Source organism: Dromiciops gliroides, chromosome 2 (assembly GCF_019393635.1).
Source record: "Dromiciops gliroides isolate mDroGli1 chromosome 2, mDroGli1.pri, whole genome shotgun sequence".
Classification (NCBI taxonomy): Eukaryota; Metazoa; Chordata; class Mammalia; order Microbiotheria; family Microbiotheriidae; genus Dromiciops; species Dromiciops gliroides.
Genome location: NC_057862.1, coordinates 55,120,302 through 55,242,940, shown reverse-complemented (window position 1 = coordinate 55,242,940; position 122,639 = coordinate 55,120,302). Strand labels below are relative to the sequence as shown.

Sequence of the window (122,639 nt, the reverse complement as noted above, 5' to 3'; positions counted from 1 at the left end):
CCCCGGCCCCCCCTCCCAGGATTCTTTCTGCACGTAGGGCAGGTCTCCCTGTTTGATCCCTAGTGGCTGGGCTCCGCGGGCGGGGCTCCCCAACCTTTCCCTCCGCCCGCGGAGCCCAGCCACCCTCCCTACGGTCCTGTAGCGGGAAGAACGTGGCGTCTGCCCTGGATAGCTGGGTTCGAATCCAGCCTCTGGGGGCAGATGTGAGCCTCTCGTTCCCTCCTCGGACTGGAGGGCTATTTATTTACATCATAGCTTTTACCTCAGCTTCAGTTGGTGTTACGGGAAACCCCTAAAATAATAATCATAACAATGGCTAGCATTTACATAGCACTCAACGCCCGAGTTAACTCCTGTGACATTCACACCCGCCCAGGGAGTTCCGTGCTAAAATAATTCCCATTTTTGCCGATGATGAGACTGAGGCACAGAAAGTTTAAGCGACCTGCCTAGGGGGGCGTCATAATGACTAGTACACATCTGAGTCCAGAATTAGATCTTATGATTTAGAAAAGAGAGTTGGGAGATAGATGATAGATATATGGAAGGATGGATGATAGATAGATAGATAGATAGATAGATAGATAGATAGATAGATAGATAGATAGATAGATAGATAGATAGATGAGATAGATGATAGATAGATGATGGATTGATGGATGATAGAGATATATACACATACATATGTGTGTGTATAGATAGATATGTACATATATATGTTCTATTGATTTAACATCCACACCCTGATTCTGAAATGAACTGGCCTGAAAGCATTTAAACAGAGCTAATAGAACCTCCCTAGAGCCCTATGAATCACCTAGGTGGTACCTCTAGCTTTATAACAACACCCCTATCTCAGACTCCATGGACTACAGAAGAATTTTTTAATGTTCCTGCCCCTCAAATCACCTAAGTTCCACCCCAGACCACAGTTAGATCTCACAGATTCTATGCCCACCTCACCCTGAGACTCTACCAGGATGTCACTCCCTGAACTGAGCCTCCAGCAGAGTTTTGGTTTGGGTTTGTTGGGGTTTTTTTGTGGAATACCTGTCTTGGGGATGCCCCACCCCTTTTTGCTTAAATAAGAGCTTCAGATTTCTTCCTTTGCCCTCTTCTCCCTACTCACCCAAGGATGATAATAATAACTGGCACTTAAACTGGGCTATGGGGTTTGCAAAGCATTTTACATATTTTATCCCATTTGAGGCTCTCCATCCATTTTACTGATGAGGAAACTGAGTCTGAATGAGGTTAAGTGGTTTGCCCTGGGGTCACATAGATTATAGGTGTTTGAAACTGGGTTAAAATTCAGGTCTTCCAAGTTTAGAAAACTCCACCCATTAAGCCATGCCTGGTCTCATAGCTCATCTGTCCAGAGAGTGCAGGTCTGCCTAGATGATACAAACTGCTTCAGATGGCTTTCTTCTGGGAGATAATGATTTGTAGTTGGGCCTCTCCCTAGATGCTAACTACATCCCTCCTGGCGATAAAACAAGGTTACTGGAGGTGTATCCTGCTCTGAGTGTAGGATTTTGAAAACTGCTCCTATTTACTACTTCATCCTGAAACAGGAAAGGAATTCTACCAGTTTCCAGAACCAAAAGTCCAATGGATATCCCCTTGGGAGGCATAAATTCACAGCATTTCCTTAGGCACCAGCTGGGCTTTCAGTTTTTAGAAGGATCAGGTAGAAGAATGAGATGGAACCCTGGGAAAGAAGATATCAGGAATAGCTCAAACAAATAATTTACTGTCGCACAATCAACCAGCCTGTCTTAGCTATGCCCAGTGGAATAACTGACATGGATAATACACAAGAACAAGCTGCAATCAAATTTTGTTTCCCTACCTGTCCTCCTACCAAAAAAAAAAGAAAAGAAAAGAAAACCACAGATCAGAGAACTACTTAGGGAAAACATAGCACTAATTTATTTGTTCCAAGAACAAGCAGGCATGAATCATGAACAGAAGGAATTTGAAGACCCTTTCTGAAGTCATATAAGGCTTTTGCTGGTTACCGATCTTATTGATACAGGGGGCTATCAGTTTCATTAGCATGATACAAATCAACTTAGCAAACACTATAACAAGAATGTATGAAATGCAAATCAGTTTAACAATTCAATTTAAGCAGACACTAAAATAAGATTATATAATTCCAAAAAAGGGAAGTTATCAAGGGCAAGGATGCTAGGATGTTTTTACAAGGATTGCTCCAACAGAGGAGGGTGTTCCTCAGTGAGCCATAAAGTCTACTTATTCTAGGGAAAGAGATCAGTAGATGGGGACTTACTTGTTTTCCCAGACATTTGGAGAGACAATTGATATACAGCACCCAAATGACTCTGAGGTTTTCCTGACACCCAGTAGCACATTGTCTGGGTTCAGCTTGGAGTTCAGTTGAAGGGCATTTTGATCTCGTTAATCCAAGGTTTCATCAAATTCTTTTGGATAACAAGCCAGCTCCATCAAATCCAGGTGGTTTATATATTAACAAAGCCAAGGACTTGTTTTGCACGGTGCCCCATGCAAAACACACACACACACACACACACACCACTTGCCCCTCAAAAAAAAAGGGGGGGGCCAGCTAGGTGGCGCAGTGGATAGAGCACCGGCCCTGGAGTCAGGAGTACCTGAGTTAAAATCCAGCCTCAGACACTTAACATTTACTAGCTGTGTGACCCTGGGCAAGTCACTTAACCCTAATTGCCTCACTAAAATTAAAAAAACAAAAACAAAAACCTCTGAAGATTTGAAGTCTCTAAGCCTGGGCTGCAATCCTGGCTTAATACTTTGCTCAACTTACCTCCTTTCACAGGGCTAACGGCCACAAAATACTGTTAACTTTGAAGTGTTATATAAATGTTTTATTATTGTTATGATTTTTTTAACCCAACCTCAAATAAATTATCCCCCCTTGGTTATCTGAAATAGAACTGATCCTCTTGGCTATATTCATAAAAGAACCCTACATACTCTTCAGTTTCTTTCCTCCTGATAATCTATGTGTGTTCAAGGAATATAAACTCCTTGTAATAATGACGTAAGCTAACATAATTAGGAAGGTAACATTCTGGAAAAAAAATCTCATTTCATAACCAAATAGAAACATTTGTGTTATGGGGGAAATTGGTGGGGGGGTTGGGGTAAGCGTTCTTAGGAATTCCTCTTTAATGAATTACACCCTCTTGCACACAAATCCAATTAGAATAAAATAATAGTTTGTTTAGGCATTAGGGAAAGGAAACCAAGAGAGAAGTCTGTGGACTTCTCATGCATGGGGAAAAGACATGGCACAGAGGCATAGCTCTCTGAGATACCTATCTCCTCCAGCAGGAGACAGGCAAATCCTTTTATAGAGGACCATGGGGTGATCATCTGACTGTGGAAAGTTCCCTTATTGGGGGATGACCATTCCCCACTGGTGGTGGCTGGGGGAAATTGAGTGAGAGGCAGCTCTGATCTCTTAAGCCATCTCTGTCCCCCTCATCCCACAAAGGCAGCAGCCACACCTAATCTTATCTCCCTGAGGGTTAGGGGAGACTTTAATGAAGGGTGGTGGTCCTAGAGCTATCTCAGTTTAAATCCTGTGCTGCTCATCTCTTTAGGTGTATCTGTCGTTTGGTTCAGTTTCTCAAGGAGAAGGTTCCTTGATTTCCCCCAGAAAACTTCTTTTTGTTTGTTTGTTTGTTTTTGCAGGCAATGGGGGTTAAGTGACTTGCCATGGGTCACACAGCTAGTAAGTGTCAAGTGTCTGAGGCTAGATTTGAACTCAGGTACTCCTGAATCCAGGACCGGTGCTTTAACCACTGCGCCATCTAGCTGCCCCTCCCCAGAAAACTTCTAAAGTACATCAGGCCCATAACAATTTGAACGATTTCTACCTGGATCTCTCAACAGCACCTCAAAGTGAACATGGATAAACTGTTCCATACTTCTCCCCACCCCTAATCAACTCTTAACTTCAGATTTTATTTCTCTTAAGAAATATGCAGGGGCAGCTAGATGGCGCAGTGGATAGAGCACTGGCCCTGGAGTCAGGAGTACCTGAGTTCAAATCCGGCCTCAGACACTTAACACTTACTAGCTGTGTGACCCTGGGCAAGTCACTTAACCCCAATTGCCTCACACACACACACACACACACACACACACACACATACACAAAAGAAATATGCAAACTCGGGCAGCTAGGTGGCACAGTGGATAAAGCACCAGCCCTAGATTCAGAAGGATCTGAGTTCAAATGTGGCCTCAGACACTTATTAGTTGTGTGACCCTGGACAAGTCACTTAACCCTCATTGCCCCACCAAAAAAAAAATTTTGTGAATTTCCTACTTTAGCATTCTAATCCCCTATGATGAATGTAGCATCTTTTTTCAGTGTTATTTCTAGAAGATGTCGTAGGGCTTCATAGAAATGAGCAACTTTGACCTCTTTGGCAATAGTGGTTAGAGCATCAACTTATATTACTGTAATGCTGTACAGTTTGCTTTAATTGGAACATAAGTCAATCTGTCATTTTTGAGATTATACCCCAGTACTGCTTTTCTCACCTTTTATTGACTAGGAGTGTTACTCCATTTCTTCTAAGGGATTCTTGCCCACAGTAGTATATGTAGTAATCCCCTGAATTAAATTCACCTATTCCCATCCATTTATGTTCACTTCTGCCCAAGATGTTGATGTGCAATCTTTCTATCTCCTGGCTGACCACATCTAGCTTACCTTGTTCATAGAGTTTACATTCCAGGTTGCCATGCAATATTGATCTTGACTGTCGCAGACTTTCCTTTCGTCACCAGACACAACCACAGCAGAGCTTCTTTTTAACTTCCACCCAGCTTCTTCATTCTGTCAGGCACTACTTGTAGTTGGTCTCTGCTCTACCCCAGGAGAGAAGACAGTAGGTGTTGGACACCTTCTGACCTGAGGGACTCATCTTCAGATGTCATATCTTTTATCATTTTAATACTGTTCATGGGGTTTTCTTGGCAAGGATTCTAGAGGGGTTTGCCATTTCCCTCTCCAGTGGGTCACCAGGGTTTTGTCAGAACTCTTCACCATGACCTGTCCATCTTAGGTAACCCTGTGCAGCATAGCTCATGGTTTCATTGAGCTATGCAAGCCCCCTCCACCAGATAAGGCAGTGATCCAGGAGGGGGGAAATTATAATAACTCCCATTAATGCAGCAATTTAGGGCTTACAAATTGCTTTCTGTACATTATCTTATCTGATCCTCTGAGCAATCTGTAACACAGGTGTTTTTTGTTTGTTTTTTTTACTATTTACATTTTACATATGAGGAAACTGAGGCAGGCAGAAGTTAAGTGACTTGTCCAAGATCACACAGCAAGTAAATATCTGAGGCAAATTTCAAATGTAGGTCATCTCTATTTCCTCCAAAGGAACTAGAAAAGTAACTTGCACAAAGCAGAGATTCCTCTGCTCAAAATAAAAACCAAACCAAACCAAACCAAAAAAAAAAATCACATAGATCTCAAGTTCAAGACCATCTACAACATGGTTTCACATTGCTTCTAACCTTATCTCCCATTACTTCTCTATTCTAGCCAGGCAGCTTGATGGTACAGTGGATAGAATGCTAAGCCTGGAGTTAGGAAAATATGAAGTCAAATCTGATCTTAGATGTTTATTACCTGTGTGACCCTGGACAAGTCACTTAACCTCTGTCTACCTCAGTTTCTCCATCTGTAAAATGGGGATAATAACAGCATCTGCAAGTCACTTAACTTTTTGTCTGCCTCAGTTTCCACATCTGCAAAATGGGAACAATAACAACATCTACCTCAAATGAGATCATAACTGTAACGTTCCTGGTACACGATAAGTGCTCTATAAATGTCAGCTCTTCTCACTGTTAAAAATCTATGCTGCTAGGGGCAGCTAGGTGGTGCAGTGGATAAAGCACCGGCCCTGGAGTCAGGAGGACCTGAGTTCAAATCTGGCCTCAGACACTTGACACTTACTAGCTGTGTGACCCTGGGCAAGTCACTTAACCCCCATTGCCCCACACACAAGTGAATGCACAGTGAATTTTTATCAAATAATTGAATGAATCAGCCTATACTATACACATCATGGTCAACTTAAAATTTGAGACCCCCCACATGACTCCATAAAGGAAACATCACTTAATCTGGGAAAAACAATCAGAGATTATCCAGTGCAACCCTCTCATTTTACAAAGAAGGAAAATGGAGCCCATTTAATTAAATGGCTTGCTCAAGGTCACATGGCTAGCGTGGATGTCCCATCCACACCCCCATTCATTTATTTCCCTGATGAAGGTGCCCTTCCAGGCACACAGGTTAGACCCCTTTGAGGTTAGCCAGCTGCCAGTACAGTCAATTCTCCCTCTGTAACTCTACCAAGTCCTCCTTTCTATTCCCTCTTATCACCAGTCTCTTGACTAGACTATTTCTAACAGCATCCTGAAAAGTCTTCCGGGTTACAATTGAATATTCTCTTTAATCCATTATTCACATCATGGCCCACATGATTTTACTAATGCTTGTTCTTTTCCTGCTTAGAAACCTCCGATAGATTGACTTCAGAAGGAAAATTTGCACACACAAACACACAATTCTGTAAGCCTGGCATTCAAGACCTTTCACAATTGGACTTCAGCCTATTTTTTTCCAACCTATTTTCTTTCCCATTTATTTCACCCCATTCCTGTTCATTCAGTGTGCTATCCAGACAAACTAGACTGCTTCACCATTCCCTGATTTTATCTTACCCTCTCTCCTTACACATGTCTGTGTCATCCCCCATGCTTGCAATGGATTCCCCCATGTCTCTAACAGCTAAAAGACTATTCCTGGGGCAGCTAGGTGGCGCAGTGGCTAGAACACCAGCCCTTGATTCGGAAGGACCTCAGTTCAAATCTGACCTCAGACATTTGACACTTACTAGCTGTGTGACCTTGGGCAAGTCACTTAACCCCAATTGCCCTGCAAAAAAAAAAAAAAAAAGGCCATTCCTTCATAATCCCAGTATAGGTATTACAACTTCCACCCTCCTTCTCTGAGCCTATGTGGAAATGATATGCCTCCTCCTAGAATCTTTCATGTCACCCTGTTTGAGGTCTTTGCAATTAAATCATATTCTAACATATTATTTGTATACATGGAGGGAGGAACAGAGAAGGGAGTAAGCATTTATATTGTTCCTATTACATACCCCAGGCACTGTGCTAAACACTTTACAAAGATCTCATTTGAGGGGGCAGCTAGGTGGCACAGTGGATAAAGCCCTGGCCCTGGATTCAGGAGGACCTGAGTTCAAATCTGGCCTCAGACACTTTACACTTACTAGCTGTGTGACCTTGGGCAAGTCACTTAACACTCATTGCCCTGCAAAACCAAAACCAAACCAAAAAACCCCAAAGATCTCATTTGATCTTCACAACAACTCTTCAAGGTGCATGTTATTATCATCCCAATTTTTTCAGTTGAAGAAACTGAAGTAAATGAGAGGTTAGGAGTCTTACCCAGTGCTATACAGCAAGTAAGTGTTTGAGGCAGGATTTGAACTCGTCTTTCTGACTTCAGGCCCAGCATTCTATCCATTGAGCCACTTAGCTATCCCTAATGATAGCTTGAAAGGGAGTGAGAGAGGAAAGGATTGTGTTTGTTGATTTAAATTGATTTGGATTTGTGAAAGAACAAGGGGCCCAGAAACCATGTTTTGTTGTTGTCAAGTGGTTTTTCAGTTGTGTCTGACTCTTTGTGACCCTATTTGGGGTTTTCTTGGCAGAGATCCTGGAGTGGTTCGCCATTTCCTTCTCCATCTTATTTTACAGATGAGGAAACTGAGGCAAACAGGGTTAAGTGACTTGTTCAGGTTTACATAGCTAGTAAGTATCTGAGGCCAGATTTGAACTCTACTGCTGCCTTAATGTACTAAGTTTTTGTTTGGGGGTATGGCAGGGGGAAGGGGAAGAAGAGGAGAAAGCTCTTAAGTTCCTAAGGAAGGAAGAAGGCCTTTGTCTGGCAGTTCATTAGGAAAGAAAGGACTGAAGGAAGAGCCAAAATGGACAACGGCTCTTTCTTCTCTGTTGAAGGAGGGAAAGAAGCCAGCATGATGCCAGGTGACCTTGTGCCAGAGCTATGGGGGCATTTGGGGACACTCACCTCCCCCACCCCAGTCAGAATTTCCTTCCCCTATCAGTTATTTATATATTTATATGCCTTTCACAATGGAAGTATTTGTAATAAGTTAGAAGCTCCATAATGATTTCCTTGGGGGCCCATTAGCATAAAATCCTTCATTATACCTCTGAATCAAATTTGTCTGCTTCTGGTTTGTGTTTAAGGTAATGCAAACAGATTTCTGACAACATAAATCATATCTACCTGGGGGCTAGGGGAAAAAGAACATAGCACTCAGGATCTGAGCTGGAAAAGGTCCATGGTATTAGGCATGAATTATTCAATTTAGAAAAAGTAGTGAATTCACAAAGGATATTGGCATGGTCAGAAAGGCAACTATCAAAAGATGGTACATAAAAAAAAAAAAGATGGTACATGGGAAATTCTCTTGGGAAACAGAAATGCAATAAAAGGCTCTAATTTTGCAAGTAACTATGCCTCTGGCTGAGGAGCAAGAGGGTAGAAAAGACCCAAGGTAGCTTTCCATTTTACCCTCCAAACGTAGGCTCCCTTTCCATTGACACTCTGTTTGTTAGTGATAATCTTTTTTTTTTTTTTTTGGTGAGGCAATTGTGGTTAAGTGACTTGCCCAGGGTCACACAGCTAGTAAGTGTTAAGTGTCTGAGGCCGGATTTGAACTCAGGTCCTCCTGACTCCAGGGCCAGTGCTCTCTCCACTGCACCACCTAGCCACCCCAGTTGGTGATAATCTTATCCACTCTCCCAACTTTAATTGACACCTCCAATATGGGCAGTTCCCAAATATATTTCTCCAGCCCTCATCTCTTGACTGTCATTTCCATTTAGTGATTGGACACCACCTGTTTGTTCTGTCAGCAGTAGCAATTCAGACTGTCTTGGATTTCCCTTCCAAAATCTGCTCTTCCTTCCCGATTTCCTTTTTTTCCATTAATAGAGCCAGCATACTCCCAGCTTCCCAGGCTAGAAATACCAGTACCATCTTTGACTCCATCCCTGTCCATTGCCTGTCACATCCAATGAGCCACGAAGCTCTGTCAGTTAGTCAACAAGTGTTTATTCAGTTCTTACTACATGCCATAGACTGATTGGCTCTTCTCTGTGCCCAAAATGCCTCCTCATCTCAGCCTGTTGAAATCCTACCCTTCATCCTTTAAAGGTTTCTTCCAAAGGTTACCTCCTTCATGAAGCATTAAGTGGGGATTGATCAGCAAGTTAATTCGAGTTTATCTATCTATATGATATAAGCATGTACACTGGTAGCCTTCAGTTACTAGGGCTGCCCAAGAGCCAGGAGGATAGAATCTTGTGGGGTCATGAAGGAGCTATCCCTGTATACCAACCTATAAAGAACAACAGTCCACTTTTTGGTCCCCTCTCCCCCCTTTTTTTTTTAAACTTATGCCTTTCATTTAGAGAGGGAGGAAAGGGATTTGTCCCTTTGCTTCCCCCCTACTCCCCAGAAACTGTTGATAGGAATTTGCAGCAGGGACACATGACAGAGATATCTGCTTATACTTGACGGGACAGTAGATGCCTGAAAATGGACTTTCCCAGTCCAAGAGATGTAAGTAAGTCAGGACACGGATGGATTTCCTACAGAAGTGCTCACTCAAAACAGACACGTACACACCATTCAGCATGAGAGGGAAGTTCACAGGTGTGTAGAGGAAGGAGGACTTCCATTTTCTAGGCAAACATAATTCTAGAGTCTAGCGTTCTAGAATAGAAGGGGGATTTTGGGGGGCAGCACCAGCCTTGGGGACTAACCTATGAGTAACCCCTAAGTTTGAGAGGGCGGAGCTGAAGTTTCTCGAGGAAAAGGGTAGATTTACTGAATGCTGTTACTCCTTGGATTATCCAAATAGCCTCTGAAGCCTAAAGACTAAAACCATATCACAAAAACTCTGGACCCTTCCACCCTCTACTATTGTTTGTTTGTTTGGTTTTAGTAAGGCAATGGGGGTTAAGTGACTTGCCCAAGGTCACACAGCTACTAAGTCTCTTTTCTTTTTTCTTTTTTTTTTTGGTGAGGCAATGGGGGTTAAGTGACTTGCCCAGGGTCACACAGCTACTAAGTCTCTTTTCTTTCTTTTTTTTTTTTGGTGAGGCAATGGGGGTTAAGTGACTTGCCCAGGGTCACACAGCTAGTAAGTGTCAAGTGTCTGAGGCCGGGTTTGAACTCAGGTACTCCTGAATCCAGAGCCAGTGTTCTATCCACTATGCCACCTAGCTGCCCCCCTCCGTGAGTATTTGAATGCTTCCTGTGTTTTCTGTAAATTCCATGGGTTCTCGTGAGTCCTTTGCATTTTCTTTTTTTTCTTTTTGTGAGGCAATTGGGGTTAAGTGACTTGCCCAGGGTCACACAGCTAGTAAGTGTTAAGTGTCTGAGGCCGGATTTGAACTCAGGTCCTCCTGAATCCAGGGCCAGTGCTCTATCCACTGCGCCACCTAGCTGTCCCCCTTTGCATTTTCTATGGAATAGAACAGTGTCTTACTGATATATGAGTTCCTGTATGAGAGTTAGGAACTCTCTCATTCACATTTCAGGAAACTTGTTGTTCAGTAGCATCCAACTGTTCATGACCCCGTTAGGGGTGTTCTTGGCAGAGATACTGCAGTAGTTTGCCATTTCCTTCTCTAGCTCATTTTACAGATGAGGAAACTGAGGCAAACAAAGTTAAGTGACCTGCCCAGGGTTACAGGACTTGTCTGAAGCTGGATTTGAACTCAGGTTTTTTCTGACTCCAGGTCCAGTACTCTATCTAGCTGTCCCTTGGGGAAACTTTCAGGCAAGTTAATCCTAAACTTTGTTTTGGAAATTTTCCTGAGACAGGTGCATAATGACCCTGAGAGAAAATGACCTTCTTAGATTAGTCCCCAAAATAAAACCCATTCTAAAAAAGCCCCAAATTACAAAGCTACCCCTGCTTCCCTGTACCTAGAAGTACTCACTTTCCTCTTTTCAGTTATCTGAACCCTTTGTTTTGTGCCTCTCAGGTACTTATCACACTTTCTTTTGCGTTCAATTTAATGGCTTATGTCTACTCATCCCTATTGAATTGTAAACTTCTATAGGACTGTATTCTTCATCTCGGTAAGGCCCTTGGGACCTATTCTAGTGCCTTACATTAGAAAAAACAATAAATGTTTGTTGGAAGAATATCAAAGCCAAGATGGGTTTGTTGGAAGACAATCAAAGGCAAGATTGCCAGTTTTCCAACAAACATTTAAATGCAGGGTGCTGGGGATTTGGGGAAAATGAAACATGTTCTGGCCTTAAGAAATTTCTGTTCTTGGGGCAGCTAGGTGGCGCAGTGGATAAAGCACCAGTCTTGTACTCAGGAGGACCTGAGTTCAAATCCAACCTCAGACACTTGACACTTACTAGCTGTGTGACCCTAGGCAAGTCACTTAACCCTCATTGCCCTGAAAAAAAAAAATCTTCTGTCAGAGCTTATATTCCAGTTTACTACAGTATTCTGGTACCAGGAACAATGTGGGCCCTGTGTCCTTCAGGTAGCATGCCCTATTTGCTCTTTCTTAGGAAGGAATAGATCAACCCATGGCCTCATCTCCTGGACCCTGCCAAGGTTGTCAAATAGAAACGGGGCACATAATGACTTAGAAAACAATCTAAGTTTGACTGCATTTTTATTTATTTTGTTGAATATTTCCCATTTACATTTTAATCTGATTCAGGCTACACTCAGGAATGTTGTGGCCCTGGGGGGGGGAGGGGGAGGGGGCCCTGTCTGGTCTGTCTCATGCCCCAACCTTTTCAAAGTGGGGTCTGCCACCCAGGACACCAGCACTTTTCTTCTAGGGATATCCGTACCTCTGAGAGAAGCACAGACCCTTTGGAACAGAGAGACAGGGCTTGATCCCCATGCGTGGTCCTCCAGCTTCCCACTTTCCAAAGCCTTACTAGGCCTCTTAAGCCAAAGATCCAGGAAGCTCTGCCAAAGAATACAGGTCATTGCTTTATATTTAAGCTCTTCCAGGATTTTGTGAAAGGGCTTTAACTGGGGCTGGCCCAGAGCTGAGCACAGCACAACACTAATAATCCCATCCACACGTCTCTGCTCACCCAACTTGGATGTTTGCCTCCTGTTTATTGGTAGTAACGTTGAAGGCTCCGTGGCTTTCCTCCCATTCATTACTCTTTTTTTCCCTCCTTCCTTCCCCTCCCCTAAACCTTTCTTGTTGGTTAAAGAATAACTCTCCTCTTCCACGACCAGCCTCCCCTTCCCTTCTGTTAGAAGTCCTTATCATGAACGCGGAGCAGCAAAAATACACAAATAGAAAGCTAAGGGGAGAAAGGAAGGGGAAGGTCCCATCAGGGGCCTCTTTCTGGGAAGAAGCCAGGCACCTCGAGAGGCCTGAAAATAGGTCAAATGGAAACAAAGGCTGCCCCTTCGGTTCCCCCTCACAACAGTGCTATTTGTAAAAGTTTCCTGGTTCCCTGGAATGAGGGGGACATGTACAAGAACCAAAGTCCACTGAACCACCTTATACAGCCCTTGCATCAATGCTTAAGACCTCATTAATTCAGATTAATCAGGCCATGACGGCTGTATAGTCACTTAGCAAAAAAACAATAGCAAAGAATTAACTTTAGGAGAACTATGCTAACATCTTTCCTAATTAAAGATCTTCAATGAATCTTTAAGGAGTGGATAAAAGTAATGATAATGATGTACATCAGTGATAAGTATGGGTGCTTAGAAAGTTTACTCCTTTATTTAGTTTATATTAAACATTTTTATTTAAAGTTTTGAGTTCCAAATTCTATCCTTCCTTCTCTTCCCTCCCCTCCCTGCTCCCTGAGGCAGTAAGCAATCAGATGTAGGTTATATACGTGTAATTATGTAAAACATGGCCATATTAGTCATTTTGTACAAGGAAATTTGAATATAAGAAAAAAATGAAAGAAATAAAATGAAAAAAATAGCATGCTTCAGTCTGTGTTCAGTCAATATCAGTTCTTTCTTTGGAGGAGGATAGTATGCTTTATCATATTTAGTTTAAATATCTCATTTAAACTTTTATTTTCAAATCAATACAGAGGTACCTGCTAACAGGTAGATGATCACGAGGTCTGAATTAGGAAGGTGCAAAGTAATGAGATTTGACTAGAAGCCACACCCTCATTTGCCCCTGCTATGAAGAGCACCTGTGGCTTCCTCTCTCTCTTTTTTTTTTTAAGTGAGGCAATTGGGGTTAAGTGACTTGCCCAGGGTCACACAGCTAGTAAGTGTTAAGTGTCTGAGGTCAGATTTGAACTCAGGTCCTCCTGACTCCAGGGCCAGTGCTCTATCCACTGCGCCACCTAGCTGCCCCTGTGGCTTCCTCTCTCACAAGGATAGCCCCAAGCTGAGACAGAGTCAGGGTTCAGGCTCAGGCACAGACTAAATAAATCAGGTTGTGTCTGCCTATACGGAAAAAAAGAAATTAGGATTAGTTTTGTTTTCATTACTCAGGTCTCAGTTCCCCTCCATTAGCTGGAGAGCCGACCTTGCTCATTTCACAAGTCTCGTCAAGGTCACCTAGTCCAGTTTGTACTGAACAGGAACCACCTCAACACCAAGTGGTCATCCAGCTTTCACTTCCAGATTTCCCTCTTACTGTCAAGGGTATTGCCATCCTTCCGGTCACACAGCCTTAACTCCTCGTAATCATCTCTCAAATCCAACCAAGTGGCCAAACCTTGCAACTTCTTTCTCTAAGCATCTCTTACATACATGCCCCCCTCCCCTCCCTCATACAGCTACCACCCTAATTCAGGCTCTCCTTGTCTCTTGGTTGGGTTAGTCTAGTAGCAACCAGTCTCTCCTCATGGCAATCCATGCTCCCCATAGCTGCCAAAATAATCTTTCTAAGGGGCAAGCCTGCCCTTTTCACTTCTTCTTTCAGAAAACCTAAGTGGGGGAAGCTAGGTGGCACAGTTTATAAAGTACCAGCCCTGGATTCAGGAGGACCTGAGTTCAATTCCAGCCTTAGACACTTGACACTTACTAGCTGTGTGACCTTAGGCAAGTCATTTAACTCTCATTGCCTTGTAAAACCAAAACCAAACCAAACAAAAAAAAACCCCAAACCCTAAGTGGTTTCCTGTCACCTACAGATAAAATATAAAGCCTTTTCTTTGACATTTAAAGCTTTTCACACCTGACCTCTTCCTACCTTTCTTACATCTACTCTCCTCCACAAACACTAGGAGCTAGTAGTCATTGTGGCCTTGTCACCGTTCCTCCCACACAGGATACTCCATCTCTCATCTCTCTGTCTTTGCACTAGTGACCTGTCCCTCATGCCCAGAATTCCCAACTTTCCCACTTCCCTATTTTTGACTCTTACAATCCCTGGTTTCCTTTAAGACTTGGCTTAAGGACCCTCTCCTCTACGAAACTTTTCCCAGTCCCCCCTCCCTATTATTAGTGCCACTCCCTCCAAGATACCTTCCATCTATTCTCTATTTATTTATTCTATATTATTTATTCTTCTGATTGACATATGTTGTCTCCCCCATAAGAATATAAAATCCTTGTGCCCCAGTTTGATCCCTTGAGGACAGGGATTATTTTTGTTTTTTTCTTTGTATCCCTAATACTTAGCACAATGCCTGAAACACAGTAAGCGCTTAACAAAATACTTTTCTCACTTGATTGATTTCATTTGAAGACCTTTAGTGAGGGAGATTCTATGACCTCCTCATGCAGCTCATTCCACTTTGAGATAGTTCTAATTGTTGAGGGTTTTCCTTATATCAAGTCTGAATCTTCTTGTCTGCAGCTTTCATCCATTGTTCCTGGTATAAGATACTGTCCTTTTAAGATACTACTCTTTCATAGGGAAGTTCCAAAAGAAGCAGTTACTCTGACTCAGAGTTCTCAGGCAGTTCAATTTTGAATGCAATAAGCTATAATGTACTGGAGCAATATGAACATCAGAACACTTCTATGATTATGGGACAAAGGTAATTTATCTGATTCAAGATAGAAGATGAAAATTTGATCACTAAACATAAGCTAAGGTGGGAGTATTTACAGAAGGGACACAGAACCTGAACCCAGAGCCATAAAGAGGAGAAAGCTAGGAAAAGACAGATTTTTAAAACTGCATCAGCTAAGCTTAAAACCAGAAGTGATGGACACTATAGTTGCTGTTGAGAATTAAGTTCACCTTAGCAAAGAACTAGCTTAGAAGCAGAGAATCAAAAAAAGTTACCTAAAGGATCAACTAGTTTGGCTGAGGCATTATGCTGAATAAGGTGTTAGTTAAACATAGTGTGACTCATCTAGTTTAACAGTGGAAACATCTTTTAAACACAGAAGCTACAGTTATCAGGGCAGTTTTATGGAGAGTTCCTGAGACAGAAAGAGGATACCAAAGTTTACAATTCCAGAGTTTTTAGTTATCCCAAACACATGAATTTCCCTCACTGATGTACCTCCTTCACATGTGTCTGTAAAGGAGTGCCCATTCTCCCTGAAAGATAGTGAGTGCATTAGTGGAAGAGTGTGACTATGCTTTATGTGTGGTTTGCAATATATTTATTATTCCTGCTTTTGTTCCAATATATAAATGCCTAGAATCTTATTTATCTTGCCTTATTGTAAATGGGTGTTTCAAATCTAAAAATGTTCTTCTTGGGAGTGACTGGTTTTGAGTAAATGGAAGTACATTGATGGGGTCTCTAGAGCTGAAGTGGGGAGTAGGGGCAGATATTCCTCACAATGGGATTACCCCTAGCACTCTGAAAAAGTGAGTGTACCTATGTGGTGGTGGTCCTTCTCTGGGAATGTAGATCTGCCAGTATGAAAGAAAAATGGAGTCAGTGAGCCAGCCCAGAGGGTAAGTAGGTGCCACCTTCTCAGTGAGAAGGGAGAGACACACATCTGTGTAAATGGCTATAGCAGGATCATAGATTTAGAGTTTTAAAAGATTTTAGAGGTCATCTAGTGTGAGAAATAGCGCTCCAAAAAAACCCCCAAAACAACCCAACTTCTGGAACTCAGCGTTGCAGGTGTGTCAAAAAGCTTCTTTATTTGCATTCTCAAGAAACCACCAGGCCATCCCCTAGTGGAATAGCAACAAAATGGAGGCTCCCAAGCCTTTTTATCTCTTAACGACCGGCTCCTCCCTTTCTTCCCCAAATACTCAAGGATTATAATCTGCTCACCAAAAACTGGCACCAAAAATTAGCCAATTGGAACGCAGTGTAGCAAACTCCTCCCCCACATGACCAGCCTAAGGTTTGCCTGAATCATGTGATTTTGTTCGATTTGGGGGTGGGGAGGAGAGGCAAACCTTTAAGGCAACTGAGAGGGGCACAAACCCCCATTTGTGTATATTATTCTAATCAATTCCCCAGCTGAACCTGAGTCCACTTCCCAGACATTAAATCGCCTGTAATGTTCCCCCAGACAGCTCCAATCCACTGAGAGGAGCCCACCTTTTTCTCACATCTAGTCAAACTCCTTTATATTTAAAATGAGGAAACTAAGATTTTAGAATAGTCAAATAACTTGTTCAAGGTCACAGAGATAAAGTGGCAAAGCCAGGATTTGAACCCTGGTCCTAGGACTACATATTTAGTACTTTTTAGCAAGCTGAAGAAGTCTCCTTCTACAACCTCTTCAAATACTAGAAGTCAGCTTTCATGTTACATCGACCTTCTATTCCCCCCTCGGGTGTTGTCTTCTCTAGAATGAACACCCCCAAATCTTTCAACTAATGTTTCTATGGCATGGTCTTCTATCTCCTCATCACCTTTGGGACCTCCAACTTCTTTTTTTTTTTGGGGGGTGAGGCAATTGGGGTTAAGTGACTTGCCCAGGGTCACACAGCTAGTAAGTGTCACGTGTTTGAGGCTAGATTTGAACTCAGGTCCTCCTGAATCCAGGGCCGGTGCTTTATCCACTGTGCCACCCAGCCACCTGGGACCTCCAACTTCTTAATGTTCTTCCAAATACGTGGTACCCAGAATTGAATTCAGAATTCCAATTATTGTGTGACCAGAGCAAAGTACAATGGAACCATCACCTTCCTAGCGCCTATGCCGTACTTTTGTCTGTGTAATTTAAGATTAAATGAGGTCTTTCAGTAGCAACACAGCATCATTAACTTCATGATGGAGAGGCATGACCCAATCTGACACTGAAAGATAAATAGTACTTAGGATGATGGGGAAGGGTACCCAAAGTAGGGGAAAATAGCCCAAGGTAAAGCTCAGATTGTCCTTTGAAAAGTACATGTTCCAGGGGGCAGCTAGGTGGCGCAGTGGATAAAGCACCGGTCCTCGATTCAGGAGGACCCGAGTTCAAATTCGGCCTCAGACACTTGACACTTACTAGTTGTGTGACTCTGGGCAAGTCACTTAACCCCCATTGCCCTGTAAGAAAAAAAAAAGAAAAGAAAAGTACATGTTCCCTTGGTGGAACAAATGTAATGAAGTGAAATTTAAGAGGGACAAATGTGGCACATAGTAGGCACTTAATAAATGTTTATTGACTGATTGAAATGGAAAGTCCTACATTTGGATGAAAAAATTCAACATCTTTTCCTTTTTTTTTTTTGGTGAGGCATTTGGGGTTAAGTGACTTGCCCAGGGTCACACAGCTAGTAAGTGTCAAGGGTCTGAGGTCAAATTTGAACTCAGGTCCTTCTGAATCCAGGGTCGGTGCTTTATCTACTGCGCCACCTAGCTGCCCCTGAAAAAATTCAACATCTTAAGTATAAGACAAGTTAGGTAAAACTAGAGAGCAGTTCGTATGAAAAAAAGGTCTAGGGGTTCAGTGTAATATGCAATATGACTCAACAGTGCAACACGAGATCTCACATTTCTATAGAGTAACAAGTAAATGAGGCAGTGCTGTGTAACCTGCTTTGCAAACCCGTTTTACATACATTATCTTATTCGAGACCCATGACAACCCCAGGCACTATTGGCATTACCCATAATTTAAATGTGAGACAACTGAAATTCAATGAGCTTTAATGATCTGATCTCACATTGTAGTCTGGGCAGCACACTGGGTTGCTGTGAATACAGGTCTTCCTGATTCTGAATCTGTCACTTTTGAATTTCACTTGATCACTGTGCTGCATTGCCTCTGTTGGCACTGCCTTTGAGAATCTAGTCACTTCTATGCCACAATGAGGCAATGTACACATAGGATTTTGCTGGAGCAGGGCTGGACTAAAAAAAGAGAGGGGGAAACAGGCTTTCTATCTCTGTCAAGAGACTATGATGAAAATTATATGGGAGTGCGTTTAGAAATTACTTCCTTACTTTTTTTTTTTTGAGGGGCAATTGGGGTTAAGTGACTTGCCCAGGGTCACACAGCTAGTAAGTGTTAAGTGTCTGAGGCCGGAATCCAGGGCCGGTGCTCTATCCACTGTGCTATCTAGCTGCCCCTACTTCCTTACTTTTTAAATGTATTGATTTGGTGTGCTGATATTTTCTTTTCTTTTTCTTTAAAAAAATACTGTTCGGGGTGGCTAGGTGGTACAGTGGATAAAGCACTGGCCCTGGATTCAGGAGTACCTGAGTTCAAATCCGGCCTCAGACACTTGACACTTACTAGCTGTGTGACCCTGGGCAAGTCACTTAACCCCCACTGCCCCGCCAAAAAAAAAAAAAATACTGTTTGTTATATGGGATGGCTCTCTGTGAGGAGAAAAGGGAGAGATACTTGGAGAAACTATGATGATATAAAAACAAAAGACATAAATAAAAACTTACTTAATAAATCACTGCCTTAATTACAAGTGTACTCTAACACTCCATTCAACTAAACTTTTTTTTTGCTTATTCCCTCTTTTTTATTTTATCTCTATCTATCATCTATCTATCTATCTATCTATCTATCTATCTATCTATCTATCTATCTATCTATCTATCTATCTGTTTAGTTTCTAGATCATAAAAGTATTTTATTATTTTCCAGTTAAATGTAATCAATTCAACTAAACTTGCTAAACATTTCCTAAGATCTACACTTGGTAAAGCATGGTGTAAGGGACTAGGGGAGATAAATAGTTAAATAAGGTCAATTGCTGCCCTCATCGAGCTTTCTGTTTGGTAGGAGGATACCAAGCTTTTGTGGGAAAAGATAGGTCGATATGGAATAGATAATAAAATTAGATGGATTGGGGCTGGAAAAATGCCTGGGGGAGTAAATAGTTCAATGTTGACTTGGCAGGAGGTATTCGGGTGGTTGTTCCATGGATCTGTGCTGTCTAACATTTTCATCAGGGATTTAGATAGAGGCATAGATGGAGTGTATTTGTCAGATGTCCAGATGACACAAAGCTGGAAGCAAAGTGAGTCCATTTGGGCAATACCATCAGGATCCCAAGAGAGCCTGATAGGCTAGGGCTTCCTGCTAAATCTAATAAGATGAAATTCAAAAGGGATAAAAGGGGGGAGGGGGCAGAGAACCAACTTCCATAAGGACGGGATGGGGCAGGTATGGTTAAATACAGCCCCCTCTGAGAAGAATCTGAAAATTTTAATGGATGGTTATTTAGCTCAATATGTTTCAATAATGTGATGAGGCAGCCAGTAGTTAATCAACAAGCATTTATTAAGCACCTACTATGTGCCAGACACTATGCTAAGTGCTAGGGATAAAAAGAAAGGCAAATTCAGTCCTTGTCCTCAAAGAGCTAACATGACAGAGATTACATGATTAGAGATAGCATGCAAACAATTATGTACATACAAGATATCTATTTATTATGTGGAGCAGTGGATAGAATGCCAGGCCTGAAATCGGGAGGACTTGAGTTCAGATCTGACTTTAGACACTTACTAGTTGTGTGACCCTCGGCAAGTCACTTCACCCTGTTTGTCTCAGTTTCCTCAGCTGTAAAAATGAGCTGGAGAAGGAAATAGCAAACCACTCCACTATCTTTGCAAAAAAAAACCAACAACCCAAATGGGGTCATAAAGAATCAGACATCACTGAAAACAACTGAACCACAAAGAAGGAGGAGGGTGGAGGGCTTGGGGGGTAAGATAATGAGTTCTCTTTATTGATGGAGAAGGAAGTGGCAAACCACTCCAGTATCTTTGTCAAGAAAACCCCAAATGGGGTCATGAAGAGTCAGACATGACTGAATACAACTAAACAACCACCACCACAACAAAGCATTTAGCAAAGCACTTGGCACATAGTAGGAGCTTGATAAATATTTGTTGATTGAGTGATGGAATTCGGAGAAACACGATGGAGGATAACATGCTTGATGACTAGCACGGAATGGTGGAGAGAAAGATGACTACCTGGTTCCACCAGAGCTACTCTCAAGTGCTGACTCTGACACATTCTTGCTCAGTCACCTCAGGCAAGTTACATCACTTCTCAGTGCTCTAGGCAACCCTCTGAGACTGTAAACTGCAGAGAAGGCTCCTGCCTGTATTAGCAGAGGAAGTTCCTTCATGGGACTTCGTTAATGGGAGCTCTCGACATCAATGAACTTACACCACTGAAATCACAGGTCTTGGTCTCTGTGCCTCTCCTGCAGCACTATCAATGCACGTGCCAACAAAAATCATCTTGAAGGCTATCTCTGCAATAGGTTATCATGCCCCGGTTGTCTAAGGCAACTTCTGGAGTAGGAGAATGGCACTCTTGGTTGCCCTAAAGCATTAAAGATCCTGTTCTCCAACTCCAGCTGCTTGCATTGTGGGTTGGGAATCCCCCAATTTCTTGAATCTCTGGGCAGTTCAGTAAAGTAATATATGAGGGGACTCATGGTTAGATAGTAGTATATCTGAAAGACATTTAAGAGTTTTAGTAGTGGATAGAGCACCGGCCCTGGAGTCAGGAGTACCTGAGTTCAAATCTGGCCTCAGACACTTAACACTTACTAGCTGTGTGACCCTGGGCAAGTCACTTAACCCCAATTGCCTCACCAAAAAAAAAAAAGCGTTTTAGTAGACTGCAAGTACAAAATGAGTCAATATTGTGAAATATTGACCTTGGTGAGATTAAAAAGTTGATGTTATTATTTTATGCTTCATTGAATAAAAAAGCAATTGTGTACAGAACTAGGGAAGCAACAGAGCCACTGAAGTCCATCCACCATGGTCAGAACATAAGTGGTCAGACCACTTTTATTTCAGTTCTAAGCACCATATATATATATATATATATATTTTTTTTTTTTAGTGAGGCAGTTGGGGTTAAGTGACTTGCCCAGGGTCATACAGCTAGTAAGTGTTAAGTGTCTGAGGCCGGATTTGAACTTAGGTACTTCTGACTCCAGGGCTGGTGCTCTATCCACTACGCCACCTAGTTTCCCCTTTAAGCACCATATTTTAAGAAGGATAGGGAAGGGTTTCTGTGATTGTGGAAGTGAGGATGCTCAGCTTGAAGAAAACAATTCATTTCAATCAACATTTTATTATATTCCATCTCTGTGGCAAGGCACTAGGGATAGAGACAAAGACACAAAAAAAAGTCTCTGCCCTCAAGAAGCTTACATTTTACTGGGAGATAGATACACCTCAAAAAACATGGACAAATAAGTGCAAGGTAACACATAGTGTTGGTGTGAAGATCATAAAAGGATTCTGAGGTTGCATCAAGATAATCCTTGAAAAGATTTGAAGAGATGGAGGAAAGAAAGGAATGCATTCCATGAATAGCCTTTGCAAAGGCATGGAGAAAGGATATGGAATGTCAAGTTTAGGGACTAGCATGCAGGTTGAAACATAGAGTGCATAAAAGAAGCAATGCAAAATAAGGATGGAAAGGTCAGTTGGAGCCAGGTTGTGTTGAACGAAGGTGCTGCTGGGGCAGCACTGGCCCTGGTTTCAGGAGGACGTGAGTTCAAATCTGGCCTCAGACACTTACTAGCTGTGTGACCCTGGGCAAGTCACTTAACCCCAATTGCCTCACCAAAAGAAAAAAAAGAAAGAGGATGCTGCCTCCCACTCTGCTAAGCCAAGACTTTTCGTGAAAACAAAAAATGGGAAACAAAAGTAGATGCCCACCGATTGTAGAATAGCTAAACAAATTGTTGGCGCCTGAATGTATTGGAGTATTACATTGATGTAAGATGACAAATATTATGAATGCAGAGACACGGGAAAGGCTTGCATGAATTTATACAGAATGAAGTAAGTGGAGGCAAGAAAACAGTATACATGATTATTACAATGTAAATATAAGGAAGTGTTCAGCAATGACAATGAATGTGAGAAAATTACAAAGAACAAGTATGGTTTCAAAAGAAATAATATGCGAAAGCACCAGCCCTATTCCTTGGCAAAGGTGGGATGTCAATGGGTTATGGAACATTGAATATATTTTCAGATTTTTTTTTTCTATGTACTGATCTGTTATGTGGATTTTTTTCTTTTTTTCTTTTTAAAAAAGTTCTTTGTGTTGTTGGATGGCTCTAGGAGGAGTGGGAGGTAGGTAGAAGGAGAAATCTAGATAATGTAAAAGCAAATGATATCAATAAAATGGCAAGCTGTGGAGATTGTTATCTTATTCTAGGAATATGGGGAGCCACCAAAAGTTCTTTTTTTTTTTTTTTTTAAGTGAGGCAATTGGGGTTAAGTGACTTGCCCAGGGTCACACAGCTAGTAAGTGTTAAGTGTCTGAGGCTGGATTTGAACTCAGGTTCTCCCGACTCCAAGGCCAGTGCTCTATCCACTGCGCTACCTAGCTGCCCCCACCAAAAGTTCTTAAGCAGAGGAGAGGCAAAGATAGACCTGTGTTTAGCAAGAATATTTTGGCATCTGTGTGGAAGGCATGTTAGGAAGCTGTCACACTTCTCTAAGTGATGACTTGAACTAGGGTGGGAACCAGTTTTTGGAGGCAGAGGGTGTTGTGAAGACAATTGTAAGTGGCACAGAATATAGAGTGCTAGGCCTGGAGTCAGGAAGATCTGAGTTCAAATCCTGCCTCAGACACTTAGCTGTGCGACTCTGGGCAAGTCATTTAATCTTTGTTTGCCTCAGCTGACTCAACTGTAAGATGGGGATCATAATAGCACCCACCTCCAAGGGTTGTTGTGAGGATCAAATTAAATAACTGCAAAGCACTTAGCATAGTGCCTGGCATATAGTAGGTACTATATAAATGCTTATCCTTTCCTTGTAGATCAGAAGATTATCTCACCTCTCATCCTATTCTGCTTTCAGTCTCTCCCCTCTATGGTCCCTTTCCTTTCCATAACTCATGATGACTCTCTACAATCCATTTTCCATACAACTGCATGCTAATAGACATAAGGCCCAGGTCTGACCCTATCACTCCCCGGCTCCCTCTTACATCTAAGGAAAAGACAAACTTTTAACAACGTTGCCTTTAAAGATCTCCAATATCTGGCTTCTATCTCTCTTTCAAGATAGATCTCATATCACCCCCTCCCCACATTCTGAATTCCAGCCAAATTGGCCTACTGGTTAGTCCTCTAGCTTGGCATTCCATCCCCCATGCCTTTGCAAAGCCTGTCCCCTCATGCCTAAGACAATCTTCTTTCTTTCCTCCATCTCTTGGCCTTGGCTTCCTTCAAGGTTCAACTGAGGTGCTCCCTCCTCCCCAAAGCCCTTCCTGGCCCCTACCCCCAAGTTTTCAGTGTTCCCACCGGCCTTGAATTAATTATCTTCTATTGACTTGTCTCTGTATACTATACCTGTGGTATCCTCCCAGGAGAATGGAGGAAAATCCATGGATCTAGGAACTATGATTTGTTGCCTTTGTGTTCTCAGAATCTAGCACAGTGGTTTGGATATAGCAAGTCATAAAGAAAATGGTTGCTTAATTGATTTGAATTCACTGTTGCCTTGCTCAGGAAGTTTGGATTTTTTCTGTTAGTTGTTGTTAAGTTATGTCTGATTCTTCTTGACCCATTTCAGTGTTTTGTGTTTTTATTTCTGGCAAAGATACCAGAGTGGTTTGCCATTTCCTTCTCTAGCTCATTTTTCGATGAGGAAACTGAGGCAAACAAGGAGAAGTGACTTGCCCAGGGTCATACAGCTAGTAAGTGTCTGAGGTTGGATTTGAACTCAGGTCCTCCTGATTCCAGGCCTGGTGCTTGATCTACTGTATCATCTAGCTGCTTTATGTGTTACAGACGATAGTAAAAGGGAGAGACTGCAGTTTCATGAGTATTCTTTCTTCTCTTCCCAAACCTGAGAGCTTGTTATTTATTCTCTTGACTAAATATAGGACTTGTCCACATACATCATGCAAACCAATTATGGCCCTTCTATCCCCCAAGAAAAGCAGTAAGCAAGCAGTTAGCTGTCTGCCCATCTCTGCAGCGAAGATAGAATGTTCCTGATCTCAAGTGTCAACATCAGTCCAAGACACAGCTAGCTGGGGTCACAAGTCAGAAAACGATGCAATCAACGGTATTTAAGCCTCAACAGGAAGGACTGGCAAATTAGGCCACAGTCATTACTAGATAGCAACTCATAACAGCCAAGATGGTCAAGGAGATTCTGGGAGGGTTGCATTTCATCCAGAAGAGTGAGTGTGAATATGGTGAATATGATGTAAATGTGGAGATGGGGAGGTAGGGGAGGGAGAGGAGGGAAAACCAGCATTCCGCAACCCCTCTGCTCTCTGTAAACTTCATAATATTAATTTCCCCCACTCTGGACTTGCCCAGAAGCTAAAGGGCTTTCTGCAGGAAAGCTGCAGAACACAAAATAAAGGACTTGATCATTTCAATAAACTGGAACAATTAACAGTCAAATTAAATAAGACGAAATTTGAAAGGAATAAAGTTCTTCACTTAAGTTTAGGGGAAAAAATAAACTTTGCGAGTAGAGGATCCTGTTTCATAACATTCATGTGAAAGCAGCTGGAAGTTTTAGCAGGGCTGTTAGCTCAATGTGGATAAATAGTACAACATGACCTTCAGAAATGCTAATGCCACCCCAGCCTGCATGAAAAGTCTTCCAAACAGATCTAGAAAATTCACCAGACACACTCCTGATGAGGAAATCCCAAGAAAAAGTCCCAGTGAGTCATTTTTGCAGCACAGGTAGGCATATGGGGACAGAGAAGTCTGCAGACACGGAGAAGGAGATCGGCCCGGGGGCTTGCTGCTCAAAGAGCACTCTGACACAGGAAGAGACTATCCAACGGGCAAGTGGAGGTCCCAGATGCACATAAGGGCACCTTGAAGACCAATCCCAGGAACAGGCAACAAAAGTTTTGTTGCCCACTTTATTATTGCTCAGTTGCTCAGTCCTGTCTGACTCTTGGTAACCCCATGCACCATACATAGTATGCCATACTATCTGTTGTGGGAAAAATAGGGTAGGGGGTTCAGGATAGGGGTTAGGGGTTTGGGGGTCCTTAGGAATTCCTCTTTAAAGAATTATACCCTCTTGCACACAAAAGCAATTAGAATAAGATAGTAGTTTATTTAGGGGCTGGGGAAGGGAAGGGAAACCAAGAGAGAAATCTTTGGACTTCTTCTCATGGGGAGAAAGGCATGGCACAGAGCATAGCTCTGAGATACCAATCTCCTTGAGCAGGAGACAGGCAGGTACTTTTATAGAGAACTGATGGGGGTGATCATCTGACCGTGCAAAGTTCCCTTACTGAGGGAGGACCATCCCCCACTGGTGGTGGCTGGAGGAGTTGGGTGAGGGGTGGCTGGGATCTCTCAAACCATCTCTCTGCTCTTCAGGCCACAAAGGCAGCAGACACACCTAATCTTCTCTCCTCAAGGGTGAGGGAGACTAGAATGAAGGGTGGGGGTCCTGGAGCTAACTCTGCTGTGATCCGGTTCCACTTATCTCTTTAGGTGTGTCTGTCCTTTGGATTCGTTTCTCAAGGAGAAGGTTCTTTGATATACCCCAGAGAACTTCTGGGGGTACTCTGGGCCCATAACATATCTATGGGTTTTCCCCAAGAAGGGGGATGTTATAGAGAGGGTAGAATAAGGGACAGATTAGTTCTAAAGCAAAACAAACCCTAACTGAGAATGTACCAAAAAATCTATAGCTTTTTTCAAGATAGCCAAGAATGGGGATCTGAAGAGGTGCCCATCATGATGGGAAAAGGCTGAAAAGTTTATGGTATATAAAGGTGACGGAATACTATTACGCTGTAAGAAGTGATAAAAGGGATGATTTCAGAGAAACCTGGGAAGACTTATTATATGAACCGATGCAGAATGAAGTGAATAGAACAAAGAAAACATGACAACAATATATGGAACTGATAAACAGCTTTGAAAGAATTAGGAACTCCAGGGGGCAGCTAGGTGGCGCAGTGGATAAAGCACCGGGCCTGGATTCAGGAGGACCTGAGTTCAAATCCAGCCTCAGACACTTGACACTTACTAGCTGTGTGACCCTGGGCAGGTCACTTAACCCTCATTGCCCTGCAAAAAAAAATTAAAAATTAAAAAAAGAATTAGGAATTCTGATCAGTGTCAACACTAACCATGATTCCAGAAGACGAATGATAAAACATGCTAGCCACTGTCAGATAAAAAGGTAAAAGACTCAGTGCAGAATAAGATGTGCATTTTTGTTTTGGATATGGACAATGTAGAAATTTGCTTTGCTTGACTAAATGTGCTTGTAACAGAGGTTTTGTTTTTCTCAATTGGGGAGGGTAAGAGTGAAAGAAAGCAGATTGTTATTGATTAGATAGATTTTAAAATGAGACATCTGTTTGGTTCAGGAGGAGAAAGGCTGACAGTCCTGCTTCATTTAGCTCTTATCAGACTTATTCTGTAGTATTGTATTCAGTTCAGAGCACCACATTTTTGGAAGGGCATAGAAAAGTACATTTGAAGGATGGTAATCAGGATGGTGGGAGGACTTAAGCATATGTGTATTGGTTGTGAACTTATTGAAGGCAAAGACTGACTTGTCTTTCTCTGTATTTCTAGTGCTTAGCACAATGCTTCCATGCACACAGTAGGTACTTAATAAATGCTTATTGACTGGTTGAAGGAACTGGGTATGTTTATGTTGAAGAAAAAGAACTTAGAGGGCATATGGGAACTGTTCTCAACTGCTAAGAGTAAGAAGACAAGATTCAATCTGCTTAGCCTTAGTGGGCAGAACTAGGGGAAAAGGGGTGAAAGTTGCAGTGGCAGATTTGAGATTAATCTAAGGGAAAATTTCCCAACAATTAGAGCTATAACAAAATAGAGTAGTTCTCTTCCTGCAGGTTTTCCCCCTCGCTGAGGTTTTCAAGCAGTCGCAGGATGACAATTTGATTCAAGATTAGACAAGATACCCTTGGGAGGTTCTTCCCCAACTTTTGATTTTTACAACTTGAAATACAGTTTCCTATGCACACATTTCATACCTCACTAGACTTCCGAGTCCCTTAAAGGGAAGAAACTGGGTAAATTTTTATCTTTATATCACAGTACCTAGTAAATTATGAGTTTGGTATTTGTTGAATTGAATGAACATTCTTGACATGATGAATTCCTGAAACACCAAGAGTGAAAGGACTAAAATGAACTGATTCTCATCTGGGAATAAAAGTACAGCCCGACATACCAATGCCCCTCCTCCCACTTGGCATAACTTCATCATGAAGGGGTGGGGGCTTGAAGGTGCCAATCAGTGTAGCAGGATGGGAAGAAAGAGCACTTGGAGTACAAGGCTGTGCGTCTGAATCTCATCTTTGTCTCTTTTTACCTCTTTTTATTTACCTGTATGCCTTTAGGGCAAATCCTTGGGCCTCAATTTCCTTATCTGTAAAATGAAGGATTTGGACTGTATGACCTTGTAGGTGTCTTTAGCTTTGAATCTATTGTGGTGGGGCAAGATATAGGTGGTGGTGGTGGTGGGTGGTTCTTAGGTATTCTTCTTTATTTTTATTTATTTTTTTTTTTGTGAGGCAGTTGGGGTTAAGTGACTTGTCCAGGGTCACACAGCTAGTAAGTGTTAAGTGTCTGAGGTTGAATTTGAACTCAGGTCCTTCTGAATCCAGGGCCGGTGCTCTATCTACTGCGCCACCTAGCCGTCCCTCAGGTATTCCTCTTTAAAGAATTACACCTCTTTGCACACAATGCAATTAGAATAAAATAGTCTTTTATTTGGGTGCTTAGAGAAAGTGACCAAGAGGGAAATAAAAGACTTTCCTCAAGGTGAGAAAATGGCTTAGAGACAACGTGATTTTCTGAGGCACATTTTTACTCGAACCGAGGGAGGTCAAAGCCTTTCTAGAGGATGGATGGTGGGGGGACAGATGGGGAAAGCTTGAGTGAGGGGTGGTGGTCCTGACTTCTGGAGTTATCTCTGTTCCTTGGCTCTGATCAGGCAGCAGCCACATCTAATGGGCTTATCTCCCTTACCTCTTAGGTGTATCCCTCCTGATAGCTAGTTGGCCAGTTTAAACTTTAATAGTCCCAACCCCCATGTCACTATGATCCTTTCTTCATCTCCAAATTTGGTACTAAATATTGTGTTTTACAAAACACCTGGTGCATGTCTGGCACGGAGTAGACAAAGGAAGAAGCATGTTAATTGACGGAGGCATATGATGCCCTCTGCTGGTGTCCTTTTGAATAGACCATGTCCAAGATTGTGGATTTGGTGGTCTCAATTCTGGGTTGCTGGTTTCCATGTTTCTAAAATTTAATGAGAAAATTCATTCAACAAATTCTTCAAACTATTCCATCCCTTGTAGTCTCATCTCCACTGAAAGTATACTGTACACTTTCTGCCTTGACTCCTAGTTCTGGTGAGGGCTGAAGTAGTCACCAAAACTGAAACCAAACAATAAGCAATGTCAGCTTAGACTTAAAAAAAAAATTACATCCTACTTTGAAGCAGGGACAAGTACCCGGCACACAGTAGGCACTTAAAAAATTTTATTGGCTAAACAGTATCTATCAATGCCCTACCCATGTGCAAAGCACTGGAAATACAAAGATCCAGGCAAGTTAAATCACCACCTCCACCTTGACCACCATCTCCCCTCTGACCCTGAAGGAAACAGCCTAGGACCTTGAACAGTCATGCTTCCAGACCAGTGCCTACCTCACTGTAGAATAGCAGAAGCAATCCCTATTCAAGCTGCAGCCTGAGAACTGCTATACTGAAGACCAAGAAAAGAGAAGTGTCCTTCCTAAAGTCCGTGGTATTTAAGGAACAGACATGACGATCTGCTTTGTTGCTGTACCCTAAGGACCATGGGATCTCTTGATCTGACTTGCAGCTGAGAACTTCCTTGTGTATTGTCACCCGCTTTAGAATATGAGCTCCTTGGGGCAGCTAGATGGCGCAGTGGTAAAGCACCGGCCCTGGATTCAGGAGTACCTGAGTTCAAATCCGGCCTCAGACACTTGACACTTACTAGCTGTGTGACCCTGGGCAAGTCACTTAACCCCCATTGCCTCACCAAAAAAAAAAAAAAAAATAGAATATGAGCTCCTTGAGAGTGGGGGTCTGTCTTACTCGTCTATTTCTGTCTCCAGAGCTTAGTGGTGTAAGTGCTTAATAAATTCTTCATTCAATGAGTTTACATTCTATTAAGAGATACAACATAAGACAGACAGGTAGATAGAAAGAAAGAAAGAAAGAGAGAGAAAGAAAGAAAGAAGATAATTTGAGGGGGATTTGAAGAAGTTTCAAGCAGGAGGGGGCCAGGAAGCTGAGCCTTGAAGAATCTAAGGATTGATTCTAAGAGGAACTAGAATGTTAGGCACTCAATAAACATCAAAACCAATTTGAACAGCTAAGTTTCTGTAACAGGTACTTGCCATGCTACAAATACTACTCACACCTCTCTATTTCTTCTACTCAATATCTGTAAAACATAGGAGAGCTTGAAGAGACCATATATGGTCCTTGGAATTGTCCTGCAACTTTGCTAAAGTTGTTAATTGTTTCAAGTATTTTTTTAGTTGATTCTCTAAGTATACCATCATATCATTTGCAAAGAGTGATAGTTTTGTTTCCTCCTTGCCTATTCTTTTTTTTTTTAAGTGAGGCAATTGGGGTTAAGTGACTTGCCCAGGGTCACACAGCTAGTAAGTGTCTGAGGCTGGATTTGAACTCAGATACTCCTGACTCCAGGGCCAGTACTCTATCCACTGCGCCATCTAGCTGCCCCCCTCCTTGCCTATTCTAATTTTCATATTATTTTCAATCTCAGGACAGTATTAAACTGTTAAAGCTTTAATACGTTAATACTTCACTGAGACTTTTGGGTCAGCCTGAAACCTAGTCCAGCCCAATTTCCTTGCAAAGAAACTCGGACTCACAGACTAGACTCAGTGAACAAGCTAGTGTTTGGTTTGTTTTGTTTTGCAGGGCAATGAGGGTTAAGGGACTTGCCCAAGGTCACACAACTACTAAGTGTCAAGTGTCTGAGGCCAGATTTGAACTCAGGTTCTCCTGAATTCAGGGCCAGTGCCTTATCCGCTTCACCACCTAGCTGCCCCAAGCTAGTGTTAAAAGCAAGGTCCCAATGTGTATCCTGCTTACTTGTCCAGGTGTTATCCCTGTCTCCAAATAAATCCCTAAAGGGATCTACATTGATCCCAGTAGAGTTCCAGCCAATTCCTTTTTGTGTTGATTATTTAAGAAATGTACTTACACATCCTTCATGGAGACAGAGAATAAGAACATGCTGAAGCAAATGCATTTAACCACAAATCGATGCTTAAAAAAGTTTGAAATCTTGCCTAGAGTCTAGGTTAACAGCTATCCAATGGCTTGTGTGAGATTTCATCTGGGTTCAGGTTCCTCAAATTGCATGACTCCTGCCAAATAGCACTGAAATAGGCCTTTCCAAAATCAGTCTTCGTGGAAAAGTAGGATTCAAATTTCATGTAGACTGACCTCTTGTTGATCATTGTGGCTTGTCACTGTATTTAAAAAAAAAAAGTACAGATCCCTTCACTTCAAAGTGAACCCTGGATGGGCAAGGCCACAGAAATGAATGTAATTCTGAGACTTAGAATTTCTGGTTTCTGAGCTCCAGGCCTTGAAAGTAGAGGGTAAAAATCACCCTGTGAAGGAGAGTTTGTTACACTTTTTAGATAATTTAGTAGATAGATTTGCATATAGATTAAGACTGTTGGTTCTGAATTCCATTTCTACCCTACTTAAGACCATTGGCAAATCACTTAACCTCCCTTAGCCTCAGTTTCTTTATCTGTAAAATAAAGGACCATGGACTTATGTGTGAAGCTCAAATAATATAATGTACATAAAGCACCTTGCAAAGCTTAGAGCACTATACAAATGTCAGTTATTCTCTTTACAAAGAAAGGTGTGACAAAACAAGCTGTATCTCACTTTGGCACTCCTTCCAGTCCCTGGCAGATCTTGGGTTTCCTCTGTGACACTGGCAGCACTGAATAGTAAAAAGATTTCTCCTTCAAAGACCAGGGTCCTGGATTCATAAATTCTTTCTAACTTCTCTGATAAAGGTATTATTTTCCACCTTGCACCACTACAATCTAGCCCACTTCAATCAATTTAGGCACAGGAGATTAGATTTATTACAAGAGATTCTTGGGTATAGAGTAAGTAATCAGCATACTAATTACTCTATATTGAAGTCTAACTTAGTAGTCCTTTATAACTACTTGCTCATTTAAATCCTTAGAGAGAAAGTCTCTAAATAGAGAAGAGGAGGGAAGACAAGTAGATCCCCAAATGGCTAATCAAAGAAGGGGCTGAGGCCAAGCACTGCCAATTTGGTTTTCTTGGATTTGCTATTTGGAGACTTTCTATCATTCCAGCCTTCTCTTTCTAGTCCTCACTCACTTTTCTGTCCTCCTCTGCCCCACCCTCCAGCTGTTCTTAGCACTGTCCACAATTGGACCTTGCATTTCCACCTTTAAATTTACACTCCCCCCAGGCCCCCAATGGTTCTCCACTAAGATAAAATTCAGGTTGCTCAACTTGCCATTCCAGACCTACAATCTGTTCCCAATGGTGCAGTGGAAAGAATACTGAACTGAGTAAGACAAGGGTTCTAATTGTGGCTTCAGGATTAACTGGCTTCCCTGATCTTGAGCAGGTCACAACTTTTATGGATTAAGGTTCTTACATGTAAAATGAAAGGGTCAGGCTAAATTATCACTAAGATTTTTTTCCCAGTTTTTCAATACCTAACATTGCTAGTCATTTATTCAAACACTAAACACTTAGTATGTGCTAGGCATACATTGTACTAAGCACCAGGGGGTGTGATAGATAAGTCAGGGAGACAGCGATATATAGGGAAGAGCACTAGAGAGTCGGGTTCAAATTCTGGCTTAACTGACTTCTGTGACACCTTATAAATAAGGTTTGAACTGGATGACCTAAGGTTTCTTCCAGTTCTAAATCTTATGATTCTACCTAGTATCTATCACCTTCAAGGAACTTAAAATACAGAAAGAGTAACATCTAAGTACCCCGGGAGAGTACAGAATGCCAGAACTATTGAAAGCCGGGATCAGGGAGCTTTATGGTGCTGCTACCATTGGAGCTGGACCTTGACAAATGAGTAGGATGTCAGTCGTTAAATACTACGTTTTTCTTTTTCTTTTTCTTTTTTTTTTGGTGAGGCAATTGGGGTTAGGTGACTTGCCCAGGGTCACACAGCTAGCAAGTGTTAAGTGTCTGAGGCCGTATTTGAATTCAGGTCCTCCTGAATCCAGGGCCGATGCTCTATCTACTACGCCACCTAGCTGTCCCAATACTACCTTTTTCTATTTTTTTCGGTGAATCCTCAACTACCTTAAGGTAAGGACTATATTTTAGATTTCTTTGTATAATCCACAGCACTTAATAATATCCTATGTAGAAAAAAATCTCGATAAATATATTGGGGAACTGAATAGTATCACATTTCTGTATGTCTCCTTCATGGTGATATAAAAGGTGACCCAAAAGGCTTAAAGTAGTCTTAAGTTTTACAAGGCTTAAACTGGGACACCTTGTATACATTTGCATTTTTTTTCGGGGCAATGAGGGTTAAGTGACTTGCCCAGGGTCATACAGCTAGTGTCAAGTGTCTGAGGTCAAATTTGAACTCAGGTCCTCCTGACTCCAGGGCCAGGGCTCTAGCTACTGAGCCATCTATCTGCTCCTCACATTTGTATTTTTTTTTTAATACAAGGTGTTGTCCTTACTGTTTAAACACTTCACTCTTATATAGGAACGTATCTAATTCACACATACTCTAATAACTTAACTAGAAACACCTAGGTGGTATGGGGGATAGAGTGCTGGGCCTGGAATCAGGAATACTTGAGTAATAAATTCAGCCTCAGACATTTACTGTGTGATCCTGGGCAAGTCACTTAACTTTTGCCTGCTTCAGTTGCCTCCCCGGCAAAATAGAGGTAATAATACTACTACCTACCTTTCAGGAGGGTTTTTTGTTTGTTTTTTAATAAAGTATTTTATTTTTTTCCAGTTACATGTAAAGATAGTTCTCAACTTTTGTTTATACAAGCTTTCCAATTTCAGATTTTTCTCCCTCCCTCCCCCCTCCCCTAGACAGCAGGTAATCTGATATAGGTTTTATATATATGTGTGTGTGTGTGTGTGTGTGTGTGTGTGTGTATGTATATATGTATATATATATATACACACATATATATAATAACATTAAACATATTTCTGCATTAGTCATATTATAAGAGAAAAATCAGAGCAATGACAAAAAACCTCAAAATAGAAAAACAATAGCACCAAAAACAAAAGAAATAGTATGGTTCAATCAGCATTTATACTCCACAGTTCTTTTTTGGAGACCCTCTTCCATCATGAATCCCCTGGAACTCTTCTGTACCATTGCATTGGTGAGAAGAATATACTCCATCACAGTAGATCAACACACAATGTTGATGATACTGTGTACAATGTTCTTCTGGTTCTGCTCATCTCACTCATCATCAGCCCATGCAAGACTCTCCAGGTTTCTCTGAACTCCTCCTGCTCATCATTTCTTACAGCACAATGGTATTCCATCACAGTCATATACCACTTGTCCAGCCATTCCCCAACTGATGAGCATCCCCTCAACTTCCTTGCCACCACATAAAGAGCAGCTATAAATATTTTTGTACATATGGGTCCCTTTCCCCTTTCCATGATCTCTTTGGGGAAAAGACCCAAAAGTGGTATTGCTGCGTGAAAGGGTATGCACAGCTTTATAGCCCTTTGTGCATAATTCCAAATTGCTCTCCAGAATGGTTAGATCAGTTCACAGCTCTACCAACAATGCATTAGTGTTCCAATTTTTCCACAGCTTCTCCAACATTTATTATTTTCCTTTTTTGTCATTTTAGCCAATCTGATAAGTGTCAGGTGGTACCTCAGAGTTGTTTTAATTTGCATCTCTCTAATCATTAGTGATTTAGAGCATTTTTTCATATGGGAATAGATAGCTTTGATTTCTTCATCAGAAAACTGCCTGTTCATATCCTTTGACCATTTTTCAATTGGGGAATGACTTGGATTCTTATAAATTTGATTTAGTTCCCTATATATTTTAGAAATGAGGCCTTTATCAGAAGTACTGGCCATAAAAATAGTTTCCCAGCTTTCTGCCTCCCTTCTAATTTTGGATGCATTGCTTCTGTTTGTATAAAACATTTTTAATTTAATGTAATCAAAATCATCCATTTTGCATTTTATAATATTCTCTATCTCGTTTGGTCATAAACTGTTCTCCTTTCCAAAGATCTGAAAGGTAGACTATTCCTTTCTCTCCTAATTCAGGAGGGTTTTGAGGATCAAATGAAATGTTGACAAAGCACTTAACATGGTACCTGGCACATTGGTGTTACATAAATGTTGGCTGTTATTATTGGCCCCTGCTTGGCATGTCTGCATTCTTCTTAGAAAGAGGCAGCATTTTCCTTTTACAAAGCTGAAAAGTTCTTGATGAGAAAGTATCCCGTGGCTAAGACAATTTCAATGGCTGACTGAGAGGTAAGACCTCTCTGCTGCTTTATGGGTCTGGAAGAGAGCTTTAGGACCCATTCTTGCAAGGTCTTCTGCTGTACCTTGATCGCTGACTCAAGCCTATGAAAACCTATTATAATACTCAATTTTTAAGAGAAATGTTAAAATGCCATCTAAGGAGGGGATGTGGGGAAATTGGGAAACTAACAAGCTGCTGTGGAGCTGTGAACTGTTCCTACCATTCTGTAGAACAATTTAGAACTATGTCCAAATATATTTAAAGTATATAAAACCATACACATACCCTTTGACCCAGCAATACTGCTACTAGGTCTGTACTCCAAAGAGCTAAAAGGAAAAGGACCCATATGTACTACATATAGGAGCTCTTTTTATGGTGATAAAGAATTAGAAATTGAGGTGATGTATATCAATTGGGGAATGGCTGAATAAGCTGTGGCATATGATGAAGATAGAATACTGTTGTGCTATGTTATAAGAAATGAAGAACAGGATGGTTTCAGAAACACCTGGGGAGTCAGTCCTATATGAACATCATGATGCAAAGTGAAGTGGGAAGAACAAGAACATTATTATAACAATATTCAACTGTGAAAGACTTAGCTACTCTGATCAATACAATGATCCATGACATTTCCAAAGGACTCATGATGAAAACTGCTATCCACTTCCAAAGAGAGAACTGATGAACTGTGAGCATATTAAAGTATTTTTTTCTCACTTCATTTTTCTTGTTTTTGCAACATGGCTAATGTGGAAATGTTTTGAATTTTATGTGTATAATGGGTATTGTATTTCTTGGTGAGGAGGGGGGGTGGAAGGAATTTTGAACTGAAAATAAAAATTTTTCTTTTTTTTTTTTTTGGTGAGGCAATTGGGGTTAAGTGACTTACCTAGGGTCACACAGCTAGTAATTGTTAAGTGTCTGAGTCCAAATTTGAACTCAGGTCCTCCTGGCTCCAGGGCCGGTGCTCTATCCACTGCACCACCTAGCTGCCCCCCCAATTTTTTAATTTTAAAAAATAAAATAGAATGTAAGGTAGCGTTCCCTCCCTATGTTTGAGTTCTTCCTCTCATTCTCCCCATCCCAAATCAAAATTGCTTCAGTTTCCTTATGAAATATTCTTTATATGGGAAGATACAGAAAGGAGCTTGTTTCCTATTAAGGATATCAAGCACTAAGTATTCGCAAAGATGAATTCCATTACAGTACTTTTTTTTTTTTTAAAGATTTTTGATACTTACTAGCTGTGTGACCCTGACCCTGGGCAAGTCACTTAACCCTCAAATGTCCCTCAAAAAAAAAAGTTTTGGGCTTTTTGTTGGTTTTTTTGTGGGGCAATCAGGGTTAAGTGACTTGCCCAGGGTCACACAGCTAGTAAGTGTCAAGTGTCTGAGGCCAGATTTGAACTCAGGTGCTCCTGAATCCATGGCCAGCGTTTTATCCACTGTGCCACCCAGCTGTCCCCCTACGGTACTCTTTTTTTTTTTTTAAGAGAGGCAATTGGGGTTAAGTGACTTGCCTAGGGTCACACAGCTAGTAAGTGTTAAGTGTCTGAGGCCGGATTTGAACTCAGGTACTCCTGACTCCAGGGCCGGTGCTCCATCCACTGTGCCATCTAGCTGCCCCTACGGTACTCTTTTAATTGTCAGCAAAATGGTGTATTTTTTAAACAGCTTCAATTATAATGAAAAAGTCTTTAAATGAGACCTCAATGCAGCTTTCAAATGTTTTATTTTTAGTTCTTTTAAATATGTTTTGATACAACAAAGATACAAAATAATATATTAATGAAATCTGGATTTAAATTTTGAATCAAGACAATATTTACTTATTTACAATATACTGTGTGCTTCAAGGTACACTGCAACAGGAACTCACACCTTCTTTGTGGAACAGGGAGACATTTGGGTACAACCCTCAAAAGGAAAACGTGCTTATTTCCGTGTGAGTTGGTATAGCTTCCCCCAAAGCATTAAGTACCAGTTTCCATGTCTTTTGTTATCCAACCAAAGTACTCCATAGTGCCAAAAGACTATTCAAAATTTAAAAGTGACTTTCAATGAAACAATAGGGTGATATTGCTAATTTATCAATGGATTTACTGATCATGTGGCTAACTATTTCATTCTTCAGTCAACTCAGCAGTTTAGACTTTTTATATAGGTCTAGAAAAAAAAATTACCTCGACTTCTGTATAGAACATGCTTTCCCACAATTTTCCTCTGACCTTCAGGGATCGAGCTGAATTGCCTTGAATTCTGGAGTGCTTTGAATAAGGACCTGCAATGTCCTTCACTTAGTGTGGGGAAGAAAGCATGATAAAAAAGCAGCTCATAGTGACTGAATTATATGGTTTACAGATTTAGTCAAGGCCACCACTGGATTTACTATGAAAAAAGTGAATTAAATTTTAGTTATTATAAATTGGTAGTAGGGTGGGGTGGGTGAGTGGTGACAAATTCTTCCTCCCATACTAATTACAATCTTTTCAAATTTGTTCAAACACATTGAGGGAAAATGTAGTTATGTTAATTATTGCAACCCTTTGGCCTTAGATGTCACTGACAAATTCACCCCCCCAGACACAATTTATTCAGTCCAAGTTTTGTCAAAAACAAATTCTTTAACCTGTTAAGCAAAGTTGGATACTAATTAGCATACCTCAGTTGGCTTTGAAAGCATCCAAATGAAACTGATACTGTTTTAAAAGCAACTGAATATTCTAACAGAGTTCATTTGTATTCATCTTAAATAACTGAACACCCCTACTAGACTAGCCATGACGAATGTTAGAATTTATTAGTGATATTTGAAGTCTATAAAAAAGACCATAAAAATTAAGTTTACTAAACTAGCAAGTTTAAAACAAGAATTTGGTTAGAGTATTCTGGCATTTTGTAATAACAAAAAAAAGTTCACATGAAATTAGTGATATTTTTTGAATACAAACAGCAGATTAGTGTTATTGGTATTTCAGTAACATTAAACTAACAATTTTTTTTTTTTGGTGAGGCAATTGGGATTAAGTGACTTGCCCAGGGTCACACAGCTAGTAAGTGTCAAGTGTCTGAGCCCTAATTTGAACTCAGGTCCTCCTGACTCCAGGGCTGATGCTCTATCCACTGTGCCACCTAGATGCCCCAAAACTAACATTTTCAGGTTTTTTTTGCGGGGAAATGAGGGTTAAGTGACTTGCCCAAGATCACACAGCTAATATGAAGTGTCTGAGGTTGGATTTGAACTCAGGTCCTTCTGAATCCAGGGCCGGTGATTCATCCACTGGGCCACCTAGCTGCCCCCTAAACTAACATTTTCTAAACAGATCCCCTGAAAACTGAATCCATTACACTACCTAGATGCCATCTCTCATTCTCTTTTTGTATCTGTTGGCTTCCTGGAGTTCCATGAAACAACAATACAGGGAAAAAAGAAAGGAAGAGTACTTATAATGTCATTCTTAAAATTCTGTTTTTGAAACCAAGTTTCTAATCAGTGAATTTTGTCTTTGAACAACTCCCTTATTCAAATCCCTATCTCTAAATCTAAATTTACTGATTTCTTCCTTCAAAAAACCCAAAAGACCATGATAAGATGTAAAAAACGGATACTCCAACCATTTGCAATTTTTACAAAGTTGGTGCAGTTTTGCTTTTTCTCTCTGGCCATGTGAGATTAGAGAAAGAGAGGAGGAGAGGCATTAGGGATTCAGTGGAACAGTAGGGCCCATTATTTGCTGAATCAATGGTAAGCTTCCCTTTTTCAAGGCCTCCTACTGTGCCCCACTGTACTTCAGTAGTGACTAAAATAGCAACACTCACTCACTGGTCTAAAGAATGGAACCCTAGAGTCTCAGGACCACAGCAACTACATTGAGGCTAGAAAGGAAACTACCTATTTTTGCTTGCCAAATTCAAACCCTCGTCTTTCCTTCTACACATGACTCCACAGCACCCTGAAAATGGGGAAGCTTAAACCCTGAATTCTTGGTGATGTGAGCGCCTCACCAATGTCATACAACAATGATGTAGACCTAGTGCATGTAGCTTCTCTAACCAAACATCTGAAGCCCAAAATGTAAACATAAATGTTATCACTATGGCTTGGCTTTTAAGAAGGAAAAAAAAAAAGATTCAAAGGTAAAATTGGAAATTTCTGGACAAAAAAATTTACAAGAATATATATCTATATATTTCACATTTAAAAAACTGAAAAGAATTTTGTCTCAAAGTCTTTTGGGAAAGAGCCTTCGAGATGATCACTTTAGTTTATGTAAACACTGTCTTAAAATAGCTACAATAATAAATTACAAACCTCTACTTTTTGCTCCAACAATAGATATGAGTAAATTCCAGGGTGAAAAGTTATAAAGTCCTGGCAGCTAATGAAGCTTGAAAGCAGCCCACAGTAAGATGCTCTCAATGTCAATAGCTCTGAAAAGGTAATTGCATTTTTCTTTTTGAGTCTTAAAATTACAAGGAGAAAAGACTAAAGATGAAACTGATCATTAAATGGGTATTTAACGTATATGAATTAATATTACAACATATGTTGAAAAGTTTCTCCCAAAGCAATTGTCTGACCTTTTCCAGCTAAGCTACACTATATCTGAGTTCCAAAAAGGAGGTGTTCAATTCTTTTTGCCAGTCAGGAAATAAAGTAATAACACTGGCCATCTTTTGACCTCAAAGGGGAGGGGACAGAACAGGGGTTTTTTTTTGGTTCTTTTTTAAATTGTTTTTTGTTTTTGTGGGGCAATGAGGATTAAGTGACTTGCCCAAGGTCACACAGCTAGTAAGTGTCAAGTGTCTGAGGTCAAATTTGAACTCAGGTCCTCCTGAATCCAGGGCTGGTACTTTGTCCACTGTGCCACCTAGCTGCCCCAACAGATCAGTTTAATATTCATTACTCTGACTGGCACAGAAAAAAAAAACATCCTTCAAGACAACACAATTTCCTTGGATGAAATGTCAGCATTTTTGTCCTCCCCCCAATATAAGAAGATGGACAATTTAAGATGTTATAAGGATTGGAAGTGTCAGAGACTACAGAGCATAATAAAACTTAAATTAGCCTTGTTCCACACTTGGTATCTCTGATTGACATTCGGGGTGAACTTAAAAGGTAAAGTTCAAAGCTGACACAAATTGAGGTCACCCTAGTACCAAGATGAATCTTGCTAGGATAATAATACTTTCCTTAGTAATCCATCCTGGGTCCTTTGCAGCTGATGGGAGGGAGATTAATTAAAGTGACAAAAGAAAAAGGCAAAGAAGGAGCAGGTTGTTACTAGGATGGCCTCATTTAGGGCCTCAAGCTAAATCCCTCACATACAAGTGCCTTCTCCAACTTCCTATGCATAAAAAGAAATGTAAGACGGCACAATGAAGCTAAGCTCACCCACAGGGTTTTCAGAGGCTGGCTAAGAGCAGGGCACACTCCATACACCTGCCAAAGATTTCAAACTCCAGTTTTTAACTATTCTCTAGTCACAACCACAAAACAGAATCATTCAAAAAAGTGACCATTGGTATCTTAGAAGCTAAATTATTCAGTATACTTAACTTCTAGTGTTGTAAACAAGCAGCTAATCTAATGTGCTGGCTGCTGAAATAAGACTTTATTAAAAAAATGTATTTACAAGTTTGTGCTTAAAAAAACAAAAACAAAAACAAAATACCTGTCTTTGAGTCTCTAAACATACTCGCTCATTTTTAAATGAACCAGAAACTTCAAAAATCAAAAACAGAAGGGGAAAAAATTTAGAAATTTGCTACTAAACCTTTTCCCCCTGCAGAAATTAAATAATCACATGCTTATTTTCCTTATTAACAGGGCATAAAAAGCTTGTTCAACATCTAGAAAACACTCCCATTTCTCTAGTTAAATAATTTATCTTTAAAAAGTACAAGTTTGTTCAAGATGACATCACTAAAACTAAACTGTAGTTATTTTTCTATGAATGTGGAGGCCATCTCTTCTTACCAACTGAAGGCCAAACTGAGGCCCCCAAGTGGAGAGGAAATATTTTATACTGTTTGCTCCTCTGGTCACAAATGCAGTGGGGTTAGTGACTTGCATCTGTTGAGGGCTTTATCATTAGCACTCTGTCCACCCCATCCAATGCCCCTTTCATTTTTTTCTCCTAGTTTCAGGCATCTTGGTGTAACACAGTATCTTCTCAGAGAGATGGCAGACTCAGAAGGCAGTTATTAGCCAATAAAACGTATTCATTCTTCAGAATTACACTTTCTGTGTGTGTGTGTGTGTGTGTGTGTGTGTGTGTGTGTGAGAGCGAGAAAGAGAGAGAGAGAGAAGGAAGGAGAATGAGAGAGAGACACAGAGAGAGATCTGCTTAAATGACAAGTATTGCTTGTGGTTTTTTTTTTTTCTTTGAAGATAACCGGAAGCAGCTTCAACAAAATGTTATTCCTTGGATATTGTCATGCCAGTAATCAACAGAAACTTCTTTTCAACAAGAAATAGACCTATTTCAAAATACAAAAACAAAATCTGTATTCTCCTTCCCTGACCCCACCCTAAATGGAAAAAGATTATTTGAGCTTTCTGTTCAAATGCCTACTTGAGTAGAGTACTCTTGAGTTGTCAAGTATTACTTTTTACAACCACAGCCTTGCTAAGCACAGAAAGCCCCACTCTGTCAACTAACAAGCCATTCAGAAAGACAAGAGGGGAAAAAAAAGTTATTGGTTTTTGTACGCATTTCTGTATATTTGATCATGAACCCTTTACAAAGACACATTCTTCAACCAATTAATCTTTTCATGACTTCCGGTTTTGCAAAAGGCCAACAATACTCATTAGGTACTGTACCATTAACATTGCACTCAAAAAAAGAAAACATGGGAAACCAGATCCTTGCTCTCCTACTCTGCTGATATGCTCTGGTATTGGCCAAAGTATGGTAATACAAAAAGAGTCTTGTGGTGATATAAAAGGCAATAAACACATCAATAGAGTAATGTTCATGTGCAGCCAGAATGAAGAAGATTCCAAAGAGGTTGAGGACCCAGGACAGAGTATGCAAGAAATTCCAGCTTCTTGGTGTATCTGGAAAGAAAAGAAACTTCAGTTTAAAACCACAAGCAAGTCTTCATTCACATATTCCATAAACCAGCTTTTAAACACACATCCTCCTCAGACAGGACACTAACATATGCCATACTCCTCTAACCTTCACTAAGGATGCAAAGAGTAAAGTCATCATGATGATGGATGGATACTTACATTCAGTAACGAAGAAATTCAGCATAGTCAGGACAACCGTGTGGCCACTAAACATATAATCTCCGCAAGTGTGTACTCCAGTCAAGGTCATACCAAAGCCGCTCCATATGGCAAAGGCTCGGTGCAGCTTTTCCCAAACACTGCCGTACAGCTAAGATGAGAAAAACAGGAGACCAGCATTTAAAATGCCCCAAAATCACTTAAACCCCATTGCCCAGCCAAAAAAAAAAAAAATTTAAAATGCCCCAAAATCTAACTTCAGGTTTCCCACATGAAATTCTCAACATAATTCAAATACTGAATGATTCAGAAGATGAATGATGCCTAAGTAAAAATGACTAAATTCAGTCTAATTCCAGTCCAACCTAACAATTCATTAAGTGAACTGTGCTTGACTTATTAATTCAAACATGTATGAAGTCAGTCATCAGCTCAAACCACTTTATATAGGTCAGACTCTTCTACTCAAGCTCACTGTGACTAAATTATTTTTTTTGGGTGGAGGCAATCAGGGTAAAGTGACTTGCCCAGGGTTCCATAGTTACACTAAGTATCAAAGGCTGAATTTGAACTTAGGTCCTCCTGACTCCGGGGCTGATGCTCTATCCACTGTGCCACCTAGCTGCCCTAACTAAAGTATTTTCTTTTTTTTCTTTTTGGTGAGGCAATTGGGGTTAAGTGACTTGTCCAGGGTCACACAGCTAGTAAGTGTCAAGTGTCTGAGGCCAGATTTGAACTCAGGTCCTCCTGACTCCAGGGTCAGTGCTCTATCCATTGTGCTTGCTACCTAGCTGCCCCCAACTAAAGTATTTTCAAGGCCTAGTCACTGGCACAGTGAGAGCACTTATATAATCTATAGGAAATACTGGATGAGACTAACCCTAATCTATCCTAAGGAAAGGTGAGTCATAGGGACATCTGAATAAGTTGTATTAGCAAGGCTAGCTACCGACCAGAGAAACATCTCTTGTCAGTAATACTTACTGAGGACCGATGATTATTGGCAGCGTTACTTGTTTACTCAGTACTGGCTAAAGATCACTCTAGTCTCCTTTGAAATCCACCTTGAGAGCTAGCTGATATCCAAGTACTCATGGGGAACAAGGTTAATTTAAGTGTGATCATACCCTCTAATCATGGCACTCTCAGTTCCTATCATATTGCTAATTCATTATCTAGCTTTCAATTTCAACGTTCGTGTTGTCTATCCTATTTTGAAGCTAGGGAGGCAGCAGCATTTACTTTGGGGGAAAGGAAGTGAAATCACTGGGAAAAGCTGGCAAGACAAAGAGAGGAAGCAGTAATGACAGCTAAAAAGCAGAAATTAATCTCTACTGTGGCCATCTTCTTGCCATCTATCTTGGCACTGCATCTTTAGAACAAGCACTAAATCTTGCCAACTTCTCCGACTACATTCTCCTAACACACTTGGCCCTCTCGGGTCCAGATCTCACACCTGGTGATCTATGTCATCCTGATTGGTGAGTCTGTCACATAGCATACTCTATCCAGCCCAAGCCCTACATGCTTCACATTCCCTCCCAGTCATCATCTTGTCATCTTTCCTCCTGCCCTTTGACCATGAAACCATAATCAAATTAATATTGCCATTGCTACAGTTAAGGGAATGTAAATCAATTGCCCTCTGGTTCTACTCACCATCCCTTGTGACCCACCACTGCCCCCCAGGTGTTGTCCCCCTCTATTAGAATGTAAACTCCTTAAAGGAAGGAACTGTCTTGCTTTTGTGTTCAGGAACAGTTTTTTCATTTATTCATTCCAGTTCTCCTTATTTCTTTCCCCCTCAAATATTCCAAAAGTCCACCAAGATCACCCGTATTACATTGCAAACAATAGGGAGCACTGACAAAGACAGGTATAGGTATTTGCTTCAGGGTTTTCTTTCCTATGTTTGGGGCAGTCTCTGATGACTAATTCACTGCCTAGCTTCTTTCACAGAAATATTCTGTTTTATTCCCACTCCCCATAGGCTAGGGATGCTATTTCCAGTGATCTAGCTTAATGCCTCATGAACTGCAGTGAACTCTTCCCAATGACACAGACTGGCAACTCGCCTATAATTGACAGTGTGGAGGAATTGTTTGGGGACACTGAAAAGTTAAATGAATTTCCTACTATTACCCAGCTGTGCTTCAGAGGCAGGATTTGAACTCAGGTCTTCCTCATCCTGAGCCGGCCCTTTTCCTTGCCTTTTATTCACTATAGGAGTCTACCATGAGAATGGCACTAGGGGTTTTCCTGTAATAAGATGTGATCTGGATGCCTTCTCAAGTACCCATTTTTTCCATATAAATACTTTATTATTTTCCAGTTACATTTAGAGATAGTTTCAAGTACCCATTTTAAAAAATGATGCCACAAATAATATAGGTCAAAAAGTAGGTTATAACAAAACTCAGAGCAATTAACAGTATTAAGGGTAGATTAAAATAGAAATTTCCATATATAAAAAACTGATAAAAATCATTGGCATTAGACAGAAAAAAAGACCGGCTTCTGCTGGTAGTTTATCTACTATGAAATTTTTCTTTGGACTATATCTTGCACTATTTTGTACTATACCACTCATTCCTTTAGGAATCAGCCCCTTCAGTAAATCCTTCCCAGGACCAAGTTTCTCATTATATTTAGATTATCTTTTAAATTTCTCTTAGGTAGTCTATCTGCTAAGCGATATCTTAATTTTTTTTTCCTTTTCCCTTGGCAATTAAATCCTCCTAATACCTACAGAAAATTGTGTCATCTCTTTTTAAAAAAAATTATTTATTTATTATTATTTTTTTTTAGTGAGGCAATTCAGGTTAAGTGACTTGCCCAGGGTCACACAGCTAGTAAGTGTTAAGTGTCTGAGGTCAGATTTGAACTCAGGTACTCCACTGTGCCACCTAGCTGCTCTGTCATCTCTTAACTCTAAGGATATATTTTTAGTTCTTTATCTTCTTTGGTGCCTTAATTACCTATTAACTCTTCTATTGTTTAAATCAGAGTAGAAGAAATAGGATTTAAAATATTTTGAACAGTGCAAACATATACACCAAAACATACGAAATATGAAACAATTTATTAAACACAGTATCTAGAAAAGTTGAATAAATACTTATTTGGCCTAAATTTAGCACAAAATGCAACAACAAATTTTGTGCATAAAGTGCTGGTAAGAAATAAGTATTTTTATGGCGCCCTCTTTTTAAAAAAATTTAAATAGAGATTATGTTCAATAACTATTTTCTGTGCTTCTATTACCCCCCAACAATCCACAAAGAAACATACTGGCCATGTTTACAACATACCAGAATAATCAAATGAAAACTGGAAAATTCAATCAAGTAGTTCTCTACATAGGTAAAAAAAAGACTGGAAAGATCTGGAGCACTGGGTTATATTTGACTGTCATGTTTTAATGGGGAGATTGACAAAATGGAGGTATATCCAGAGGGGACAATTAGCAGGCCTGAAAAGGATCTAGAAACAGTAACATGAAAACAATACAAGGAACTAGGAAAAGAGAAGACCACAGGGAGGGAGAATTGAGAGGGCAATGATATCTGTCTTCAAACAGTTCAAAGGCTATCTATCCTGTGGAAGAAAGATTACACTCGTTGTGTTTGCCTCTGGAAGACAGAGGTAAATGTTACGAGGAGGCAGATTTCCATCATCTGAGAGACAATTAGAGTTAGACAGGCACTTGGCAGTAATCTCGTCCACTGTCCATGTGAGCACATAGAGAGCAGAAGTTCAGTGGCTTTTCCAACATCACCTAGCTAGTTAGTGGTAGAGCTGAACCTGTATCTAGGCCTCAGATTCACAGAACATAAGACCTACAAGTATGACCGGATGCCATCCAGGACAATTTCTAGCTGAACAAGAATTCTTTCTACAACATTCCTGACAACTGCTCATCTCGAAGAATCTGCCTAAGGAGGAACTTACTACTTCTCGAAGCAGCCCATTCTACTTTTGCACTACTCCTTGAACAATTCTGATTAGGACTCATACTGTGAATCACTCGAATAAAGAACTTTATGGCAATCAGAGCCATCTGAAAATGGACTGTTAAGTACTCAAATCCCCATTATGGTATTTAAGCAAAAGCTAGATGACCAACTGCCTGGAATACCGTAGAGGAGACTCCTGCATTAATTTCAGGGATGTTGCTCTGACTAGAGCCAATTATAGTTAGTATCTTAGGCAGACATAGCTTCTGAACATTTAATATTAATGTAGCGATGGACAAGTCACTTAATTTCCAAGTGCTTCATTTTCTTCATCTATAAAGTAAAGGGGTTGGATTATATAGTTCCTGTTCCTTTTAGCACACTATGATTTTAGGATCTGAATCTGGAAGCCTTAATCCTGAAAAGAGGGTCAAAGGAACAATGAGTCTTCATTTAATATAACAAGTCACCCGCAGCATTTCATTGGCTATTCATAGCTAGTACTATGAGCTATTTTTCAGAGCCAGAATAAATGGGGAAATAGGTTTTTTAAATTCTTTTTTTTGTTGTTTTGTTTTGTTTTTGCAGGGCATTGAGGGTTAAGTGACTTGCCCAGGGTCACACAGCTAGTTAAGTGTCAAGTGTCTGAGGCTGGATTTGAACTCAGGTCCTCCTGAATTGAAGGCCAGTGCTCTATCTACTGTGCCACCTAGCTGCCCCCAAGTTTTTAAAATTCTTATACTGATTTCACTTGACAAACTAATTTTCAGGAATCCAAAGATATTTGTTTGGTCTCACCCACCTGGATGTTTACTATGTGCACTGCAAATATTGAAAAGCACCCATTATTAATATATAACATACAGTTAGAAATGTTCCAAATAATGCAATCATGCCAATGCTCTACTCTAATAAAAAAAGAGAGGGGGAAAATGTAGCCAGTTACCTTTCCAGAACATTGGAGATGCTGTCCTGGCACAGAGAGGGAAGTCACAAACATGGTAAAGCAGCGAAGCAAGAATACAGTGCCCATCAGGCTGCAGAGTCTTCGCAGAAGTATTGACCTGTAAATTGAGTATTCAAAAGGAGAAAAAAATTCATATCAAGGGGAGTTCAAATATCTATTTAACAAACAGAATAATAAGAAAGAAAACATAGACTCTTAGAATTGGAGGAGACCTTAGAGGTCACCTGGTCCAGTCCTCTCATTTTCAGATGAGGAAACAAGGGTCCAGAAAAGCCGAATGACTGGTACAAGGTTACAATGTTAGTGAAAGCCTGCAAGATGGTTGATTCAAATCAACAAGTATCTCATTGAGCATTTAGGAGATTGAAAATTCTTCGCTAGGTAATGAGAATACAAAATAGATCCCACAGAAGTCCTGCTCTCAAGAAACTACTAACCTAATGGGGAAGACCAACTCACAACCACCCTGTGAGTTGTAAAGTGTTAAGTACTATTATCTCCCTTTAGTTGAGGACTCAGTCTCAAGCCTCCCACCTCTCATGTCAGAGGTCCTGCCTCAATGGTGGTGGCCCAATAAAATCTAATTCCTAATGTTTTCTCTGTTTGGAAAACTAGATTGAATGTCACTCATTTGGCTCAAATAAAATAATTTGTTGTTTGTTTTTTTTTTAAGTGAGGCAATTGGGGTTAAGTGACTTGCCCAGGGTCACACAGCTAGTAAGTGTTAAGTGTCTGAGGCCAGATTTGAACTCAGGTACTCCTGACTCCAGGGCTGGTGCTCTATCCACTGTGCCACCTAGCTGCCCCCTTCAAATACTGATTTGTAATGGTGATTATAGTGTATGGCTCCTCCACTGCTGAGCTGCCCCATACCTTCTCACCTCTATTTCGTGGACAAGGGAGCTCCTTCAGGGCAGGGCCAGGGCCATGTTCTAAGAGGACCCACCATGCTTTGAACCCTTTCTATTGTAGCCATATCCATACTTGCATCTAATATGGCACTAGGTTTTTCCCAAACTTTTGAAGTTTCCCATAGAACCAACTTCTTTGATTCTTATGGGTATCATTTAAAAAAAATTATTTAAGGTTTTGAATTCCAAATTCTATCCCTTCCCCTTTCCTGAGGCGTCAAGCAATTGGATAAAGGTCATACATGTGCAATTATGTAAAACATTACCATATTAGTAATTTTGTACAAGAAAATTTGAGAAAAAGGAAATGAAAGAAAGTGAAAAATAGCTTGCTTCAGTCTGTGTTCCATCAACATCAATTCTTTCTTTGGAGGTGGATAGTATGTTTTATCGATAGCCCTTTGGGATTGTCTTGGATCATTGTATCATTGAGAATAGTTATGTCTTTCACAGTTCTTCATCAAACAATATTGCTGTCACTGTGCTCAACGTTCTCTTGGTTCTGCTTTCTTCGCTATATATCAGTTCACACAAGTCTTTCCAGACCTTTCTGAAATCACCCTGCCTGTCATTTCTTAAAGCATAATCATATTCCATTATAATCATATACCACAGCTTGTTTAGCCATTCCCCAACTAATGGGCCTTCCTTTGATTTCCAAATCAGTCACCACAAAAAGAGCTGCTATAAATATTTTTGTACAAATAGGTCTTTTTCTCTTTTTTTTTGGATGTCCACCTAGCAGTGATATTGCTGGATCAGAGTGTGCATGCCCTTTGGGCATAATTCCAAATTGCTCTCCAGAATGGTTGGATTTGTTCACAACTCCACCAACAGTGGAAAAGCACCCAAGTTTTACCACATCCCCTTCAACATCCAATATTTTCCTTTTTTGTTATATTTGCCACTCTGATAGGTATGAGGTGATACCTCCGAGTTGTTTTAATTTGCACTTCTCTGATCGATAGGGATCTAGAGCATTTTTTCATGACTATAGATAGCTTTGATTTCTTTGTCTGAAAACTGTCTGTTCATATCCTTTGACCATTTATGAACTGGAGAATGACGTGTATTTTTATAAATTTGACACAGTTCTCAATATATCTGAGAAACGAGGCCTTCAAAAATCCCCAGTTTTCTGCTTTCCTTATAATCTTGGTTATGTTAGTTTTGTTTGTGCAAAAGCTTTTTAATTTTTAATTTTATATAATCAAAATGATCTATTTTATATTTAATTGTATTTTCTTTATCTTCTTTGGTCCTAAATTCTTCCCCAGCCCATAAATCTGACAGATAAACAATTCCATGCTCCCTTAATTTGCTTATGAAATCATCCTTTATGTGTAAATCATGGACCCATTTTGACTTTATTTTACTATACAGTGTGAGATGTTGGTCTATACCTAGTTTCTGCCATACTGTTTTCCAGTTTTCCCAGCAGTTTTTGTTAAACAATGAGTTTTTGTTCCAAAAACTTGGATCATTGGATTTATCATATACTATATTACTATAGTCATTTACCATAGTGCAATTTGTACCTATTCTATTCCACTGATCCACCTCTCTATTTCTTAGCTAGTACCAGATTGTTTTGATAATTACTGTTTTTTAATACAGCTTGAGATCTGGTACTAATGGCTATTTTTTCTCTCTTTTTTTCTTTTTCTCTTTTTTTGTGAGGCAATTGGGGTTAAGTGACTTGCCCAAGGTCACACAGCTAGTAAGTGTTAAGTGTCTGAGGTTGGATATGAACTCAGGTACTCCTGAATCCAGGGCCAGTGCTCTATCTACTGCGCCACCTAGCTGCCCCGACTAATGGGTATTTTTTAAAAGTTCATGAAAATTTTATGGAATATGAGTGTCAAATTGGGAAGTAGTAATGATGTATATGTACATACTATCTCCAGCCCCAAGCAACACCCAGAGTAAAAGAGCCAGACTTTCAAAATGGGGCAGAACTGTATTCAGAGTTGATATGGCCAGAAGGGAGAGTTACAGAATCTAACAATTTATAAATTGAATTTTTTTACTCTGAACTTAACAAATACCAAAAAAGGCATTTTCCACATACATAGAACAGAAAAGAGAACTGTATATGAAATTGAGACTTTCTGCTACATACTGCTTGCTTTCCTAGAATCATAAGATTTAGAGCTAAAAGGGGTCTTACACATCATCTAGGCAATCCCTTAATTTTACTGAATAGGAAACCATGGCCTAGATAGTAAAGTGACTTGCCCAAGATCACAAAGCTATCATCTTGACACCAAATTCAGTCCATTTCCCACTATATTTACCTATCAACAGTCTTAAAAGAACCAAAAGAACTGCTACCTCAGACCCAAAGCTATCTGTGATTTACCTTAAGTGAAGAAGAATGTCAAAGATTGTTAATTAATTCATTCAAATGTTCCAGAGCTATATGGACAATAAAATAGCAATGCTTATGCCATTTTTCCCCTTTCAAACCCAAAGAAATGGCATTCCTTCCTCACCCTAAGGCAGAAAAGGAGATTCACATTTCTTCTTTTTTGTTGTTTTTTTGTTGTTTGTTTTCGTGAGGCAATTGGGGTTAAGTGACTTGCCCAGGGTCACACAGCTAGTAAGTGTTAAGTGTCTGAGGCCGGATTTGAACTCAGGTACTCCTGACTCCAGGGCTGGTGCTCTATCCATTGCACCATCTAACTGCCCCACATTTCTTCTTTGGTGAGAGATTTTTTAAAAGCCAAAGAGAAATAAACATATGGTATTTACTAGCTTTTCATTTGCTATAACAGTGGATAGCCACATCGTGGTGCTGTGTTTACTTATATAAACATACTGAACATGACTTCAAAATTCAATAAACTAAAGAACAATATGTACTTCAATAACTCATCTCATAGTAAGGAACAGTGTGTTCTTTTTTTTTTTTTTTTTTTAGTGAGGCAGTTGGGGTTAAGTGACTTGCCCAGGGTCACACAGCTAGTGTTAGGTGTCTGAGGCCGGATTTGAACTCAGGTACTCCTGACTCCAGGGCCGGTGCTCTATCCACTGCGCCACCTAGCTGCCCCCCAGTGTGTTCTTTATAAAACTAAATGCTTTTGAGTTTATAAAACTTTATAAAACTAAATGCTTTTTGAGTCTGAGTTCAAATCCGGCCTCAGACACCTAACACTAGCTGTGTGACCCTGGGCAAGTCACTTAACCCCAACTGCCTCACTAGAAAACAAAACAAAACAAAACAAAAAAACCCTAAATGCTTTTGAAGGGGATCTTCTCTTAAGAAAATACTCTGCGGGGCAGCTAGGTGGCACAGTGGATAGAGCACCAGCCCTGAAGTCAGGAGTACCTGAGTTCAAATCCGGCCTCAGACACTTAACACTTACTAGCTGTGTGACCCTGAGCAAGTCACTTAACCCCAATTGCCTCACTAAAAAAAAAAAAAAAAGAAAGAAAGAAAATACTCTGCTACCAAAGGTGAGGAAAAGGGGCAGCTAGGTGGTGCAATGGATAAAACACCAACACTGGATTCAGGAGAACCTGAGTTCAAATCCTGCCTCAGCCACTTGACATTTATTAGCTGTGTGACCCTGGGCAAGTCACTTAACCCTCATTGTCCTGCCGCCCCCCCCCCTCAAGTGAGCAAAAGACTAGCTAGGTGATGATTTAGTCAATTATTCTGCAGCTGTGTAGTCTTTTTTTTTTTTTTTTTTGGGCAGAGCAATGAGTGTTAAATGACTTGCCCAGGGTCACACAGCTAGTAAGTGTCAAGTGTCTGAGGCCAGATTTGAACTCAGGTCCTCCTGAATCCAGGGCTGGTACTCCATCCACTGGGTCACCCAGCTTCCCCTGTGTAGTCTTTCTACACCTCACTCCAATTCCTTATTCAAATGACTCAAATGTGGATCCAGAACCCTAAGGACATAAACTTCCAAATATGAAGACAGTAATATTTTATTTTAATCTAACCCCCATAATACCTCCCACCCAAATTATCTTCCTCTCAATTGTTCTCACACTGTGATCTTTTTTTTTTTTAAGTAAAGCATGGGAGGAAATAAACTTCAAATAAGTAAAATAGGCTTATTAACATCTAGGTTAGAACAAGGTACTGAGATAGTTTCTTAAAAGTGAAAACATTAAACTACTTGTAGCCTAGAGTAAAGAAGTACCTGTGTTTGTGAAGAAGCAGCACCAGCATCCAGATGTAGCAGAGAATGACACCACACACTTCTGTCATGGCAAAGGCCCATGGGATCCTAGGAACACTGAAATGAGAGCGGGGGCAGGGAGGGTCAGAATGCTACTATTGTAGGATGAATTTTAAAGAGGTCTTTCAAAGTGGACTAATATATATTATATAATGTATACACACACACACACAGAGGGAATCACTTTGCTGATGAGAAGAAAACTCATTTTTAGTAATCAAAGGAGAAAAACTACGGGCTTAGGAAAGTGTTTCATATATAGGAAATATTTCGTAATTCAGTCTTCGAAAAACATTAAGAATGCTGAAAATGATCTGAGAGAATATTTAAAATTCTTGAAAATTTCTGAAACCAAGAGGGATTTCAATTCAATTTTAAAAAATAACTATTTATTTGCATGATGGTTTAACTTTTTAACAGTTTTTTTAGTTAAAAAAAAAAGGTAGGGGCACTATTATGATACACTGATAACCACCACTGCAGCTGTCACCACTGCCACCACCACTTCAGAGTTGTGGATGCAAGATAAGTGTAATGTTTGTATAAATGAAGTATTACCAACCATTTAATGTTTGTAAATACAACTGTACCTTTAGAGAACTCTGGGATTTCATGACTTCAAAAGGTTTGGGGGGGAAAAAAAACTGAATAACTATCCCAAGCTTTATTTATTTATTTATTTTAAGTTCTTCAAGAAAAAGCATTTGTAAAATAAAGCTTAGAATATTTTTATCTTTAATGTTTTCAATTGATAAATTCCAATAACATGTATTTTCAATATTTTTTTTTGAGAATCCTCAGCTCTTAAGATCTAATTCTCTTCTTTGGCCTTCTGACTAGACCACACCTAAACCATTCGGAATGATTCAACTACTGATCAATATTACATTGCTCTTAAATTGCCTCTCCCCTCTACTTATCAGAATATGCTTGCTGATGGGTGAACCATGGAATCCTTGTTCTAGAAAGGACTTCAAAGGTCATCTAGTTTAATCTCTACCTAAATAATCAATATCACAATCTCCCCAGTAAGTGGTCATTAAGTTTCCACTTAAAAGCTTCTATGGTGAGGAAGTCATTACCTCTTTCACAGTATTTCTGGCCATTCCACAATTTTTTCTTTATGTGGAACTGGGATCTGCCTTCATATAACTTCTGCCAATAGTTTTAGCTTTATTCTTTTTATTCACCCACCCCAAAAAGAACAAATCTAATTCTACATGGCAATTCTAGAAATATCTGAAGATTATTAGAGTTCCAAGTCTCAAGGAATTCATATTCTTCTAAAAGGAATATAACATGTAAACCTAGAAGGAAGGAAAGAATAAAGGAAGGAAAAGAGGCAAGTGAGTGTGAGTGAGAATGTGAGTGAGAGAGAAAGAGAGAGAGAGAGAGAGAGAGAGAGAGAGAGAGAGAGAGAGAGTGTGTGTGTGTGTGTGTGTGAGAGAGAGAGAGAGAGAGAGAGAGAGAGTGTGTGTGTGTGTGTGTGTGTGTGTGTGTGAGAGAGAGAGAGAGAGAATAGTCTCAGGAATAACTGAGTTCAAGTTCAGTCTCAAGATACTTGGAAGCTGTGTATGTGACCCTGGGCAAGTCACTTAATGTCTATCTGCCTCAGGTTCCTAATCTGTAAAACGAGGATAATAATGGCACCTACACCCCAAGGTTGTTATGTGGTTTTAAAGCATTATCTAATTTGCCAGGTGGTAGGAACGTAGGGATTGATGGTGGTGGCAGTGTAGAATAGCAGATAAAGAGCCAACCTGGAAACCAGGAAGACCTGATCCCTCCATTCCCTGATAACAGCTTTCTGATATATAAATACTAGCTATTTGGTGACCCTAGACAAGTCACTTATGATCTTAGTGCTCCAAACAACTCTATAAGACTAAATTTTAGGGAAGGTATCAACTAACATTGCTAGACAGCTTACACAAAAGTCTCTGTATTTAAGTTTGAGCTATACAAATGGTAGGCACTTAGCATATCATAGGTAGAAAGCTAGCTTAATTAAGCAAATAGTTCAAGTCTTCTGAAGCACTAACAGACAATTTCAGAAGAGTTTCCAAATTTCAACAACTATTTCAAAAGCTTACCTCTGCTTATCTGGAATTTAACAATAATCAATACCAATGGAAACAGAAGCCTTCTACCAACAAGGAGACACATTTGAAGCCTAGAATCTAGATTTTAGCAAGAGCTTCTAAAAACAGAAAACAAATTAAGATAAATCTGAATAACCTCAAAACACACCCAAAGTTGAATCTAGAATAGTTAAAGGCAGTGTGGTATCAAACTCAAACAGAAGGGGCAGCTAGGTGGCACAGTGGATAAAGCACCGGCCCTGGATTCAGGAGGACCTGAGTTCAAATCCGGCCTCAGACACTTGACACACACTAGCTGTGTGACCCTGGGCAAGTCACTTAACCCTCATTGCCCTAAAAAAACCCAACAAAAAACAAAAAAACTCAAATAGAAATGGATTCCTGCCAGCAGCATATTGACTTAGAAAACCACAAATTCACATTATCTGTGTTGTACTGTACTTGCATTTATTTTGTTAAACATTTCAGCTGCACTGGAGAGTTTCGTGGCTACTTGTGGCCCCTAGTTTTGAGACTACTCTGCTTTAAGGAGTGAAATCCCCATATAGTCTATAAGATACGCAATAAGAAAAACTTATTTTAATGATAAACTTTTTGGTAGCACTTTGCTGATACAGTGAAATGTTAACTTGTTACATCACCCGAGTGTGGGATGGGAAGTCATTAAGGAAACAATGGAATTAACTGTTACTTCTTAATTTTCACTGCAAAGACACTGTGTTCCATAGTCCCACACATCTGGGTCCCTATTGCCTCTACCCTTCTTTGGCTTTGATTTTCTTTAGTGTCTGTGAGCCACGGAAAGGTATTTACTTTGAAACTCTCTCTGAAGTTGCCTTTGCAGAACAAATTAAACCTGACAGCAAATATACAGGAAAGGAACCAAGTCAGCTGAAAGTAAAACCTCCTAAAAGGACATTAGCTTCTAATATGAACACATTCCAAATAGCACTCGGCTATTGAGAGAACTAATTTACATGTTGCTACTTTTATCATCCAATTATTGAAAACTTTCAATTATATTTAAGAAATTTCCAAAAAAAATTATGTATAAGTCAAGAAAACCGTTCTTCATTGTACACAGTATCAACATTGAATGTTGATTTACTGTGATGGACTATATTCTTCTCACCAATGCAATGGCACAGAAGAGTTCCAGGGAACTTGTGATGGAAGAGGATCTCCAAATCCAAGAAAAAAAAAAAACTGCGGAGTATAGATGCTGAATGAACCATACTATTTCTTTTGTTTTTGATGCTGTTGTTTTTTTCTATTTTGAGGTTTTCATCATTGCTCTGATTTTTTCTCTTATAACATGACTAATGCAGAAATATGTTTAATGTTAACCTATATCAGATTACCTTCTGTCTAAGGGAGGGGGGAGGGAGAGAGAAAAATCTGAAATTGTAAAGCTTGTATAAACAAAAGTTGAGAACTATCTTTACATGTAACAGAAAAAAAAATACTTTATTAATTTAAAAAAAAAAAAAGAAAAGAAAACCGTTCTTAACCACCTCCTCGGTAAGCTTCAGGGTAGGATCAAATACAAATTCTTCTGTTTGGGATTTAAGTCATTCACAACTGACTTGGCTCTCCTCCTAGGTTTCAGGCTTAGCATACACTGTTCTCCCTCACACACTCTGTATTCCAACCAAACTGGCCTTCCCTCTCTCCATGCCTTCCCAAAGGCTGGTCCCCATACCTGGAATGCTCTCTATTCCTTCCTTGTCTCTTAGAATCCTTAGCTTCCCGAAAAACTTGGCTCAAGCATCACCTTAAGGTCTTTCCTGACATCCCCTTGCTGCTGGTCGGTCTCTCACATCTCCTAATTAACTTGTATTTACTCTGTCCATGTTTTCTATAGGCTTACAGGCCTACAATATTGTATATTTTGTCTCTTCTGTAGAATGTAAGCTCCTTGAAGGAAAAAACTACCATTTGTTTTTGTATTCTTAGTATCTAGCATAACGTTTGTGGATAGCAGGCTCTTAATAAATGTTTGAATGGTTAACTTTTAACTCTGGTCTCTTAGATTATAGATTCTGTGGGGGCAGCTAGATAGTGCAGTGAATAAAGAACTGGCCCTGGATTCAGGAGGACCTGAGTTCAAATCCAGCCTCAGACACTTGACACTTACTAGCTGTGTGACCCTGGGCAAGTCACTTAACCCTCATTGCCCCACCCAAAAAAAAAAAAAAGGGGCACACAAAGATTATAGATCCTTTGAGGCAAATACAGACCAAATCATTTTTTAATATGTAAAAAAATAATGAGTTTTGGAATGCCCAAAGGCATCAGCTCAAGGGGATTGATTGGATTACATTGATTGGACTGTGCTGATTGACTCACCTGAAGTTGACTTGATTGAAACCACACCTACCTGAGATGCTGGCTCTCAGGGTGTAGGTTCTTGGACCTCTGCACATTCTGCTCATGGACTTCCCTCAAGTCTAGTGAACCAATGGATTTGGGTAATGCTAGCCAATTAGCTTGAAGCAGTGTGTAAGGACTGCCTCTCCTCGGGACACAAAACTTCCACTGCAGTTTTGCTCTTCAACAAGCTTGTGGTAGAGGACTTGGAGGAAGAAGCAGGCCAGGCTGGAGTTCTAGGCTAGATAGGCCTTACCTTAACTTTCTGAGCCAAGTGTTCTCTCTTTATTAAGATTTGGTGGGGCAGCTAGGTGGCGCAGCCCTGGATTCAGGAGTACCTGAGTTCAAATCCGGCCTCAGACACTTGCAAGCTGTGTGACCTTGGACAAGTCACTTAACCCCCATTGCCCCAACAAACAAACAGATTTGGTATACTTTAATAAATGCTTAATATCCCAAAACTAATGCTAAAGCTTCTAATTTATAAGTAACAAATATGTTACAAACTCCAGTTAATAATTTTACATGTCCCACATAAATCATGTCTAAGTTGTTTTTAATTTAATTTGGGGGTGGGGCAATGAGGGTTAAGTGACTTGCCCAGGGTCACACAGCTAGTAAGTGTCAAGTGTCTGAGGCCAGATTTGAACTCAGGTCCTCCTGACTCCAGGGCCGGTGCTCTATCAACTGCACCACCTAGCTGCCCCTTAATTTACTTTCTTTTTTTAGTGAGGCAATTGGGGTTAAGTGACTTACCCAGGGTCACACAGCTAGTAAGTGTTAAGTGTCTGAGGCCGGATTTGAATTTAGGTACTCCTGACTCCAAGGCCAGTGCTCTATCCACTGCGCCATCTAGCTACCCCCTTAATTTACTTTTAGAGAGTATTTGGTTTTGAGTCAGAGGAGCACGTATCTGGCTCAGATACTACCTGAATATAGTAACTAACCTAATTTCTCTGGGTCTCAGTTCCTCAACTATAAAATGAAGGGCTTGAATTAGATGACTAAGGTACCTTCCAACTTCAAATCCAATGAACTTCAAAGATGAGGCACACAGTTCTTGTACAAATGGAAAAGAACTTTTGCCAAAGCTAACAAGAAGTTGCTATAACTTCAAAATGGTCGAGAATTTCTGTTCTTAAAACTTAGTTAACTACCACTGAACAACAAATATTTCTGTTGGTGATAATTCTAGTTCTTTTGGGCTAAGCCTGTAGGTCTCCAAAGATTACTTAAAATGCAAAAGAACTTCTGTTAACCATCAAAACCTAAAATCATATATTTAAATGTGGAAGAGACCCTCAGAAATCTACAATAACTCCATCACTTTTCATCACCCTTAGTTGCATCAGCAAAGGGGTCAGAAGATTGGAGGTTCTGCATAGTGGACATGCGATATTAGTGAGAGGCCAGTGAGGGGACAAAATGCCTGCCGGGTACACCCAGGAGGACCCTGCGTCAACTTCCTCATTTTTCATGGCTAAGCCATTATCACATTATCGGCACACGCTTAAACACTGAGATACAAATTACAACCCTTCTATAACTTAGATATTCTTTGAGAGTGGCTGTGTCCAGAAAATTTCTCACCTTGTGGTTAATGACAAGATTCCCAGAACTTATAAAAACTGGTGGTGGCTGGTGGGTCCTTAAACAACAGAGTCCATTGCTTATGGAGGTACACTTGTAGGAAAACGAATTCTTAATATTTTTTTCCAGTCATTTGGGCTAAGTTCTAAGTCACTGGATAAGTAGTTAACTGGGTTTTTTTTGTTTGTTTTGTTTTCGGGGCAATGGGGGTTAAGTGACTTGACAGCTAGTAAGTGTCAAGTGTCTGAGGCCGGATTTGAACTCAGGTCCTCCTGAATCCAGGGCCGGTGCTTAATCCACTGCGCCACCTAGCCACCCCTTTGGTGTTTTTTTAAAGTATACTTTCATACACTGATGCTAAATAAAAGAAATGGAGTATACCACCAAATGAGACATAAAACTAATTACCACATTTTGTTCTAGACTGTTGTTTATTTAGTTTTTAAAACCAAATTAAAATGGCTTTTTTATTGACATATTAACTTGGAAAAAATACTTACCTATCCAGGAATATATCCGGTAGTGGTGGATAAGTCTGCATGTCAGGCACTCGTTCATGGACTATAACCATGATGAAGGATGTAAACCCAAATACTATGAACACATATACGCAACTCAATATGGTCTTCCAGTATTCTGGGTCTAATCTTCGAACCATGTGTTTGTTCTTCCCATTCGTGTACTGGTGCTGATCTGAATTCAAGTCAGTGCTAAGTCCATCACAGTCATGCGGCAGTTCCCCATTACAAAGCCAGTCTGAGCTTTGAAGAACACTGATGTAAGGTGACATGGGACTATGAAGACAGTCACTGTTGTAACCCATCTCTTCTAAAACGTCACTATGTACTTTTTGCAGTTTACGTATTGATAACATCAGCCTTTTGATATCTCCTAAGACTTTAATTTCAAGAGGAGGTGACCGTAGATCATATTCAGTCAATGTTAGCAGTGTGAGCCCATCAAGTCTATGTTTATTGCATAAGATGTCTACATACTCAAAAAACCCTTCATCTTTCAGCCATATAGCAACATGCTTTGTAGTCCAACGGCGAATACAGAGTTGGTTATGCCCTGCCATTGTCTCCTTTGTTGTCTGCTGGGGAAAAAAAGAGAATAAATTAAGCATGAACTGAAAAGGTTCTGTATCCAGAACTATATAGATATGTATGTATGTATGTATGTATGTATGTATGTATGTATTCATTCTAGAAAAAGCACCTCACCAACACAGCTAAACTGTATTTGCTTCCTAGAGGCATTAAAAGTAAAATTAAATTCAGGAAGTACTTGTACACTTATAAAATGTTTTTCAAAGACTTGAAATACATACATAAATACATATCTGTATTTCAATATATTTATGACTGCAGTTCCAGAATGAGGGAGTATATCTTAGAAATAGGAAAAATCCCACTTTTGTGGGATTAAGATTTTTTAAAAAAAATGTTAAGCATATGCTACTCAAATAAATCTGCGATTACATCAAAGTGAGTGTTCCTTCTCTCTCTCTCTTTTTTTTTGTGTGTGTGAGGCACACAGGGTCACACAGCTAGTAAGTGTTAAGTGTCTGAGGCCGGATTTGAACTCAGGTACTCCTGAATCCAGGGCCAGTGCTCTATCCACTGAGCCACCTAGCTTCCCCATGAGTGTTCCTTCTAAGGTACAGATGACAATCTGTCTATATTTTCCTATAAGTTTGTCATGGGACTCAATCCAGTGTGCTGGGGTATTCTAACTACAAATTAGATCCTCTGATTGGAATCAATTTTAGATAACTCTCAGGCTATTAGCAAAAAATGAGGTATGTAGGAGATTCAGATATAAAGAACATCATATTTCTCAAACATGCTCTAAAAAGAAAGTTCTCTAGATCCATTTTTATAGAACACAGAATCATCTAGTTTCTGGAAGTTCTTTAGAATTGTCTTTATCTTTAATATGCATAACAAATATTATATAAAAGAAGGTATAAATTGGAGGAAAATATGGGTAACTTTTATACATTTGAATAATCCTTCAGAAAGCCAACATGCTAATAGAGAAATTTGAGACTGGCGGATCTCTTGAGCTCTGGATTTCTGATCTGATCTTCTGTGGGTTAAACCAATTATGTATCTGAACTAAGTTTGGAATTGATATAGTGTGCCCCTGGGACTACCAGGCTGCCTAAAGGAAAGGACAAATCTGCATAGGTCAGAAACAAGAGAAAATGAAAGCTCCTGTGCTGATCAGGTTGGGACCAGGACCAAGAGTAGCACCTACAATTCTAGCCTGGGTGAGAAAGGGAAACCCAGTTTTTATTAAAAGGGGGGAGGGGGGGAGAAGCTCTATTGGGCAATCCATTTCCAAAACTGTGATCACAGAGTATTTGGTGAACTAAATTTTAAAAGGTTTAATATCATTTGAAAGTCGTATAATATTATTTAAAGGGGCAGCTAGGTGGCACAGTGGATAGAGCACCACCCCTGGAGTCAGGGGTACCTGAGTTCAAATCTGGCCTCAGACACTTAACACTTACTAGCTGTGTGACCCTGGGCAAGTCACTTAACCCCAAATGTCTCACTAAAACAAATAAATAAATAAATACTTGTTGACAAAGGCATACTTAAGCATTACCTGTTGTCATTGAGGACGGAAAGCAGAAAGCAGACTATTCACATATAAATTTGTACACAAACATAAATACTACACTAAACATTATCTTACTTTAGTACTTAAAAAAGTAACTCTGGATTTCAAAGGGCCTATAATTTTCTTATGATTGGTATTATACAGGGTCCCTCTTCTAGATTTTAAAAACAAGAAGCTTTTAAATATATATATATTTCCAATTATATGCAAAAACAATTTTTTCCATTCTTTTAAAAAAATTCTTCTCCCCTTTCCCTCCATTGAGAAGGCAAGCGATTTGTTACAGGTTATACACATGCAGTTGATATGGGATGGAATTTAGGGTCAAACTAATTGTGAGTCGTCCCAAAAGAATTACAAAACTCAGTGACTCAGTTTCCCAAGTTTTATTGCAATACTGTGAGTGAACAAAGGGATAGAACCAACCAGAAAAGCAGAAAGGGAAAGATAGTTATATTTATAGTATGGATAAACTGATTATCAGTCTCATTATAATAATCTCCACCTTAGGGAGTTACAGGGGAGGGCCTATCCTAATTTGGAGTTCCTGGGGTCCTAAGTCAACCCCTAATATGGGTACCTTTTTCTGTGTAGGTGTGTTTTGGGAGTTTACATGTCATAAGGTGAATCTGGAGACAAATTTGGCCTTTTCTGCACATGTAACTTTTTGATTCCCATGTCCACTTTCAAAATATCTTCATTTATCAGCTTGAATTTCTATGCCATGTCTGTATATCATTGTTATAATTAAGGTCTCTATGACCTGCCTCTTTATGTTCTTGTTATGGGTACTGATTAATGTGGGTAACGAGGAACCTAGACCCTGACTTGTATTAATGAAGTCAAGTCTTAAATTATCTATTAACTGGGGTCTGAATCCCTCTTGGAGCTCAGATCTAAATTAGAGCTTGGGTCTTAGGTTTTTCTGTTAACCCCTTTTTTTGCCTCCTATATCACAGTCATATAAAACATTTCCATGCTAATCATGTTGTGAAAGAAAATACAAACTAACCCCCCCCAAAAAAAAACAAAAAAAAAGTTAAACAGAAGTATACTTCAAACTATATTCAGACATCAGTTCTTTAATTATTAGGGGGCAGCTAGGTGGTACAGTGTGGATAAAGCACCAGCCCTGGATTCAGGAAGACCTGAGTTCAAATCTGGCCTCAGACACCTGACACTAAGTCACTTAACCCTCACTGCCCCACCAAAAAAAAAGAGAGAGAGAAAATAATTATTAATAATGTATTTCTTGGGGACCCAGAGACACAGTTTCCCCCTGACTAATATCTTTGGGTCCAACCCAAGGGTACAATAGAGATGGAGATTGATTCTTTTGTTTAGCTAAAAGGACTGATGGGATTAAATCCCACCTAAAGACTGGACTTCACCCTTTGCCCCAGAGATGTTACATTAGGTCATTACATCAAGATATCATTTTATAGACAAAAAAGGAAGATAATAAATGTTGGAGAGGCTGTGGGAAAATTGGAACACTAATGTATTGTTGGTGGAGCTGTGAGCTGATCCAACCATTCTGGAGAGCAATTTGGAATTATGCCCAAAGGGCGATAAAGCTGTGCATACCCTTTGACCCAGCAATCCCACTTTTAGGTCTTTTGCCCAAAGAAATCATGGAAGGGGGAAAGGGACCCACGTGTACAAAAATATTTATAGCTGCTCTTTACGTGGTAGCAAGGAATTGGAAGTTGAGGGGGTGCCCATCAATTGGGGAATGGCTGGACAAGTTGTGGTATATGAATACAATGGAATACTATTGTGCTGTAAGAAATGATGAGCAGGAAGAGTTCAGAGAAACCTGGAGGGTCTTACGTGAGCTGATGATGAGTGAGATGAGCAGAACCAGAAGAACATTGTACACAGTATCATCAACATTGAGTGTTGACCTACTGTGATGGACTATATTCTTCTCACCAATGCAATGGTACAGAAGAGTTCCAGGGAACTCATGATAGAAGAGGATCTCCAAATCCAAGAAAAAAAAAGAAAGAAAGAACTGTGGAGTATAGATGCTGATTGAACCATATTATTTCTTTTGTTTTGGGTGCTGTTTTTTTTCTATTTTGAGGTTTTGCATCACTGCTCTGATTCTTTCTCTTGTAACAGGATTAATGCAGAAATAGGATTAATGTTATTATGTGTATATATATATGTGTGTGTGTGTATATATATATATATATGTATATGTATAGAGATATATAGATATAACCTATATCAGATTACCTGCTGTTTAGGGGAGGGGGGAGGGAGGGAGAAAAATCTGAAATTGTAAAGCATGTATAAACAAAAGTTGAGAACTATCTTTACATGTAATGGAAAAAATAAAATACCTCATACATTAAAAAAAAAAGATATCATTTTATAGCTCACTATTAATTTGGACCACTCTCAAGTCAACAAATGGAATTGAATGATGCTAACAAATTAGCTTTGATCAACCTACAGTGACCCATCTCTATCAAGAGGATAAAAGCAGGGCAGCTAGGTGGTACAGTGGATAAAGCACCAGCCCTGGATTCAGGAGGACCTGAGTTCAAGTCTGACCTCAGACACTTGTCACTTACTAGCTGTATGACCCTGACCAAGTCACTTAACCCTCATTGCCCCACCAAAAAAAAATAAAAGAGGATAAAAGCCTAGACCACGCAAGGGTCAAGGTTGCTCCTGGCTCATGCTCTTGGCTCAGAGAGCTATCTCTTGGTGCTAACTCTCCTCTTGGGCCAGAGTAGTGTGGGGACCAATTTTTAATTGGGGAGTGTTAGCTAAGCAGCTCGCCACAATATTGGGACAAGGAAGAAGACCAGCAGCCTCCCTCAAAACAGAGCAGGATTTAACAAGAACGAACTTAAGAAAAACAAAAACAAAAACAAAAAAACACAAACAGGATCAGTAGGATCAAGGGAAAGGAAATAAAATTGGGAAAGGGAAATTATACAACCTGAATAACATCACCACCCAGGAATCAGCTGAGAATACACAGCAGGGTCCTGTCGCCTTCCAGCTTCCAGCTAGAATGGCGAATCTCCTTCCCAGCAGACCCCAGAAAGCCCCCAGCCAACTGGCTGGCCGCTCTGACAGTCACATGACTGCCCTCACTAGGCTTCCAATCATTATTTTGCCAGGCCCATGTAGGCGTCGAGTGGTGATGACGTGAGGTGCCAGCGCCATCGCAATGGCTACAACCAGTGGGTGGAGCACTGTCCCGTTTGCAGAGCCCCAGAGGCCAGTGTGCATGCCAAGGGTTGTTTTTTTTTTTTTTAATTCTAGCCAAAAGATGGGATCATAAAAACCTTAAATAACAATTAATTCTTTACAGTAGGTAACGTAGGGCTTCTGAACTCTGCTTGAGACCATGTGCTGGTTCTTTGAAAGACAGCATGAGTCTTCTGGGGCCTTTCTCCTGTTTGTGTTGAACTGCCATACAGTCAATTCTTTACTGATATTCAATATTAATTCATAATAAATACTGCCAAGATGGGTGCGATAGCTATTATTATATAAATAGCCATTAATATAAGGAAAAAATAATAATTTTAAAAGCACAGCTTAGCCATAATAATTTTTTTAAAAACATTACATCTTTCAGAATTTGTCTCAGATCATTGTATTGCTGAGAATAGCTAAGTCATTAACAGTTGATCATCTTACAATACTGCCCTTACTGTATACAATGTTCTCCTGGTTTTGCTCACTTCACTTTGCATCAGTTCATGTAAGTCTTTCCAGGTTTTTCTGAAAACATCCTGTTCATAATTTCTTATACCACAATAGCATTTCATCATAATCATATACCCTATTGATGAGCATCCCCCCATTACTTCCATTTTTTTTTGCTACTATAAATATATTTGTGTGTGTGTAAAATGTTCTTTTCTTTTTTAAAAACTTCTTTGGGATACAGACCTAGTAGTAGTATTGCTGAGCCAGAGGGTATGTACAGTTTTATAGCCTTTTGGGCACAGTTCCAAATTGCTCTACGGAATGATTGGATTAGTTTACAACTCCACTAACAATGTATCATTAGTGTCCCAATTTTCCCACATTCCCTCCAGCATTTGTCATTTTCATTATCTGTCATTTTAATTTGCATTTATTTAATCAATAGTGGTTTATAGCATTTTTTCACTAATATAGATAGCTTTGATTTCTTCATCTGAAAACTATCTATTCATATCCTTTGACCATGTCAATTAGGGAATGATTTGTATTCTTATAAATTCGACTCAGTTCTCTAACTGTTGAGAAATGAGGCCTTTATCAGAGATACTTGCAGTAACAATTTTCCCCAATATCCTGTCTTCTTTCTGATTTTAGTTGTATTGGTTCTGTTTGTGCAAAAAACTTTTCAATTTAATGTAATCAAAATTATCCTCTTTATATCCATAATGCTATCTCATTTGATCATACATTCTTCCCTTATCCAGAGAGCTGACAGGTAAAGTATTACATGCTCCCCTCATTTGCTTGTGATACACACTTTATGTCTAAATCATGTAATCCATCCTATCAGTTTGTTTCATTCTGTTTTGTGTGTTTTGCGGGGCAATGAGGGTTAAGTGACTTGCCCAGGGTCACACAGCTAGTAAGTGTCAAGTGTCTGAGACTGGATTTGAACTCAGGTCTTCCTGAATTCAAGGCAGGTACTTTATTCACTGTGCCACCCAGCTGCCCCTATCAGTTTGTTTTATGAATGAGTTCATCCCATTCACATTCACAATTATGATCACTATATATTTCCTTCTGTGAGTAAGATTTTCCTCAACCCTTAGAGATAGGTGATTTTCCATTATGGTTAGATATTCACCAAATAGCTTAAAGGTTAAATATTAAAAATAGTTACTCTGGACCAATCAGAACTTAAGGAAAGCCATCATCAAATGGAAGTTAGTAGCTTCCAATGGCTGTGATCAACAAAAATCATAGCAGATTTAAGCAGTGAATACTTTTTGCACTATGGTAGATCCACTAGTTGGATTACATAATTTTGCATAATACTGAGGTTTCCACTACTCAGTGAGGATCTGTTGTACATACATCACTTGAATTGTACACAATGTGTAAATGGTGTTTCTGGGAGGAGTTTGTCTAAAAATAGTATTTTATAAATACTTTTGAACCCTAATTTTAGTTTAAGAATCCCTAGATCCCTAGGCTAGGAGTCTTTGGGTCCTAGACCAGAGACCAGCTTTATTATAAAATAGGTACCCTCTCTCAATAAATCTATTTCCCTACAGCTTGAAGACTTTGCTGTTTCTTTCTCTTCACTGGACTTAGAAATTTTTGAAACACTTCCATCCTATTTTCCCTGGTTTCTCTCTCTCTTCTCTATAATGTTCCTGGGAGTTTTCATTTTGGGCTCTCCTTCAGGAGGGGATAGGTGGATTCTTTCAATTTCTATCTTACCATCTCTGGGTCTAGAATTATCAGGGTAGTTTTCCTTGATAATTTCTAGGCTTTTAAAAAAATCATGGCTTTCAGGAAGTTGTGTGTGTGTGTGGGGGGGGGCAGCGGCGGAGGCAATGAGGGTTAAGGGACTTGCCCAAGGTCACACAGCCAGTAAGTGTCTGAGGTTGGATTTGAACTCAGGTCCTCTATCCACTGCGCCACCTAGCTGCCCCGAAGTCCTATAATTCTTAAATTATTTCCCCTGGATCTATTTCCCAGGTCAGTTGTTTTTCCAATGAAATTTCTTTTCTTCTTTTTTCATTTTCTTCTAGTTTTTTATTATTTTGTTTTCTTGTTTCTTGATGTTTCATGGACTCATTAGCTGCCCAATTCTCATTTTAAAGGAGTGATTTTCTTTATGCCAATTCTACTTCTTTTTGTTTGGTTGGGGTTTTTTTTTTTTGGGGGGGGCAGGGCAATGGGGGTTAAGTGACTTGTCCAGGGTCACACAGCTAGTAAGTGTCAAGGGTCTGAGGCCGGATCTGAACTCAAGTACTCCTGAATCCAGTGCCAGTGCTTTATCCACTGCACCACCTAGCTGCCCCGTCTATTCTGTTTAAATGTTCTTCAGTTGTTTTTTTGTGATTCCATTACCAAGCTATTAAACTTTTTCATGATTTTCTTGTATCACTGTCATTTCTTTTCCCAATTTGTCCTCCAACTCTATTATTTGCTTTTCAAAACCATTTTTGAGCTCTTTCAGGAGTTCCTTTGAGGCCTGAGACCAATTCACAATTTTGAGGCTTTGAATGTTAACAGTTTTGACTTTGTTGTCTTCTGAGTTTGTGTTTTGCTCTTTCCTGTCATGGTAACTATTATCTAGTTCTTTTGTTGTTTGCTTATTTTCCCAATCTATTTTCTGACTTTTAACTTTATGTTAAAGTTGGGCTCTGCTCCTGGGGTGGAGGAGCAGCAGTCCCAAGATTCAGATTTGTTGTGTTACTATTTTCAGAGCTAGTTTGGTGTGTGTGTGTGTGTGTGTGTGCGCGCGCGCACGCGCGCGCAGGGTTTCAGTTTTCCCAAGGGGCTATGATCTAAGGCAAGGTGTGGTCACTGCTTTCCTGGTCTGTGAGTGACTACAAGCACTCTTTTCAGCCCTGTAAACTGTGTCCAGGGTCCCTCCCTGCTCCTTCTAGCGCTCCTCCTTGCCCTGAGACTGTGACATGGAACCGCATATGATAAATGCAACAGAGTCCTTTTTCTAGTGCTAGTTGTAATCTCCTTTTGAACAGTTGCCTGACCCCTTCCACCCCCTTACCATCTGTGTAGCTAAGAACTCCAGAAGATGTCACCACCAACTCAAATGTCCCATAAGGCCTACAGATAGCTTGCTGAGGCACAGCCTGCACTGGACTGTACTCCACTCATACCCCAGTGAGACAGACTTTTCTTGCCAACCTCAAGTTGTTTGGGGCTGGAAAATCATTCACCCTGTCCTTTTATTGGTTTTTCCACTTCAGAATTAATTTTGAGGCATTCTTTTAACATTGTTTGGAAGAGGAATTGGGAGGGTTCTGGAGAGTGCCTGTCTTTACTCACCCATCTTGGCTCTGCCCAACAAGTTTTTTCATGCACACATCCATAGCATAGTTTCAATTCTCTTTTTTTTTTTTTTGGCTGAGCAATGAGGGTTAAGTGACTTGCCCAAGGTCACACAGCTAGTAAGTGTCAAATGTCTGAGGTCAGATTTGAACTCAGGTCCTCCTGAATCCAGGGCCGATGCTTTATCCACTGTGCTACCTAGCTGCCCCAGTTTCAATTCTTAGAGACAAAATTAATGTCTAGTGAAAGGCTAAAAATGTTATTTTAATTTTAATCAAGGGTTTCTGACTTACACTGAGATTTTGTTAGTGGAAAGACTTATACCTAGTCCTCTTTGAGGGGACAGAATATTACCATCCCCATAGGTACAGGTAATAGGATTTTTTCCATGACAATACTTGTAATTTATATTTATGTTCAGTAAGATTCAAAATATTATTGTAGTTCACAGGGCTTAATGGTTTCATCACACACCTCTCTATTCCAACATTTAACATTTGTAATTCTCTATTTAGTTTTCAATATTTTCCAACCAGAGATCGAAAACTCTGCAAATCAAAGAAAGTGAAGGAACATAATCATGGCCACTTTACTTTAAACATACTGGGAATGTCACATACAAATCTGACCCTTCTCAAAACCTACCTCTCCTCATGTACCCTGCCTTGGTTATTTCAGACTTGAGAACCACAAGCATATGCTTCAAAGGGTGCAGTAGTAAGTAATATGTAGACAAATTTTTACATTATATATAAAGGTCCAAGTTCATCTTTTATTTTTTCCCTATTTAGCCATCTTCTTTTTAGTAAAGACAAAAGAGCTTACCACCAATGTGTTCCAAGTCACTCTCATCCTTTTACAGCATTATTCTTAAGATTGTTCTCCAGTTGAATGTGCCCAATTTTCTTTCTTCTTACATTTTTACCAAATAACCTTTACTCTTTCAATATTTTCTTCTAACTTGATTCACACTAGTTTTCTTTTCCACCAACAAACTGTTAACAAAGAAGCTTTGATGTTTCCTATCTGGCTGTTAAAAGCTAAGGTAGATCACACAGAAACCTCCTTTGAGCCTGCTACCACTATATACCCTGAAAACATGACATCTTGTAGTTGCCTATTATGATGTTTCAGGTGAGAACATGTCCTATAATTATATCATTCTAAGATCTTAGGGTTGTATTTTACGCCACAGAAACAACCAGTGTTGACACAAATTGTTCAAAAAAGGAAGTTCACAATTTGCTCTTTACCCCTTTAAAATTTTTTCCAAATTAGTTTAATACATTCAGGTAGTATCATTTACAGTTTTGCTAATGAAGAACTCATGAACAGAATAAATTACATAATGTATGTTATTACATTATGTAAATTACATGATGTAATTACATCAGGGATTCTGAAATGAAACAACTCACCTAGTATACACCTAAGTGGTTCACATAGTTGGGATAATTTCTTTTTCCATAAACATTTAGTTCTGCAAGTATTGGACTGAGAATTGTACCAGGTACTAACAGTATAAGGTAGGCACCAAAACACAAACATAAACAAAAACTTATAATCGTAATGGGGAGACATCACAGATATGGCTGAGGAAGGCTTCACTGAAGAAGCACTAGAATATCTGCCTTCATTTTCGAAAGGAAATTGGCTGGTTATAAATACTTAAAAGTATAAGTCTCTAAATGAAGAGCAGTCAACCTTCAACTTTCTGCTTATGGATCATCTACTTTGGGGATTACTGGTGGAAAATTCTTTTTGTTGTTGTTTTTTTTTTGTGAGGCAATTGGGGTTAAGTGACTTGCCCAGGGTCACACAGCTAGTAAGTGTTAAGTGTCTGAGGCTGGATTTGAACTCAGGTACTCCTGACTCCAGGGCCGGTGCTCTATCCACTGCACCATCTAGCTGCCCCCTGGAAAATTCTTAATACTGATTTCCCAAGTGAGCACCAAAAATGCTCCTGAGCTGCTTAACATAATATTAGTTGCTATGTATACAGGGAATGTTTAAGACAAGATAATTAGAAAAGCAGCACTACTGACATGTACATATTTGAACAGCATTTTCACACTTTATTCACATTTGTTCTTCACTATCACTCCTGCGACGTAGGCAGGGGATTATTATCCCTATTTTACCCATGAGAAAACTGAGGCTCAGCGATATCACGTGTATCCAAGGTCACAGAGACAGAAAGTGGCAGTCCCAGGATTAGAACCCAAATCTGCTCATTCCCACTCCAGTTCTCTTTCTACCACACCACAGCTATTCTCTAAATGATCTTTTAAAAAAAGATCTTTTAAAAAGCACTTAATTCATGTAAAGCCCAAATAACATTTGCTTGCAGGATTTTCTCCTTATTATTTTTAGTATAAAACAAGAAGGTAGCTGCCTTCTTAGTAAAGATCTTGATTATTCTTTGAGAATCCAATTCAATAAACATTATCAGGTGCATACTACATACAAGGTACTGGAAATACAAAGATTAAAAGAATCCCTGACCTCAAAGAGTTTACAATCTAATAATAAAGAGGTTAACATATACATAAATAGGAGGGTCAGCTAGGTGGCGCAGTGGATAGAGCACTGGCCCTGGAGTCAGGAGTGCCTGAGTTCAAATCCGGACCTCAGACACTTAACACTTACTAGCTGTGTGACCCTGGGCAAGTCACTTAACCCCAATTGCCTCACTAAAAAACAAAACAAACAAACAAAAATATATAAATAAATAAGATATAGAAATATGACAATGGCAATGGAGAGATTGAAACAAAAATATTTATAGTAGCTTTTTGTGGTGACAAAGGAGTAGAAACAAAGGGGAGGGGGCACCCAACAATTGAATAATAATTGAACAAATAAAATGGAATGGAATAATATTATACTATAAGAAATAATGAAAGATATGGTTGCAGAGAATCCTGGGAAGACTTCTATAAATTGATGATGAGTAAACTGAGCAAAACCAGGAAAACAATTTATAAAATTTTAACACTGTAAAACAACTTTGAAAGATTTAGCAACTTTAGTAAATACAATAACCAACCACCATTTAAAAGGATTATGAATCCTGATACCCACATCTCTTGAGAGAGAGGTGATGACTTGGTACAGATTAAGATGTTTATTTTTTGAACATGGCCAAAGAAGGAATTTGTTTCATCTGACTTTGCATATTTGATACAGGGCTTGTTCTGTTATTTTTTTTCCTCCAGTGGGGTAAGAGGCAGGAAGGAGAGAATGGAAGATTTTTGTTAATTGAAAAAAATAAAATTTAAAATTAAAATAACAAAAGTTTAAGATGTACTGGTTAATCTCTGTGGTTGTAATGCATTCCCTCCTAACCTTGTCTACCTCAGAAACTCTTTAAGATATAGCTCAAGCTTTTGCATGAAGCCTTTCCTAACTCCCCAACTGCTAGTATCCTCCCTCTCAAAATTGCCTTCTAATTTAACTACTCTGAATATATTTGTATTTATTCAACTTCATGCTGTACATATTCACATAGATACTTGTCTCTCACATCAGTGTGAGAAAATAATAGGTTCTGGAACGCCCAGAGGTCCCCATATGAGGGGATTATATTAAGACTGATTGGATTGACTTTGCTGATTGACTCACTGGAAGTTGACCCGATTGAAACCACACCTACCTGAGAGACTGGCCCTCACAGGGTGTGTTCTCTCAACTCAGCACTTTCTGTTCAAGGACCACCCTCAAGTCCAGTGAACCAATGGATTTGGGTGATGCTAGCCAAATAGCTTGAAGCAGTATATAAAGACGGCCTGGCCTCTCCTCCAGACCCAGAGGAAGCTTCAACACTCAGTGACTCTCTCTGAGGTGCTCTTGGTGGCAGAAGAGGAAGAACCAGGCCAGGCTGAACTTTATTCTGAACTTTCAGAGACATGTGCGCTCTCTTTACTAATATTTAATATACTTTAATAAATGCTTAATGCCCCAAAACTGGTGCTAACACTTCTAATTTATAAGTAGCAATATAAAAGAAACCCCAGCTAATTTTCCCCAAACTTGAGACAGAAATAAGGCAACCACATATAGTTTTACTCGCCACACTAGGATGTAAAAACTTTTTGAGTATGAATTGTTTCTTTGTACTTTAATCTTCATGCCAAGTGCCTGGCATTTCATAGGTGTTTAATAGATGATTTATAGATCTGTGATCCTATCAAGGCTTGAGTGAAAGGCATATGCAAGGAAAATGCAAAGAGGAAATCTGTGTTATCTTCTGAAACTGGAAGAAAAGGAAAAGGGCTGGATAAAAGAAGCACAGAGGGGGCAGCTAGGTGGCTCAGTGGATAAAGCACTGGCCAGGCTTTCAGGAAGACCTGAGTTCAAATTTGACCTCAGACACTTGACACTAGCTGTGTGACCTTGGGCAAGTCACTTAACCCTCATTGCCCCACATAAATAAATACAATTTTAAAAAAAGGTGAGAAAAGAGACTTCAAGACCAGTGTTATCAATCTTAGGAAGGCTGAAGAGAAGAATTAATGGTCAGAAGTGAATTTAGGGGGCAGCTAGGCGGCACAGTGGATAAAGCACTGGCCCTAGAATCAGGAGGACCTGAGTTCAAATCTGGACTCAGACACTTGACACTTACTAGCTGTGTGACCCTGGGCAAGTCACTTAACCCTCATTGCCCTGCAAAAAAAAAAAAAAAAAAAAAAAAGAAGTGAATTTAGTCTTAGAAGGTAGGTTTGGAAAAGCCACTATAGGGAATAATATAGAGCAGCAATCAGAGAGGACTAAAAAAAGTACACCTGTTATCTATAAGGGCCTAGATGAGGTTAGGTAGAATGAACTTGCTCTAGACGCAATAAAGTTTCAAGGCTTCCTAAAGCAGCAGTACTTGGCAGCTCAAGAATTTAATAGGAAATGGGTTAAGGACAATACATTGTTGAAGTGGCTGACTATAATGTTAAGAGGATTACCACAATGAAGGTGACCAGGAGGAAAGAGACACTGGAAAGGTATCTGAACAGAGGAGAGAATATTACAGAGTTCAAGATCTTAGAGATGAAACCATTCTAGTGATAGTGATTGTAAGAGAGAAGAAAGTAGGGAAGGAGAAGGTAGCTGCACAGAGGCAGAGAAACAATTTGCTCTTCTTGTCATTCCAGTCAGTGGCAAGAAACTAGTTAGTCCTTTAACAACCTTTCATTTATTCTGGCAAAGAAAGTACAATCCACTTAAGCCTTTGATGGTTCCAGTGGTTGCTATTTCAAAGCAGAAAAATAAATGTAGAAAGAACATTTTCCTTCTCAAGAAAATAAGGATGTAGAATAATTAAGTAAATGTTTTCAACATTTCTTAAAATTATATGCCCTATTATTTTGACATAGAATAAAGCTGGAAAATACTTTACTAATCAGTTTTGGGGAAGGGTGGGGCAATGAGGGTTAAGTGACTTGCCCAGGGTCACACAGCTATTGTGTCAAGTGTCTGAGGCCAAATTTGAACTAAGGTCCTCCTGACTCCAGGACCAGTGCTTTATCCACTGCGCCACCTAGCTGCCCCTAGAAAATACTTTAAAGGACACAGCAGAACTTAAAAACAAAGTTTATACCTGTGTATAACACACATCAATATTTTTCTTTGGAAAAGATTATAGAAATCTCAATCAGAGAAATTATTTAAATTATGAATGTCTCACAATCCTATACTACCAGTAACTTTAACTAAATGATGAACTTTAGTCCTGTTGGGCCCAAATTTAATATATGGAGTGTTAATTGGGTGACCTGCCGAAATATTGGGGTCCCAGAAATAATGAGGGACCTCTAGGTTCAAAGTTCCCTCCCCTTCAAACTGCCCTTTTAGATATTCCTCCCAGGCCAATAAGAAAGGAGCCTTGCAGCTTCTTTTCCACAAAAGGATCAGAGTTTATTACTTGGGAATTAATTAAACAACAAAGGTGAAATTAATAAAAAATCAAAGATAAGGAAATAGGGAAAAAGAAATACAGATAAATCCTTCTAACTCTAACCCAAGTCTATACAATCCCCAGCTCATTTCCAATTAAGCTAATTCAAAGGAATGCAGGGCTTTTGTGTTCACTCACAACACCTGGGATAATGCTAGTTTCTCGCATTCACCACAGTCCCATAGTTATTACTTCTTTGGGTTATCAAGAGGCAAAATGTTTTTGTAAATAACATTCAACAGAACGTCTAAAAAATTCTGGGTGCTAAATATTCCTGGTCCTGCCACAACCTGCAGAATTTTATGCTACTTTTATTTTCTGTTGGTTTTTAATGTGTAAAATGGGAACAACAACTACCTATCTTCTACTTAGTTATCATGACTATACAGCCCAGATTTTTCAATGTAGTCAGGAACACAAAGTGTACTTTTTTTTTTTTAGTGAGGCAATTGGGGTTAAGTGACTTGCCCAGGGTCACACAGCTAGTAAGTGTTAAGTGTCTGAGGCCGGATTTGAACTCAGGTACTCCTGACTCCAGGGCCGGTGCTCTATCCACTGAGCCACCTAGCTGCCCCCACAAAGTGTACTTCTAAAAGGGCTTTGGCAAAGGGATTTCCTTTGTTCGATCACATGTCCCAATTTTTGGTTTGGAAAAATGTGACTATTATATATGAATATCACACACAGAACAATCAGGACCAAATAGAATAAAAACCCTTAAGAGTCCCCAGGGATAGATGACATATTACAAAGTATGAGAAAATAATGGGATCTGACAGATGCCCAGGGGCCCCACCTGAAGATTGATTTGGAATTGATTGAATTGGGTGAGACTGACAGAGAACCTACTTAAGGTCGATTGAATTGAGACCACACCTGGCCGGCCCTGAGTAGAGTGTTGTTCTCAGAGGCTGTGGACTATGACATCAATACAAGGCCACCCTCAACCAATCAGCTTGAAGGACGACCCCTTTCGGGGTGGGAGACAAGAAGTAGGAAGAGAGGCTGGCTCCCTAGCTCTGGTCTCTTTCGTTTGGGAACTTTGGGTTGGTAGCAGAAAGAGGAACGGAGATAGGCTTTTCTCGCTTTACTTTCTGTACTCCATGTGTTCTCTCTGTTCTTTAATAAATGCTTAATGCCAGAAAACTGGTGCTGATGTTTCTAGCTTATAAGTAAGTAAACCATAGCTAGTTCTCCCCCCACACTGGGGTAGAAAGGATGAAACCTTATTAAGATTATTTTCAGTTAGCCACAGATGACATTCATGTACAAATATATATGAAACACTAGTAACACTAACAAAAACTTCATAATATCATTAAAGAAGCTAAATTTTGGAACTGATTGTTATAATTATGATAATACTTGGTTTTACACTGGTTCAAAGTTATATGGTAATATTATATATATATATGTGTGTGTATATATGTATATGTATAAAATTTCCCTTCAATCTGGTTGCAAAAAATATCAAAAGGATTCGATAAAACTTTCATCAATCCCATTTCTTCACCAGGTCTTTATTTCTTTTAGACTGCATTTGTATACAGTGCTTAGCATAGTGCCTGGGCCATAGCAAACACTTGTATCAATGCATATCGACTTGACTTGAGCAACAACACAAGTATAATATGTAAAATTATACAGATGCATTATTGAGTTACAAAACAAAGTGCTGTGTGAAGTCTAAGACTTATCAACCAAGGAAGGCTTCCTGTTGGGTTGCAAAGGATAGATCAAAAAGGCAAAGTCGAGGAGGGGAGGGAATTCCAGGGATAAGGAAAGGCATGGAGGCATGAGAGTAAGAACAATGCTTATACAATTTTGGCTGAAATGCAGATGGAGTAGAAGGGAGTAATGAGATTAAGCTGGAAAGGGTGATGGTAAATCAGATTATGGAAGGCCTTAAAGGCCAAGCAGAAGAGTTTTAACTTTATTTAGTAGGAAAAGCCACTTGAAGATTTTGTGAACAAAAGATATCTCAATCTATATATAAACAAGATTATTCCCCAAACTATTTTTTCCATGTTTACCTACAAAAAAGACTTCAAGCAACAAGTAGGTCACTATTCTGACTAGAAATATGTATATCTATATATATCTATATAGATATAATATAATCTCTCTCTGGCTATCTGACCCCAGCAAGTCATTTAACATCTTAGTGCCCTAGGCAGTTTAATTGGTTTAGTTGCAAAGAGGGTACCAACTGACACTGGCTAAGGGATAAGGAAATTCCTTACTATTTCTACACCAATGAAATCAGAGGTCCAGTCTCTATCACCCCTCTGTCTATCTCTGTCTCTCTCACACTCGCACTCACACCCACACCCCATACCAGATGCATAAATGTAAAATACAAACATATCTACATCAGGAACATTATTTTCTACTTCAACATACACTCAATATTTATAGTAGCACTTTTTGCTTAGTAAAATACTGGGAACAAAGTAGATGTCCTTTTATCGGAGAACGGCTAAATTGTGGCACCTTAATGGAACATCAATTCACTGCACTGTAAGGAATGAAGAATGAGGAATACAGGTAAGCATGGAAGGAGATGACTGGTGCAAAGTAATAGAACTAGGACTATAATGATGACTATAACAATATAAACAGAAAGGATAAGAGCAAGAACAGAAACAATACTGTAAGAATAATGGTCAAGGGGGCAGCTAGGTGGCACAGTAGATAAAGCACTGGCCCTGATTCAGGAGAACCTGAGTTCAAATCCAACCTCAGACACTAAACACCTACTAGCCGTGTGACCCTGGGCAAGTCATTTAACTCTCATTGCCCGGCAAAAAAAGGAATAATGGTCAAGCTCGGCACCACAGAGATAGCATAAGAAGCGACCCCCCTAACTTCCTTGAAGAGCTGCAGGACTATGAAAAGTGGAACACTACATGTATCATAGGTATTGAATGATGGATTTCTTAGTTTTGTTGAATTTACTTTTCTCTCATTTTTTTCTTTGATATGGAGAATGGAACCGTGTTTCAGGCAAATATCTTTAATTTATGTTTATTTAAGAGTTCACCTCATGTTTAGATACTACTAGAAAAATTATTGCGTTTTCTTCCACCTTATTAATAGCCACATTTCTCTCACTTGAGATTACTTAAAAATGTCTTCTCCCCAAATTAGATGCAATCAAGCTAGTAAATATCAAAGGTCAATACTATGTTGTTAAAAGAACAGCCAGCACGTAAAGAGCTGACAGCCTGTAACAGATAGTGGTGTACTCATAGTTCCAAGTACAGGAGAAAAGCACAAATAGATAACAGACAGCTCTTTTGTCCTATGTGGAACACAGGACAATAGTTCTTTCTATGACATTTTAACTAGACATTTTTGATCAATTAAGATGCGATTTTGGGGCAGCTAGGTGGCGCAGTGGATAGAGCACCGGCCCTGGAGTCAGGAGTACCTGGGTTCAAATCCAGCCTCAGACACTTAACACTTACTAGCTGTGTGACCCTGGGCAAGTCACTTAACCCCAATTGCCTCACTAAAAAAAAAAAAAAAGGCGATTTCTCAAAATGTCAGTTCTTTACTAGTATGACTTTTTTCCTTTAAATAACTCAATGCAATTATGGTTAACCATCAAAACTCCTAAAAGCTAAGGAAATAACTTTCAATTATGGTGTTCTTTTCATGTTTGATAAGAGGAAATCTGATAATGAACATAAAAATTTATATGATTAAAACCTTGATTTTCTTTACTCCTTTGACATAGCTGTGTCAGAAACTATCAAAAGGGTCCTTAATTCATTCTATAATACACATTTTATCTTAATTTTTACAGCTAATTCTGCTGTCCTTCATCCTATCAATACAGAAATGATACAGGCTTAATGGAAATATCAAAAGTACTCAGGGGTGGCTAGGTGGCGCAGTGGATAGAGCACCGGCCCTGGATTCAGGAGTACTTGAGTTCAAATCCGGCCTCAGACACTTGACACTTATTAGCTGTGTGACTCTAGGCAAGTCACTTAACCCCAATTACCTCACTAAAAAAAAAAAAAAAAGTACTCAGACTGGGGCAGCTAGGTGGCACAGTGGATAAAACACAAGGCCTGGATTCAGGAGGACCTGAGTTCAAATCTGGCCTCAGACACTTGACAAACCCCCAACAAAACAAAAACAACAAAAAAAGTAATCAAACTATACATATAATAGAGGTAATCTATCAAGAAACCACCTTAGCCTTTCTCCCTTTTTTCTATGTTCCTGGAGCTCTGTCTGGCACACCCCTTTCCCACAAATGACACTTCATCTAGTCACTACCAGAAGTGACTTAGGCATGAATGACTAAGAGGGACAATACTACTTATGAGTCAAAAGTGACTCAGTATCCAGGGAGGGCTGGGTTTTAGTAATACTGCTGATTTAAAGACCATTTCTCTGCTACTTATTACTACTGGTATGATCTAAGACAAGTCCCAAACTGCTTTCTACTTTTCCCACAATTCATGTTAAATAAGGAGTTTTTACACAAGTAATGTATGTTCTTTGGTTTACAGTTTAGTAAGCTCAATAGTTGAACTATTTCTGAGTCTTCTTTATCTAGCTTGTTCCACTGATTCATTTTTTTAACCAGTACCAAGAAATTTTGACAGATTCCTGATTTTTCATATTTTGAGGCTGTGGGGAAGTAGACAGAAATATTCCACTTAGGGGATGGGGGATATAGTAGAGTTAATTAAATTATGATCCCAGTACCAGAGTGTTGGTATAGGAGAATAGAAAGGATACTTATGTGGCATCAGGGTGGTTAGGAAGACTGTGGAGAAAGATTAGTAGGGAGTGAAGAAAGGGTGGGAACTTCCTAAAATAATGTAATATGCCTGGAAAGGCAATTATTGATAAGGAAAGAGAAGCAAATTCATAGCATTCAACAAATGGGTATTTTCACTGGTTGTCCCCAATGACAGGAATCCTCTACGTTGTGGTTTTTCTGGCTTCCTTCAAGTTCCAACTAAAATCCCACCTTCTAAAGAAAGCCTTTCTAGATCCCCCTTAATTCTAGTGCCTTCCCTTTACAGATTCTTTCCAATTTAGCCTGTATAAAGCTCATTTGTTCATAGGTGTTTGCATGTTGTCTCTTTAAGGGCAGGGTTTGTCAGATCTTTATTTGTATCCCCAGCATTTAGCACAGTGCCTCTCACATAGTAGGCACTTAAATATTTATTGATTATTAACTGATACCACTGGGGTCTGTTAATGCCAAAATATGACCTCAGAAAAGAAAAACTGCTATTCTTTCTATAACAAATTTGTTAATCACCTACTAAAATTATCATTAATTCATATTTTGGGAGTCAATGTTAGATTAAATAAATGAAAAGACAGCAAGAACACAGTAAATTCCTACCTGATAAAGTCTAACCCTTAATCTTCAGCCTTCCTGACACTCTTGGAAAGTCACAGAACCCTGTTTGATCTAGTCTATTTGTGTGTACAGTCTGCTTGGCCTCCTTATCTTCTGCATTTAGCTAGGTGTATCTGGTTCCCAGGTTCATTTTTCTCATTGTTGATCATTAAGGCCCCAACTATGTATGGAACTAAGTGCCATGTTAATCCAAATTCCTGGAAATAAAAGTAATTAAATCCTCTCCCTACAATCTGTATGTTGTTCTTTTCGTTAACAGGTAGTGGTGCTTCTCAAAAATCCCCTTCCCTTCTCTGGTAGTAAGAACAAACGACAACAAATGCAAACTATCTTCAATGACTAGATATGATTTATGGGCTAAGTGATGGAATTTATTAATTTGATCATTGACAATGCTATGCTAAGGTTTAGTAAAAATACAGCAATTCAAACAGTTATAGAAGAGAATCCAGCTTTCCAGACCAGAGTCCAGAATCCAGTTTTTCCAGACCAGAATCCAGACCAGAGTCCAGAATCCAGTTTCCTCCTGATGACATCTTACCACTTCAAGAAGACAAGAGAACTCAGAGACTTTATATGTTTTGTTAGTTTTTACTATCTCCTTTCTGTTATAATATACACTATCTGTAACATGTACTCTCTGCAGAGGCTCTCCCTTCACAAGACTAACGTCAAAGCGTCGGTTCATGAGGACAAAAAAAATCGCCCCTCTGGACAAAACTTTCCTCTCTTCCTTTTCTATATTGTTGTTCACATATTATTAGTTAGCAATAGTTATTATATTCTTTTTACTGTTCCGTCAAGGAAATATTTTGTTTCTTGAGGAACAAAAGGGGGAAATGTGGTAAAAAGTTTTAACAGTCGGTTAGATAATGGAGAGACTCCAGGTTTTTTTAGGACCACCCTTTTGGGGAGGAGACCAATGGCATGAGCTACGCACACCAGTCCGCCTGCGACGCATGCCAGATTGCCTGCTGAGCACTCGACTCCCGGGGTGCGAGCTTAAAAGGCAAGGAGAGAACGGAAGTGGGGCTTTTTTCCTGCTCCACTGGTCTCCTGGCTGCGCTGCACAGACAGACGCTGACTGGAGTTTGACTCGGCCCGGCTCTTGGTTAACAGCACACGCTTGACTCGGTCTCTCTCCCCAAAGGTGGCCTTCGGCTTTTGGTGAGTTTTATACAGAACATAGACTAAGCCTAGACTTAAGACGATTTGTATTGTATTTCTACTTTCCTGTCATTCTAATCAACATCACCTTGTGACTACCATACAATAAAAGCTCTAACTAGAAAACCAGAAGCTTCTTCCATTTACTAGTCTGGGAGATAAATTAAGGGAAAGGTTAAGTAGGGGAGATTTATGATCTAATATCCAATTTTAATCTCACAGCTAAAAGAACCTACAACTTTAAAGAAATCCTCAAAACAACAAAAAATCTTTTCTAACATATGCAGACTTAAAGCTATACTTGCAATCACATTTTTACAACAATTGTTACACATGTGATTTGGAAATCAAAGAAAAAAGTGGTGTTCTTTGTTAGAAAATTTCTAACCATTCACAGGCTATAACAGAGATGGAAATCACCCCTTTTTTCTTACCTAGAAAGCTGAATATGCTAATATGTATACTTTTGTTTTGTCTTTAGTGAGGCAACTGGGGTTAAGTGACTTGCCCAGGGTCACACAGCTAGTAAGGGTCAAGTGTCTGAGGGTGGATTTGAACTCAGGTCCTCCTGAATCCAGGACTGGTGCGCTATCCACTGCGCCACCTGGCTGCCCCCAATATGTATACTTTTAACACTGCTATTCTGACAATTTTTCACTGGCAATTTTCCATTTCTCCTTTACTCCATTTTAAGATTGTAGTATTTACTTGTAATTGGATTAAATAAGGTACTGAAGATTATTTTTCCAAAGATTAATGGACAAACAAATCAAATTTGTCAGCAATAGCAAATATTCCACGTAGGAAGGAATAAGAACTAAACTAAGTAAAAACACTTGACATAATCATCTGTTCATTAGCAGTTATCCTTAGGAAGTTGGGCAATGAAGTTCAAAGTCTTGATGAAATTTCTTCAAAATGAAAAAGGATTATTCCAAAGTTGTAATTCTTTTTCCAAATGGAAAAGGAATTACAAAAGCTTGCTGAAGAAAATAACTCCTTAAAAATTAAGAGTGAGCCACTGAAAACTAATGACTTTATGAGAAATCAGGAAACAATAAAACAAAACCAAAAGAATGAAAAAATAGAGGGCAAGGTGAAATATCTCACTGGAAAAATAACTGACCTGGAAAATAGATCCAGGAGAGATAATTTGAAAATTATTGGACCACCTGAAAGCCATGATCAAAAAAAGAGCCTAGACATTATCTTCCAAGAAATTGTTAGGAAAAACTGCCCTCTGCTATTCTAGAACCAGAGGGTAAAATAGAAATTGAAAGAATTCACGGGTCACCTCCTGAAAAAGATCCCAAAATGAAAACTTCCAGGAATATTATAGCCAAATTCCAGAGCTCCCAGATGAAGAAGAAAATACTGCAAGCAGCTAGAAAGAAACAATTCAAGTACTCTGGAGCCACAGTCAGGATAACACAAGATTTAGCAGCTTCTACATTAAACGATCAGATGCCTTGAATATGATAGATATTGTGGAGGACAAAGTAACTAGGATTACAACCAGCAATCATATAAGTCTTTGATTGGCTTCAGAGTTACTAATTCCCTGCACATCCAGCTGGGTTTACTCTTGGTCACTCAAAAGGCAAAGGACTGTAGGTGAAGACAGTTGTTCTGGTTACCTGAATAATTGAAGGGGGAGGGTGGATTCAAAGTAAATCAAGGTACCCATTTTCACAATATCTTTAAATGGATAGGAAAAGTACACATTTTAAAATCACTTTTTAAATATTTCAAATATTAACCAGGTTCTTACATAATCTTTCCAATAGAAAAATTAACTTTCAAAAGAACAAGCTAATTTAACATAAACTAAATGAACACCACAATAGTACTACAGTAATATTGATTAAATGATGCAGAAAACGACATATTAGGTAAGAATAAAGTTTCAAAATGTGTTTTATATAAGAAAGGCTTAGAAAATTTTAACCAGATAATACAGACAGATCACTTACCATCATAAAAGAAAACAAAAAGTGGAAGAGGAAGGAAACAATCATTTACTAAGCACCTACTATGAGCCAGGAACTGTCTTAAGCACATTACAATTACCTTATTATCAGCAAAGTCTTGTTGACTTTATTGGTGGTTGATGGCCCCAAAGCCAACCAGTCTTGGGCTATCACTTAGATAACATTAAGCATTTATTTTGTGCAAGGCCTGATAGGGATACAAAAATAATAAGATTGTGTGGGGCTCCCACCCCCAGGACTAAGAAGTCACAAGGCTTGTGTTGAAGTCTTAGCTCTGCTATTTCCTATGACTCCCTAAGTCAACTCTGAGTCTTAATTTCCTCATATATAAAATGGGAATACTAGTACTTAATAGGTTTACTGTAAACAAAGTGCTTTTAAAAAGAAGTGCCCTATCTATTATAAGGAGAAAGACACATAAACAAACAATGCAAAGTAGGGTGTACTAGATTGTATAAAAAATGTGAAGTACTAAGAGGGTTCAGAGGAGAGATCACTTTACTATATAGTTTGGAGGCATCAGGGAAAGTTTCATAGAGATGACATTGGAGCCAGGCCTTTCAAGTCTTCAACTCGATTTCAATTCATCATTCATCAAGTGTGTTTTATGAGAAAAGCCCCATGCTAGAGTGGAGACAATATCCAGGTAAAATATGGTTCCTATCTTTACGGAGCTCATAGTCTTCAGGATTTTAAGAGGCCCAGATTAGAAAAAGGAGAGGAAAGTAGGGAAGGCATGCCAGGTATAAGAAATAGTGTTGGAGTTGGGAAAAATATTGAACAGTTCAAGGATCTGATGAGTAATCTAATTTATCTGCTGCTTAGGATACATGAGAGGCTGGAAAGGTTACACTGAAGCGAAGTTACAGAAGGTCCCATATGGCAAAGGGATCCAAGTTTTATTTAATCAGTATTGAGGAACAACTGAAGATTTTTTTTGTGCAGTAAAATGAATGACATAATGAGAGTTTGGGAGGATTAACCAGCTACCAGGGGGAAGACACCAGAGGCAAGGACATTGGTTAGGAAGCTACTATGAAGTATCTAAGTAATAGGAAAGAAAAGTCCTAAATAGGGTGATAGGAGTGAAAAGAAGAGAACTGGAATATAAGAGAGGTATTATAAAAACAGAGATGCCATCTTGGCTAATAATAATTGGATATAGAGGTGACAGGGAAAAATCAAATAATTTTGTGACAAGTTGCAAAACTGTTTAAAGTGACAACTAAGGCACTAAGAGATACAGACAATTCCCATTTTGGTTAATTAGACCAACCACATGAGAGCAAAGTGATTCTCAGAACATCATTAGGCAGTCTTTATAATACAGAGGATATAATTAAAGTGAAGAAGCTATTCCAGTAATATTCCATATTCCTCAGACATAAAGACTGTAAAATCACCTTATAGACACTCAAATTATTTTCATTATATAGTACACCTATCTGCAACAAGTTCTTTCATCTCTGCATTTAAGTGCGTAAGAATATGTGCATAAACACACTCATATACACACACATACCGAATCAAAGGGCTGGAAGTGACTCTATTCCAATTTAACAGATAAAGAAACTTAGGAACAGAAAGGTTAAGTGGTTAAGAGACTGCCTTGACAAAACGTGGTACACTACCTAAACCCAGGGTTCCTGAGTCCCAAATTCAGTCCTTGTCACCTAAAGATTACTTTATTTAACTGCAGTGCAGATGTCCAACAAAGTATTTTCTGTTCCTAGAAACTTTTCTTTTCTTTTCTTTTTTGGTAAGGCAATTGGGGTCAAGTGACTTGTCCAGGGTCACACAGCTAGTGTCAAGTGTATGAGGCTGGATTTGAACTCAGGACTGCCTGACTCCAGGGCCAGCGTTCTATCCACTGAGCTGCCTAGCTGCACCCCCCCCCCCGAAACTTTTCTAAAAACATTTGATGAAATAATTCATTAATAACCATATAGTGAGAAAGTAATAATGTCCTAGAGCAAAAAGGTCCCAGGAACCCTGCGTATTTGGTCAGCGTACAAAGCTAAAAAAGAAAAAGGAAAAAACAATTATGTAAGAATTAATAAGGTAACTAATTTCCTAGGAGGAAATCATATTGGTTACAATGCTTCAGCAGACTTTGGAAGTTACCTAATTTTTCAAGTCTACTGAATAAGGACATGGGAGGGAGTCAATTCTGCCAGTTTACAGATAAAAGGAAGTCAAGGAAAACACACAGTTCTAACCGAGGACAGAAAGTCTGAACTATATTGTAGGGCACTGATAGTAACAACAGGTCAAGTGATAAATCATGTTGTTTATGTTCAGTGTTCGTGACCAATCATGAGTGTGGGTCAGTTTACTCTTTTGGGTGTATCCAGGCTTGTTCTTCACATTGATTCTTCACTTCAGAGCAAGGGCTCCGAAACTTTTTGAACCTCTCTTTTGGCAGTCTGGTGAAGCCTACAGACTCCTCAGAATCACGTTTTTAAATGTATAAAATAAGATATGCAATATTACAAAGGAAACCAAGTCTACTGAACTACAGCTATAAATTTTTTTAGTTTACAAATCACAACAGGTTAAGAACTCTCAATTTACTATTAAGATTTGTTGATGGATAAATCACTCCTATAAGCTAAGTATTTTATGTGTTTTTCTATATATCATACTTTTGCTTTTAAAAGTGTTCTCAAAATAGGCACTTTACTTTCTTATTGAACTCAAGGTATGGTTTACATTTAGTATATTTATAAAAACTGACAGAAAAAACCACAGAATTAAAAAGGGAATAGAAGATTAACAGAACTCTGAACATACCCTATCCTTGAAAAACCAGCTACCCACACATTCCTAAAACATTTAGGAATCCGAATAACTGGGATTAAGACTATACTCAATTATCAGGTATTCAAATCACTAAATTAAAATTTGGACACTGGAGGTTAGGTATGCTTATAAATGAAATCACTATTCTTACACAGCTAGTAAGTGTTAAGTGTCTGAGACCAGATTTGAACTCAGGTACTCCTGATTCCAGGGCTGGTGCTTTATCCACTGCGCCACCTAGCTGCCCCAAAATCGCTATTCTTAAATATGCTACAACCAGAAATCAACCAGGCCTTAATGGAGAATGAAAAGCTGACTCAAAATGGCAAATCCTATTATGATACCATGAAAATGTTGTACTGGACTTAGATCCAGCTTTAATGTATAGTTCTGGCAATCTGCATCTTTCTTGCCAATACTATTAAGGAAACTGGTATGGATTTAATTAAATTCCAATGACAAGATCTATTTAGCTGACTCACAGGTATTTCCAAATCTTAAAGTGGCTACAGAGCTAGGAATGTTTTTTAAGAGTTTAGATTTTGAGTAATGTAATGTACTGTAATGTAATGTAATGCTATGCAATGCAATGCACAGGAAGATTCTAAATCAATAGCATCCACAGTTCTCCTCCCTCACCCCCACCCAAGGAATTTTTTTAACTGTAAAAATATACAAGGAACAATCAAGTAGTCTCTCAAAACACATACTAAAATTATTTCTTATCAATACCCTGCAAATTCAAAACTACAACTCAAAGCTATTATGTGAGTGGAATTTAAAATATAAGCAAGGGGGCAGCTAGGTGGCACAGTGGATAAAACACCAGACCCGGATTCAGAAGGACCTGAGTTCAAATTCTAATAAGTAATCTTCCTAGCTAGGATCTAAGTCTCATACTGCCCCATATTGAATTCTGTGATGCAACAGTTATGTAGGCACTTTCAACTGTAAATTATGAACTCACTCATCCTAGAAGTTAGGCAGAAAAGTTACTTTTCAAAATTCACTATAGATCTAAAAGTCCCAAGGAAGGCTCTACAGAAAGGAAAAAGAATTGGAGATGGACTAAAAGGGAGATCAGTATACATTCCCAAACCATCAGAGACTCATTCACCAAACCACTAAATATAAAGACAGATAGGCAAAAATTAGGGCTATATTTTCAGAAGTGCCTTCTACATAGATGCCTGACCCATATTTTCTTATTTTCAAATAACTTCCTGATCTCTCAAGGTCAGGAGAGTCACGGGGCTTTTAACAAAAAAAGTCAGTCATGCTGAAATCTCTGGTCAAGTGGCTATTTATGTTCTTGTCCTACTGTTACCCCTTGACATGTGACATCATACCCTTAGAGGGAAGCAAGGTTTCAAAAAAAAGGGGGAAAAATTAGTTTTCAAAGAACAAAAAAACCCCAAAAAACAAAAAAACTGTATCCAACCAAAACTGGATAAAAATTGAGCAGATACAATGATCTTATTCACAAACAATAATGGATGTGTAAGAAGAAGAAAAAATAGCTTTAAATTTTTTGAAAATCAATTATTTTGGAGACAAGCTAAAATGATTATCTAACACTTCAAACTACTAAAGGAATTTAAACACCTTGTTTTATTATCCTCTACACAAAGTAGATCCATAGGTCCTTTTTTTTTTTTTTTTGGTGAGGCAATTGGGGTTAAGCGACTTGCCCATGGTCACACAGCTGGTAAGTGTCAAGTGTCTGAGGCCAAATTTGAACTCAGGTCCTCCTGACTCCAGGGCCGGTGCTCTATCCACTGTGCCACCTAGTTGCCCCTGGATATGAATTCTTGATACAATGTTTTGGTACAATGTTAACTTGCATTCATATATTCACAAATGTTGGTCAACAACAAAGAAGATGCTAAACTACAGAAATGAACTTCATATTGTAGAAGCAAATTCAAAGTGGTTAAATACATGAGGAAGATAAACTAGATTATAAACCCTACTGTAGCCATCGACACCAAACTACCACCCCAGATCAGGCTTGGAGAAAAAAACCTTGGTAGAAAAACTAAGAAACTTTGACTTAGTTAAATCTATGGCTTCCCTTATAAGACTAACAAGGAATCTCATGATAACATCTCTGATTAAAGTTAAAAAAAAAACAAAACACAAAAACTGGTCAATATTCTGATCCCTGGGGGGCAGCTAGGTGGAGCAGTGGATAAAGCACTAGCCCTGGATTTAGGAAGACCTGAGTTCAAATCCGACCCCAGACACTAGACATTTACTCGATGTGTGACCCTGGGCAAGTCACTTAACCCTCATTGTCGTCCCCCCCAAATTCTGATCCCTGAAAAATTCTGTAGAAAGTTACCACCTGTATCAACTATGATTGTTTTGAAAAGTATTGAGGGTTTCTAATCACTGCCACAATGTAAAATCTTAAAAACAGATCCTTTGTGTGAAATATTAGTCTTTATTAGTCTACCCATAAAGCTTACTTCCACTACAACTAAGTGTCTGAAATTTGGTACAGCAAATAAAAGGAGCTGGATAATTGGGTGTGCTGATATTAATGTCAATAATGCCTCCTGGCTTCCTTTAAGTCCCAGCTAAAATCTTACATTCTATAGGAGGACTTTCTAGATCCCTCTTAATTCTAGTGCCTTCTCTCTGTTCATTACTTCCTACTTAGACTGTATACAACTCGTTTATACATATTTATTTGCATGTTGCCTCTCCCACTAGATTGTGAGGTCAAGGGCAGGAATTGTATTTCGCCTTTCTTTGTATACCTAGTTTTGTTAACACCGTGCCTAGCAATATCATTCTTTGTCCTTCCATTTTCAAAGAGGACCAATGACATCATAAGTATGATGTCTTGACCCCACTGTGAATTGGATATAAGTGAGGTGTCACAGAAGTCCAGTGGCCGGATGAAAGTCAATGGCCAGCGATGTAGTAGATGGCCTTGGCATCTTTGATGCCTGACCAAGCTCTAAGCTCTCCACACAGCCTGCTTGAGAAGCCCCCTTAATAGCTGTTGGAACAAAGTCATCATCTGCCTATTCCGCCCAGGGAAGTCTTCACATGCTTGAGGTAGAAATCCCCTAACTCACTGATGGGGTTGAAGCCTATCAGTTACTCTCAACCTGGCTTGGCCCAATGGTTTTACCAGGGTGTGCTCATTACAAATGACAGCTTGGAGCCACAGGTAAGAGCTGGATGAATCTGATGGACACCAAAGATAGATGAGCAGCCCTGAAAAGGGCCTGGAAAGCCTTCATACCAGAGGTGCTAGTCCTCCTGAACACCCCATACACCCCAGAATAACATGCAATTTCTTCATGGACTAAACAGAACTCATAATTATTTCTATTAAAATAACATCTGGGGGCAGCTAGGTGGCACAGTAGATAGAGTACTGGCCCTGGATTCAGGAGGACCTGAGTTCAAATCCAGCCTCAGACACTTGACACATACTAGCTGTATGACCCTGGACAAGTCACTTAACCCTCATTGCACCCACACACACACACACAAAAATAATATGGAAGTTCAAGCTCAAAATAAACACTATATAAATCATCACAATCACTAAAAACATGTTCTGAAATTTTAAGTAATGCTTATTGGACACTTTAAAAATCAAACCATTGAAGTCAATTTTATAAGATGGCTTACAGCAATATAATAGGTACTTAACTGAGCTCTCTTTAACATCAACATGCTACCCAAATGGAATGCTTGTTACACTTACACTTTTGTTTATTTTTTTTTTAAATGAGGCAATTGGGGTTAAGTGACTTGCCCAAGGTCACACAGCTAGTAAGTGTTAAGTGTCTGAGGCCGGATTTGAACTCAGGTACTCCAGAGCCAGTGCTCTATCCACTGTGCTACCTAGCTGCCCCCTACACTTTTAAAATTAAAGATTTTCCTTATTGGTTCCATAACTAAAAACAAACAAGTTGCTCTTTCGACAACCTAAGATAAAATGTCGAATCAAACAGTTCATTTTTTCATTTTGCCTTTATAAAATTGTTGGCTAACTGAACTGAGTATCCAAAGACAAACCCACAGTGTGTCTACCCACCAACTAGGTTATTTACAGAATTAGAAACATTGCTATGTCATAGTTTCTTCGTATTTAAGAATTTCTCTAAATCAATAAGCTGTTTTCTTATCAGTTTAAGTAGGGATCCCAGTCTCTGGCAGAATGTGCTTAAAACATGGATTACATAAAGATAACCAATCAATAAGATATCCAGTACCACACATAATCAGAATAAAAGTAATATAGGTAGAATAAATCATGTGACTTTGGACCTTTAAAATAAAAGGCTGGATGAAACATTAACATTTTGCAGGGCAGAAAACTTATAAAGAATATCATTCATTTCCTACTATAATGTCTCACTGAACCATTTTTTTTCTTGGCTCAAGTACAACATCTTGGTATTATGCTGTCTCCTATAAAAAACATTAAGGTACCCACCTGTCTTTGTTAGCAACAAACTTAAAATAGCTTCCTTATTTTTTTAAAGTCACTTTTCGGTTGTGTCCAACTCTTGGTGACCCCATTTGGGGTTTTCTTAGCAAAGATACTGGAGTGGTTTGCCATTCTCCAGCTCATCTTACAGATGAGGAAACTGAGGCAAATAGAGTTAAGTGATTTGTCCATGGTCATACACCTAAGTAAATGTCTGAGGACAAATTTTTTTTTTTTTGCAGGGCAATGGGGGTTAAATGACTTGCCCAGGGTCACACGTAAGTGTCAAGTGTCTGAGATCGAATTTGAACTCAGGTCCTCCTGAATCCAGGGCCTGTGTGCTTTATCCACTGCGCCACCTAGCTGCCCCCTGAGGACAAATTTGAACTTGGGAAGATGAGTTTTCCTGACTTCAGACTCAGCACCCTATAGCACTACAAATTTTACTAAAACATAATTCAATTGCTTGAGAATTGGCAATAGTCTGTGGCCTGGGGGGAGGGGAGGGGGGGGGTGTCTTATGATCCAGAGAGAACATGGGAAGCTCCCACCATTAGCATTTCATATATGGATTTCTCATAAGGTTGTTACAGGCTTACCACTTCAATCCACATTAGCCTTGCACAGATCTGTACTGAACAAACTCTTACACTGTGGTAAATTCAGTCAGTCAAAACTAAGTATTTATAAAACCTAAACCCCTCAAACACTTCAGATAAACAATTCAATGAGCAAGAAAACTGTTACTGAAAGAAGAAATTAAGACATTTTTCTCTACAAGATTTACTACTCCAGAATTTCTTGTAAGGAGTGAGGGAGGATCAGGAAAGTCACTCACTCACCCACCCACCCACCCTTTCCAATTCTTTAATCTCCTCCCTACAAAAAGAGCCCAATCATTCAAATGCAAGGCTTTTACCTCTTTAAGGTTCAGAGAGGACAAAACCATGAAAATCCCTCAATATATAAGCAAAATGTTGCCTGATCATACATTTCATTTCAACAAACATTTTATTATGTACCTTCTGCATGGGAGAAAAGTAGGGAGAGAAGGGATGGCGGTATGGGCACCAAGAGCCCCAAAGGACATTGTGGGGTAGGGAGCCTCAGGGCTGAGACCATGCAGGGGAATCACACAAATCTCAGGAAATGTACTGGGAAGAGGTCACTCAGATCAGTCTGGGAGAGCCCAGCAGTTTATCTAGTTTGCCCCTCTCCAAGCAGCTCCTCTGATCTAACTAGATTGCCCAGAGCTCTGGATTGTCCCCAGTGGGCAATGCCAGCACCTGCACACACGTGTGTACACACCTTAGACACCCCCACGATCACACCAGACACATGTACGTGTGGCATATATCTGCAACACACATTAGACAATGCACCCCCCACACAAACCACATACACACACATCTCACACTGACACACAACACATACACACCTACCTCAAACATAGACCCCCCCACACAAATCACACATAACATTCATGTATGCACACACCTTAGCCACTGACACACACTCGGACACAGACTCCTCCCCCCAAAAAAATCACACCAGACACATACCCTCAAGGCACAGTCAAGTTCACATACCTCAGACACACGAGCCCCACACACGCACACATACCACATGTAAACCATACAGGACACAGAGACACAACACAATCACGCATGCACACATCTCAGACATAGACTTCCCCCAACATGAAACACATCAGACACACATTCTTAAAGACACACACTTACATGTACACACCTCAGAGCGACATCAGACACCCCACACACAAAACACACCGAACAATACACTCACGTATGCACACGCCTGACACAGACCCTCCCCACGAAACACACATGCACACACCTCAAACACAAACATACACAAACTACATCGAGACACACCCCACACCCAAAGCACACAGGACAACTCACACGCATGCACACACCTCACACACTCACACACACACACACACACACACACACCCTCCAGACATAGCCCCTCACACCCCCCCACAAGCCACAGCGGACACACACACGCGCGCCCGCCCAGAGCAGATACACGCACATACCCACCTCTTCTCGCACACTCACTCACACGCAAGCGCCCCCACCCCCGCCTCTCACTCCCCCCCTCAAAGGGTCGCCCCGGCCACCTAGCACCTCGGCCCCCAAGCCCCGCGGGGTATGTGGTGGGGGGAGGGGAGGCTCGCCCCGGGGCCCGGACCTCCTCCCCCACTTCCCCTCAGGCTCGGGTCCGAGTCTCACCTGGGCCGGGCCGGCCGGGCTCCTCCGACACCTTAGACAGGAGTTCTTCTCCCAGCTGCAACAGCTGCCGTCACTGTCGCTGTCCTGGAGGTCCCTCGGGCCAGAGTCGGGGCTGGGGGCCTCTAGCGGGGGCGGGGGCGAAGGCGGAGCTGGAGAAGAGGGGCGGCTGGGCGTGAGCATCACATTGGGGCCTCGGGCACCGCAGCGCCCGCGGCAGCGCCCGCGGCTGCGCCCGCCCGAACCGGAACTGCTTCGGGGGGCGTGGTCTAGGCTGGCAGCGAGGCGGGGCCAAGTCCGGAAAGGGCGCGAGAATGGAGGGAGGGGAAGCGAAGGGAGGAGAAAGAGGGAAGCGGGGAGAGTACGCATGCGTCAGGGCCTGGGGCCCAGGGCCCTAGCCGAGGAGGGGATGAGGGTGGGGAAATAAAGGAGGGGGAGGAGCCAATGGGGCCGTGGGCGGGGCTACGGTCAGGGGGCGGGGCCGAGGCTGAAGGCCACCCTCCAGGAGGCGTGGGTTTTCCTGCTGCTGTTGCTGTGGCCCTGAAAACACTTAGCAATAGGGAGCCTCCTCTGGCCAGCTCCCCCGCGGGACGGTAGATTGGGGGCTGGACTAAACTGAGTCCGGATTACCTGGATTCGAAGCACACCTCTGTTGCTAGCCGTGGGGCCACGGGCAAGTCACCAAACCTCTTGAACCTTCAGTTTCTTCATCTGTAAAACGGGGATATAATGATAATGGTATGAGGTGTTGACTCAGATGAAATAATATATGAGAACATGTTGAGAACTTTAAAGTACTGTATAAATGTGAGATATTATTATCCCTGGGCACAGATGCCCACAGGCTCTGCCTGGCCTCAGCTGAGTAGTTGGGGGTGGGAGTGAGGGAAGGGGATCGGCATTTATAGAAAACACGTTTGCCGGGCACCATGCTTGCTAAGCCTTACCAAGTATCTTATTTGATCCTTACAATTACTACCAGACAAGGTAGAAAGCTGTCAATATCTGCATTTTACATTTCAGGAAAAAGGGAGATAGAGATTAAGTGATTTGCCTAGGGTCATAAGGCTAGGGTCCAATGTCACATTTGAACTCTTGGTCTTTCTGACTTCAGGCCCAGCATTCTAAACCCTTCCACACTTAGCTGTAGAAGGTGTGGGTGAGGAGATGGAGAATGCTGGGAACCAAGCTTCTTTCTCTGCACACATGGGATGTCTACAGAGCAGGTCATTTGGGCCTCAAGCTCTAAGCTTCCTTCCCATGTTTAACATTGTTACGATTCAGAGCAGAAAATGGCTGAGAAACTCCCCCACCCACCAGGAATCAGTCATTACCTCTTCACAGTAAGCACAGGACAAAAATCATGGAAGCCTCTTGCCAAGAGAACATATCAAAGAAATCCTGCCTCCGGGTCATCCATGGCAAATGGAGCTTTAGGTGTCCAAGGACAGATCCCCCCTCTTGCCTATGCTCAAAAGTCTCCAGACCCAATTTTGTGTTGTCATCTCTTCCTCAGACTCTCCAATTCCAACACTAGTGCCAGATCCATAGCAGCTCATTAGATTTCAAACTAGAAGGATTCTAATCCACACCTCTCGTTTTACAGATTAGAAAACAACAGAAAAACTGAGAAACAGAGACTATTTTATTTGCATGTCCTTTGCTCAATCCTCTGTCCACTTGGGATGCTCTTTTCCATTACCTTTGCTAAAATCTGTCCATTTCCACAGCTTCCACCACTGAAAAATTCTGCCCAGTCCCCACAACTTGGCTACTTATGTGATTGGAGTGCCTGAGAAAAGCTTGAGATTCACTAGAACTTCAGGAACCTTCTCTGATTCTATTCACAAGGCAGACATGCCCCATCTATGCCACTGGTCACTGAAGCAGTGTGTGATAGAGTTGTTGGTTTTTTGTTTTGTTTTGTGATAGTTTTACAATCTGTGATGGTGGTAAGCTTGTGTCTTATATTTCTTCGATGTCCCCTGTGAGAAAATAATTATTAATAATGAATTTCTTGGAGGGACCCAGAGATCAGTTTCAATCCTTTCTCCCCCCACTCCAGAAAGTCTAGTTCTCGAGGAAGTTCAAATCTAGTCTGGGACAAACCCAAAGGAACAAAAGAAATGAAGATTATTCTTCTGTCTAGCTCAGTGAATTGATGGGATTAAACCACACCTAGATACTGGATTTAGCTTTTACCCTTCTGGGAAGGTCTCTTCCATTATGTCATTGGGTAGAGTTCATTTTAATTTGGACCATCTTCAAGTCAAGTCAATTGAATTGGAATTGGAATTGAATGATGCAAACCAATTAGCTTAGATCAGTGTACCAAAAGAGAATAAAACCCTTGACCACATCAGGGTCTGAGGCTCTGTTGGTGCTTACTCTTCTCTTAGAACAGGGTGGGTTTTGGAGGTCTTCTGAACTCTCTTTGAGATCACATGCTGTCTCTCTGAGAGACCACATTGGTTTGGGGCTTTTCTTCTGCTTGTGCTAACTGCCACGCAGTCAATTCTTTATTGTATATATGATATTAATTAATAATATATGCTTACTGCCAAAACAGGTGCAATAGCCATTAATATAGAAATAGCAATCAATTAATTTATAAAATACAGTAGCCACAATAATTTAAAAAAACCCCCCCCCCCATAGTGTCTCGCAGAGGACTGGACCCATAGGAGGTCTTCCCTCAGGAGTCATGAGTTAATGGGGTTCATTTGTCCTTTCAAAGGATAGCAGATACCAAGGTCCCTCTGTCTTGTAGCATGGCCTTCTCAGGATAGGCATAACTGATTAATAAGATTATCTGCCTGGTCTGGATTAGAATATGAAACAAGATATTTTGCCTTCCTGAATCTATCTTTGCTCATTCCCCTAACTCACATCTCCAAATCTGGGCCTAGAATTAATTTCCAAGAGGAAGGCACTGCTGAATACACTGGCCTACAGTGAGAGCTTTGTCCCTAATGCACCCCGGCCGCAGCACATTAACCTCTTTGCTCTTCAGGGATGTTGGGAAGAGGCAAAGAAAGGAGAAGAGAAAGTTAATGGATGTTGGGATTTGGGGGGAGGAAAGCATTGGGAGTTCATCAGGAAGGAAAAGTGACTTTTCTCTCTCAAGGCCACTGTGCCTTGCTGAGTCACTCACTGCTGCCCCACCTGTCCCTGCCAGTCTCTGGAAAGGAAAAATGATACCTGAGTGAGGGAAGGCACAAGTTCTAGGACCTAGACTCCCACACAAATATAGGCATACCCTGGGTTTCTCCAAGACAGGCTAAGGTCTCTCCTGCTGATGTCTGGGGAAAAAGTCTCTCTAAGGGAGATCAAAGCTGAGACAGCTAATACTGATGCTCCCTGCTCTAGGGTCTCTGAAGTAGAGCAACTCCTGAAGACAGGGAAGGTTTCCTGCAGCCATGTGGATGAAGTTTGGCCTAATCTCTTCATAGGAGATGCGTGAGTGGTCGTTTTCGGATAAGAAAAATCAGTTGGGAAGTTAGAGGGAGGGAGAGAGAGAGGAAAGGGAGGAAACCGGTTCTGTTTAGGAAGTCTTTACAGCAAGGGGTGGAAGGGGCATACAGAGTCTGTAATTAGAATTGGCAAGATTGTGGTGGGGGGAGGGGGGAATAGTTCCTAGGGACTACCATAAGGTGGAACAATGAGAGCACTTAGCATTCCTAGAGGAAAAGAAAAATACTGGGCCTAGAAGGCAGGAGTTTTGTGTAGATTCCAGAGGTTTCTCAGCAACTCAGAACAAATGACAAGCCTGTGGTCAGGAAGGCTTAGGGGATAGAAGATGGAGAGAGTAACGGGGATTTGGGTGAAAGACAAGACATGGAGTTGGAGTGGGCAATGGCTTGGACCTACAGGTGGTTCATCTCAGCTTATTTCAGCCCATTCCCTCCCTCCTCTTGGCTCAGAATGAGAGTGGGTAGGGGCGGGCAGGTGGCACAGTGGATAAAGCACCGGCCCTGGATTCAGGAGGACCTGCGTTCAAATCCGCCCTCAGACACTTGACACTTACTAGCTGTGTGACCCTGGGCAAGTCACTTAACCCCCATTGCCCCGCAAAAAACAAAACAAAAAAGAATGAGAGTGGGAGCTGGGGCCAAGGAGAATCTTTAAAGCTTCGGATCCAAAAGGTAATTTGCAAATAAGATTTGCAGATAAAATGAAAGAAGGCCTCAAGGGAAGTACATGAAATGTGGGGAGTGGAGAAGGAAAGTCAAGAATCTTCCCTCTTTCTTCTCTGCCCAAGGTCTGGGCCCAGTGAAACTAAAGACCCCAGGTAGCAAAGGAGGTCCCCCAAACCTGGCTCCACATTACCCCAAAGGAGAAATATGTGTTGGGATGAGAGGGGGAGGTTCAGGGGCCAGCAACAGGGAAGAGTCAGGAAGGGCCCAAGGAGAGAGATGAGGACAATGACCCCAGGCTTGGGCTTGGTGAGTGTTATTTTCTTTAGATCACAGTGTTCTTCCAGATGACCAGTTCAGTAACAGAAGCCTGGGGATTTGTACTTCTCCGAATAGCCATTCAAAGCCTCGTTCCAGATGTTTCCCACCACCACATCCTTAAGGTAGACAGCCTGGAATCAACCCACCAGCCATCCTGTCTATCTGTCCTTGTCTTCCTCCAGGGCCACAGCAAACAATCGCTTTGAACTGTGGAAACTGGGCATCACTCATGTGCTGAATGCAGCCCACGGGGGGCTTTACTGCCAGGGAGGACCTGACTTCTATGGCTGCTGCGTGAGCTACTTGGGGGTGCCTGCCCATGACCTCCCTGACTTCAACATCAGTGCCTACTTTTCTTCCTCTGCTGATTTTATCCACAACGCCCTCCTCACACCTGGGGGTACGAAACTGGGGTTGGGAATGGATGGGTGAGCTTTTCTCTCCTCCCTGGTGTGCCATCCCATCTCAGAAATTGGTCCTTCATTTCCCCTTTCTCTCCTGCCCGCCTGGGATAGCCCAGAATCAGCAGTAAACTCCCTCCAACCAAGAAATAGCAGGCTTTAAGAAATCCCCCACTGCAATGAGGAACTCCAGAGTGATTTAGTCTTCAAGCCAGATTTCCATTTATATTCCTCATGAGGAAGCTAAGGTGGGAGAGAGGAGGGAAAAGTCAATAAAAGAAACTGGAGAGGCAGCTAGGTGGTGCAGTGAATAAAGCACTGGCCCTGGATTCAGGAATACCTGAGTTCAAATCTGACCTCAGACACTTGACACTTACTAGCTATGTGACCCTGGGCAAGTCACTTAACCCCAATTGTCTCACTAAAAAAAAAAAAAAGAAACTGGAGAAGCCAAGGAAAGGGTTGGGGGCAGTCTCTGCTCCTTCTACAATTCTCAGTTCACTTAGCTCTCTGACCTCCACTCTTTTTTCTTCATGTGTCACCATTTTCTGAGCCTCAGTTTCCTTATCTGTGCAATGGGATTGAGGATAATGATGGCTCACATCTGCAGGCCCTTTAAACTCTTTGAGACATTTTCGCATGTAATTATCTCAAGCCTGTCTTCACCTGGAATGCAGGGCAGGCTAAGCAACTTTACCCTTTGCTGAGATAAGGACCATGAGGACCAGACAGGAGAAGGGGAGTCGCAAACACTCACACAGGTGGCCTTAGATAGGGTTGGGACAAGGATTGCCTCCGGGCCTCCCAAGATTTTTGTACTATGTCCTTGTAATGGAAAAGAGACCCACTGGATCTGAAGTCAGGAAGCCTGGGTTTAACCTATGAGCCCTGTGGCCTTGGGGAATTCACTTCGACTCTGCTTCTTTATCTGTAAGGTGGGGACACTGAAAACACTCCTAACTTGTGCTCCTAGCTGGGCAACAGAAATGTGAGCTGCTGTTATTACCACCAGGGGCAATACCCCCCTCCCCCCAGTTCCTTTGGGAGTAGTGAGTGATTAAATTTCTAGTAAGTGTATGAGGGGCTTGAGGCCTCCCCTGTGGCTTCTCACCACCCGTCTCCCTCTTGCTTATTTCTCCAGCCAAGGTGCTAGTTCACTGTGTGGTGGGGGTCAGCCGCTCAGCCACTCTGGTCTTGGCTTACCTCATGCTGAGACAAGGGCTAACTCTGCTGCAGGCTGTGAGTTCCGTGAAGCAACACCGTTGGATCTTCCCCAATTCTGGCTTCCTCAGGCAGCTGTGCCAGCTGGACAAGCAGCTTCAGGGAGCAGGGGGAGACTTTCAGGCCTCATCTACAAGGTGACATTCTCACCTTCGCTCTGCCCTCTGGAAGAGAATAGGACAGCAGACAGAAGCAGTATCACCGAAAAGGAGGTTTCTGTCTCTGCAAGGCCGGGGCTGGTTTGGGGTGGAGGAGGGTTAGGAAGGAAGCACCTTCTGTCTTTGGCCAGGATTGGTCTATCATCCGGAACAGGTTGGTATGGCTCCTGGTGCTGGCTGCCCCAGGGTGCTAGGTGATTGGAATGTGCCTCCTCTTCCTTGCCAGCAGGGGATAGGAGGGGAGTGGAAGGGTTCCTGACTCAAGTAACAGACCTGCAGAGAATAGTTGGGGATACCAGTAAGGCAGCTAGGTGGCGCAGTGGAGAGAACACCAGCCCTGGAGTCAGAAGGATCTGAGTTCAAATCCCGCTGCAGACACTTCACACTTAACTAGCTATGTGACCCTGGGCAAGTCACTTAACCCCAATTGTCTTACCAAAAAAACAAACCAAAACAAAAAACAACCAAACAAAAGGAATGTGTAGGGGTCTGTGGTCTACTCTCTGCTATCTACTAATTCCTCAAGTTTCCCATGTTTCTCAGCTTAAGGAGACCTCCACACTTAGTCATCCCTTCTGGAAGATACTGCTTCTCTGTTCTTCCCTAGAGGGCTGGATGAAATTTGGTGGGAGGAAGGAAGAGAGAATACAAGATAGGGTGGGTGGGGGGAGATGATGAAGAAAGGTATGTGTGTGGGTAGGAGGTGTGGACAAGGAAGCTTGGTAGTTTCCTAACTCTTTTGGGCCAGGCCCTTCTTCCTTCCCCTAAAGGCAGCCAAGGGGTAGGGATGAGGAAGGGGCCAAGGAAACCACCCGCCAGCTCCCTGCGGTCATCAAGTCCTAGCCGTAATCTCCATCTCCACCCCAACTTCCACCAAGACCCATCAAACCAAGAGTTCACACTCAATTCCAGGCCATCTGCCACCATTTTGGCTCCCCATTCAACCTGCCAGCCATGCCCTCATCACCCACGATGGAAGCTGTAGGAGTGTGTGTTTATGCTAGGAATGAAGTAGAACTATTTCCCAGATTGAAGAAGCAAGGCCAGAGCTTCTGGGGTCTCCCTCACTTTCATTCCCCTACCTCTGATGGGCCCCCCTACCTAAGATCTTCCAGCTTTACACATATGTCCACACGCCTCCTCTCTCTCTCTCTCTCTCACACACACACACACACACACACACACACACACACACACACACACACACACACTCTCAGAGGGAGCCCTACTCTTTGGGCAGGGACTTCAAGCTAAATGGTCCCTTACCCCATCTACTTACCCAGAAATGGAGACAAAGGAAGCTACACATTATGAAATGATCCCCTCAGAGTTTGATGAGCCTGGCCCTGATCGCCAAGTTTCCCTGGACCAGAGAATATGGTCGATTTTCTTGAGGCCATCGTCTGGAGCCAAACCCCTTTTCGCTGCTGGATTACTCCCAGCCTAGAACAAGATTCTGAGATCTCCAGAGCAGGACATGTCATCCCTCCATTTGCCACCTCCAGTTGTTCATACTTCCTGTGGTTAGTCATCCAGTTCATGCTTCCGTCTAATCTCAAGACAGAAAATGACCCATATTCCTGCTACCTGTGTGTGCTACAGAAAGAAGTCGGCCAGCCGCTCTTGACCACCGTTCTTCCTAAGCCTTTCTACAGCACTTTTGTACTGAGCTCTGGGTTTTGTTTCCATCCCCAACTGCTAAAAGGAAGGGATAAACTCTCCTGTCTTGGAGTTCAGAGACTTAGCGACTGCAGCAGCCACTAAATGGATTGGTTTGGTAGCAGGGGTGGAGAGAGGGGATGTGAACCACCATATGGGTGACATAAGAGAGGCAGCCCAAAGCAAAGCCAGGTGTAGAACTTGACTCCTAGTAGTATGCTGCAATTAGAATCAGAAAGAGCTGGGTTTGAATTCTGCCTAGACTTTTATTAGCCTTTGTACATGCTGAACCTCTGCTCCTGGGTAAATTTACATTTACATCTGTAAATGTGAAGGGGTTTAATTTGATGAACCCTAAAGTTCTAAATGGATGGTCCTATGAGTAAGGGAACATACCCCGCCCCCCAAGCCTGAACTTTAAAACCTGCTCAGGGAGCCACCCTTCAGTTCTTCAATTTGGGAAAATTCCAGCATGAATCAGTAAAGATATGTTCATTGAATCTCTAGAGAGGCAAGAGATGATTATAAAAAGCCAGAGTGGCTTTATCAAGAACAGGTCAAGCCAGACTAACTTCATTTCCTCTTTTGATAAGATTGTTAAACTAGCATATGAGGGTAATGCTGTGGTTAAATTTATCTAGATTTTAGCAGAGTTTGAAATCTCCTATTCTTATAGAGAAGATAAAGAGATATAGATTCACTCATAATATAGATTGATTCCCACCTGGTTGAATGGCTGGATTCAGAGAGGAGACGTTAATGGTTCAATGATGATGTGCCAAGAGGTCTCTGTGTCCCCCAGGGATGTATGCTTGGCCTTGTGCTTTTTAATATATATTTTTCTAAAAGGGTGACTTGCATCTTTAACAGCCCACCAAATTTGATGAAGACAGGAAACTGAGAGAGCCAGACAATAAACTGATTGATGAGTTAGGATCAACAAAGATCTCATGCTGAATCTAATGAGATGAAATGCAATCAGGATAAAAGTCATTCCTTTGGGTACCAAAGGGCAACTTCACAATTATGAAATGGGAGGGGCACATAGCTAGATGGCATTTGTTCTGAAAAAGATGTAGGGGTTTTAGCGAACCACAAGTTCCATATGAGGATGATGCAGAAACTGAAAATGTAATCTCGGGTTGCATTAAGAGGGGCACACCTTCCAGGAATAGGGGGATGATGGTGCCACTGTACTTAGCTCTTATCAGTCATCAGCTGATGTATTATGCTCAGTTCTGGATCCCTCCCTTTAAGAAGATTGTTGGTAAGATACAGTGTCCAGAAGAGAGCAATCATGGCACCCAAGAATGGCCAAAAGCCATGAATCTGTGTCCTATGGGGATTGGTTAAAGAAAATGGGGAGGAACATTTAAGTGACTTGCCCAGGGTCACACAGCTAGTAAGTGTCAAGTGTCTGAGGCTGGATTTGAACTCAGGTCCTCCTGAATCAAGGGCCAGTGCTTTATCCACGGCTCCCCTAGCTGCCCCTCCCTCCCATATGTACTTTCTTTTGGTTTTTTTTTGTTTTGTTTTTTTGTTTTTTGCAGGGCAATGAGGGTCAAGTGACTTGCCCAGGGTCACACAGCTAGCAAGTGTCAAGTGTCTGAGGCCGGATTTGAACTCAGGTACTCCTGAATCCAGGGCTGGTGCTTTACCACTGCGCCATCTAGCTGCCCTCCGATATGTACTTTCAAATGTTTGAAGGCTGGTTTTGTGGAGGAAGAATTTCATTTATTCTGTTTGATCTCAAAGGGCCAAGGACCAATTTGGGCTTGATCTCAGAAAGAACTTCCTAACATGAAAGCTGTGCCAATGTGGAATGGGGAGCTTCAAGAGGGAGTAGGTTTTCCCTCCCTGTAGACCTTCAAGTGGAGGCTAGATTACTATTTGGGTAAATTATACTTCATGTTGGGGTTGTACTAGATGGCTGACAAGTTCACTCTCAACTCTCAAATTCTGTGATGCTATGATCTCAGGGTATCCTAAGTGCACTTGGTGCTGAAGTCACCCAGACATAGAAGATTAGACTTCAGGAAGTGACTTTCCTTAGAGGTCATAAAATTCAATTCCCCCCCCACACACACTTTTTTTCCAACAAAAGAGAAAATTGAGGCCCAGAGAAGTTAAATGACTTATCCACAGCCACACAGCTAGTCAGTGGAAAAACTAGGTCTAGAAGTCATATTTTTTTGACTCCTACTACAATCTTCTTTCTATCAAATGAGTGCTAGATTCCTCTCTGTAGAAACTGACTCCTCCCTGACTGTGTTGGAGGTCAGGCAAACAAACAATCAGGGAAGTGAGGAAGTAAGGACTGAGTTTCTTCAGAAATAGATTATTCTACCAGGCCAGCCTTGGGGCTCTCTCCTTTGGGTTATGACTAAATCTGGTTGGACTTTGGTAATAAGAGCCTGGATGACTCAACTAAGAGTCAAGTGGCTATTTCACAACTTTAACCCTTTTTTCTTTTTTTTTCCCCAGAAAAAAAAAAAAAGGTTACTAGAGGTGGCTGATCTACAAATAGACTTTTGCTTTTATGTCACATTCATTTTCTATCCTTGTAACAACAACACTTAAAACACAAAACAAACCGATATATCAACTGTGGTCAACAGCATAAGGTAACACCCAGAGTGTTCTACCTCTTCAATGGAAGTGAGAGTCAGAAACTGACAATGAATTGCAGAAGTTTTTCACTTAAATGAAGGCCTTTCTTTCTCTCTGTTAAGGGCTAAAATTCTAGCTAGTCTGTCTAAAATATCTAATGAGTGGTCGCCAATAAATTATAAGCTTTAGCAAGAGTTAGACTTTTAGGCATTTATTCAGGAGAATAAGAATTTGATACAGAGAGAAAAAAAGGCCTAGCTTCCTATCTATTAAAGGGAGAACGCATTTCTAGCTGCCTTCTCCACCAGCATCCCCAGGAAAGAGAGTGTGAGACTGAGCCCAGTCTCTTCCTTCCTCCTCCCACTAGCCTGCGTCACTTCCTGACGCCAAAGAAAAGACTCCTGGTCTTGCCCTCAAAAACCTTCACTTCATGGGTGGAACTCTTCTACAGTAAGTCTCCAGCAGGGGGCGTCATTCCAATCGTTACAGAAGGAAGGAATTTAAACTTCTTTTTCCATTGTTTCCATTTAGGACTCAGAGATGTGAAGGCAGTCTAGTGTGGAGTGCTTCTCAGGGAGCTAAATCTTTGAGTCCCTTAAGGGGGAATGGGTCAGGGGCTAAAGTGACTTTTTGGATGAAAAAGAAGCTTAAAAATGAGCCTGCTCTACATGGAAAGGGGAGGAAGAGAAAAGGGAAGAGGAAAAAGAAAAGAAGCAGGAAGAGAAAAAAGCTGGTTAAGGTAGGGTGTCTGGAGCCAAAGAGATAGGCTTGGGGTCTTGAAGGATTAGGGACTCTTCCTATTTTGTGATGCTGCATCTATGACATCTTTGTGAAAAGATGAGGGATCCCTGCTCCACCATCAGCCCACTAAAGTCCAACAACCCAATTTCAAGGAAATCAAGGGGATACTTAGGCTGTCCCCCCAGTGTCCCTCCCATAGCACCACCCACACCTCATGTAAGTAGGTTCATATTTCCCTAGGGAAAGCAGGCACCGCAACAACTTACTCTCTTGCTGTCTCTACTTCCTCTACACTTATCTCCTTCCTACTCCCTGCCATCTTTTCTTGTCCTTATTTCAAGGTCCCTTTGGACTCCACCCTTACTAGAGCACTCCCCAGTGGGGTCAGGTAGGTGGGAAGATGTTTCACAAGGTCAGAGATAAGACACCAGAGATAGATGACCTGTATCGACTCCTCTGGACTCAAAGAGGGCCTGGGAACCACATGGATGAAGTCTGGCCTAACATCCACGTGGGAGATTCGTAAGATATCTCTGCCCATTCTCCCTCAACCTCCCCCCCCATCCCCCGATTTCCCATCCTGACCCAAATCATTCATCCTAGGACCCAAACTGGGAGGGATCTGAGGCTGCCCCTGGAGAGGCCATAGAGAATATTAAACTAGTTGAAGGTCTGAATCCCATCCCAAACCCTAGAGAATGAGCCATGGGCCTGTATTATAGGTAGAAGTTGAGGCTAGAGTTAGGTTCTAGATTAGAATTGAGATTGGGGGGGGGGCAGCTAGGTGGTACAGTGGATAGAGTACCAGCCCTGGATTCAAGAGGACCTGAGTTCAAATCTGGCCTCAGACACTTAACAATTACTAGCTGTGTGACCCTAGGCAAGTCACTTAACCCCAATTACCTCACTTAAAAAAAAGAATTGAGATTGGGGTTTGGGAAGTATGTTAGGGTTTTGGTTATGCCTAGAAGGTTTCAGTTTTGGATGTGGGTTAGGCTAAGAATTAGGATTGGGAACTGTTGAGGTTGAGGCTGGGTCAGGCTCCCAGTTATTGGATGCCCATTGCCAAATGACCCTGTAGCAGCTTTGCGTCTCTTGGGCTTCCTTCCTCACCACAGATGGGCTGCCAGGAATCTCAAAATGCTGCAGAGCCAAGGAATCACTCACATCCTCAATGCTGCCCATGGCAGGTTGGGTGTGTCTACAGGACCCAGTTTTTATTGTCACTTACCTGTGACCTACCATGGAATACAGGCTTTTGATGACCCTGCCTTTGACCTCAGTGCCTTTTTCCATGAGGCAGCGAACTTCATCCAGAAAGCACTGGATACCCCAGGAGGTAAGAGGGCAGCCTAGCGGGAAGACCTTTCTCCTTTGCCCAAGCACCCCACCCCCACCCCATACTCAGGATCATGGAAAGATGATCAGGAACAGGAGTCATTCTAGGGTTCTAGGACCCTAAGACCTGGGGTTTAAGACCCATAAGTGCCCCTGATTTTCTGTTATATTGGGCTGCCCAGCCTGTAAAATAGATCAGGGACTCTTCTTTGTCTTTCCCTTTATGGAGAGTGTTCTCCATTCCCCATCTTCAAGGCATGGTGTATTGGATTTGGTGTCAAGAAAACCAGAGTTCAATTCCAACCTTAGATACTTACTAGCTTCATAACCCTCGGGAAGTCGCTTAATCTCTCTTGGCCTTGGTTCCTTATCTGTAAAATGTACATGGTGGCCTCAAAGGTCTCTTCCGGTTCTAAATTTCTGATCCTTTGATTCTTCTCAGGGAAGGTGCTTGTCCACTGTGCCATGGGGCTCAGCCGCTCCGCTACCCTGGTACTTGCCTTTCTGATGCTCAAGAGGCAGCTGACCCTGGTGGAAGCCCTGAGGACAGTAAGTGTCCATCGAAACATCTGCCCCAATCGGGGGTTCCTCTCCCAGCTGCGTGACCTGGACCTAGAACTTAGCCAGGAGCAGCATAGAGGGAGCAGGGAGAGGCTGATACCACCTACCACTCTGCAGAGAAAATAAAAGAATCATTTTGTAAAAAAACAAAGCTTTACTGACATTTCACTAGGTTTAAAAACTCTGCCAAAGGCATTATCCTCCCTTAAGAATGGATTGCATGGGTGCAGATCTGAAGGCTAAGACTTTGTCCTTAGTTAAAAGTGTTCCCATATCTGCCTATGAAGGCTGAAGCTTGCAGGGATCAAGATGGCAGAGGGACACTGTGATGTGGGATAGGAGAACTTTCCCAAGGTTCTTTGGGGATTTTCCAAAGGTTCCAGTGGGTTGGAGATGTGAAGACCTCCAAGCAGGTTCAGGTTACAACTGAATTTCTGCTCAGGGTCCAGGAAATTTGCAGGAGGCCTTCCTCTGTACAAGCGCTCCCCAATTGCCACTTCTCTGAACTCTAGGTTGAAAACAGTGGCCCATCCTCCACCTGCACAGAATTATGGGTAATAGGTTCTTACAGAAGGGACATCTTGCTTCTGCAAAGTAGAGTCCAAGGAACTGGACTTCATTTTCTGGCAAAATCCTCCCAGGGTCCTTTCTACTGCTCTTCCCTGTGGCCTGGCATCCTAGGGGTGAATTGAGTCAACTCTCTGAAGAAAGAAGGCATTTATATATGCATACCATATCTATCTATCTATCTATCCATCTATCTATCTATCATCTATCCATCTATCTATCTACCATTTCTGTCTCTCTGCCACATCTATCAACCATATCTATCTATCTATCTATCTATCTATCTATCTATCTATCTATCTATCTATCTATCTACCTACCTACCTATCTATCTATCTATCTACCTATCTATCTATCTGTCTATCATCTATTTACCATATCTATCTATCCAGCTATCTATGTATCTATCTATCTATCATCTATCTACCACATCTATCTATCTACCTACCTACCATATCTATCATTTATCTATCTACCATATCTATCATCTATCTACCTACCTACCATATCTATCATTTATCTATCTATCTATCTATCTATCTATCTATCTATCTATCTATCTATCTATCTATCTATCTATCTATCTATCATCTATCTATCTATCTATCTATCTATCTATCTATCTATCTATCTATCTATCTATCTCTATCTATCTATCTATCTATCTATCTATCTATTCATCTATCCATCTATCTATCTACCATTTCTGTCTCTCTGCCACATCTATCAACCATATCTATCTATCTATCTATCTATCTATCTATCTATCTATCTATCTATCTATCTATCTATCTATCTACCTACCTATCTATCTATCTACCTATCTATCTATCTATCTATCTATCTATCTATCTATCTATCTATCTATCTATCTATCTATCTATCTATCTATCTATCTGTCTATCATCTATTTACCATATCTATCTATCCAGCTATCTATGTATCTATGTATCTATCTATCATCTATCTACCACATCTATCTACCTACCTACCATATCTATCATCTATCTACCTACCTACCATATCTATCATTTATCTATCTACCATATCTACCATATCTATCTATCTATCTATCTATCTATCTATCTATCTATCTATCTATCTATCTATCTATCTATCTATCTATCTATCTACCACATCTACCATATCTATCCATCCATCTAGCTATATCATCTATCTACCATATCTATCTATAATATCTACCATATCTATCTATCATCTATCAATCAAATATATATATAGACACCATATCTATATATGTGTGTATATGTATATACATGTATAGATATATACCATACGTGTGTGTATACACATACATATGTATGTATGTACATACGTGTGTGTATGTATATATATATAAAAGCATTTCTATAGTACCTACTATGTGCAAGGCACCATGCTAAGTGCTTTACAAATGTTATCTCATTTGAAAAGCATTTAAGCTTCTGTTTATGCACCCCTTTCATAGCTTTGCTCCCTCCCCATGCTTCTTTCTGGTACAGCCAAGGGCAGTGGGGGTGGGGGAAAGGAGAACAGTTGTAGTAGTCCAGCAATGGTCTTGGACATCCAGGGGATCAAGACAAGTGGCCCATTCCCAAGCCCAGTTTCCCTTCCTTTATCATACTTCGCCGCTATCTATAAATGGGGCAAAACCATAATCATGAGCCTTCTTCCATTTTGCCTTCTACCCCCTTTTTCTTTTTTTGTTTTTGTTTTTTTGCAGGGCAATGAGGGCTAAATGACTTGCCCAGGGTCATACAGCTAGTAAGTGTCAAGTGTCTGAGGTCAGATTTGAACTCAGGTCCTCCTGAATCCAGGACCAGTGCTTTATCCACTGCATCACCTAGCTGCTCCTTCTACCCCCTATTTTTACATTATAATAAAGGCTTGAAAAGACCCCACACACATTTTTAAATCCCCTTGGCCAGGGATTAGTTGCTTACAGCCTTTTCCTGCTATTCCTCCCATCCCTCTTCCCAACAATCATTTACACACACACACACACACACACACACACACACACACACACACACATGGCCTAGGCTGCAACTGGAGTAGCCATATCTTCAGCATGCAGATTCTGAGGAGGGTCAGAGGGGGTGGAGATGGGTGTCTGGTGCTAGGACTGCCAGACTGGGCTCAGTCTCATGCCCTTGCGATGCCATCATCTCGGCACCTTCCCCTCCTGGGAATGAACAGGACTGATGGCCCCGGGTAGGGTGGGTAGTAAGAAGAGGAGGGCGGAAGGGGGGAAGGAGATCATGATTTATAATTAAACACAAATCCAAAATAGAAGCAGCCTCAACAGAGCAGACACAGGCAACTGGGAGACCATAGCCAGCGGCTAGAACCGGGCAAGGCCCCCTCCACAGGTGAGTGCCACCCCCTCCTCATCCCATACTAAGCATGGCTGGAAAGATGAGCCCCTTGGTAGCAAATGCTTGGGGGTGGCAGGGGCCCACTTGGGTCATGGTAGTTGGGTGTGGGGAGAGTTAGAAGCCACCTGACCTCCACAGATAATCAGAGACACAAACATGAGTCAGAGAGGAAAACTGACAGTCAAGAGACATACAGAACTGCAAAGAGAACCTCACAGCCATGTGATCCTCCTCAGCATAGACAAGACAACCCTGAGCTGTGTATTTACAAGAGGTTGGTATAGGAGTGATTAATCACACCTGACAGGTAGCCCGATAGGGTGGTGTAGTGGTTAGGGAGCTAGTATGGTGTAGGGGAAAGCATGCTAGGTCTCTACTCAGAGGTAGTGCTTTCAAATCCTAACTTACTACCTTTAAACTATTTAAACTCTCTGGGCTTCAGTTTTTTCATCTGTGAAATAAGGAGAGGCATTCATAGCATGGGGGCTAGGGAACTGGTCTTGAAGTCAGGACAAATCCTCGGCCATGTGACCTTAGACAAGTCACTTAAGTTCTTCCTGCTCCAGATCACTCTCTAAGACTCTTGAGTTATGGAGAAATTTTCTCAACTGGGAGTTTCCTTTACCAGCTGCTCCCTCACCCAACATCAAGAGATGAGACTAGATGACCCCCAAGGTCCCTTGACAATCTTCTAAATCTACAATCTTCTTGGAATAGGAATTGTTGTTTGTCCTTTGTCCTCTAAGAGGACCATGATACCAGCAGTGATGTCATGACTTGCCGTGAACTGGATTTAAAGTGAGGCAAAGTCACCAGCCTCACTCTCTCTCCTCCAGAGCCATCTGGGTCAAGAAAGATTAGGCAGTAGGAGACCTTGGCCTTTTTTTCTTTTTTTGGTGAGGCAGTTGGGGTTAAGTGACTTGCCCAGGGTCACACAGCTAGTAAGTGTCAAGTGTCTGAGGCTGGATTTGAACTCAGGTCCTCCTGAATCCAGGGCCAGTGCTTTATCCACTGCACCACATAGCTGCCCCTATCAAACTTTTAAGAAAACAAGTTTGCAGACCCCAGGTTAAGAACCTCTGAATAAACTTTCCTTTTCAAAGCTCTTTACAATTACTCTTTACAAATGGGCTAGACTATAAACACAAATTCTGACAAACTCCCCCAAATCAAAAAATCCCCAGGGGTGGGGGGAGACCTGGACCAGGGTCTTAAAACAAGTTAGAGGCTAGGGGCAGGCAGAAAGCCCTCCAGGGCAGCTAGCTATCCGTGTAGAGGTCTGTACTCCATTGCCTGTGGGAATCCAGGGCCTCAGTCCCAACTGGTGGAGTGGGGGCGGATGGGGAGTAAGGATTCTCCAGATATCCTCCTTCCTTCTCCAACTCCACCCCTGCCCTCTGGTGCTGAAAGGAGCAGAAACCGTAGCCCTGCCCAGGGTGGTGCCCGAGAAGGACCCTGGGGAATCCTTGATTTGGAGCTGAAAGGAACCTTAGAAATCAGAATTGTGGATCTGGAACAAGAAAGGACTTCAGATGCCATTGGGTACAACCCCCTCATTTTACAGATGTTGAAATGAGGAAGTGCCTTGCCCAAGGTCATACAGGCCCCAACCATCAGAGACCAATTTGAACCCAGGTCATCTGATTCCCTGGGCTAGGTTAAAATGAACTCTCTGGGGGCAGCTAGGTGGCATAGTGGATAAAGCACTGGCCCTGGATTCAGGAGGACCTGAGTTCAAATCCAGCCTCAGACACTTGACATTTACTAGCTGTGTGACTTTGGGCAAGTCACTTAACCCTCTTTGCCCTGCAAAACCAAACCAAACCAAAAAAAGATCTCTCTGGTGAGAAACGAGGTGACTCCAAAGCTGCCCACGATCTCTCAGCTCAGTAACCCTTTCTCCCATGGGAGGTGCTAAGTTGTGTTGGTAGAGGTAAGGGCTACAGGGGAAGGAAGCCGGCTGTATTGGGTCAGAGATGTTGGGGTTTATCTACCTTTCACGCAGTCGGGCTGCAGGGTATGCGGTTGGCCACGCGAGGGCAGGCTTACCCCATGTTTGATTCTAGGAGGCCTGAGAAGGGCCTGGCAAAGGAAGAGCTGGGTGGGACTGGGTCTCTCCATCGCGACTGTACCAGGAAGATAGACAGTAACTGGATTTGGGGGCAGGAGCTTCCTGGAGGCAAACAGGCCCCCAGCCTCAAGCTGGTCAGAAGTAGTGCCGAGAGAGCCCTGAGACACCCTGGCCAGCCCATTGGTGGGGCCAGTCCTTGGTTACCTCCTGTTGCTGGTGGTTTGTTGTGGGTACCCGCTGCAGCCTCCCTTCTTTCCTGCCAACACCCCTTCTCCGGGGCCCCTTTCAGTGACATGATATGAGGCCGCTTACCCTGCGGTCTGTCCCAGGCTAGTACATGGGTGCTTTGAGACAGCCTGATGAATCTGTGGCCCGTGATGGGCTCCCTTCCTGGACAGAGATGGCCCAGGGTCCGCTCCTGCTCCCCCCTCCCCCCAGAGGCTTCCAGGTGGAGCCCTTGGAATTCTGGCCGCTTCACAGCATCTGTGTTCTCAGATGGAACCTCAGGCCCCTGTTCCGATCCCTATTGTTGAGTCCAGCACTGCCCTGGCCCCCAGAGCCTCCAGACTCAAGCCCTAGACCATGCTCTAGGTAGGTGGGGTTATTTATAGGTAAGATGCCCGTTATTGGGGAAGGGTTGGAGGCCCTCCTGCAGGATCAGGCAGTCCTTCCGTGGGCATGAGCTTAGAGCCAATTGCAGCCTGTGAGATCTGCAGAACCCCCCACACAGCCTGGGGTTTCCTAGGAGTTCAACACTGGTCAATGGCCATTTCTGCCACCAATTGGCTGTGGGAGCTTGGACAGATTACCCGGGTTCTATAGGTTTCTCTTCACCCCTGCTGCCAATTTTCAAGCTGGGATTGTAGGCCTTCACCCATACCTAATACCCTGAGTAGGGGTGTGGCCCGAGAAAGAAGGCACCACTTCCATCCCACATGGCCTAGTCATGGTATGCAGGGTGGGAGGTCAAAGCTGGTGGCACACCGGACCCTGATATATGGGACCTCACAACTTTATAAGATCCAACTTCCCAGGGATTTCCTTAGATAGCTGGCTCTCCAGATAATCCACCCTCCTGGATCAGACACAGCCAGTGTCTCCATTTCTGTGCCCACCAGGGCCCTGGAAACACGCTCTGTCACCCCAAAATGATGGTTCTGGATACAGTTCAGGAACGCAAAGGAGGAGAGGAGGAAAGTCAGGACTGTATCTAACCTTTCCTTGATCAGATGGGAAGGTTCACTGCTATGGGAGGTGAGGGTCTCAATGGGGAATTAAGGGTTGTGGAGGGTGTTTATGACCATTTTTTATCAGGAGTCCCAGGGCCAGTGGCAACAAAGCACTCCTGATGCTGGGAGAGGAACCTAGAGAGTCAGTCCTCTGTGGTTTTATCAGCCACACTCTTGGGTAGAGCTCAGTTGGCAGACAGAGAATAGTACAGGACATTATTGTTCTGGCTCCAGGTAGAACTTTAGTTCCTAGATTCAGCTGCTTCTGCGTCATGTGAGTGTCTCAAGAATATTACTAGTCCCTAACCTTACCTGAGAAAATTGTGAGAAGGAGCTGGATCCCCTCGCCTACCCCCTACGCCCAGGGCCAGGTGTCTCCTTCACACATTTGGGAGATATACATGCAAGTACTGTATCTACTATGTACTATGAAAAGAAGCCCGGGAGACAGCAAGCCTTCCATATTTACTGAATTCTTCCAGCCTGGCTTATTTCCAACATGAGGTGGTGGACCTGGCCCAGGTAAAATTGGTTCTTGTTTAAACTGTGAAGTCACATCATTTTCTTTTAGACACCTTTGTACTTTACTTGTATCCTACCCCCTGAGTCTTGTTCAACTAGTCAGCTATTTGTCATAAAGGCTTTGAACAACAGCCTTGAGGTGTCATCTCTCTCCCAGGTACCGGAGCTACTTGGGGAATGCCCAGTACACATTCCTACAAATAACAAATTACATACACCCTTGATTTCCAAATTGTTCCTTGAACCCAATTCCTTCCTTATCTCCTAATCAGCAGAGGTAATAGCCCAACAGTCAGAACAAGAAGCCCTGGCATGACAATTACAAAGGAAGATTATAGCTCACTTTCCTTGAATAGGAGATTGATTGATCGATCTATCTATCCATCTATCGATCGATCTATCTATCCATCATCTATCTATCTATCTATCTATCTATCTATCTATCTATCTATCTATCTATCTATCTATCTATCTATCCATCCATCCATCCATCCATCCATCCATCCATCCATCCATCCATCTATCTATCTATCAGTTCAGTTAATGAGCAATTAACCAAAGACAGTATATATTCCATGATAGTAATAATGATAAATGAAAAATCATAAAGAATCACAGAATTTTCAAGACAAAAGGATCACATACTTAAGCCTAATCCCTGGGATGCCGTGGGTCATGTTTAACCACTGAAATGAGGGGAAAACAATTCAGCCTCAGAGCTAGTCCATTCCACTCAGACCCACAGAGGATTTGGGAGAAGGAAGTTGATTAGGGGAGGGGGACTGAGGCCCCTTCTTCCTTCCAGAGTTCCAGACCCCTTTTGCTGGGCAAAGAACTGCTTTTTGTTGAGGAGTACATTGGGGGGAATATTACCCATTCAATTCAGAAAATACTAAACACCTACTAAGTGTCAGGCCCTGGGCAAAGCAAAGACAAAAATGATATTGTCTCTTGCCACCATTGTATTCTTCTACACACCAATAGGACTCTGGGACAACTATGTCCTGAGGAGGTAGACTTGAGCTGTTTGTGCCCCACACAAGTATGTGGCTAAGTTCTGGTAGCCAGTGGGTCACAGTACTGAGATTCTGGGTGGCCTCAGTTGGGTGTCTTGACAGGTAGCAAGAGGCTAGTCTAGGAGCAGAAAGACTAGAGATCTAGCTTCCCAAAGAATACAAATTTAGAGCCCTGAGGGGCAAGGTATGACAAATCCTACAGGAGTCACTTGTCTCCTCAGTCTCATGGCTAAGCTCAGGCAAAAAGGCCGGGGAGGTATTGGGCAAGTCCTTCCCTCTGTCCTTGTGGTTCTAGCAGAATGGCCTGTACCTGCCACCCAGGTAAGGCAGAGGTGAGGGAAGGGAAGACTGTGTGGAATTACAGAACAGGAGGGAGTTTTAAAGATCATCTGGTCCTTAGGGGCAGCTAGGTGGCACAGTGGATAGAGCACAGGCCATGGATTCGGGAGTGCCTGAGTTCAAATGCGGCCTCAGACACTTAACACTTATTAGCTGTGTGACCCTGGGCAAGTCACTTAACCCCATTTGCCTCATTAAAAAAAACAAAAAACAAAAAGATCATCTGGTCCTTAAGAGCTCCATCCAATGAGCTCAGCTCTCACCACCCATTCATTTGGGGGACATTGAAAGCTGAGGTCCAGAGAAATGAAGTCACTTGCCCAAGGGACCCCAGCGATGAAGCTGAACTCTAACCCACGCTCCACGTGACACTGAGCAAGGGTCTTTTTCTAAGATTCGTCCTCTGTAAAAGAGGGGCTTAGAGGTGATGACCTCAGTGACCCCCTCCACTCCTGGAGATGATCTTCTGATTCTCAGTCCAGAACTACTTCTCCTGGACGTGGCTGTGGAAGACATCCACAGGTCACATGCAGTTCCTTGCTGGGCTGCCTGAGGGGATGGGGATGTAGAATAGCATTTGATGTGCAGCTGGCCCAATGCTCCAGTGTGAGATCCCTATCCTTGCCTCTGACTCTGACACTTTCTCCCTGGGGGCTTAGATCTCTTGTTGACCTTCCTGCCCCCCTTCTTTCCATAGTTTCCAGAGCCATCTCCCAACTTCCCCCGGCCCCCGGGTGATTATATGAGAGGACAGATCTCTCTCCTACCACTCATCCCCTCACTGCTAAGAGAGATAGATGTTCCTCCCCCCCCCCAACCCAATTAAACACAAGCAAACAAAATAAAACAAAACAAAAAAACCAAACCCGGGTATCTTTCTTCTTAGTGATTGGAGAGACAGCTCCTCCTGGATTCCGGGACTCATTCCTCCTCCCCCCTTCCCTCCCCCTTCCCTCCTCCCTCACCCAGGGCCCGCACAAGGACAGCAATGGGATGCCCTCCCCTGTTTTCCAGGATGGATTCACTGCAGAGACAGGACCTGCGGAGGCCCAAGATCCATGGGGCAACCCGAGTTAGCACCCAGAACCTCGTCCCCTACCAGACACCCACCTTGGCCTACCTGCAGCGCCTGCTGTGGATTCGAAGGGCTTCCTCAATGAGCCACATCAATGAGGTCTGGCCCAACCTCTACCTGGGAGATGGGTAAGCCCACCTGCCCCAATTTACCAATGACGGGAGGGAATTACACAAACAGTAATGGGCATGGGTCTTCTCAGGGGTGACTTCTTCTCTAGGAATAAGTTGAAAAACTCAACTTCCTAGGCAGTGCCCCCTGGTAGGAGAGGGGAAGAATGAGGGAAAATACCCAATAGAGTAAAGTGGGGGACATGGCTCCCCAAGAGATCATCTTCTTTTCACCTTAAAACCAAAGCCCTCAATACATCTCTTTCCTCAGAATGGAGGGCGCCAGGTTCAGAAAGATTCATCTAGGCGGATTCTTCAGGCTGGTTCACCCTGACAATCCCCTGCCCTTAGGATGGGATTCCCATGACAGGGGTTGGTCTGAATCCAGAGAACTCCATCAATGTCTGGGCATGAGGGCCAGATAGATGCTTAAATTAGGTGCTCAAATAGTTTGCATTCCACTATTCACCTTGATGTAGTTGATAGAGAGCAGGCCTTGGAGCCAGGAAGACCTGAGTTCAAGTCCTCTCTCTGACACATACTGGCTGGGTGTCCCTGGGCAAGTCACTTAACCTTTGTAACACCCTAAGCAACCTTCTAAGACAAAGGGAAAGTGATCATCTGCATAGTTAGGAGTTTCCTTTTCTTCTATCAATGAAATCACAGATCTCATTCCCATCCCATTTTATAGATAATGAAACTGAGGCTCAAGGAAGTTAACTTTTTTGCCTAGAGGTAGCTAGGTGGCACAGTGGATAGAGCACTAGACCTAAATTCAAATCCAGCCTCAGACTCTTACTAGCCATGTGGCCCTGGGCAAGTCACTTAACCCATCTATGTCTACTTCAATCACCTCAACTGTAAAATGGGGGTCATAATAGGACCTACCTCCCAGCATTATTGGAAGGATGAAATGGGACAATATTTGTAAAGTGCTTAGCACAGCGCCTAGCACATAGTAGGTGCTTAATAAATGCTTGTTCTCTTCCCTTCTTTGTCTGTGGTCACACAGCCAGCAACTGTTCAGAGGCAGGCTAACAGCACAGACCTACTGTGTACAAGTCCAGTGCCTCATCCTCTCCACCTCTCTGCCCGTGAGGATTACTCGTCTCTTCTGCCACCTCAGCCTGAGCTCTCGTTGGCCTTCCTCCCCACAGCACAGGGGAGGCACTGACATTCTGCCCGCAGGAGCATTCCATGCCTTTCCTTCCATATTCACCCTCCAGATATGCAGCCCGGGATAAGAGCAAGCTGTGCCAGCTGGGCATCACCCATATCGTGAATGTGGCTGCCGGCAGGTTCCACGTTGACACAGGCACCAAGTTCTACCGAGGGATGCCCGTGGAGTATTATGGGATTGAGGCTGATGACAATCCCTTCTTTGACCTCAGCATTTACTTCCTGCCTGCAGCAAGATACATAAGAGCTGCTCTCAGCAACCAAGGTGAACCTTCTCCTCTTCCTCCTCTTCTCTCTTCTCTTTCTCCTTATTTTGCTTGTCTTCCTTCTCTTTTTTCTCCTCCTCTTCCTTCTCTTCTTCCTCATCTTCCTCCTCTTCTCCCTTCTCTTTCTCCTTATTTTGCTCCTCTTCCTTCTCTTCTTCCTCCTCTTTGGATTCTTCTTCCTTCTCTTCTCTTCCTCTTCTTCCTTCTCTCCTTATTTTCTTCCTCTTCTTTCTCCTTTTCCTCCTCTTCCTTCTCTTCTTCCTAATCTTTCTCCTCTTCTTTCTCTTTCTCTTTATTTTCCTCCTCTTCTCTTCTTTCTCCTCCTCTTTCTCCTCTTCTTCCTTCTCTCTCTCCTTATTTTCCTCCTGTTCCTTCTCTTCTTTCTCCTTCTACCTTCTCTTTCTCCTCCTTTTCCTCCTCTTCCTTCTCTTCTTCCCCTATTTCTCCTCTTCCTTCTCTTTCTCTTTATTTTCCTCCTCTTTCTTCTCTTCTTTCTCCTCCTCTTTGGCCTCTTCTTCCTTCTCTTTCTCCTCTTCTTCCTTCTCTCTTTCTCCTTCTTTTCCTCCTCTTCCTTCTCTTCTTCCCCTTTTTCTCCTCTTCCTTCTCTTTCTCTTTATTTTCCTCCTCTTTCTTCTCTTCTTTCTCCTCCTCTTTGGCCTCTTCTTCCTTCTCTCCTTGTTTTCCTCCTGTTCCTTCTTTTATTTTCCTCCTGTTCTCTTCTTTCTCCTCTTTTCCTCCTCTTCCTCCTTTCTCCTTCTTTTCCTCTTCTTCCTTCTCTTCTTCCTCCTCTTTCCCCTCTTCTTTCTTTCTCCCTCTTTTCCTCTTCTTCCTTCTCTTTCTCCTTTTCCTGCTCTTCTTTCTCTTCCTTCCTACTCTTCCTTTTCCTTCTCCTCCTTTCTCTTCCTTCTCCTCCTCCTCTCCTTTCTCTTCTTCCTCCTCCTTCCTCCTCCTCATCTTTTTCCTTTTCCTTCTCCTCCTCTTCCTGTTCTGGTGGTGGTGGTGGTGTTTGAGAGGGGAGTAGAAGAGATTGAGAGAGGAACCCAGGAAGAGTTAGGACAAATGGCTCTCAAGATCCGGAGTTAGACCTTTCCAGAAGGGCCCATTCTGAGAGGGCCAGGCAACTGGGCAGAATTCTCAGGGATTCAGGCCAGCTTCCCCTCCCTTCTCCACTCCACCCCAGAAAAGTGCAGATACTCTGTAATCTCCCATTTGGGAAGGATTAGTGAGAGGATTATAGACTCAGGGCTGGAAGGGGTCTCAAGGTCATCCTGTCAAATCCCTTCCACGTCCAGCTGAAGAAAGCAAAGCCCATGGGGCTTAACTGACTTGTCCAGTGCCATGCCAGTAGCAAGTCTGAACCCAAGTCCTCCAACTCCAAATCACTGTCCTTTCCCTTGCCCCATGCTCCCTCCAACCCCTCAATTTTCATTTGAGGAAACTGAGACCCAGAGTCCTCTGCCCCAAGGTCACATAAATAGCATCCTATATTCAGAGCTGGCAGAGACCATAGAGGGCATCAAGTCCAACTCCCCCTCATTTTACAGATGAGGAAACCGAGGACATTAAGTGACTTACCCAATGTCATACAGGTAGTAACAGAGATGGGATTTGAACCCAGGTTTTCTGACTCCAAAGCTAGAGCTCTTTCCACTGTGCCACTCTTGGTAAGTAAACTCCTTCTACCAGTGTATTCATCAGTGCCTGTTGTACAACTTACAGTCTGAAAAAGTTTCTTGGAGCACTGAGAAGTTAAGTGATTTTTGCCCAGTCTCACAACTGAGATATGTTATAGGCAAGAGGTCTTCCTGACTCTGAGCCTGTAGCTCTTTACCTACTGTATTATGTTGCCTAGTAGGTAATGAAATGTTATTATTCCTATTTTTCAAATCAAGGAAACCGAGGCTCCCTCAAGTGAGAAGTGAAAATGACCTTCCCTGGAAAGGATTTTTAGCAATCCTTTCTTTTCTCTCCTGTAGATATATTTGTTTCACTGAGGTGAAATCTGTATTTAGGAGGTATGAGGGAGCATTTAATCAGGATGTAAGAGAGGAAGTATCCCTAAAGGATGCTCTATTTCTCATCTACTCATCCATCCCCCCAGTTGAAGCATTGTCTAGAGCCTTCACTAGGATCGATGAGTCACTGACAGAAAAGTGGTGCTAGGCCATACTATAAGTGATTTGGCCCTCCTGCCTAGATGGCAATTGGATTTCCTGAGAAGTTTCTGGTGAACAAGGCCCACATGATGGGCCCTGGAATTGTCATGGCGGGGCCAGTTGCTCATAGAGGGGTTCAGGCTCTCCTGGGCCATGCCCAACTGGTGAAGCCAGCCCTGTAAGGACAAGGTTGGGAGATACATACCTTGTCTATCTCTCCACAAACATCTGCACACAGGTGATCATCAAGTTATAACAGACATCAAAGGTAACTCTGAAAGAGAGAAGGATTCATTCACAAGAGGACAACCCAAGGGTGAAAGGAGGGCAGAGCAGTCTGCAATGGAATGTGCTATGGAATGATTATCTGTATTTGAATTTCAGTTTGTTTGTTTTTATGCCTAACTACTGGGGTCAAGACAGTTTGCCAAAGACCATGATATGATTTCCCCTCACCCCACCCCCAACCCAATCTCCCAGTCACTGCTTTGTTATGGGGGAGGAGCTTGGGTAGCTTAGTGAAACTATGAGCTATGCCATGCAGGGTTACCTAAGACAGACAAGAAGAGATAAGAAAGTTTTCTGAAATGATCAATGCAAAGAAATAGAAGGAAACAATAGAATGGGAAAGACAAGAGATCTTTTCAAGAATATTAGAGACATCTAGGGAAAGTTTTGTGTAAAAATGGGCATGATAAAAGAAAAAAATGGTAGGGATTTAACAAAAGCAGAAGAGATTAAGAAAAGGTGAAAAGAATCCACAAAAGAATGTTTTACAAGAAAGACCTTAACATCACCAATAACCACAATGGTTCGGTTACTGCTTTATAGCCATACGTCCCAGAGAATGAAGTCAAGCTGGTCTTAGGAAGCATTAGTAACAATAAGGCTAGTGGAGGTGATGGAATTCCAGCTGAACTAGTTAAAAATCCTAAAAGATGCTGCTGCTAAAGGGCTGCACTCAATATGACAGCAAAATTGGAAAACAACAGTGGCCACTGGATTGAAAAAGATAAGTTTGTGTCCCAATCCTAAAGAAGGGCATGCCAAAGAATGTTAAAATTACTGAATAATTGTGCTTATTTCACATACCAGCAAGGTTATGCTTAAGATCCTGCAAGCTAGGCTTCAGCAATACGTGAACCAAGAATTACCATAAGAGCAAGCTGGTTTTTGAAGAGGCAGAGAAATTAGAGACCAAATTGCCAACATTTGCTGGATTATGGAGAAAGCAGGGGAGTTTCAGGGAAAAAAAACCCAAATCCATCTGCTTCTGCTTTATTGACTACACTAAAACCTTTGACTGTGTGGATGACAAAAAATGTGGCAAGTCCTCAAAGAGAGGGGGGTACCGTGTCGTCCTCCTTTTCTTCTGAGGAACTTGTATGCAGACCAAGAAGCAAAAGTTAGAACCCAGCATGAACAACTCATTATTTTAAGATTGGTAAAGAATGACAAGGCTGTATATTATTACTTGATTTATTTAACTTATATATACAGAATATATCATGTGAAATGGAATCAAATCAAAAGCTGGAATCAAGGTTGGTGGTAGAAATATCAATGATCTCAGATATGCAAATGATACGATTCTGATGGCCGAAAGTGAAGAATTAAGAAGCCTCTTGATAAGGGTGAAAGAAGAGAGTGTAAAAGCTGGCTTGAAGCTTGACATCCCAAAACCCTAGGACTATGGCCACGGGTCTAATCACTTCCTGACAAATAGAGGGAAGAGAAATGGAAGCAGTGTCAGATTTTATATCCTTGGCTTCAAAGATCCCCGCAGATGGTGACTGCAGCCATGAAATTAAAAGACACTTGTTCTTTTATTTATTCATTCATTCATTCATTCATCCATTTATTTATTTATTCATTCATTCATTCATTTATTTATTTTTAGTGAGGCAATTGGGGTTAAGTGACTTGCCCAGGGTCACACAGCTAGTAAGTGTTAAGTGTCTGAGGTCGGATTTGAACTCAGGTCCTCCTGACTCCAGGGCTGGTGCTTTAACCACTGCGCCATCTAGCTGCCCCTGAAGAAGACTTTTGAAAGGCCCATGGACAGCGAGGAGAACAAATCATAGCAAGTAGATCAGATCAGTCAATATTTAAGGAAATTAATTCAGTCCATTTGCTGGAAATACTGAAGCTGAAGCTTAAATATTTTGGCCACATCAGGAGAAGATGGGATTCATTGGAAAAGATCCTGATGTTGGGAAAGACTGAAGGCCAAAGGGAAAGGTGATGGCAGAGGAGGAGATGGACAGATGGTGTCATGGAAACAATGAACATCAACTTGGATAGGTTTTGGGAGGTGGATGATAGAACGGCTTGGAGTGTTGTAGTCTGTGGAGTCACCAAGAGGCAGATGTAACTGAACGACTGGACGACAACATGATACGATCCTGATTTCTTTGTCCTCCACCAGACAGATTCCAGACTTGCAGCTAGAAGGGAACCCAGAGGTCATCTGATCCAACTTGCCCATTTTGCAGATGAGGAAACTTCCTGGCCATGTGCGGCTAGCTATCTGAGGGAGGACTCTCTCCCTCCTGACCCCCCAAACCTCCACCTCTTATCTCAGTCGATGACCACAATTCATTCCACCTTAGGGTTAACTCTAGGTCCTGGAGCTGTCCATTCCCACCCTGAGAGAATGATGCCTGCCCAGGAACCTATGAACTCAAGACTGGGGCAAACCTCCACTATGACTCACTCTAGACACAACTCTTTTCTCCTTAGCTTCCCACTGCTTGACCTTTGAAATTCCATGTATTATTGGGATTTTTCAGAGCCATGCAGTGTAAATAAATTTCTATTCCTTACTGGACACCAGCCCCCTGGAGATGACTGGGGTTGAGCAAGGAAAGAGCTCCCAGCTAGTAGGCACTATCAGTTCACTTAGGGCCTGAGCCTTCTTAAGCAGAAGGGCCTGGAGCTTCTCTCAGACTTTCCCCCAGTTCCTTAGAAGCCTTGGAAGAAGAGGGACTGCATTTCCTTAGATTCTCCTTCATTCTTTTTTTTTTTCTTTTTGGTGGGGCAATGAGGGTTAAGTGACTTGCCCAAGGTCACACAGCTAGTGTCAAGTATCTGAGGCTGGATTTGAACTCAGGTCCTCCTGACTCTAGGGCCGGTGCTCTATCCACTGTGCCACCTAGCTGCCCCCTCCTTAGATTCTCTTTAAGAATATGCTTTAAAGGGGGCAGCTAGGTGGCACAGTGGATAAAGCACTGGCCTTGGATTCAGGAGAACCTGAATTCAAATCCAGCCTCAGACACTTGACACTTACTAGCTGTGTGACTCTGGGCAAGTCACTTAACCCTCATTGCCCTGCAAAAAGCAAAAACAAAAACAAAAACAAAAGAATCTGCTTTAAAAAAAAAAAAGAAAAGAATCTGCTTCCAGGTTGGACATGAGGAAGATTCTACTTGCAGTCCTTGACTGACATTAGGGATTAGCAGCATCCTTTAGATTTCAATGCCCAGGAACAAAACTCTAAGTTACCCACCTTAGTTAACATCTTTGCCTCTAATCTCTAGGGGACCTGGATGGGGCCATATCTACTGAGTATTCAACTCTCTTCTCTCGTGGTTGTGACTTGTCTTTTGTCTCTACCTGCAGGCCGAGTATTTGTGCACTGTGCCATGGGGGTCAGCCGATCTGCCACACTTGTCCTGGCATTCCTCATGATCTGTGAAAATATGACCCTGGTGGAGGCCATTCAGACGGTGCAGGCCCACCGAGACATTTGCCCCAACTCGGGTTTCCTCAGGCAGCTCCAGGTCCTGGACAGTCGGCTGGGGCGGGAGATGGGGAGGCTCTGACTGGGAAGGTAGCTGGGAAGAGACTCCTCAGGGGTCTCCCTTTCCTACCTGCCTTGCAGAAGACTGGCAGCCCCCATTGCTTACAAATGGACCCTGAGATGTAAATATCAAGTGTGGGGGTATCAGGACGGCAGGGGCGGGAAAGGTTGAGAGTTGACGTTTAACAGGTAAATTTGCTCAACTTGTTAAAAAAAAAAGATTCTTTATGCATAGAAGAGTTTGGTCTCAATCTATAATAAAGAATTAATTCATCAGACCCAAAATGGGCGTGTTCCTTGTGCTTATAGGGCCCAGTCAAACATGTAAAAAGGGTCTTCAACTTCTCCCTTTCTCTCTGCTGCCCATCTCATCTTTAGTGTCTTCAGCTGAAGGCCTGCATAAGCCTGGCCCAAATCAACAGATGCTTTGCCATCCCATGCATCACCAGATTTTGCCACTTTCCTCTGCATAAGACCACTTAGATCTCTCCTTCTTTCTCCATGGCCCTTGCTAAGTTCCTGGGTCGCCCTTCACTTGGACGCTCATGAACTTGCTATTGGCCCCCTGCCCCCCAGCTGCTGCTCTATTTCCCATCTCCTATGCCCTTGCCCCCTAACTATTGTCATTACTGCTGACCCACGGTCACCAACCATCCAGGATCATTAACACAAGGACTTGAAGAGGGTCTGGGGCTTTGAGTTGCTGTGAGAACAGTGGTGGT

At 41.4% G+C, this 122,639-nt stretch overlaps 3 protein-coding genes across 13 annotated transcripts; 2 read left to right on the top strand and 1 right to left on the bottom strand.

Annotated features, from left to right (window-relative positions):
- Positions 1-39,080: 39,080 nt before the first annotated feature.
- SAMD8 (sterile alpha motif domain containing 8) lies at positions 39,081-92,295 on the bottom strand. 2 transcript variants are annotated; one of them, XM_043988223.1, is made up of 6 exons: positions 92,065-92,295; positions 58,904-59,499; positions 52,303-52,398; positions 47,217-47,334; positions 42,315-42,465; positions 39,081-42,137 (listed from the first exon to the last, which is right to left on the bottom strand). In XM_043988223.1, exons 1-6 carry the CDS (start codon positions 92,242-92,244, stop codon positions 41,833-41,835), a joined length of 1,446 nt encoding a protein of 481 aa, XP_043844158.1. In that variant the 5' UTR covers positions 92,245-92,295; the 3' UTR covers positions 39,081-41,832. The 2 variants fall into 2 exon arrangements, with proteins under 2 accessions (XP_043844158.1, XP_043844159.1); XM_043988224.1 differs by having other exon boundaries at positions 58,904-59,496.
- Positions 92,296-95,292: 2,997 nt separating this feature from the next.
- On the top strand, positions 95,293-105,333 carry LOC122738332 (dual specificity protein phosphatase 13-like). Of its 9 annotated transcripts, none has more exons than XM_043980381.1 (5): positions 95,294-95,520; positions 96,701-96,918; positions 98,061-98,277; positions 104,427-104,647; positions 105,089-105,333. In XM_043980381.1, the coding sequence occupies exons 1-5, from the start codon at positions 95,360-95,362 to the stop codon at positions 105,331-105,333; spliced, it is 1,062 nt and encodes a 353-aa protein (XP_043836316.1). In that variant the 5' UTR covers positions 95,294-95,359. The 9 variants fall into 9 exon arrangements, 3 of the variants coding, with proteins under 3 accessions (XP_043836317.1, XP_043836316.1, XP_043836318.1); XR_006354636.1 differs by lacking the exon at positions 105,089-105,333 and adding an exon at positions 103,650-103,830 and having other exon boundaries at positions 95,296-95,520; positions 104,427-104,565; XM_043980382.1 differs by lacking the exon at positions 104,427-104,647 and having other exon boundaries at positions 95,293-95,520.
- A 2,696-nt stretch (positions 105,334-108,029) lies between these two features.
- Positions 108,030-122,187, top strand: LOC122742922 (dual specificity protein phosphatase 13-like). Of its 2 annotated transcripts, none has more exons than XM_043987515.1 (4): positions 108,030-108,146; positions 114,344-114,532; positions 115,741-115,958; positions 121,737-122,187. In XM_043987515.1, the coding sequence occupies exons 2-4, from the start codon at positions 114,345-114,347 to the stop codon at positions 121,937-121,939; spliced, it is 609 nt and encodes a 202-aa protein (XP_043843450.1). In that variant the 5' UTR covers positions 108,030-108,146; position 114,344; the 3' UTR covers positions 121,940-122,187. The 2 variants fall into 2 exon arrangements, with proteins under 2 accessions (XP_043843450.1, XP_043843449.1); XM_043987514.1 differs by having other exon boundaries at positions 108,070-108,146; positions 114,299-114,532.
- The last annotated feature ends 452 nt before the right edge of the window (positions 122,188-122,639 follow it).

Coding starts and splice junctions, on each gene's coding strand:
- SAMD8 (XM_043988223.1), bottom strand. CDS start 92,244: ATGCTCACGCCCAGCCGCCCCTCTTCTCCAGCTCCGCCTTCGCCCCCG. Junction 52,399..58,903: donor CCGGATATATTCCTGGATAG/GTAAGTATTTTT, acceptor CTCTCATTTCAG/TGTTCCTAGGATCCCATGGG. Junction 42,466..47,216: donor ATCTCCAATGTTCTGGAAAG/GTAACTGGCTAC, acceptor TTCTCATCTTAG/CTGTACGGCAGTGTTTGGGA.
- LOC122738332 (XM_043980381.1), top strand. CDS start 95,360: ATGTCTGGGGAAAAAGTCTCTCTAAGGGAGATCAAAGCTGAGACAGCT. Junction 96,919..98,060: donor CGCCCTCCTCACACCTGGGG/GTACGAAACTGG, acceptor TTATTTCTCCAG/CCAAGGTGCTAGTTCACTGT. Junction 104,648..105,088: donor AGCACTGGATACCCCAGGAG/GTAAGAGGGCAG, acceptor GATTCTTCTCAG/GGAAGGTGCTTGTCCACTGT.
- LOC122742922 (XM_043987514.1), top strand. CDS start 114,318: ATGGGATGCCCTCCCCTGTTTTCCAGGATGGATTCACTGCAGAGACAG. Junction 114,533..115,740: donor AACCTCTACCTGGGAGATGG/GTAAGCCCACCT, acceptor TTCACCCTCCAG/ATATGCAGCCCGGGATAAGA. Junction 115,959..121,736: donor AGCTGCTCTCAGCAACCAAG/GTGAACCTTCTC, acceptor CTCTACCTGCAG/GCCGAGTATTTGTGCACTGT.